Genomic DNA, 144179 nt, shown 5'->3' on the forward strand with positions numbered 1-144179 from the left:
AAATTAAAAGTCAAATTAGCTTTTATATTAAGGACTGAAGGTCGTATTGAAACTACTTGCTTGATATTAAAACTGGTTTAATTTTTAATTTAATACTAAATATAACACTCAATTAACTTTATCTTTCATATTAATTTATTTTTTTTAAAGTATTCTTTGTAATAGTTACATATATCAAATATTTCATCAAATGACGTTTAATTAGTAAGGATATTTTAAAAAAGACGAAATATATTTATTACGAATAACTAATTTAACTAATTTTTTAATCTAATCAAATTAGTCAACTAGCTCTATTATTAAGGATCGGAGGTGATATTAAGGATGATGCAGTATAAAATAATACTCCTCTCTACTAAACATAGTTTGTTAGGCACAAGTTAAGGATGAGTTTTGATTACAATATTAATTTATTTTCTTTTATTTTAATTTTTTAAAATTAATGTGTCTAACTTATAAATTACCTCTTCTTGTCTTTATAAGTTTCAAATAACTAATTTGTAAATAACAAATAATTAGTTAAAATTAGTTAAAAGTAATAAATATATTAAAAATATACTTGTATATTCAAATATACCTTTTTAGTAAATGAGAAAAAATATGAAAAAATATGTAGGAAAATATGATAAGAGAGATTATGACCAAAAAAAAAAGAGAATAAATAATTAAGAGTAAAATTAGAAAAAGTGCATTAAATGTTAAAACAAATACCAAATTGAAACTTATAAAATGGACCACATCCCTCCCTCAATTTTTTTTTTTGACCAGACATCCCTCCCTCAATTTGAAGCTTATAAATATTACTGGAGGGAGTAATATATAGTCTAATGTTATATAAGATTATTTTACCGGGATTAGGTGACATGCACTGTAATAAAGAAATTTATTTAATTTTTTTCAATTTATCCAAATTAAATAGATATTTATTCCATCAATACGGGTAGATTATATATGCAATTTTTTCGTAAATCAAAATTATGTGTTATCCCATGTAAAGTTACGTTTACATCTCAATGGATGAGTTTTTATAAAATTGCTGCGTCTTATCATGCCCGACCTTGGATATAAACATAATTTATTTTTTTATGTTATTTTTTATTCTTAATATATAAGGCCTAATGACGAGTCGGGCTCAAAAAATTTCGGACAGCACTATGTGAATAAAATTGGGCCAGGGACGGATCCAGGATCATCTTCGAAATGTCCCATCCTGGGACGTCCCTATTTATTTGCTGATGTATTTATGGCAACTGCAGAATTTTACCCACGAGTTTCACAATTGCTTAGGTTTCAGACCTCTCTTGCGGCTGCGCTCCGTCAGTCGGTCTCTCTCCTCTTGCTCGCTGCCGTCATCCCACTCAGGTGTGTTTCCCTCTCTCATCCCTTCTCCTTTCCTCTCCCTCCTCCGTGCCCAAGCTCCTCTCTCCTTTACTCTCGATCTCTTTTTTAGCTTTACAGACTGCAGCAACTTCCTGTTCCCGGTTCATGGCACGACAATTAGGGGTTACTTGGAATTAATTAATTAAGTAGCTTTTTAGTCGATTTTCAGAATAAGAATACTTCTTCTTTCAATTTAAGCATGCAAGCAGATCCAAACATGCACTTATAACAACAAACCAAACATTACATTGTACTACATTATAATACATATCGTCCTGTCTGGTCTTATTAAGCCTAGCAAGAATGCCTCATAGTTAATGCAAGTCTCTTTCCCAAGTGTCTCAATAAACACGTTTTCCCAGACATTTCGGAGGAGCCTCAGATCAAGAATCCTATTTAGCGCAGGCCGACGCCAAGGAAAAATCTAGACGAGAGCAGACCTTGAAACAGGGCGACGAGGAATGGACAGAGGCGAGACATCTTATTCCCAGAGCTTGTCTTGGTATTATTAGCATTGGCCTCGATGAATTTAAGCACGAGAAATTTGGGGGTAAGCATCAACCTGTTTGCTTCAGCCTCTTTTGTTGCACTTGAAATTGAAAGTGGAAAAGCAAAACCAACGCCGTTAATCATTGCTTTGTTCTAGCAGGATGAATTACTGTGTCGTGTTAATCAACTTTCTTTCAAGGGGATATAGAAAAACTCACCGGTAGAAATACGCATCTGCCAGGCTCTTCTCGTGTTCTAGGTGCATACGGTTCTCAATTTGTTGGTGGCGCCCAGCAGCTTCTTTTTCCGCTAACTTCTGCCCCCTAAGGATCTCGCTAACACTGGCATTTTTCTCAGCCTCACTAATAGCCATCTTCTTCGAAGTCTCTGCCTCCTTCTCGGCTACTTTCTGTTTTTCAATAGCAAGTAAGACCTATCCATCGCAACCAAAAACATGTGATCAACAGCAATTTTAGAAATTTGGCAAAAAAAAGGAAGAAGATGCTTTTAGAAGTAAAAAAAAAGAAAGAAATCGAGCCAAGACGCTACCTTAGAGCGTTCCTCTTCCATTTGCTCAAAGATGCGTCTGATGCTATCTGGAATGGTTGGTTTTGTGACGCGGACACTGATAACTTCAATGCCTGGAGCATAACGGGTGCAATCAGCGTGAAGAGCGGCTTTCATCTTGTTACGAATCTGAATGAACCAAAATAGTCGTGTTGCTAGCATAAATGTTAGCATGTAATGATCATAAGAAAGCCAAAAAATCTAGAAGACAGATTATACTTAATATAGGCACTAATCTAAAGTACCACAATGAGTCGTCATAAATTCTATAACAGCTGTACGACCCACGACTTTCGTCAACTTTTTGAGGAAATGACAGTGGAATTTAGAGCTCAATCCCTAAATGTTCATCAAATCAGCGTGTCATCTTGCTTGAACGTTGTAGTGTTCAGGTTACCCGTAAATGAAAGCGACTATAATAATTAACTATAGCAATAAAAGATACATTTTTGAAGCGTTAACTTTTTTCACATCGGATTAACCAAAAGAGAGAGACACTTTGACACTCTTACCTGATCAAAAACATCAATGTAGACCTGTTGAAAACTATGAGAACTGCAGAACTGATTAATCTCATGATGAATCTTGTCATATATCCATGTCTTGTCATAATGCATCCCATAATTGAGCAATGTCTCATAGACATATTCCTTATGAAGTCGGTTTACAACCTTGATTGAACAACAACGGTGACAGTAAAAATCATTGCATTTAAATTTTAAATTTAATGGAGCAAAAAATAAGATCAGCCGATGAATTATGTTGTTGATATTTACTTCTATCTTCTCAAAATTGATCATGACACCTCCTTTAGTACCACACCGTATATCCGTCACCTGGAATTGTTACAATAATGCTTCAACTTACTGTGCCATTTGCCAAGTGAAATCACAAATTTAGAAACTGCTTTAAACAAATTACCATATTTGTCTTAAGTGTCACTTGAACAGCCTCATACTGTGTTATGAAAGGCATTTTTAAGTGAAAACCTAGAAGATTTAGCACCAACAATATGAATCAAACTCTGGGCCAATGGATGCTGAAGGCAAAAAAAAAAAAAAAGGCAGCAGCAATAGCAACAAGAATCAAGAAGCAAACTATAACCTGGTTCTGCAATTGTTTTCAGAAGAGCACCTCCTCTCCAATATACCCCTACATGGCCTTCCGGGACTTGGTGCAGAATAGAAAGGCTATTTTTAAAGGATGGTGGGGATGAAAGGATCAATACCTGTAGACAATTCCTCATGTTTTAAGTTTTAGATTTTGACTTTCGAGTATAATCAATTAGAATGTGATTCCAAATGCAGATTTGCTGGTTAATAACATAACAGCAAAACTTTCAACTCAGACAACATGAAAAAATAAGCCATAAATAGTTAAAAATGTGAAAACTATTTGAACTGATCTCCTTCCTCGCAAGGTAAAAGAGAAAAAATAACAACAGCGGAGGGTTTTTTTTTTTTTTTTTCCACATCGAATTACTGTATATGATAGTTGTCATTCGTCAATCTAAATAGCGCAAACATGAGCACCAGAGACTTGTCTCCTTTCCCACCCAGATAAGGAACAAGATGAAATATTCATTTATTTTGCAGTTCAAACCTGTGGCACATAATAAATCTATCCCACTGAGAATTTACAAAGCAGCGGGTCAGTAAAGTTTTGGTTTCTAACAGACATTTTAGGTTACAGCGGAATCCGCGATCACCTTGAATTTCTTTTCCTCAAAACTTAGCGTAAAAAACAGAGACGTCATGTGATACACGGGCTAGTTTAAACTTTAAATCGCCTGATTATTGCTTCACCAAAAAATTTTACGAACATATATGAATCAGATCCAGTTATAAAATTTTTCGGAAAAAAATGGAACTTCGGATAATGTCCACCGCCGTAATCAAGTCTAGACTCATGTCAAACCAGAGTGTGCACAAAAGCCAATAAACAGTTGGAAAAATAAGACCGTAATATATGAAGGGGAAAAAGAGGAAAAAATGAATTTATATAGTCTGATTAAAAAAAAAAAGTATTTGAATGCTTTGATCCAAAAAAGGGGGAAAAAAATTTATATACGGTTCACAAATGCGATTTCGGGCAATATCGTAATTTAAGAATATACGGTTGACAGGCAACGAAAATACACAGGGCCGTTACCTCCAAGGCCAGAGGACCAGAGGACGCAAAGCATACAATCAAGTGGCTGGTTAACTCTCATGGTAAATACCTAGTATCGGATATATATGTATAATTGCTTAAAAGAATTTGATGGGGCCGGGGCAGATGTAGTTTGGAAAAGGATTGGGAGTGAAAGGACTGGAGAAATACTCTGTTCGACTGCCATTTCTACGGTTGCCATAATGGCGGTTTTCTTAACCTCGGCTAGATGGAACAAATTTTTTAATACTTCTCCAGCTTCTTTGATTTGTATGGAAAGAGAGGGGGATACTTTACATGTTGTCCGAGACTGTGTGGCGGCTAGACAAGTCTGGAAAAGGTTATTGAAAGGAAAACATTAGGAGTCATGTTGCCTCTGTATGAGTGGTTTCTGCAAAATCTTAGCAGAAAGAAGGATAGACGGAGGGATTGGGACACTGTTTTTGCTGTAATTGTATGGTTATTATGGCGGCAGACAAATCGCTGGTTGTTTCAAGAAGCCCATCGGTAATTTAAAATGTGAACACCAGAATCAACAACTTCCACATCCACATACAGTAACTAGTGATTTTGAGCTAGTAGATAGGTGCCTACACACATCTAAACATACAATAATATTGAGAGAGAAGATCACCATACGGTAACTTGATAAGATCAAACATTGAGACATGAAGAATCGAAGAACAAAACCGAGTATACAACATTGAGAGAGAAGGTTACCATGGCAGCGACGGCGATGAATGGGAGAATAACAGTGAGAATGGAGGAGGTTTGCGTCGGAGGACGTGACTGGTGAGCAAGAGTCCTCTGTTGATTTGGCTCCATGGCCATTATCTGTGCTACCCGCCCAGTCACAGAACACCGAACCCACGTCTTTCACTTTCCTTGTGAGCGCCGAGGAGGGATGAGTTATGGAGTCTCTGAGGAGGAGGAGGAGGAGAGGGAGAAGGAGAGATAGGAGGAGGAGGGAGAAAGAGTGGAGATATCAAAACAGTGCCATACAAGACAACTAATTATTTTTTATTTTTTTGGTAATAAACACGTAGATTCTTTTTGATATCAATAGAAAGTTACATTCTAATTCTTTTTATCGGTTCAGGCATAGAGCGAAGCAGGTTACGTAATCACTCTACTAGCTGACCGAAAAGCAACAGCGGAATAAAACGGTTGGGAAAAATCACAAAAAGAAAAACCCCTAGAAATTGAAAAATTACACACTCGAGCTCATTTACAAAAATTATCATTATTTACTTATTAGTTGTTGTCAAAATCAATACTAATATTGTAACAAGTTTTTATTTATAATTTTTTTTATTTTCAAGATCCTTTTTAATATTTTTTTTCAAATTTTTATGTAGATAATTTTGTCCTTATTTTATTTTTTTATGATAAAATATTTTTGTATGCATTTTGAAATAAAAAATGATATAACATTGTTATAATATAATATAATATAATTATAATGTATATTATATATATGAATAATATTATATATATTAATGTGTATGTGTATAATATAAATCTATATCTAGGTAGGAAAAGAAGACGAGTATAAGCTTTTAATCTTTTCACAATATTTAGAAATCTTTTACAGGCAAATATAAATTTGAATTTGATTTTTTTGGTGTTTCAAGTGGATTTAATTAGGATTCTTCCTTACTGTTTTTTGCAATGGAGCATTTGGGTGTTTTTTTTAATTGTTTATAGCATATCACTAAAAAATAGGGAAAATTTAAGTTAAGTCTCACAATGTGAACTTAATAAATTTTCCCTCCCAAAAGATTCTTAAAATTCAATTCATTCTCTCTAATCCAAAATAAAATTAAATAAATAAGTAAAAAGACTATTTAGCCTTAAATGACAATATATATAAATATAATGTTATTTAATTAAATTTCATATTTTTATTTTTTGTTGTAAATTTTGATATCTATAGTTGTTTTTTTTTATTGTTTGTTGTAAACGATCATATATATAAATGTTATTTTTCTATTATTTCTTATAAATTTTTATATGTATAGATATTACTTTTCTATTTATTGTTGTAAATGACATAATATGCATAGTTGTTATTTGTCTGTCTTATAAATTCTTACATGTGGAGTTGTACATTTTCCATTTTTTGTCGTAATTTTTTAATAAAGAATTGTTGTTTCTCTGTTTTTTGTTGTAAATTTTTATATGTGGAGTTGTGTATTATCTATTTTGAGGGCTAAATACTTTTTTTACTTGTTCATTTAATTTTATTTTGTGTCAAACTAAATTTTCGGAATCTTTTGGGACTGAAAATTTATTAAGTCCACATTGTGGCACTTAACTGAAGCTTTTTCTAAAATATCTAAACCCTAGTTTTTTATTTGACCTTTTGATCTAAAGCTTAGTTGATCCCTGAATTGATATGTCGGGCCTCGTTTCCTTTTCGTATTTTTCCAATAATATATTCATGGGAGATAATTTTCCTTGGCAAAATTCGCGCGGAGATTTCGCGAAGGCTCAACAGTAGGTGGGACCCAGGGACGATCCCGGCTTTTTAAATTATTTTTTAAAATTGTCACATTGATAGTTTGATGCCGACCACTGTATGAGCCAGGTGCTTCCTCAGTGCTTGTGCCTTCATTTCACGTAACGAACCACATTGCTAAGCTAATTACTATGTTTCACATAATTATTATTTAAATTTGATATTATAGCTATCTATTCAATTTTCGAAACGTATAAATATAATTAGCTTAAGAAATGGACTGTCTTTTGGCCTGTTGTTCTTTCTTTTTTATTTTGAGTAATTTGGCATGTTTAAATTCAATTTAAATGAATTAAAATGTTCTTTTATTACTTTCAGTAGAAAATTAATCTTGTTTTTATTTATTTTAGTTTGGAAAAAGGCTAAAACAAAATAAAAACTCCAATAGAAATTTTCTTAAAAAAAGACCGTTCCTTTTTTTTTAAATGAAAATCAGATGAAAAATATAAGCGATGAGCACCAAACAATCTAGTCCTTTGGGAAAAACCTCGTTTTTATAATATAAACATTTCAAGCGTTTCTTATTTGATTAATTTTTATTATTTATATATTTCATATAGTTCCCACATGCAAGTACTTTTCAAATCTCAAAGCTAATGCCAATATCACTCAGTAGCATTTCCAAGTTTCATCTCATATGTCCAGTTTGACTTTTCAATCTCAGCATCAACGTAGCCCTACGATATTGGTGCCATTTTTTTTTATTTCTTTTATAATATCTTCAATTTTTTATTATTTTAAATAAATATCTTAATGACATTTTATTTTTAGTTTCCTTGTGGAACGAATTTGTTTGTGTGTGTGTGTGAATCGTTCCGAATCAAAAAGCATTCCTCTCCATTAGGTGTAATTGACTTTCCCACCCAGATAAGGAACAAGATGAAATATTCATTTATTTTGCATTCAAACCTGTGGCACATAATAAATCTATCCCACTGAGAATTTACAAAGCCGCGGGTCAGTAAAGTTTTGGCTTCTAACAAACATTTTAGGTTACAGCGGAACCCGCGATCACCTTGAATTTCTTTTCCTCAAAACTTGGTGTAAAAAACATAGACACCGTGTGATGCACGGGCTAGTTTCAATCGCCTGATTATTACTTCACCAAAAAATTTTACGAACATATATGCACGGGCTAGTTCTTCTGGGGGTCCAATGATGATGTCAAGGATAAAATAACATTCTTGTTATTTCAGTTAGATCTGTTATGTATTTCTGTTAGACACTAACTATAGTCAATTACGCAGATAGTGTATAAATATTACTCTCATATGAATGAAATGCAAGTAATCATTTTCTCAAGATTATTTTCGTATGATGGTATCCGAGCCCTCTAGGTCCTCATTTTCCCCCCTCCCTTTTCCTTTTCTTTCCCTTCTATACCTTTTCTATCCTATCTTTTTCTCTCACCTTCGATTTTCTTTTCTTTCCTTTTGCCTTCTGTACCTTTGATTTTCTTTCCATGGCTGCCACCGTCAATTCCGTCAAGGATCTAGCTAGTCCATTTTACATTCACCCAAATGAAAACCCTGCCCTCGTCTTGGTTGCACCACCGCTTGATGGCTCTAACTATCATAGTTGGGTTAGTCCTATGAAGATGGCATTGCTTTTGAAAAACAAATTGCAATTTGTTGATGGCACAATTTCACCACCGGTGCCCATTGATCCTCTCTTCTCAGCATGGGTGCAATAACCTCATTCAGGGATGGATTATCAAATCTCTTTCCCCAACCATAGCTACAAGTATCCTCTGGCTTGATAAAGCCTCTAAGATCTAGAGTGATCTCAAATCAAGATATTCTCAGACCGATCTCTTCCGAGTAGCAATCTACAAGAAGAAATTTATACTCTCAAGCAAGGCAGCATGAGCATGAGTGAATACTATACTCAGCTCAAGATTTTGTGGGACAAATTGTCTAATATTCGTCCATTAAAAGCCTGTTCTTGCGGTTCCACAGGGAGCCATAGAGAAGAAGATCAAGTAATTCAATTCTTGAAAGGTTTAAATGAGTCATTCACTTCTGTCAAATCTCAAATCATGCTCATTATTCCTCTGCCATCACTTAATTGTGTTTTCTCCGTGGTTCTCCAACAAGAGCGAGGGCTCCATCTTGCTCCTGAATCCAAGGTTTTCTTAACCAAAGGACCACATCCTGCTTCCTCTGCCTCGAAGCAACATAGCACAAAACAATGCACGTATTATGGCAAACTGCGCCATACAGAAGATACCTGTTATCGGAAGCATGGTTTCCCACCTGGATTCAAATTTCGCTCCTCAGGCTCCTCTGCCACGGTGAATCAATTCTCGGCTCAAGATTCTAGTAATGTTCAAGAAATCAATACTGTCAAGTCTCTCTCCTCATCTCAACAATCGACAGCTTCTGTTCTTCCTCAATTATCTGTTGCTTAATATCAACGTCTCCTCACACTCCTTAGTCCGCCTTAGTCTTCCACCTCTTCAGTCAACCATATTTCAACATCTGTTTCTTCTCCTATAGTAGGTAAATGTAATTCCCTAATCTTCTAAAATTCTTACCACTTGGATCATTGATTATGGTGCCACGGACCATGTGTGCAGTTCATTAGACCTTTTTTCTTCTTATCATCCCATTTCTGTTAGTCTTCCCACAGGTTCACACGCCATTGCTACTTTCTCAGGGACAGTGCATATTTCTTCAACAATAGTCCTCACAAATGTCCTCTATCTTTTTTATTTCAGTTTCAATATCATCTTTGTCTCTCGTATCACTCGTTCATTAAATTGTCGTCTAACCTTTTTTTCTCATTCCTGCCAGATACACTTACTCAATCCTTTACTGATGATTGGTTCAGCTAAAGCTTTTGAAGGGCTATACATTTTGACTACAGAAATCACTCCTTTGATCACCCATTCTCAAATTCACATGGCTGCCACAAACTTTGATTTCACCCTTTGGCATCTTCGGTTGGGCCATCTCTCCAACTCCACTTTCTCAGTTTTGCATAAGACTGTCTCTGACATAGCTTGTATCCACCACCCTATTATATGTGACACTTGTCATTTTGCTAAGCAAAAATGACTTTTCTTTCTTGTAAGCTCAAGTATTAGCAATAAAATATTTGATTTGATTCATGTTGATATCCGGGAACTATTTTCAATTCCCTCTGTTCAAGGACATAGATACTTTCTCACTATTGTAGATGATTATTCTAGATATACATGGTTTTTTTTGATGCATAATAAGTCTGAAACTAGAACTAAACTTCAAAATTTTTTTGCCCTCATTGAAAATCAATTTTCTACCATTATTAAAACTATACAGTCAGACAATGGTGTTGAGTTTTCTATGCCTCAACTTTATGCTACTAAAGGTATTATTCATCAAACATCTTGTGTGGAAACTCCCCAACAAAATGGTATTGTGGAGTGCAAGCACCAACACATCTTGAATGTTCCCCTTGTTTACTGGTCTTTTATTGTTTTACATGCCACATACATAATCAATCAGCTTCCCTCTCCAATAATTAACAATATTACTCCTTTTGAAAAATTACACAATTCCAGTCCATCTTATTCTAATTTTAAGGTTTTTGGTTCTTTATGTTTTGCATCTACTTTACAAAATCATCGAACTATGTTTGACCCCAGATCTAGAAAATGTGTTTTCCTTGGAATGCCTCCTGATTCTAAAGCTTACACATTATTAGATATTGTTTCAAACCAAATTTTTCTGTCTAGATATGTTATTTTTCATGAACTTGAATTTCCCTTTAAAACTGGTACTGTCACATCTTCCTATACTCAGATTCCAGAACCAACCTTACAACCTTATCCTTCCTATCTTGATGACATTTTACCATTCCCATCATCACATTCTACCCCTGCTGACCACTCTCTTTCCTCAACTCCCATTTCTCCTCCCGCACACATACTCATAATTCTCCTTCACTTCAACCTTCCTGTCCTGCTTCTCAATCTCTTTCTACATCACTTCCTCATAATTCTCCTTCACTTCAACCTTCCTGTCCTGCTTCTCAACCTATTTCTACATCACTTCCTTCCAGCTCCCCTTCATTAGTGCCTCCTTGTCTTGTTTCTCAGCCACCTCGCAGATCAACTAGACAACATAAGCCACCCTCTTATCTACAGGATTATCATTGTGCTCTTATTTCAACTAATAACCAATCATCAGGTAAAGATTCTCCTAGATATCCTTTGTCTAATGTTTTATCTTACTCTTCTCTTCCTCCTACTTATAAAAACTTTGTTCTAACTATTTCTTCTGTCCCTGATCCAAAAACCTATTCACAAGCTGTTAAATTTTATAATTGGAGAGATGTTATGATGGCAGAAATCAAAGCTCTTGAGCAGAACCAAACTTGGGTTCTAACTACTTTACCACCTGGTAAAAAACCTATTGGATGCAAGTGGGTATATAAAACTAAGTTCAAAGCTAATGGTGAAACAGAAAGGTACAAAGCTAGGCTGGTTACAAAAGGATATACTCAAACTGAGAGGATTGACTATTTTGATACCTTTTCACGTGTAGCAAAAATGAGTACTCTTAGAATGTTACTTTCTATAGCTACTGCCAAAAATTGGTTCCTTCAACAACTTGATGTCAACAATGCTTTTTTGCATGGAGATTTGCATGAGGAGGTCTACATGGAACTATTGAAAGGTTTTACTCCTCCACAACCTAACATGGTTTGCAAGTTGCAGAAATCGCTTCATGGTCTTGAACAGGCCAGCAGACAATGGTACTCAAAGTTGTCCACAACTTTGCTCTCTTATGGATACACTCAATCAGTTTCTAATTATTCTCTTTTCTTTAAGGCTTCTTTCTCTTCATTTACTACTGTTTTGGTATATGTTGATGATGTAGTTCTTGTCGGAAATGATCTGTCTGAAATTAATTTTGTCAAACAGCAGCTAGACGACACTTTCACCATTAAAGATCTTGGTGATCTTAGATATTTTTTGGGTTTAGAGCTTGCTAGATCTAAAGATGGCATCTTCCTATCATAAAGGAAGTTTGCACTTGAATTACTTGAGGATACATGATACTTAGCCTGTAAACCAGCCTCATCACTGATGGATCCTCATCTCAAGCTCTCTAGAGACAAAGGCAAACCTCTGGAAAATTCTTAGGAGTATAGAAAATTAATTGGCAGACTTTAGTATCTCACTAACACCAGACCTAATCTTAGTTTTGCCACTCAACAATTGAGTCAGTTCATGTCAGCCCCTACTGACATTCATTTGGAGGCTGCTCATTGAGTTTTACGTTATATAAAATCTTCTCCTGGTGCTTGAATTTTTTTTTCTTCTAACTCAGATCTTAAGCTCTAGAGTTTTAGTGATTCTGACTTGGCAAGTTGTGTTGATTCACAAAGATCTGTGACTGGTTTCGCCATATTTCTTGGTTCTTCTTTGATCTCTTGGAAAGCCAAGAAACAGGCTACTGTTTCAAGGTCATTCTCAGAGGCAGAATATCATGCGATGGCTTCCACTACCTGTGAAGTTCAATGGCTTTTGTATCTTCTTAATGACTTCAATATATCTCATCTTGATCCAGCTCTCCTTTATTGTGACAATTAGTCTGCAATGCAAATTGCAGCAAACCGCACTTTCCATGAAAGAACCAAACATATAGAGTGGGATTGTCACTTGGTTCGAGAAAAGCTTCAAGCAAAGATCATACATTTGCTTCCTATCAGATCCTCTAATCAACTTGCAGATGTGTTCATTAAGCCATTACATCCTTCAAGATTTCATGAGCTCATATCCAAGCTAGGCATGAAAAATATTCATGCTCAAGCTTGCGGGGGGTGTTAAGAATAAAATAACATTCTTGTTATTCGAGTTAGATATATTATGTATTTCTGTTAGACATTAACTATAATCAGTTATGTACACAGTGTATAAATATTACTCTCATATGAATGAAATGTAGGTAATCATTTTCTCCAGATTATTTTCGTATCAGATGAAGCAGAAGAAGGCAGAAAAGGCTCAAGTTTCTCCCTCCTGGGTGACGAATGATAAAGGACAAGTAATGTGTTGACTAAAAGGAGAAATACAAATTGATTTTAGGGCGGGTGGGCTTTTTGTTTGGTTCGGGTCCCGGGAGCAGGGAAAGCGGGTGGCACAAAGGTGAAAAATTTTAGGAAAAATAGCAAAAATACCCCAAAAATTGAAAAATACATTTTGTAACTCATTTACAAAAATTATTATCATTTACTATTACTTATTGTCAAAATCAATACTCATATTATAAAAGGTTTTTATTTATAATTTTTCTATTTTTAAGTCTTTTTTTTACTATTTTTTTAAAATTTTTATATAGATAATTTTGTCCTTATTTTATTTTTATATGAGAAAACATTTTTATATGCATTCTGAAATGAAAAATGATATAACATTGTTATAATATAATACAATATAATTATAATATTATATATATTAATGTGTGTGTATATAATATAAATATATATATCTATACAGAAAGAGAAGACAAGAATGAGCTTTTATCCTTTTAATAATATTTAGAATTTTTTTGTTAGGCTTTTTGACCTAATTAGTAATTTGCTAATGGTATAAATTTGAATTTGAGTTTTGGTGCTTCAAGTGAATTTAATTAGGATTCTTCCTTACTAATTTCTTTTGCAATGGAGCATTTGGGTGTTTTTTTTAATTGTTTATAGCATATCACTAAAAAAAAAAGGAAAATTTCAATTAAGTCTCACAACGTGAACTTAATAAATTTTCCGTCCCAAAAGATTCTTAATATTCAGGTCAGTCTCTCTAATCCAAAATAAAATTAAATAAATAAGTTTTACAAAAACTATTTAGCCTTAAATGACAATATATATAATGTTATTTAATTAAATTTCATATTTTTATTTTTTCTTGTAAATTTTGATATCTATAGTTGTTTTTTTTTATTGTTTGTTGTAAACGATCATATATATAAATGTTATTTTTCTATTATTTCTTATAAATTTTTATATGTATAGATATTACTTTTCTATTTATTGTTGTAAATGACATAATATGCATAGTTGTTATTTGTCTGTCCTTATAAATTCTTACATGTGGAGTTGTACATTTTCTATTTTTTGTTGTAATTTTTTAATAAAGAATTGTTGTTTCTCTGTTTTTTGTTGTAAATTTTTATATGTGGAGTTGTGTATTATCTATTTTGAGGGCTAAATAGCTTTTTTACTTGTTCGTTTAATTTTATTTTGTGTCAAACGGAATTTTCAGAATCTTTTGGGACTGAAAATTTATTAAGTCCACATTGTGGCACTTAACTGAAGTTTTTCTAAAAAGTGTCTAAACCCTAGTTTTTGATTTTGGTCTAAAGCTTAGTTGACCCCAGATTCATATCACATGGCTTGAGTCCTTTTCGTATGTTTCCAATAATATATTCATGGGAGATAATTTCACTTACGACCGGCTTTTTTAATTATTTTTAAAAATTGTCACATTGATAAATGATACCGATCATCCTATGAGGCTTCCTCCGTGCTTGTGCCTTCCTAAATTAAGTACTATGTTTTATATAATTATTATTTAAATTTGATATTATAGCTATCTATTCAATTTTCAAAACGGATAAATATAATTAGCTTAAGAAGTGGACTGTCTTTTGGCCTGTTGTTCTTTCTTTTTTATTTTGAGTAATTTGGCATGTTTAAATTCAATTTAAATGAATTAAAATGTTCTTTTATTACTTTCTGTAGAAAATTAATCTTGTTTTTATTTATTTTATTTTGGAAAAAGGCTAAAAAAAATAAAAACTCCAATAGAAATTTTTTAAAAAAGACTGTTCCTATCTTTTTTTAAAAATAAAAATCAGATGAAAATATAAGTGATGAGCACCAAACAATCTAGTCCTTTGGGAAAAACCTCGCTTTTATAATATAAACATTTCAAACGTTTCTTATTTGATTAATTTTTATTATTTATATGTTTCATATAGTTGCCATATGCAAGTACTTTTCAAATCTCAAAGCTGATGCCAATATCAGTAGCGTTTCCAAATTCCATCTCATATGCCCAGTTTGACTTTTCAATCTCAGCATCAACGTAGCACTGCAATATTGGTGCTTTTTTTTTTTTTTCATTTCTTTTATAATATCTTCAATTTTTTATTATTTTAAATAAACATCTCAATAACATTTTATTTTTAGTTTCCTTGTGGAGCGAATTTGTATGTGTGTGTGGGTGTAAATCGTTCCAAGTCAAAAAGCATTCCCCTCCATTCGGCATATTTCTTTTTTTTTTGGCCTGACCATTAGGTATAATTGACTCTCAAACATTAATGCTTTTCCCAGGTCGTGATACAGCAAAAGTGCTACGCAATGTACCATCCATGGAACGATTTATAATGTAGCATTTCCGTGGATATTCTTTTACAAGGGAGCATTTGTGTGTTAAAAATCTAACTTATTCATTCATGGACTCCAATCTACTTTAATATGATTAAGGGGTTTTGGCCACAAGGAAAAAAAAAGGAAGGTTGTTTTTGGGGGGGGGGGGTGGTCACATTTTTTAGTAAGCTAATTGATGTGGCTACGGGGTTCAGAAACCAAAATATATTACTTGTACAATTCAAATGTATATTCATCAAATTGAGTATCAATTTTATGTTTTATATAATTATTATTGGGCTTCATTACATGAGGACCACACACCACACCGAAGACGCCCAGCCCATATTAAAAAGGTAAAGGAAAGGCTATCCCAAGGGATACTAAAAAAAGCTTCGAGCAGATGGAAACTCCCATGAATCTCGTGCTGCAATACCCAGGCTTGCATGCATAACAAACAAAGCAAAACACACGAGCTGAACAATACAACCACCAAAACTAGATAACTTGAGTAGCCCAAGTATGGAGAAGACAACCATGGTACTACCCATTCCAAGATTATCTCTGGCCCTGACCCACGTTTCTCAATACCAGCTTTTTGGGCCGAAAGCTCGTAAAACCCTAGAGGCAAAAAAAGGGTCAGTCGCTTCCCATATCTGTGCATTTGCAGAGTTGACTGAATTTCCTTTTCTTCGTTTCCTCCTGAACGTTTGACGCCTTAGATGAGCTGTGATTAAACTAGGATCATCATAATCTAAGAAGGTTCCCAGCAAATTGTCAAGCATTTTTGCCACAGGTTCTGTCTAGTAGTCTAGTGGCAGCCCATTAATATGTACTCAGACATAAACATATTCAAAAGAGATAGATGTATCCACATTTAATATTTGACAGTACCTCGAATATGATTACTTCTATCAGGAGGATACATGATCTTATTTTAAAAAAAAAAAAAAAACAGAGACTTTGGCTATTGGCACATATTTTGAGTAATTTGGCATGTTTTATTTAAATTCAATTTAAATGAATCAAAACTTTCTCTTATTACTTTCAATACAGAATTAATGATGTTTTTATTTATTTTAATATGGAAAAAGTTAAAACAAAATTAAAACTCCAATAGAAATTATATCTCCCTTTTTCTTTTTCTTCTTATTTTAAAAAGATGTTTGGATAGAAACCAAACCATGATTTTAGAAGTGATTTTACGGTATATGAAATAAATATATTTAGAAGTTTGTATCAATTTGCAAAAAATGCTTTTAAAAAGTATTTTTGGAGATATCCAAACATCCCCTAAATAGAAAACCAGATAAAAAAAATATAAGTAACGACTAATAAGCACCAAACAATCCAGTCCTGTGGAAAAAAAAAACCTAGCTTATATAATATAAACATTTTAAACGTTTCTTATTTGATTAATTTTTATTATTTATGTTTCATATTGTAAGTACTTTTCTAATAACATCTCAAGGCTAGAGACTATTATGTTGAATAGAACTGAAGAATAATTTTAATTCATTAATAATATCGAGAAGTTTAATCTTCAACACTGTTCAGTAGTACGATCGTTATGAAGGGAAATCAATCATAAATAACTCATGATTTAGTAATTTTGTATTTATAATTGTAATATTATTAAAGGGTATATATCTTTTCCCATATATTGACATTTGTTGCACGGAGATGAGCTTTATTTCGAATTATGTAAATAAATGTTTTTGGGTGTCCAATTAGATGTCTTATCACTAATGAGGACCAACCGATTAATTTATTACATGATGATGAGGATAAGTAGTATTATAAGCAGCAGCAATTTTCTATTACTGGCTCAGTAAAACTTTTAATATACTGCAACATTTACAAAATCTTCGCTGCGCGGGGTTTCTCTCTGGCAACATCATTGTTTTTGAAAAGAATTGTTATTGTTTCAGATAATTCATTATACACATTGACAATATCTTGAAGACAGGATAATGATTAAAAATCCTGAAAGAATATGAATGTAAAACAAAAACTTATTTACAAAATTTATAATTTTGATGTTTCTTAAAGGCTTAAGGTGCGTCTAGCATCCTAAAATATTTTATGAGATACACCCATTGTCCTAAAGTTATTTATGGTGTAATTTTGCTCTTGAGGTATTTAAAATGGTGCACCCATAACAATTATAATAGAATTGTTTGTTTTACTGTTAATATGCTGACTCAGCTTCATTTTGACCAAAACAATCCTAAGTGGCAAAGCATATAAGCGATGATGTGTCTTTCTATTATCGGAATTTTTTTTTTGTTTTGTCAATAGTTTCTCTAAATATCAGTATGGTTAACGATAGTTAGGGTTCATATTTTGGTTTTCTTCTACAGTCGACCACATCCTTTTGTTGTTGGCGAAATTTTTTTCCCCAACCGACCAAATCGACTTAGGTATGTCATTCTCTATGTTCATTTTTCTTCCTCAGCCGTGGCTAGATTGAAATCTAAGTGGCTTTGGTGGTGATAGAACTTCCCTTGGCTCTCTGCTTTGTTTGGAATTTTGTATTCCTCAGACTCGCTGGGTTATAATGTTAACTGTATTATGGCAAATTCTGCATTAGCTTAAAGATTCCTGTTCAATATAGAATGAAATGAGACACCGAAGAGTTCAATATAAAATAAAATAGCTTCTGGAATGAAATAGCTATCACAAATCTGATTCATTTTCCCCTTATTTTATGACCAGTTTCAATGATTCATATAAAAATCAGACCTGAAAGCCTCGATGCATGTTTATATTATAATCAAAGCCAAAGAAAGAAACTTGTGAAATGAGAAAGCTTGTGGAAATACATGCTTAAATCATATGCAATTTGATTCAGCAGCATTCCTGATCTTTTCGACAGCTAAATTTTTGACAGCATATGCCCAAGTCATATGCTCAAACTTTAACGGGGTCAGCTGAGGGATGCAAAGCTGGACGAAGGATGGAGCCTTCTCTTTTTCTGCTAACCGACAAGCTTGATCGATCAACTAATCTTCGCAGAGCGTGAGATCATAGAGAAGACGAATGAGCCCTAAGTCCCTTTTCTCCTGGGTGTGATTTTATCATAGAAGTTATTCACTTATTCAGACTCTAGTTGACTCCGCAAAATAATTTGACACGTCATCACTTATGTGTTCTACCACTTGGGATTGTTTTAGTCAAAATGGAGCTAAGTCATCATATTAATAGTCAAACAAGCAGTTCTATTATAATTGGATATAGATGCACCATTTTAAATACCTCAAGGGTAAAATTACACCATATATAACTTTAAAACAGTAAGTGCACCTGAAAAAATATTTCAGAATGCTGGACGCACCTTAATCCTTTCTTAAAAATCCTTATTTTACATTAATACTCTTTCAGGGTCATATTTCGTAATAACTAATGTTTTTTTGCCTGTGTCATAACCAGTATATTGAACTAATAGATGCTCGACAAACCTAACTTCCAATGCAACACACGAGAATGTAAACTGGTTATATACAATAACAAACCAAACATAATATCGTACTAAATTTAATCACATATTATCCCGTCAGGTTTTATCCAGCTTAGCAAAAATGCCTCATAAGGCAGCTTATGATTCAGGCATCTGCCTCCTCTACTGCAAGTGCCTCTCTAGACATGTTTTGCAAGAAATTTCCAAGTAGCCTCTGATCAAAAATCATATTTGGCACCTGGCGAGAAAAACTCTATAAGGTCAAGCATATGCACGAGAACAGACGTTGAAATAGTCCGAAGAGACAAGGAGAGAAGAGAAATACCTTATCCCCAAAGAATATCTTTGTATTATCAGCAATGGCTTCGATGAATTTAAGCTCAAGAAATTCAGGGGTAAGCTTCAACCTGTTTGCTTCGGCCTCTTTTGTTACCCTTCAAATTGGAATTGGAAAAGGAAGGCCAATGCCATTAATCATTTCTTTCTTCTAGGAGGATAAATTATTGTGTCGTATTAGTGAATAACAAAACTCACCGGTAGAAGTCCGCATCTGCCAGGCTCTTCTCACGTTCTAGGTACATTAGGTTCTCAATCTCTTGCTGGCGCCCAGCCTTCCTTTTCCGCCAATTTCTGCTCCATAAGGATCTTGCTAACATTGGCATTTTTCTCAGCCTCACTAATAGCCATCTTCTTCGAAGTCTCTGCCTCCTTCTCAGCTACTTTCTGTCTTTCAATCGCAATTAAGACCTATCCAACACAACCAAAAACATGTGTGCTCAACAGCAATTTTAGAAAATTTGGCCCCCCAAAAAAAAAAAAGATGTTTCTAGCTAGAAAGAAATCCAGCCAAAAAGCTACCTTAGTGCGTTCCTCCTCCATTTGCTCAAAGTTGCGTCTGATGCTCTCTGGAATAGTTGGTTTTGTGACACGGACACTGATAACTTCAATGCCTGGAGCATAACGGGTGCAATCAACTTGAAGAGCATCTTTCATCTTTTCATCAATCTGAATGAACCAAAATAGTCGCGTTGCCATAATAAATGTCAGTATGTCATCATCATTAGAGAGACAAGAAAAACTGGAAGACAAATGATATGTAATAGAGTCACTGATCTACAATACCACAACAGGTCATCATAAATTCTACAACAGCAATTAAACTTAAGACTGTCATCAACTCTTTCAGGGAATGACAGTAGAATCTAGAAATAAACGTTCATCAAGGCGTGTCATATTGCTTGAAAATTATAGTGTTCAGGTCATTCCCCATTTTATCACCCATACACGAAAGTGACTTGTATATTAACTATAGCAATAAAAGATACATCTTTATAAGTTGTTAACAGTTATACTGAAATTGTAAAATTTTTTAAAAAAATTGTTTTTGGCCGCCGGACCTCGGGCAACCAATTGTTGGCCAATCACTAGAGCTTTGGTGACGACCACTGCTGCTGGCACCGGAGCTCAGGCGACTAGCTAAAATAAATAAATAAAATAAAAGGCAACATGATTATTTCAGCAAATTTATAAATGTCAAATTAGTTACTTGTAACTAAATTGGGATTTTGCAAATTTAAGTGACTATTTTGGTATTTTCAAGTTCAAGTGTTATTTTTGTGTCATTTTTCCATTTTTTTTAACTAGCATTCAATTTATATTTGTTATGCTAGTTATCATAATAATCAGTAAAAATTATTTTTTTTTTAATATAAAAGGGCAAGATTACACTTGGAAAGAACAAAAAACAAAAAAACTACACTAGGTCGTTCCTAAGGCGAGAGAGATAATCAGCTGGTGGGTGCCACATCATGATCATTTCTTCTGTGAGCATATGTGCCTCCTTGGCAAGGTGGTCAGCGCATCTTATATTCATCCGAGATGTATAGTGAATCTTGACGTCCCAATCAGAGTATATAAGACTTCTTAGCTTCAGTATGTGTGGTCGTAGAGGATGTTGGAGACCTCCATCTACCATAAGCATATGGTAAACTTCCATAGAGTCCGTGAAAGCCATAACTTTGCTGAATCCATGTTGTTTGCAGATTTCCAGCCCTGTTAGTAACGCCATTAGTTCTGCTGCCGTGGAGGGTAGGAAACCCAATTTCTTTTTGAATCCAATGAGCCACTGTCCTGCTGAGTTCCTTACTAAACCTCCACATGCCGCGAGTCTCATTGCATTGACAGATCCATCTGTATCCAGCCGAACGTAACCTTCAGGCGGTGGGGTCCACTTGTCTTCCTTATCTGTGCATGAGCCATATATTTGATGCTTGAGATCTCCCTGTTCTGCAGTCTCCATGAGCAGGTGTATTCCCGCATGTACGAGTTCCGTCTCATGGCTTCGCTTTCCCTCCATGACTCCTCTGCATCTGTTCTTCCATAGTAGCCAGCAAATCAAGACGAAAACTTTTATCCAATGCCACTGTGCAAACTGATTATTGCTGAAATTCTCCGTTAGGTTTTGCCGAATCCAATCCTGAAAATTTGAGCAAAAGAAAGACAAAATACAGTTAGGGTGAATAATTTTGAGCCAGACCAATCTTGCTATCTCACAATCTCTCAATATGTGTAGGGTGTTTTCCTCTCTTTTGCACTCAAAAGGGCACTCAACATTGTTTGTAATTCCTCTCTGCACTCTTAGTGAGTTATGGGGTATTCTCTCTTGAAAAGCTTGCCAAAGAAACATCTTGATCTTTTCTGGTATTGGAAGTTTCCAAAGCTTTTTCCATTGTTTATCCTAGGGTGGCCCATCTTGCCCAGAAATCCATTGATAAGCAGCTTTAACATTGAATTTTCCATCATGTGCGTTTCTCCAATAATACTCATCATTTTCATTACTGGAGGGGGGTTTCATGTGTCTCAGAATGTCAATGACCCAACGTGGGAGGTATTTTTCCCATTCCTGTACATTCCATCTTCCATCTGTTGTTACATAGGAGTGGACCGTATCATTGGTGTTGAGTAGATGTAAGTTCCTGTCGGCCAGATAGATTAGAGGTTCATCAAGAGGAGACCACAAATCCCACCAAAAGAGAGTTTGGTTACCATTGTTCACATGTCTGCCAACCCCTTTGTAGAACTTGTCCCATATCATTGATATGCTCTGCCAGATTTGTAACATCCTAAGTTTTATCGGGTTTAATAGCCTCTTTTGGGTTGATTTTGAGGATAGATTAGCAATTTAATCTTGATCTTGGTGTTTGGGTTGGATTTGAGGTTGGTTGGAGGCATAGGTGAACGTACCCCTCTCAGGGTATGTTCGCCGCGGCGAACCGGGAGTTTCAGAGGGGAGTGTCTTCTCGGGAAGGTTTGGCCGCGGTGAAGTCTAGGGGACGCCGCGGCGAAGTTGTTCTGGTGAGCGAGGCTTCCCTTTCGGGAAGGTTTCGCCGTGGCGAAGGTAAGGGCACGCCGCGGCGAAGTTCTTCTGGGCGAGCGAGAGTTTCCTCTCGGGAAGCTTTCGCCGCGGCGAAGTTTGGAGTTCGCCGCGGCGAAGTCCGGTTTTCAAGCAAGTAATCCCTCTCGGGATTAGTTCGCCGCGGCGAAGATGGAGTTCGCCGCGGCGAAAGGTCGCGATTCTATATAATCGCTGGAGGGTTCAGTGTTGCGAAAATTAGAAAATCTGAAGGAGGAGAGAGAAGCTCTGCTAGGGTTTCGGTTTTGAGGCTTGGGAAAGACATTTCTAAGGATCCATTACCTCAAGTAAGTGATTTTAACCTCTAATCTTCTTTCTTTCTTGAAATTCCATGGAATTTATGAGGATTTTTGGTGGAACTCTAGGTTTTTCTAAGTTATGATGGACTTGAGGTTTTTGATCGATTGTTTTGAGTTTAATTGATTGCATTGGGTTAGTTTAAGTATTTAATCGGTGTAGTTTCCTTGGATTTAAAGAACCTTGAATTTTTGGAGTTAGGGTTTATGGAATTGGATGATTTGGGATTGAGGATGATAATGTAGAGATTGATTTTGAGTTTTGTTAATTGGGTTATGTTAAGGAGGGTTAAATTGGATGTTTAATCGGTTTAGAATTGTTGTTGGAACCTTAATTGCTCAAATGGGTTGTTGGAGGTTGATATCCTATAGTGGGTCCTTGAGGTTTGAACTCTAATTGATGCTTGGAAGGAGACTTGATGTTTTAATAGACTTTGAAGACTTTGGAGTGTTGTTTTGATAGATATACCCTTTGAGTTGGGTAGAGTTTTGATGGGAGATAGGAATTTTGTGTCCCCAAGTGTTGTTTTGGCCACATTATTAGTTTGAAAGCTAATATATGATGGTTGTGTGTTTGTGTGCTTGTGTAGACCGGTTGTGAGTCTTGGTGGTGCACGGGGCCACATCTTTGGTTTGTTGTTCCTTGCTCAGGCGAGAGGTAACCACTTTCCAATCCTTAGTACTTGCTTCTGTGGTATTGTGAGTAGATTTGTGTTTTGTGCTCCAAATAGTAACTGTGTTCAAACTATATGTTGTATATAAAAATGGAAAACCGTCTTGTGGGGTTTGGATTTATGATGAATGAATTTGTGGAATTGTGAAAGATATGCCACTGAATGAGGTTAATTGTGAAATGATTATTACTCTTGGATTATGATTTGAGCATGATGCATCGATTGGGAATTGGTGAGAGTTTGTCTGTTACTACCACGTGGTAAGGCCTCCATTAATGCATGATGGTTGGCTCTTTACGTCCCCCATAGTGAGGGATAGGCCTTCGGGCTCATTACGTCCCCCAGAGTGAGGGATAGGCCTTTATGGCTCCTTACGTCCCCCATAGTGAGGGATAGGCCGGGTTCGGCTCCTGAAAATCCCCCAAAGTGAGGGATTTGGTTGAGGGATTGCATCACTGCACTTGTATAAATTGTTGTGGCTATCATTATGTATTATTTGTGAACTGCCCCACTCGACACCTCACGAGCACCTATTTAGTAGTACCTAGTATTGGAAAGGCTGGTTACTGGGACTTTGTCTCACCCCGTGGTTTATAATATTTTCAGGTGAAGGTTCTAGGCGTGTGCCTTCGGGAAGAGACGCGGAGGCTTGAGCTTGGTTAGCTTTAGGCCTCTAGCTTTATTTATGTATGGATAGTTGTATATTGCCACAGCTAGGGTTTTCTTGAAATATTCTGATTCCCGGCCTTATTGTAAATTGGAGAATACATTATCTACTCGTTTTGTTGGCCGGAGGCCATTGCTATTGTTTTATGGAACTTTGTTATATGGTTGAAAACGATTTGGATGGGCTGATTTTGATGTGTGTGTTACCCGGGCCAGAGGCTCGGAGGCCCAGTAGATATGAATGGATTATTTTAGTTGCATGCAACGTTTATCGGGTTGACCCGAGTTTGAAAGTCAATCTCTAGAAATATGAAATTTTCCTTCTACTATGGTAGCTCGTATTAACAACTTTCCTTTTCTACCATAGTAGTGGTCTTATGAAGAGTATTGATGTTTAAGGAAAAAGGGTCTTACAAGATTCGTGAAGCATTGTTTTTCTTTATTACCAACGGATATCTCCCATCACCACATTTATATTTGCTCCTCAAACACCGGACCCAAAGTGCAAGCAGGCCCCAACATAATTTCATGATGAAAGCTTGGTTTTGACATCGCAGGTCTTTGATGCCCAGTCCTCCCTTGTTTTTGTCTTGTTTGATTCTTTCCCAAGCAATAAGATGCATTTTCCTGCCTTCTGGCTGTTGGTTCCATAGAAAATTTCTACTCTTCTTCTCAATCTCATTAAGGATGCCAATAGGTAGAAGTGTAGTCTGCATTTGATAACTTGGAAGTGCTGATATAACAGACTTAATAAGGGTAGTTCTGCCAGCCATGTTGAGGAATCTCCCCTTCCATGAGGCTAATCTTTGCTGGACCTTTTGGATGATGGGGTGGTATAGAGTTTTAGTTACTCTTTTGTGGAGAAGTGAGACACCTAGATACTTGCCTAAATTGGCAGTTATACCAACACCCAATTGCTGACTCAAATCCTTGGCCCTGTTAAAGCAGACATTGCGGGAGAAGTAGGCTTTTGATTTTTCCAAACTGATTCTATGTCCTGAGATTGTACAGAATAGAGCCATGGTGTTTCTCATAATCTCCATCTGACCCCTATTGGCTTCCCCAAAAAGCAATAGATCATCTGCGAAGAAGAGGTGTGAGATAACAGGGCCTCTTGTGTTAAATTTCAGCCCTTTCCATCTCCCCACATTGACTTCTTTGTGAATAAGTTGCCCTAATCTCTCCATACAGATCACAAATAGATAGGGGCTGAGAGGGTCACCTTAACGAACACCCCGAGTAGGTTTGAAAGGAGTAGACGGCTCACCATTCCATAGGACACGCATGGTAGCTGAGGAAGTGCATGTCATGATTAGGTTTATTATATTTTCACCTAAGTTAAGGCTTGTGAGAGTATCCTTGATGAAACCCCAATCCAACTTGTCATATGCCTTTTCCATGTCCACTTTAATAGCTACATAGCCTTTCTTTTTCTTCTTGTTTCTCATTGTGTGGATGGCTTCTTGTGCAATGATAATATTGTCTGCGCTTTGCCTCCCTGTGATGAAGCTGCACTGCTGCTGTTGGATTAGATAAGGCATGACAATTCTCAGCCTATTTGCAATAATTTTGGTGATGATCTTCAGAATTACATTGCAAAGTGAAATGGGTCGAAAATCTTTCAATCTTGTCGGTTGATCCACTTTAGGTATGAGGATAATGTTGGTGTGGTTTACTTCCTGTATCATCTTATGATCTCTCCATGCCTTCTTGATGAAGTCACAAACTTTGTCCCCAATATTGTTCCATTGGGTTTGAAAGAAATGTGCTTGGAGGCCGTCGGGTCCCGGAGCTTTGAAAGCCCCCATAGAGAACGCTGTATTTTTAATTTCTACTTCACTCACTTCCTGGTGAATAGCCTCCAGATGTGTCGTTTCAATAGCTGGAAAGGGGATTGGCCATTCAACTTCCTTCATCACATTAGTATCTTTCGAGTACAAGTTTGAAAAGAAAGTTCTAGCCATATCTTTCAACTGTACTTGGTTAGTAACCCAGTGATCTGAATCATCTTGCAGGGAGTTCACAATCTGTTTCCTTCTTTTCATCACAGCTGAGGCATGGAAAAATTTTGTGTTTCTATCTCCCCACTGTAGCCATTTGCATCTTGCCTTTTGGTGCCATATGAGTTCTTCTTGTGCTGTAAGTCTATTGTACTCCTTCCATAACTTTTGCTCCAGTTTGAAGAGACCATTGGAGATCTTGTTTCTTCTTGCTTTGTCAATACCCTCCAATCTTCTAATTACTTCACGTTTCTTTTTTGGAATATTACCTACCACAGTATCATTCCATTTAGTTGCTTCTTCTTCAAACCTCCTCCTGCCTGCACACCAATCTTTATTATTCCAGGAGTTGAGTACTACATCCATAAAGTTATTTTCAAGTGCCCACGCTGTCTGGTATTTGAAACTTCTCTCCCTTCTACTTGTAATTCGATTGCACCTATCATCTGTGACTAATATCAATCGGTGGTCTGATTTATACCTGAGGCCGTGGGTAGTAATACTGTTGGGCTGTTTTGTCTCCCAGAGGTAGTTCCCAAAGACCCAATCAAGTCGTTCCTTTACGTCCTTCCTTTCCCATGTAAAATTTTCGCCAATAACAGGGAGCTTGTGTAACCCTGCCTCTGTAATACAATTGTCAAAATTCTTCATATCAGAGTTATTTGGCAAGGCTCCTCCTAGTTTATCTTGTGGAGAAAGAAAGGCGTTAAAATCACCAAGCACCAGCCAAGCCTCGCGTGTAAGCGAAGCAATTTCCCCTATTGTTTGCCACAAAGAATTCCTCTTGGTAGGTGAAGTTTCCCCATAGACAAAGGTACAGTAAAAAAGGGAGGAATTATTTTTATTCTGAATTCTACAATGGATTAGCTGGGTGGTAGACCCGATATACTCTAGTTGGATCACATCTTCATTCCACAGGATCCAAATACCTCCTGCAAAACCTGAGGCTTCTAACCGAATCCAATTACTGAACCCTAGTTTGCGAACAACTAAATCAGCTCTAACACCACTGATTCTTGTTTCAATAAGACAGAACACATCAATCTTCTTAGTCTTGACTAAATCCTGAAAGGTTCTAGGAAAGTTTCTATTCCCAGCACCTCTACAATTCCATGAAGCTATTATCATGATTAAATCAAACAGGGATAAGGAGGGGCAAGACTTACTGGATAGTGGACTCATCGTCCATCCATGTTGGGTTCTCATTGATCCGGAGTAATCTATCTCCCTTTGTCTCACAAGCAATTGTCTCCACATCCCCTGATGTTACAGTGCCCCCTCCGTCTTCAGAGTGTATTTGCGACTTTTGCATTACAATCACCCCTCCTAAGAGATCCTCTTGACATGTGGCTTCTTTTACCGTCTCCCTTCCTTTCTCTAGATTGAGTGTCTGAGTTGCAGTAATATTGGGTTCCATGATTTTAGATGGGTTTGATTTGATGCCAGATGAGCCCATTTGTTTCAGATTCCCACTAATAACCACATGTTGACGTTGGCCTACGTGTAGTTCCCCATGATCCAGTTTTGGATTCCTGGGCCCAAGTGACTCACAAGTTCTCTCACCGGCCAACTCACTATATTGGGCCTTGGCTTTGAATTTGAGCCCGCTAGTAGAAGGTTTTAAATTTTCTTTGCCACCAGCCTTCTGCGTTTCTTTTTTGTTCCCTCCTTTTTTCATGTTGCCCCCTATTCCTCTTTGTACAGCATTAGGTATCCTTTCGCCTCTATAAGGTCGGCTTTGCAGGTTGCTTTTTGGGTAATCCGATCCCATATCTTCATTAGAAATCTTTTCTTCTGACACATCATCTTCCTCTTCTATGTCATTCAGGATGTCAAATTTCGTCTGAAACTCTCCCCCCTTTCTTTGTCTGACTGACTTTGGTCCTCTTTCATGACTGTTGCTACTGTCCTTTGTGTACTCCTTTCTCGTTGTTCGAGGTTTGCTATGTCCTCTCACTAGCATCCAAGCACCAAAGGTTTCACCGGCGTTCTCACTTTTCTTCTCCGGTGAAGGTGTCGGCGGTTGAGGGGGTGCCGCTGTCTGGTTCCCATCTTTATTTCCTTGTGTGTAAGTCTAAGGGCAGTTTTCGCGTCGGTGACCATATCTCCCGCACGCAAAGCATATTAAGTTCAGACCCTCATATTCAACATTATATACCCGGTGGGCCGCAACAACTCTGGGTACAAGCTTTTTCTGCAGGTTTAGTTCGACGCAAATTCTAGCGTAACGTCCCCTTTCGACTCTGGCTCCATCTGTCGCCCCTTCTATCAGGAAGTTGGTATTCATATCTACCTTCAGCGTGCGCCCAATCCCATTCCCTAGTCTTGAAATGAATTCTTTTGAGTAGCATTGCATAGGAATATTGGGTATGCGAACCCAGGTAACGATTCGTCCTAAGGGGTTGTAGTGCGGATCAAAATTTGGATTCCAGCGCTGAACCAGGATACTATGCTGTTGTACTGTCCATGGTCCTTCATATAGAACTTTCTTGTACAACTCTGTCCAACCCTCCTTCTTTGGGAACCTTACAATAAAGTAATTGTTTGGTATGTCTATGAGTTCGAAATCCTTAGTTCTCCAGATTCTAGTCAGATGGCTTTTGAGATTGTAGACATTATATCTTCTTCCAAGCACTGTAATCACCAAAGCGGTATTCCATGGTCTGCACCACTCGCTATATTCTTCAGGTTCTACCGGAATAACAGGGCATTGTTGCATGATTGCCTTCACTTCCTCTGTGAGTTCGGGCATTTCCCATTCTTTGCTTAAGACATCAGACAGGAGGTCATCTTCATCCATAAAGTTACCACTATTTGCCACTCCATTAAAACCCAGAAGCGAGTCTCGGTAGGAGCAAGGCGTTCGTTTTGGTTCTTCCGTTTCGCTGGTTCCCCCCCATCCTGGTTCATGGCTTCAGGAGTATCAGTTGCCTCGTGTTCCTTTGCTGCATCAATCATAGTGTCGTCAGTATTAGTCAATAGGAGTGGGGTATTTTTCTTTTTCTTCTTACTACCACTCGCTAGAGCATCCAAAGGTCGATCCGGTGGTATTTTCCGGTGAGCTGATTCATCCATAAGATCGCGGTGTTAGATGGCACGCAGTTCAAGAGAGAGAAAAGTCCCACGGTCTCAGATAGTAAAAATTATTTTTAATTTCAATTTTTTATTATTTTATATGAATATATTAATAATATTTTATTTTCACTTTCCCTGTGGAATGTGTGTGTGTGTGTGTGTAAATCGCTCTCAATCAAAAAGCATTCCTAATGTGTGTGCGTGTGTAAATCGCTCTCAATCAAAAAGCATTCCTATCCATTAGGTATAATTGACTTTCAAACATTAATGCTTTTTCACAGGTTGAGATGCAACAAAAATAATACGCAATGTAGTACCCATGGAACGATTTATATTTTATAATGTAGCATTTGGATTTTTAATTTAGAACTGTTCATACCATATCAATAAATAAAAAAAAAAAGCCTAATATATTCATTCGCGGACTGCAATCTACTTTAACATGATCGGGGGTTTCGGCCAGGGGAAAAAAATGAAGGTTGGGGGGGTGGGGGTGTCATTTTTTGGTGAGCTAATTGCCGTGGCTACTGGGGTTTCAGAAGCCAAAATAGTGGTATATTACTTGTACAATTCAATTCTATGCTCATCAAATTGAATATCAATTTTATTTGTTACCCATTTGATTTTTAATATAAGACCTAAGAGTATTAAGTTAATTTTGATACTAAATATAAGATTTATTTCTCATATTTATCAATTTTTCCTCAATTACCTCTATGGATATTTTCTCAACCATAATCAAGTGAGTAAGAAAGAAAGAATATTAAGAAAAATAATTATAATATTTTGAAAAAAACATGTCATATTTTTTATAATTAACTAATTTACCTATTTTTTTTTTTTTTTATATGAGGACCACACCCCAAACTAAAGAAGTCCAACCCAAATAAGAAACTAAGAAACCGGAAACAAACATAACCCAAACATATCCCAAAGCACAAAACAGAAGCTAGGAGTGACAAAGCGGCAACTTGGACGTTGCAATATGAGTACTTAATATATAACATATTTAATTTATTTGATTAGATTAAAAAAATTAAATAAACTAGTAAATTATAAGAAATATGATATTTTTTTAAAAATATCATAATCATCTTCTTTCATATCTTCCTTCCTTTCTTCTTGTACTTGATTATGATTAAGAGAGTATTAATAAGAATAATTTAGAAAAAATAGATAAATATGAGAAATAGGTTTTACATTTAAAATAAATTAACTTAATAATTAAATCATATATTAAAGATCAAAGGAGTACATCTGATGAGGAGGACAAGATGGCCCCTTGCATCCTTTGCACCAAGAAAAGTGCAGAGCACAAACCACGGAAAGGTACCCTGGATTCATTTGATACGGGGAAAATGAAAAGGATGAAAAATTTTAATTACCATGAATTCGTTGGTTATGAGAAAATTGAAAGGGATGAAAAATTTTAATTAACTCAATTTTAAAAAATTGAAGTAGAACTTTTAATTAAATTTTATTATTCTTTTTTCTTACTTATTCTCTTTATTAAAATTTTAAAATCCTATTTTTCTAATTTTTCAAATTGAGCTTATTAAAATTTTATCCCTCTTACCATTCTTTTCTTCATTTCTCTCACACCAAATACCAGGTAAAGGCAAAGGTACCTCAAGGGGAACTGAAAAAGCTTCCAGCAGATTGAAACCTGCCACTAAAGCCATCGGAAGAAACTCCCATGGATCTCATACTGCAATACCCAGGCCTGCACGCATAACAAACAAAATGAAACACAAGCTGAACACTACAACACACTAACCAGAAGGAAAAACAACCAAAACTAGATAACTTGAGTAGCCTAAGCATGGAAAAGACAACCGTGGCAGTACCCAATACCCATTCCCCCAAAACTGTTTAAAATATGATAATTTTAACGCTACAGCTTCATGGGAGTAGAATAAACATAATGGAAAGCAGGTAAGCAACACGAAGAGGGTTCATGATCTTACATGTCACAACCATACACATCAAGCTAATCTTTTTAGTGGTTTCTTTCATCTCTTTGACGGTGCGATCCTGGTGCTTTTTGACGATTCAAACTAGAAGAAAAATCAATGAAATCATAGCAAATAAAATTACCATTTTGTTTAATGAAATTATAGCAAAAATACACTGAAAAAAAAAAACAAACAAACAAACCGTGCATCCCCTGACTCTGCAAGAGTGGAGGCTTTTGGAGCAATGAACCCGCGAATTTCTATGGAGGGGATTATCGCGACACTCTCTTATACTGCTTTTTTACTTAATATTAAAACTAATTTGATTTTTAATTTAGTACTAAATATAATACTCAGTTTATTTTATTTTTTATATTTATTTATTTTTTTAAAATAGTTCTTATGGTAGTTATATGTATCAAATATTTTATCAAATGACGCTTAATTAGTTAGGGTATTTTTAAAAAAAAACACATATTTATTATAAATAACTAATTGAACCAATAATCTTAATCTACTCAAATTAATCATCTAACTCTATTATTAAAGACCAAAAGGTTATAAGGACTCATGCAGTATGAAATAATACTCCTCTCTACTAAACATAGTTAGTTAGGCACAAGTTAAGGACGAGTTTTGATTACAATATTAATTTGTTTTCTTTTATTTTACTTTTTAAAATTAACGTGTCTAACTTATAAATGACTCTCTCATTTTCTTATTATAAGCTTCAAATAACTAATTGGAAGATAAGAAACAATTAGTTAAAATTAGTTAAAAGTAATAAATAGCTTAGAAATATATTTTTGTTTTCAAATACGCTCTTGTAGTAAATGAGGAAAAAGATGAAACAAAATGTGTAGAGAAATGTGATAAGAGAGATTATGACAAAAGGAGTGAATAAATAATTACAGATAAAATTAGAAAAAAAAAGTGTCTTAAATGTTAAGAAAAATACTAAATTGAAAGTTATAAAATGGACCATACTTCTCCTCTAATTTAAAGCTTATAAATACAACTGGAGGGAGTAGCATATAGTCTAATGTATAAGGTTATTTTACGGAGATTAGGTGACATGTACTGTAATAAAGAAATTTATTTAATTTTTTCAATTTATCTAAATTAAATAAATAGTTATTCCATCAATAGGGGTAGATGATATATGAAATTTTTTCGTAAATCAAAATTATGTGTTATCCCATGTAAAGTTACGTTTGCATCGGATGAGTTTTTATAAAATTGTTGCGTCTGATGACTCTTATCATGCCTGACCTTGGATATAAACGTAATTTAATTTTTTATTCTCAGTATATAAGGCCTAATGACGAGTCGGGCTCAAAAATATTTCGCACAGGACTATATGAATAAAATTGGGCCAGGGACGGATTCAGGATCATCTTCGAAATGTCCCTTCCTGGGATGTCCCTATTTATTTGCTCATGTATTTATGGTAACTACTGAATTTTACCCACACTGGGGGTTTCACAATTACTTAGGTTTCGGACCTCTCTTGCGGCGTTGCGGATGCGCTCCGTCAGTCTGTCTCTCGCCTTTTCTCTTGCTCGCTGCCGTCATCCCACTCAGGTGTGTTCCCTCTGTCATCCCTTCTCCTTTCCTCTCCCTCCTCCGTGCCTAACCTCCTCTCTCCTTTGCTCTCGATCTTCTTTTTATCTTTACAGGCTGCAGCAACTTCCTGTTCGCGGTTCATTAACATTTTGCATCATTCACATGATCTTCATTGCACGACAATTAGGGGTTACTTGGAATTAATTAATTAAGTAGCTTTTTAATCGATTTACAGAATAACAGTACTTCTTCTTTCAAGTTAATCATGCAACCAGATCCAAACATGACTTTATAACAACAAACCAAACATTACATCGTACTACATTATAATACATATCGTCCTGTCTGGTCTTATTAAGCCTAGCGAGAGTGCCTCATAGATAATGCAACTGTCTTTCCCAAGCAGCCTCTGATCAAAATTCCTATTTAGCGCATGCCGAGGCCGAGGAAAAATCTAGACGAGAGCAGACCTTGAAACAGGGTGACGAGGAATGGACAGAGGCGAGACATCTTTTTCGCAGAGCTTGTCTTGGTATTATTGGCAGTGGCCTCGATGAATTTAAGCAGGAGAAATTTGGGGGTAAGCATCAACCTGTTTGCTTCAGCCTCTTTTGTTGCCCTTGAAATTGAAAGGGGAAAAGGAAAACCAATGCCATCAATCATTTCTTTGTTCTAACAGGATGAATTACTGTGTCGTGTTAATCAACTTTTGTTCAAGGGAGTATAGCAAAACTCACCGGTAGAAATGCGCATCTGCCAGGGTCTTCTCGTGTTCTAGGTACATACGGTTCTCAATTTGTTGCTGGCGCCCGAAAGCTTCTTTTTCCGCCAACTTCTGGCCCATAAGGATCTTGCTAACACTGGCATTTTTCTCAGCCTCACTAATAGCCATTTTCTTCGAAGTCTCTGCCTCCTTCTCAGCTACTTTCTGTTTTTCAATAGCAAGCAAGACCTATCCAACACAACCAAAAAACATGTGCTCAACATCAATTTTAGAAACTTGGCCCACAAACAAAAAGGAAGACGCTTTTAGAAAGAAAAAGAAAGAAAGAAATCGAGCCAAGACGCTACCTTAGAGCGTTCCTCTTCCATTTGCTCAAAGTTGCGTCTGATTCTATCTGGAATGCTTGGTTTTGTGACGCGGACACTGATAACTTCAATGCCTGGAGCATAACGGGTGCAATCAACTTGAAGGGCGTCTTTCATCTTCTTACCAATCTGAATGAACCAAAATAGTCGTGTTGCCATCATAAAGGTTAGTAATACAAAATAACTAGAAGACAGATTATGCTTGATATAGTCACTAATCTAAAATCCCACAACGAGTCATCATAACTTCTATGACAGCAATAAAACCTAAGACTTTCATCAACTCTTTGGGGAACTGACAGTCGAATCTAGAACTCAATCCCTAAATGTTCACCAAATCGGCGTGTCATATTGCTTGTAGTGTTCAGGTTATACATAAATGAAAGCGACTATAATAATTAACTATAGCAATAAAAGATACATTTTTGAAGCGTTAACTTTTTCCTCATCAGATTACCCAAAAGAGAGACACTTTGACACTCTTACCTGATAAAAATCATCAATATAGACCTGTTGAAAACTATGAGAACTGCAGAATGATTAATCTCGTCATGAACCTTGTCATATATCCATGTCTTGTCATAATGCATCCCATATTGAGCAATGTCTCATAGACATATTCCTTATGAAGTCGGTTTATAACCTTTATTTGAACAATAACGGTGACCGTAAAATCATTGCACTTAAATTTTAAATTTAGAAAGCAAGAACTAAGATCAGCCAATGAATGATGTTAGGATATTTACTTCTATCTTCTCAAAATAATCATGACACCTCCTTTAGTTCCACACAATATGGCTGTCACCTGCAATTGTTACAATAATAATTCAACTTACTGTGCCATTTGCCAAGTGAAACCACAATGTTAGAAACTGCTCTAAACAATTTACCATATTTGTCTTCATTGTCACTTGAACAGGTTCATACTGTGTCATGAAAGGCATCTTCAAGAGAAAACCTAGAAGAGTCAGCACCAAGAACATGAATCATACTCTGGGCCAATGGATGTCGAAGAAAAACAACAGCAACAACAAGAATCAAGAAGCAAACTATAACCTGGTTCTGTAATTGTTTTTAGAAGAGCACCTCCTCTCCAATACATGCCCACATGGCCTTCCGGGACTTGGTGCAGAATAGAAAGGCTATTTTTAAAGGATGATGGGGATAAAGGGATCAATACCTGTAGACAATTCCTCATGTTTTAAGTTTCAGATTTTGACTTTTGAGTATAATCAACTAGAATGTGATTCCAAATGCAGATTTGCTTGTTAATAACAGAACAGTGAAACTTTCAACTCAGACAACATGAATAAATAAGCCATAGATAGTTAAAAATGTGAAAACCGTCACATTATTATTTGAACTGATCTCCTTCCTCACAAGGTAAAAGAGAAAAAATAACAAAAGCAGAGGATTTTTTTTTTATCCCCAACAACGACTTACTGTACATGTAGTTGTCATTCCACAATCTAAATAGCGTAAACATAAGCACCAGAGACACGTGTCCTTTCCCCCCAGATAAGGAGCAAGATGAAATATTATTTATTTTGCAATTCAAACCTGAGGCACATAATAAATCTATCCCAGTGAGAATTTACAAAGGATTCTAACAAACATTTTGGGTCACACCGGAATCCGCAATCACCTTGAATTTCTTTTCCTCAATGCTCAGTGTAAAAAAAAAAAAAAGACAGACGTCGTGTGATGCACGGGCTAGTTTAAATCGCCTTATTATTACTTCACCAGTTATAAATTTCTTTGGGGTAAAAAAGGGAACTTTGGATGATGTCCGCCACCGTAATCAAGCCTAGACTCGATGTCAAACCCAGAGTATGCACAAAAGCGAATAAACAGTTGGAAAAATAAAACCATAATACTCCTCCTCCTTATTATAAGACCCCATTTGACTTTTTATTTGGTCTAATTATAAGACCCCAATCCATTTTGTCTCTTATATTATGCATTTTTTTTCCAAGATAATCCTTCTAATAATGATAGTTTTAGCCAATATACTTAATTAGCAAGGATATTTTAGGAATGACAACACTTATTTATTATAAATAACCACTTAACTTACTTCCTTAATCTCCTCAAATAAGGTCAATTGGGTCTTATAATTAGGACCGGGAGGAGTATGAAGTGGGGAAAAAGAGGGAAAATAGAATTTATATAGTTTGATTTTTTTTTTTAAAAAAAAAAAGGATTTGAATGCTTTGATCCAAAAAAGGGAAAAGAATTTATATACGTTCACAAATGCGATCTCGGGCAGTATCGTAATTTAAGAATTTATATACGGTTGACAGGTAACAAAAATACACATGGCCGTGACCTCCAAGGCCACGACCACAGAGGATACCATCTAGTGGCTGGTGAACTCTCATGGTAAATACCAAGTATCGGATATATATGTATAATTGCGTAAAAGAATTTGACAGAGCAGGGGCAGATATAGTTGGAAAAGGATTTGGGAGTGGAAAGAACTATTGCCATTTTTACGGGTGCCATTAATGGCGGTTTTCTGAGACTGTGTGGCGGCTAGACAAGTCTGGAAAAGGTTATTGAGAGGAAAACATTAGGCGTCATTTTGCTCTGTATGAGTGGTTTCTGCAAAATCTTAGCAGAAAGAAGGATAGACGGAGGGATTGGCCACTGCTTTTGCTGTAATTGTATGGTTAGTATGGCGGCCGAGAAATCGCTGCCCATCGGTAATTTAAAATGTGAACACCAGAATGCACAACTTCCACATCCACATACAGTAACTAGTGATTTTGAGCTAGTAGATGGGTGCCAACACACATTTAAACAGACAGTAATATTGAGAGAGAAGATCACCATACGGTAACTTGATAAGATCAAACATGGAGAGATGAATAATCGAAGAACAAAACCGAGCATACAACATTGAGAGAGAAGGTTACCATGGCAGCGACGGCGATGAATGGGAGAATAACAGTGAGAATGGAGGAGGTTTGTGTCGGAGGACGCGACTGATGAGCACGAGTCCTCTGTTGATTTGGCGCCATGGCAATTATCTGCGCTGCCCGCCCAGTCACAAAACACCGAACCCACGTCTTTCACTTCCGTTGTGGGCGGCGGGGAGGAATGGTAAGAGAGAAAATGAATGCTCTGTTTCTTATGCAGTCTAAGGTGGAGGAAGAAGAACAAGAAGGCAGAACAGGCTCCAGTGTGCCTCACTGTGTGTGCCGTAAAGAAGATGACAAATATATAAAGGGCGCGTGGAACTACCCCTGGAGACATGGATGTACTTCGTAAATAAAGTATGAGCAAGATTCATACTTTGTTTGATCAGTTTTAATGATTAAAACTGATCAAACAAAGTATGAATCATTAAAACTGATCAAACAAAGTATGAATCTTGCTCATACTTTATTGACGAAGTCACATCCATGTCTCCAGGGGTAGTTCCACGCATGAACGCACCCTTCTTATATATTCTTCTAGTTCTATTTATAAGGTACTTTTAATATGTTTTACATAGATCAAGAAAAACCTTAAATTGTATTAACTCTCCATTAAAATATAGCAACTTTTTAACTTTACCCCTATTTAATATATACTCCTTTCAAAAAAGATAACTACTTACACTATAATAAATGAAGGACAAAATAGTACATTCACATTGAAAATTTAATAAAGTGACTTATAAATAGGACAAAAAAAACCTTATCTCTCTGCTCTATAAATAGGACCCGAGGAGTATTTGTCATTTTAATTTTGTTTTTAGAAGACGTTGGAAAGCAAGTCTGGAGGGTATGAGCATGGAGAGGAAGGGAGAAATTTTGAGGAAATTTGCCCAAAAAATCCTTAAAAAAAATGCATACAAAACTCGTTCATAAAAATTATTAGTACTTACTTATTAATTATTGTCAAAACCTATATTGATATTGTAACGGGTTCTCAATTATAATTTTTTTATTTTTAAAGTATTTTTTTACTATTTTTCCAAATTTTTATATAAATAATTTTGTTTTTATTTTATTTTCATATGATAAAATATTTTTATATGCATTTTGAAATTAAAAATGATGTGACATTGTTATAATATAATATACTTATAATATATATTATATATGAATAATATTATATATATTAATGTGTGTGTATAATATAAATCTATATCTGTTTAGGGAGAGAAGACGAGCATAAGCTTTTTGTCTTTTGACAATATTTAGAAATTCTTTATTAGGTTTTTTGGCCTCATTAGTCATTAGTAATTTGCTAAAAGTATAACTTTGAATTTGAGTTTTGGTGTTTTAAGTGGATTTAATTAGAATTTTTTTGGCAATGGAGCATTTGGATGTTTTTGTTAATCGTTTATAGCATATCAATAAAGAGAATGGGAAAATTTTTAGCTAAGTCCCACAATATGGACTTAATAAATTTTCAGTCCTAAGAAATTCTTAAAATTCAATTCAGTTTCTCTAACCCAAAATAAAAAGACTATGTAGTCCTTAAATGACAATATATATATAAATCTTATTTAATTAAATTTTATATTTTTATTTTTTGTTATAAATTTTCATATCCATAGTTGTTATTTTTCTATTGTTTGTTGTAAACGATCATATAAATATATATGTTATTTTTCTATTGTTTCTTGCAAACTTTTATATGTATAGGTATTACTTTTCTATTTATTGTTGTGAATGACATAACATGCATAGTTTTATTTGTCTATTCTTATAAATCCTTATTTGTGGAGTTGTGCATTTTCTATACTTTGTTGCAATTTTTTATATAAAGAATTGTTTTTTCTCTATTTTATGGAGTTGTGCCTTATCTATTTTAAGGGCTAAATGGTCTTTTTACTTATTTATTTAATTTCATTTTGTGTCAGAGTAACTGAACTGAATTTTCAGAATCTCTTAAAACTAAAAATTTATTAAGGAAGTGTTTGGATGAAAACCAAATCATAATTTTAAAAGTGATTTTATGATATACAAATTAAATATATGGAAGAGTTTATCTCGATTTGTAAAAAAGTACTTTTGAAAAGTACTTTTAAAAAAACCCAAACACCCCCTGAGTTTATATTGTGAGCCTTAACTGAAATTTTTCCTAAAAAATATCCAAGAAGGGATTCACAGAGGATGATTTCTTTCCTGCATCTGGCAAAAGTTCGCAAGCGGAGACCTCTCGAGGTGGGACACAGGAACGTTTGAGTCTGGCAAAGATTACTTGTCCAATTTAATTGTATATTCATCAAATATAGAATTATTATTTAAATTTGATATTATAGCTATCTATTCAATTTTCAAAACGGATAAATATAATTAGCTTTTGGCCTGTTGTTCTTTCTTTTTTATTTTGAGCAATTTGGCATGTTTAAATTCAATTTAAATGAATTAAAATGTTCTTTTATTACTTTCAGTAGAAAATTAATCATGTTTTTATCTATTTTAGTTTCAAAAAAGGCTAAAACAAAATAAGAACTCCAATAGAAATTAAAGAAAAAGACTGTTCCTGTCCTTGTTTTAATAAAAATCAGATGAAAAATATAAGTGATGAGCACCAAACAATCTAGTCCTTTGGAAGAAACCTCGTTTATATCATATGAACATCTCAAACGTTTCTTATTTGATTAATTTTTATTATTTAGACGTTCATTTAGTTCCCACATGCAAGTACTCCTTAAATCTCAAAGCTAATGCCAATATTATTAAAATCGCAGTTGGCGAGTTTTCTTCCCTCATTATCCCAATACTCAGTAGCATTTCCAAATTCCATCGCGTATGTCCAGTTTGACTTTTCAATCTCAGCATCAACATAGCCCTACGATATTGGTGCCTTTTTTTTTTAATTTCTTTTATAATGTCTTCAATTTTTTATTTTAAATAAATATCTTAATAACATTTTATTTTTAGCTTGCTTGTGGAACGAATTTGTGCGAGCGCGCGCGCGCGCGTAAGTCGTTCCAAATCAAAAGGCATTCCTCTCCATTAGGTATAATTGACTTTCAACATTAATGCCTTTTTCCCAGGATGTGATCCAGCAAAAATAATACGCAATGTAGCATCCATGGAACGATTTATAATGTAGCATTTCCGTAGATATTCTTTGACAATGGAGCATTTGTGTGTTAAAAATCTAATTTCTTCTTCATTCATGCACTCCAATCTACTTTAATATGATTAAGGGGTTTTGGCCACGAGGGGGGGGGGGAGGAGGTTGGAGGGGTCACATTTTTTAGTAAGCTAATTGAGGTGGCTACGGGGTTCAGAAACCAAAATATATTGCTTGTACAATTCAACTGTATATTCATCAAATTGACTATCAATTTTATGTTTTATATAATTATTATTGGGTTTCATTACATAAGGACTACACAGCAAACCAAAGACGCCCAGCCCATATGAAAAAATATAACCCAAAGCACAAGACGGAAACCCGGAGTGACAAGGTAGCAACTTGGACATTGCAACATTGAAATGCAATCTGTGGAGGACGAGATGGTCACTTGTATCCTTTGCACCAAGAAAAGTGCGGAGCATAAACCATCTAACGGTGTTAGGATCTTTTTGGTAGGAGAGAAACGGAGGGAAGGAAAAATTTTACTCGGCTCGATTAAAAAAATTGAAAAAATCAAGTTAATAACTTTTAACTAGTTTTTCCCTTTTTTATTTTTTATTAAAATTTTACAACTTTACTTTTCTAATGTTTCGAATCAAAGCCATTAAGAGGAAAAAAGAGGGTCACTCGCTTCCCACATCGTGCATTTGCAGAGTTGACTGAATTTCCTTTTCTTCGTTTCCTCCTGAACTTTTTGACGCCTTAGATGAGCTGTGATTAAACTAGGATCATCATAATCTGAGAAGGTTTCCAGCAAATTGTCAAGCATTTTTGCCACGGGTTCTGTATAGTGATCTAGTGCGATCCAGGTGCTTTTTGACTACTCAAAATAAAAGAAAAATCAATGAAATCGTAGCAAATAAAATTACCATTTTGTTTAATAAAATTATGACAAAAATCACATTTATAGGGGGGAAAAAACACACACACACACCGTGCATTCCCTGACTCTGCAAGAGTGGAGGCTTTTGGAACAGTGAACCCGCGGCTTTTTATGAAGGGGATTCTCACGACGCTCTCTTATACTGCCTTCTTACTTAATATTAAAACTACTTACTGGATATTAAAACCAGTTTAATTTTTAATTTAGTACTAAATATAATACTCTGTTTGTTTTATTTTTCATATTTATTTATTTATTTTAAAGCAGTCTTTGTATTAATTACATGTATCAGATATTTCAGCAAATGACATTTAATTAGTAAAAGTATTTTAAAAAAGATGACATATATTTATTATAAATAACTAATTTAACTAATTATTCTAATCTACTCAAATTAATCATCTAGTTCTACTGTTAAGGACCAAAGGTAGTATTAAGGACTCATGTAGTATAAAATAATACTCCTCACTACTGAACACAGTTAGGCACAAGTTAAGGATGAGTTTTGATTACAATATTAATTAATTTGTTTTCTTTTATTTTAATGTTTAAAATTAATGTGTCTAACTTATAAACTCACCCATTTCTTTATTATAAGCTTCAAATAACTAATTGGCAAATAAGGAACAATTAGTTAAAATTAGATAAAAGTAATAAATAGATTAGAAATATACTTTTGTTTTCAAATACGTCCCTATAGCAAATGAGAAAAAAGATGAAAAAAAATGTATAGGGAAATATGATAAGAGAGATTATAACAAAAAGAGAAAATAAATAATTAAGGATAAAATTAGAAGAAAGTGCGTCAAATGTTAAGACAAATACTAAATTGAAGCTTATAAAATGAATCACACTTCTCCTCTTTAAGGCTTGTGAATATCACCGGAGGGAGTAACATATAGTCTAATGTTGTACTATCTCCGGTCCTAATTATAAGAGCCGGTTGACTAATTTGAGGAGATTAAGGAAGTAAGTTGAGTTAGTTATTTGTCCTAAATATGTATTGTCTTTCCTAAAATATCCTTACCAATCAAGTGTATTGATTAGAAGTATCATTGTTAGAAGAGCTACTTTGGAAAAAAATATATAAATATGAGAGACAAAGTAGATTGGGGTCTTATATTTAAGACCAAAATAAAAGTCAAATAGGGTCTTATATTAAGGATCAGAGGTAGTATAAGATTATTTTACAGAGATCAGGTGACGTGTATTGTAAAAAAAAAAACGAAATCTTTTTATGTTGTTTTTTATTCTTAATATAAGGCTTAATAACGACTCGGGCTCAAAAGACAGGACTATATGAATATAATTGGGCCAGGGACAAATTTAGGATCTTCTTCGATACATCCCTACCTTGGACATCCCTATTTATTTGCTCACGTATTTATGCTAACTACTCGATTTTACCCGCACTCGGAGTTTCACAGTTACTTAGGTTTCAGACCTCTCCTTCGGCTGCGCTCCGTCACTCTGTCTCTCGCCTTTTTTCTTGCTCGCTGCCGTCATCCCACTCAGGTGTGTTCCCTCTGTTATCCTTTCTCCTTTCCTCTCCCTCCTCCGTGCCAAACCTCCTCTCTCCTTTACTCTCGATCTTCTTCTTCTTCTTTTGCGGGCTTTGTTAAAGGCTGCAGCGACTTTCTGTTTCCAGTTCATTAATATTTTGTATCATTTACATGATCTTCATCGCACGACACTTAGGGGTTACTTGGAATTAATTAAGTAGCTTTTTAGTCGATTTACAGAGTTAGAGTACTTATTTCAAGTTAATCATGCAAGTGCAAGCAGATCCAAACATGCACTTATAACAACAAACCAAACATTACATCGTTCAAGGTGCATACGGTTCTCAATTTGCTGCTGGCGCCCAAAAGCTTCTTTTTCCGCCAACTTCTGCCCCATAAGGATCTCGCTAACACTGGCAATTTTCTCAGCCTCACTAATAGCAATCTTCTTCGAGTCTGCTACTTTCTGTTTTTCAATAACACATGTTGGAGACGTGGCGAGACATTTTGTTGAATTGCAGATTTGTCCTCGAACTAAACACTGTTAGAGATGAGCTCACTAAAGTCCAAATTGGCACCTTGAAAAAGTAGGATGGCGGCGGGCGCCTGACCATTAGTTCGAAACTTCAGAGTTGGATTCAGCTGCTGTATAAATAAAATCTCTTCTATGTACTGTGAGTAAGTAATTTATTTATTTATTTTTTTAAAAAAAATCGTTTCCTATTATATACATGGTATTCACATTAATCATGATCAACAGATTATGATTATAGGAACTAATATTTATAATTCAAGAAAACCAATAAGGATTATCAAATTAATTTCTTAAAGAATAATAAAATCAACGTTCTCAAAATAATGGGTTGGGAAAAAAATTATCTCAAGGTAATGGGAAAAAATTTGTTCTTTTTCTTTTTTATTTTTAGTTTTTTTTTTTTTTTGCCATCGGATTATAGATGGCGGGTTTAGATTGGTGGGGGGGGGGAAGAAAAATGCAGAGGATGGGCAGCGGAGCCGGAGGGAATAGGCAATAGGCATGGGAGAGAAGTTGAGCACCCAAGTGTTCTTGGGCCACGTTTTTGAAGAATCTGGAGCCAAAGAGGCAATTTGGGCTGTTGGTGCTCGGTTTTGACGTCTAAATCCATAGAAGTTTATTTGGGATGACCTTGGCCCGATCTTACTCTGCTTCGAACAGTGTCCTTGGAGCTGCCCAAACCCTCCACAATATTGGCACGCAAGCTCTGCGTGCTCATTGAAGAAGGACAAGACACAACATGGAAGGGCCACTTTAACCCGAAGTCCATCACGATAGAATGAACTAGGATCATCGTAAGCTAAGGATCCATTTGGAATGACAATTATAAGCACCTATAAGCACAGTTTTGTAAATTGAAACAAAATTTGTCTTACACATTCACATCTTGTTTTGTAAATCATAATTAAAAAATTATTTATAAGTTATTTTAAATAGGTCTTAAGAAGGTTTCCACAGGCAAGTTACCAAGCATTTTTGCCGCAGGTTCCGTTTAACAGCCTAACGGCAGTCCGCTAATATTGTACCCGAGACATGAACGTATTCGAAAGAGACCTTGGCTATTTGCATATATTTTGAGTAATTTTGCATGTTCAAATTCAATTTAAATCAATTAAAACGTTCTTTATTACTTTCAATACAAAATTAATTATATTTTTTTATTTTAATATGGAAAAAGTTGAAAACAAAATTAAAACTCCATTAGGAACACACGCCTTACCCACTCCCTTGGATTCCTTCCAAGTCCACATCAACTCGTTAGAATTGTGCCAGTGCCATCTTAGCGCTGTAATACATCTCGGATTTATAATTGGAACGCCAATAAAAAGGGTCGGCAAGAAGAAATTCTCATCACGCTACACTAACTTAGTACTTCTTTGGAATGATAGCATGATTATTTAAAAGAAGCCCTTTAATAGTGATTATAGAATACAAGATAACTATGTGAAAGAAATTTTATTAATCTATTCAAATTAGTTAACCAATTCTTGCATTAATAATAAAAAATAATATTAAGAACCGATGCAATACAAAATAGTACTCCTCTCTAAGAAACATAGTTAGTTAGGTTCAATCGAAGGGTGAGTTTTGATTATAATATTAATTTATTTTCTTTTAATTTACTTTTTAAAATTAATGTATCTAACTTATAAATTAATATATAGTCTAATGCTTTTGTTTTTTCCAAAGAAATATAGAGTCTCATCTTATATAAAATTATTTTAGGAAGATTAGGTGACGTGTTGTGATAAAGAAATTTATTTAATTTTTTCAGTTTATCCAAATTAAATAAATAGTTATTCCATCAATACGAGTAGATTATATATGAAATTTTTCCGTAAATCAAAAATATGTTTTATCCCATGTAAAGTTACATTTTGATAAGATCTCAATGGAAGAGTTTGTATAAAGTTTTTTTTGTTGACCAGCAAGTTTGTATAAAGTTGTTATGCCCTCCACCTAAGATGTAAATATATAATTTATTTTTTTATATACGATTTCGTTCATTAATTAATTTGAGACAGATCCAACCCAAAAACTTTGAGACCGGACGTTATGAATAAATTTGGGCCAGGGAGGGATTCCGGATCATCTCCAAAACGTCCCCTCCTTGGACATCCCTATTTGTTTGCTCATGTATTTACTGTAATTAAGTTTCAGGCCTCTCTTGCGCTTGCGCTCCGTCACTCTGTCTGTTCCCTTATCTCTTGCTTGCTGCCGTCATCCCACTCAGGTGTGTTTCTCTCTCTCATCCCTTTCCTTTCCTCTCCCTCCTCCGTGCCTAAGCTCCTCTCTCCTTTACTCTCGATCTTTTCTTTTTCTTTTTTTGGGGTTTTGTTACAGGCTGCAGCGACTTCTTGTTCCCGGTTCGTTAATATTCTGCATCATTTACATGATCTTCATTGCACGACAATCAGGCTTACTTGGAATTAATTAAGTAGCTTTTTAATCTATTTACGGAATAAGAGTACTTCGTCTTTGAAGTTAATCATGCAAGCAGATCCAACAATGCACTTATAACAACAAACCAAACATTACATCGTACAACTTTATTATACATATCATCTTGTTAGGTCTTATGAAGCCTCATAAGTAACGCCATTCTCTTTCCCAAATGTCTCAATAAACACGTTTTCCCGGACATTTTGGGGTAGCCTCTGATCAGAAATCCTATTTAGCGCCGGCCGAGGCCGAGGAAAAATCTAGCTGAGAGCAGGCCTTGAAACAGGGCGACGAGGAATGGACAGAGGCGAGACATCTTCTTCCCGGAGCTTGTCTTGGTATTATTAGCATTGGCCTCGATGAATTTAAGCACGAGAAATTTAGGGGTAAGCTTCAACCTGTTTGCTTCAGCCTCTTTTGTTGCCCTTGAAATTGAAAGTGGAAAAGGAAAACCAATGCCATTAATCATTTCTTTGTTCTAGCAGGATGAATTACTGTGTCGTGTCAATCAACTTTCTTTCAAGGGGATATAGAAAAACTCACCGGTAGAAATGCGCATCTGCCAGGGTCTTCTCGTGTTCTAGGTACATACGGTTCTCAATTTGTTGCTGGTGCCCGAAAGCTTCTGTTTCCGCCAACTTCTGGCCCATAAGGATCTTGCTAACACTGGCATTTTTCTCAGCCTCACTAATAGCCATCTTCTTCGAAGTCTCTGCCTCCTTCTCAGCTACTTTTTGTTTTTCAAGCAAGCAAGACCTATCCAACACAACCAAAAAACATGTGCTCAACATCAATTTTAGAAACTTGGCCCACAAAAGAAAGGAAGACGCTTTTAGAGAGAAAAAGAAAGAAAGAAATCGAGCCAAGACGCTACCTTAGAGCGTTCCTCTTCCATTTGCTCAAAGTTGCGTCTGATTCTATCTGGAATGCTTGGTTTTGTGACGCGGACACTGATAACTTCAATGCCTGGAACATAACGGGTGCAATCAGCTTGAAGCGTGTCTTTCATCTTGTTACCAATCTGAATGAACCAAAATAGTCGTGTTGCCATCATAAATGTCAGTGTGTAATCATCATAAGAAGGACAAAAAAACTAGAAGACAGATTATGCCTAATATAGTCACTAATCTAAAATACTACAACGAGTCATCATAAATTCTATGACAGCAACAGAACCTAAGACCTTCATCAACTCTGAGGAAAAGACAGTAGAATCTAGAACTCAATCCCTAAATGTCCATCAAATTAGCGTGTCATGTTGCTTGTAGTGTTTAGGTTATCCGTAAATGAGAGTGAATATAATAATTAACCATAGCAATGAAAGATATATTTTTGAAGCGTTAGCTTTTTCCTGATCAAATTACCCAAAAGAGAGAGACACTTTGACACTTTTACCTGATCAAAAATATCAATATAGACTTGTTGAAAACTGTGAGAACTGCAGAACTGATTAATCTCATGATGAATCTTGTCACATATCCATGTCTTCTCATAATGCATCCCATAATTGAGCAATGTCTCATAGACATATTCCTTATGAAGTCGGTTTACAACCTTCATTGAACAATAACGGTGACAGTAAAAATCATTGCACTTAAATTTTAAATTTAATAAAGCAAAAAAAAAAGATCAGCCAATGAATTATGTTACGGATATTTACTTCTATCTTCTCAAAAATAATCATGACGCCTCCTTTAGTTCCACATAGTATAGCTGTCACCTGCAATTGTCACAATAATAATTTAACTTACTGTGTCATTTGCCAAGTGAAACCACAATTTTAGAAACTGCTCTAAACAATGTACCATATTTGTCTTGAGTGTCACTTGAACAGGCTCATACTGTGTTATGAAAGGCATCTTCAGGTGAAAACCTAAAAGATTAAGCTCGAAGAACATGAATCAAACTCTGGGCCAATGGATGCTAAAGAAAAACAACAGCAACAACAACAAGAATCAAGAAGCAAACTATAACCTGGTTCCGTAATTGTTTTCAGAAGAGCACCTCCTCTCCAATATACCCCTACATGGCCTTCCGGGACTTGGTGCAGAATAGAAAGGCTATTTTTAAAGGATCGTGGGGATGAAATGATCAATACCTGTAGACAATTCCTCATGTTTTAAGTTTTAGATTTTGACTTTCGAGTATAATCAATTAGAATGTGATTCCAAATGCAGATTTGCTGGTTAATAACATAACAGTGAAACTTTCAACTCAGACAACATGAAAAAATAAGCCATAGATAGTTAAAAATGTGAAAACTATTTTGAACTGATCTCCTTCCTCGCAAGGTAAAAGACAAAAAATAACAACAGCGGAGGGTTTTTTTTTTTTTCACATTGAATTACTGTATATGATAGTTGTCCTTCGTCAATCTGAATAGCGCAAACATGAGTACCAGGGACTCGTCTCCTTTCCCATCCAGATAAGTAACAAGATGAAATATTCATTTACTACTTAAGTGTATTGACTAGAACTATCATTATTAGAAGAACTATCTTGGAAAAAAATAAATAAATATGAGAGACAAAATGGATTGGGGTCTTATAATTAAGACCAAACAAAAAGTCAAACAGGGTCTTATATTAAGGACCGGAGGTAGTATTTTGCACTTCAAACCTGTGGCACATAATAAATCTATCCCACTGAGAATTTACAAAGCCGCAGGTCAGTAAAGTTTTGGTTTCTAACAGACATTTTAGGTTACAGCGGAATCCGCGATCACCTTGAATTTCTTGTCCTCAAAACTTAGCGTAAAAAACAGAGCCGTCATGTGATACACGGGCTAGTTTAAACTTTAAATCGCCTGATTATTGCTTCACCAAAAAATTTTACGAACATACATGAATCAGATCCAGTTATAAAATTTTTCGGAAAAAAATGGAACTTCGGATAACGTCCACCGCCGTAATCAAGTCTAGACTCATGTCAAACCAGAGTGTGCACAAAAGCCAATAAACGGTTGGAAAAATAAGACCGTAATATATGAAGGGGAAAAAGCGGAAAAAAATGAATTTATATAGTCTGATTAAAAAAAAAAAGTATTTGAATGCTTTGATCCAAAAAAGGGGAAAAAAATTTATATACGGTTCACAAATGCGATTTCGGGCAATATCGTAATTTAAGAATATACGGTTGACAGGCGACGAAAATACACAGGGCCGTTACCTCCAAGGCCAGAGGACCAGGGGACGCGTGGCTGGTTAACTCTCATGGTAAATACCTAGTATCGGATATATATGTATAATTGCTTAAAAGAATTTGGTGGGGTGGGGCAGGGGCAGATGTAGTTTGGAAAAGGATTGGGAGTGAAAGGGACTGGAGAAATACTCTGTTCGACTGCCATTTCTACGGTTGCCATAAATGGCGGTTTTCTTAACCTCGGCTAGATGGAACAAATTTTTTAATACTTCTCCAGCTTCTTTGATTTGTATGGAAAGAGAGGGGGATACTTTACATGTTGTCCGAGACTGTGTGGCGGCTAGACAAGTCTGGAAAAGGTTATTGAAAGGAAAACATTAGGAGTCATTTTGCCTCTGTATGAGTGGTTTCTGCAAAATCTTAGCAGAAAGAAGGATAGACGGAGGGATTGGGACACTGTTTTTGCTGTAATTGTATGGTTATTATGGCGGCAGACAAATCGCTGGTTGTTTCAAGAAGCCCATCGGTAATTTAAAATGTGAACACCAGAATCAACAACTTCCACATCCACATACAGTAACTAGTGATTTTGAGCTAGTAGATAGGTGCCTACACACATCTAAACATACAATAATATTGAGAGAGAAGATCACCATACGGTAACTTGATAAGATCAAACATTGAGACATGAAGAATCGAAGAACAAAACCGAGTATACAACATTGAGAGAGAAGGTTACCATGGCAGCGACGGCGATGAATGGGAGAATAACAGTGAGAATGGAGGAGGTTTGCGTCGGAGGACGTGACTGGTGAGCAAGAGTCCTCTGTTGATTTGGCTCCATGGCCATTATCTGTGCTACCCGCCCAGTCACAGAACACCGAACCCACGTCTTTCACTTTCCTTGTGAGCGCCGAGGAGGGATGAGTTATGGAGTCTCTGAGGAGGAGGAGGAAGAAGAAGGAGGGACATAAAGACAGCGGCATACAAGAAAGTTACATTCTAATTCTTTTTATCGGTTCAGGCATAGAGCAAAGCAGGTTACGTAATCACTCTACTAGCTGACCGAAAAGCAACAGCGGAATAAAACGGTTGGGAAAAATCACAAAAAGAAAAACCCCTAGAAATTGAAAAATTACACACTCGAGCTCATTTACAAAAATTATCATTATTTACTTATTAGTTGTTGTCAAAATCAATACTAATATTGTAACAAGTTTTTATTTATAATTTTTTTAATTTTCAAGATCCTTTTTAATATTTTTTTTCAAATTTTTATGTAGATAATTTTGTCCTTATTTTATTTTTTTATGATAAAATATTTTTGTATGCATTTTGAAATAAAAAATGATATAACATTGTTATAATATAATATAATATAATTATAATGTATATTATATATATGAATAATATTATATATATTAATGTGTATGTGTATAATATAAATCTATATCTAGGTAGGAAAAGAAGACGAGTATAAGCTTTTAATCTTTTCACAATATTTAGAAATCTTTTACAGGCAAATATAAATTTGAATTTGATTTTTTTGGTGTTTCAAGTGGATTTAATTAGGATTCTTCCTTACTGTTTTTTGCAATGGAGCATTTGGGTGTTTTTTTTAATTGTTTATAGCATATCACTAAAAAATAGGGAAAATTTAAGTTAAGTCTCACAATGTGAACTTAATAAATTTTCCCTCCCAAAAGATTCTTAAAATTCAATTCATTCTCTCTAATCCAAAATAAAATTAAATAAATAAGTAAAAAGACTATTTAGCCTTAAATGACAATATATAAATATAATGTTATTTAATTAAATTTCATATTTTTATTTTTTGTTGTAAATTTTGATATCTATAGTTGTTTTTTTTTATTGTTTGTTGTAAACGATCATATATATAAATGTTATTTTTCTATTATTTCTTATAAATTTTTATATGTATAGATATTACTTTTCTATTTATTGTTGTAAATGACATAATATGCATAGTTGTTATTTGTCTGTCCTTATAAATTCTTACATGTGGAGTTGTACATTTTCCATTTTTTGTCGTAATTTTTTAATAAAGAATTGTTGTTTCTCTGTTTTTTGTTGTAAATTTTTATATGTGGAGTTGTGTATTATCTATTTTGAGGGCTAAATACTTTTTTTACTTGTTCATTTAATTTTATTTTGTGTCAAACTAAATTTTCGGAATCTTTTGGGACTGAAAATTTATTAAGTCCACATTGTGGCACTTAACTGAAGTTTTTTCTAAAATATCTAAACCCTAGTTTTTTATTTGACCTTTTGATCTAAAGCTTAGTTGATCCCTGAATTGATAGGTCGGGCCTTGCCTGCTTTTCGGATTTTTCCAATAATATATTCATGGGAGATAATTTTCCTTGGCAAAATTCGCGCGGAGATTTCGCGAAAGCTCAACATTAGGTGGGACCCAGGGACGATCCCGGCTTTTTTAATTATTTTTTAAATTGTCACATTGATACTTTGATGCCGACCACTGTATGAGCCAGGTGCTTCCTCAGTGCTTGTGCCTTCATTTCACGTAACGAACCACATTGCTAAGCTAATTACTATGTTTCACATAATTATTATTTAAATTTGACATTATAGCTATCTATTCAATTTTCGAAACGGATAAATATAATTAGCTTAAGAAATGGACTGTCTTTTGGCCTGTTGTTCTTTCTTTTTTATTTTGAGTAATTTGGCATGTTTAAATTCAATTTAAATGAATTAAAATGTTCTTTTATTACTTTCAGTAGAAAATTAACCTTGTTTTTATTTATTTTAGTTTGGAAAAAGGCTAAAACAAAATAAAAACTCCAATAGAAATTTTCTTAAAAAAAGACTGTTCCTTTTTTTTTAAATGAAAATCAGATGAAAAATATAAGTGATGAGCACCAAACAATCTAGTCCTTTGGGAAAAACCTCGTTTTTATAATATAAACATTTCAAGCGTTTCTTATTTGATTAATTTTTATTATTTATATGTTTCATATAGTTCCCACATGCAAGTACTTTTCAAATCTCAAAGCTAATGCCAATATCACTCAGTAGCATTTCCAAGTCTCATCTCATATGTCCAGTTTGACTTTTCAATCTCAGCATCAACGTAGCCCTACGATATTGGTGCCATTTTTTTTTATTTCTTTTATAATATCTTCAATTTTTTATTATTTTAAATAAATATCTTAATGACATTTTATTTTTAGTTTCCTTGTGGAACGAATTTGTTTGTGTGTGTGTGTGAATCGTTCCGAATCAAAAAGCATTCCTCTCCATTAGGTGTAATTGACTTTCCCACCCAGATAAGGAACAAGATGAAATATTCATTTATTTTGCAGTTCAAACCTGTGGCACATAATAAATCTATCCCACTGAGAATTTACAAAGCCGCGGGTCAGTAAAGTTTTGGCTTCTAACAAACATTTAGGTTACAGCGGAACCCGCGATCACCTTGAATTTCTTTTCCTCAAAACTTATTGTAAAAAACATAGACACTGTGTGATGCACGGGCTAGTTTCAATTGCCTGATTATTACTTCACCAAAAAATTTTACGAACATATATGCACGGGCTAGTTCTTCTGGGGTCCAATGATGATGTCAAGGATAAAATAACTCTTGTTATTTCAGTTAGATCTGTTATGTATTTCTGTTAGACACTAACTATAGTCAATTACCCAGACAGTGTATGAATATTATTCTCATATGAATGAAATGCAAGTAATCATTTTCTCAAGATTATTTTTGTATGATGGTATCCGAGCCCTCTAGATCCTCATTTTCCCCCCTCCCTTTTCCTTTTCTTTCCCTTCTATACCTTTTCTATCCTATCTTTTTCTCTCACCTTCGATTTTCTTTTCTTTCCTTTTGCCTTCTGTACCTTTGATTTTCTTTCCATGGTTGCCACCGCCGCTTCCGTCAACGATCTAGCTAGTCCATTTTACATTCACCCAAATGAAAACCCTGCCCTCGTCTTGGTTGCACCACCGCTTGACGGCTCTAACTATCATAGTTGGGTTAGTCCTATGAAGATGGCATTGCTTTCGAAAAACAAATTGCAATTTGTTGATGGCACAATTTCACCACCGGTGCCCATTGATCCTCTCTTCTCAGCATGGGAGCGCTGCAATAACCTCATTCAGGGATGGATTATCAAATCTCTTTCCCCAACCATAGCTACAAGTATCCTCTGGCTTGATAAAGCCTCTAAGATCTAGAGTGATCTCAAATCAAGATATTCTCAGACCGATCTTTCCGAGTAGCAGATCTACAAGAAGAAATTTATACTCTCAAGCAAGGCAGCATGAGCATGAGTGAATACTATACTCAGCTCAAGATTTTGTGGGACAAATTGTCTAATATTCGTCCATTGAAAGCCTGTTCTTGCGGTTCCACAGGGAGCGCTCTTCACCATAGAGAAGAAGATCAAGTAATTCAATTCTTGAAAGGTTTAAATGAGTCATTCACTTCTGTCAAATCTCAAATCATGCTCATTATTCCTCTGCCATCACTTAATTGTGTTTTCTCCGTGGTTCTCCAACAAGAGCGAGAGCTCCATCTTGCTCCTGAATCCAAGGTTTTTTTAACCAAAGGACCACATCCTGCTTCCTCTGCCTCGAAGCAACATAGCACTAAACAGTGCACGTATTATGGCAAACTGCGCCATACAGAAGATACCTGTTATCGGAAGCATGGTTTCCCACCTGGATTCAAATTTCGCTCCTCAGGCTCCTCTGCCACGGTGAATCAATTCTCGGCTCAAGATTCTAGTAATGTTCAAGAAATCAATACTGTCAAGTCTCTCTCCTCATCTCAACAATCGACAGCTTCTGTTCTTCCTCAATTATGCGTTGCTTAATATCAACGTCTCCTCACACTCCTTAGTCCGCCTTAGTCTTCCACCTCTTCAGTCAACCATATTTCAACCTCTGTTTCTTCTCCTATAGCAGGTAAATGTAATTCCCTAATCTTCTAAAATTCTTACCACTTGGATCATTGATTATGGTGCCACAGACCATGTGTGCAGTTCATTAGACCTTTTTTCTTCTTATCATCCCATTTCTGTTAGTCTTCCCATAGGTTCACACACCATTGCTACTTTCTCAGGGACAGTGCATATTTCTTCAACAATAGTCCTCACAAATGTCCTCTATCTTTTTTATTTCAGTTTCAATATCATCTCTGTCTCTCGTATCACTCGTTCATTAAATTGTCGTCTAACCTTTTTTTCTCATTCCTGCCAGATACACTTACTTAATCCTTTACTGATGATTGGTTCAGCTAAAGCTTTTGAAGGGCTATACATTTTGACTACAGAAATCACTCCTTCGATCACCCATTCTCAAATTCACATGGCTGCCACAAACTTTGATTTCACCCTTTGGCATCTTCGGTTGGGCCATCTCTCCAACTCCACTTTCTCAGTTTTGCATAAGACTGTCTCTGACATAGCTTGTATCCACCACCCCATTATATGTGACACTTGTCATTTTGCTAAGCAAAAATGACTTTTCTTTCTTGTAAGCTCAAGTATTAGCAATAAAATCTTTGATTTGATTCATGTTGATATCCGGGAACTATTTTCAATTCCCTCTGTTCAAGGACATAGATACTTTCTCACTATTGTAGATGATTATTCTAGATATACATGGTTATTTTTGATGCATAATAAGTCTGAAACTAGAACTAAACTTCAAAATTTTTTTTGCCCTCATTGAAAATCAATTTTCTACCATTATTAAAACTATACGGTCAGACAATGGTGTTGAGTTTTCTATGCCTCAACTTTATGCTACTAAAGGTATTATTCATCAAACATCTTGTGTGGAAACTCTCCAACAAAATGGTATTGTGGAGCGCAAGCACCAACACATCTTGAATGTTCCCCTTGTTTACTGGTCTTTTATTGTTTTACATGCCACATACATAATCAATCAGCTTCCCTCTCCAATAATTAACAATATTACTCCTTTTGAAAAATTACACAATTCCAGTCCATCTTATTCTAATTTTAAGGTTTTTGGTTCTTTATGTTTTGCATCTACTTTACAAAATCATCGAACTATGTTTGACCCCAGATCTAGAAAATGTGTTTTCCTTGGAACGCCTCCTGATTCTAAAGCTTACACATTATTAGATATTGTTTCAAACCAAATTTTTCTGTCTAGATATGTTATTTTTCATGAACTTGAATTTCCCTTTAAAACTGGTACTGTCACATCTTCCTATACTCAGATTCCAGAACCAACCTTACAACCTTATCCTTCCTATCTTGATGACATTTTACCATTCCCATCATCACATTCTACCCCTGCTGACCACTCTCTTTCCTCAACTCCCATTTCTCCTCCCGCACACGTACTCATAATTCTCCTTCACTTCAACCTTCCTGTCCTGCTTCTCAATCTCTTTCTACATCACTTCCTCATAATTCTCCTTCACTTCAACCTTCCTGTCCTGCTTCTCAACCTATTTCTACATCACTTCCTTCCAGCTCCCCTTCCTTAGTGCCTCCTTGTCTTGTTTCTAAGCCACCTCGCAGATCAACTAGACAACATAAGCCACCCTCTTATCTACAGGATTATCATTGTGCTCTTATTTCAACTAATAACCAATCATCAGGTAAAGGTTCTCCTAGATATCCTTTGTCTAATGTTTTATCTTACTCTTCTCTTCCTCCTCCTTATAAAAACTTTGTTCTAACTATTTTTTCTGTCCCTGATCCAAAAACCTATTCACAAGCTGTTAAATTTTATAATTGGAGAGATGTTATGATGGCAGAAATCAAAGCTCTTGAGCAGAACCAAACTTGGGTTCTAACTACTTTACCACCTGGTAAGAAACCTATTGGATGCAAGTGAGTATATAAAACTAAGTTCAAAGCTAATGGTGAAACAGAAAGGTACAAAGCTAGGCTGGTTACAAAAGGATATACTCAAACTGAGAGGATTGACTATTTTGATACCTTTTCACCTGTAGCAAAAATGAGTACTCTTAGAATGTTACTTTCTATAGCTACTGCCAAAAATTGGTTCCTTCAACAACTTGATGTCAACAATGCTTTTTTGCATGGAGATTTGCATGAGGAGGTCTACATGGAACTATTGAAAGGTTTTACTCCTCCACAACCTAACATGGTTTGCAAGTTGCAGAAATCGCTTCATGGTCTTAAACAGGCCAGCAGACAATGGTACTCAAAGTTGTCCACAACTTTGCTCTCTTATGGATACACTCAATCAGTTTCTAATCATTCTGTTTTCTTTAAGGCTTCTTCTCTTCATTTACTGCTGTTTTGGTATATGTTGATGATGTAGTTCTTGTCGGAAATGATCTGTCTGAAATTAATTTTGTCAAACATCAGCTAGACAACACTTTCACCATTAAAGATCTTGGTGATCTTAGATATTTTCTGGGTTTAGAGCTTGCTAGATCTAAAGATGGCATCTTCCTATCATAAAGGAAGTTTGCACTTGAATTACTTGAGGATACATGATACTTAGGCTGTAAACGAGCCTCATAACTGATGGATCCTCATCTCAAGCTCTCTAGAGACAAAGGCAAACCTCTGGAAAATTCTCAGGAGTATAGAAAATTAATTGGCAGACTTTAGTATCTCACTAACACCAGACCTAATCTCAGTTTTGCCACTCAACAATTGAGTCAGCTCATGTCAGCCCCTACTACTGAATATTTTGGAGGCTGCTCATTGAGTTTTACATTATATATCTTCTCCTGGTGTTGGAATATTTTTTTTCTTCTAACTCAGATCTTAAGCTCTAGAGTTTTAGTGATTCTGACTTGGCAAGTTGTGTTGATTCACAAAGATCTGTGACTGGTTTCGCCATATTTCTTGGTTCTTCTTTGATCTCTTGGAAAGCCAAGAAACAAGCTACTGTTTCAAGGTCATTCTCAGAGGCAGAATATCATGCGATGGCTTCCACTACCTGTGAAGTTCAATGGCTTTTGTATCTTCTTAATGACTTCAATATATCTCATCTTGATCCAGCTCTCCTTTATTATGACAATCAGTCTGCAATGCAAATTGCAGCAAACCGCACTTTCCATGAAAGAACCAAACATATAGAGTTGGATTGTCACTTGGTTCGAGAAAAGCTTCAAGCAAAGATCATACATTTGCTTCCTATCAGATCCTCTAATCAACTTGCAGATGTGTTCATTAAGCCATTACATCCTTCAAGATTTCATGAGCTCATATCCAAGCTAGGCATGAAAAATATTCATGCTCAAGCTTGCAGGGGGTGTTAAGGATAAAATAATATTCTTGTTATTTAAGTTAGATATATTATGTATTTCTGTTAGACATTAACTATAATCAGTTATGTACACAGTATATAAATATTACCCTCATATGAATAAAATGTAAGTAATTATTTTCTCCAGATTATTTTCGTATAAGATGAAGCAGAAGAAGGCAGAAAAGGCTGAAGTTTCTCCCTCCTGGGTGACGAATGATAAAGGACAAGGAATGTGTTGACTAAAAGGCGAAATACAAATTGATTTTAGGGCGGGTGGGCTTTTTGTTTGGTTCGGGTCCCGGGAGCAGGGAAAGCGGGTGGCACAAAGGTGAAAATTTTTAGGAAAAATCGCAAAAACACCCCAAAAATTGAAAAATACATTTTGTAACTCATTTACAAAAATTGTTATCATTTACTATTAATTATTGTCAAAATCAATAGTCATATTATAAAAGGTTTTTATTTATAATTTTTCTATTTTTAAAGTCTTTTTTTTAACTATTTTTTTAAAATTTTTATGTAGATAATTTTGTCCTTATTTTATTTTTATATGAGAAAACATTTTTATATGCATTCTGAAATGAAAAATGATATAACATTGTTATAATATAATACAATATAATTATAATATTATATATTAGTGTGTGTGTATAATATAAATATATATATATATATCTCTATACAGAAAGAGAAGACGAGAATGAGCTTTTAGCCTTTTAATAATATTTAGAAATTTTTTGTTAGGCTTTTTGACCTAATTAGTAATTTGCTAATGGTATAAATTTGAATTTGAGTTGTGGTGCTTCAAGTGAATTTAATTAGGATTCTTCCTTACTAATTTCTTTTGCAATGGAGCATTTGGGAGTTTTTTTTTAATTGTTTATAGCATATCACTAAAAAATAGGGAAAGTTTCAATTAAGTCTCACAACGTGAACTTAATAAATTTTCCGTCCCAAAAGATTCTTAATATTCAGGTCAGTCTCTCTAATCCAAAATAAAATTAAATAAATAAGTTTTACAAAAACTATTTAGCCTTAAATGACAATATATATAATGTTATTTAATTAACTTTCATATTTTTTATTTTTTGTTGTAAATTTTGATATCTATAGTTGTTTTTTTTTATTGTTTGTTGTAAACGATCATATATATATAAATGTTATTTTTCTATTATTTCTTATAAATTTTTATATGTATAGATATTACTTTTCTGTTTATTGTTGTAAATGACATAATATGCATAGTTGTTATTTGTCTGTCCTTATAAATTCTTACATGTGGAGTTGTACATTTTCTATTTTTTGTTGTAATTTTTTAATAAAGAATTGTTGTTTCTCTGTTTTTTGTTGTAAATTTTTATATGTGGAGTTGTGTATAATCTATTTTGAGGGCTAAATAGCTTTTTTACTTGTTCGTTTAATTTTATTTTGTGTCAAACGGAATTTTCAGAATCTTTTGGGACTGAACATTTATTAAGTCCACATTGTGGCACTTAACTGAAGTTTTTCTAAAAAGTATCTAGACCGTAGTTTTTGATTTCGGTCTAAAGCTTAGTTGACCCCAGATTCCCATCACATGGCTTGTCTCCTTTTCGTATGTTTCCACTTTCCAATAATATATTCATGGGAGATAATTTCACATCGCGAGGCTCGTAAGCGAAGGTGGGACCCAGGAACGATCCGGCCTTTTTAATTATTTTTAAAAATTGTCACATTGATAAATGATACCGATCATCCTATGAGGCTTCCTCCGTGCTTGTGCCTTCCTAAATTAAGTACTATGTTTTATATAATTATTATTTAAATTTGATATTATAGCTATCTATTCAATTTTCAAAACGGATAAATATAATTAGCTTAAGAAATGGACTGTCTTTTGGCCTGTTGTTCTTTCTTTTTTATTTTGAGTAATTTGGCATGTTTAAATTCAATTTAAATGAATTAAAATGTTCTTTTATTACTTTCTGTAGAAAATTAATCTTGTTTTTATTTATTTTATTTTGGAAAAAGGCTAAAACAAAATAAAAACTCCAATAGAAATTTTTTTAAAAAAAGACTGTTCCTATCTTTTTTTAAAAATAAAAATCAGGTGAAAAATATAAGTGATGAGCACCAAACAATCTAGTCCTTTGGGGAAAACCTCGCTTTTATAATATAAACATTTCAAACGTTTCTTATTTGATTAATTTTATTATTTATATGTTTCATATAGTTGCCAGATGCAAGTACTTTTCAAATCTCAAAGCTGATGCCAATATCAGTAGCGTTTCCAAATTCCATCTCATATGCCCAGTTTGACTTTTCAATCTCAGCATCAACGTAGCACTGCCATATTGGTGCTTTTTTTTTTTCATTTCTTTTATAATATCTTCAATTTTTTATTATTTTAAATAAACATCTCAATAACATTTTATTTTTAGTTTCCTTGTGGAGCGAATTTGTATGTGTGTGTGGGTGTAAATCGTTCCAAGTCAAAAAGCATTCCCCTCCATTGGGCATATTTCTTTTTTTTTTTTTTTTTTGCCTGACCATTAGGTATAATTGACTCTCAAACATTAATGCTTTTCCCAGGTCGTGATACAGCAAATGTGCTACGCAATCTAGCATCCATGGAACGATTTATAATGTAGCATTTCCGTGGATATTCTTTTACAATGGAGCATTTGTGTGTTAAAAATCTAACTTATTCATTCATGGACTCCAATCTACTTTAATATGATTAAGGGGTTTTGGCCACAAGAAAAAAAAAAGGAAGGTTGTTTTTGGGGGGGGGGGGGTAACATTTTTTAGTAAGCTAATTGATGTGGCTACGGGGTTCAGAAACCAAAATATATTACTTGTACAATTCAAATGTATATTCATCAAATTGAGTATCAATTTTATGTTTTATATAATTATTATTGGGCTTCATTACATGAGGACCACACACCACACCAAAGACGCCCAGCCCATGTTAAAGAAAAAACTGAAACAAACGTAACCCAAAGCACAAAACAGAAACCCGGAGTGACAAGGTAGCAACTTGGAGATTGCAAAAATGAAATGCAATCTGAAGTCGCATTATTAAAAGAGTGAGTTAGAGAGAGAAAAGGTAGAGAGAGAACGTGTGAACTTTCCATGACAACCCCGGTTGATAACGTCCCCAAGCTACCTCCTGACCGTCCGACGGGCGGTTTGGACTCAGCATACGCGGGGGGGGGGGAATGTATGTAACAAGCATGAATGAGGAAGGAGGGAGAGGGAATCCGCAGTGTCAACCTCCTGAAACAGAGGGTATAAGAGAAAGCCTGGAAAAAGAAGAAGCGAGAGGGAAGTTACAGAGGAAGGAAGGCGAGTTTACTGGTAATGTCTCTTTGGCACGGAGGGAGGAGGATTGGATGAATACTGAAGAGACTACTGAAGTCCCGGTGGAAGAAACAATACTCTCGTACCGAGAAGTATTGAAACCAAAAGGTGACAGCTATGGAGGAAAGGGGAGCTATGGGGAGAAAGAAGCGTGGGACGGAAATCTCTTGTTTGAAAATGACCAAGAACTCTTTAAGGGGGTTTCCATCAAGGACTCGGTTGCAGGACCTGTCATAGAATTCTCTGAGGATGAACGAAGAAGACTGGCCAAGAGATGGGAATACTCCCTAATCATAAAACTTCTGGGAGGGTCATTGGGTTTCATGAGAATGAGGAGACAGGTTCAGGCAATGTGGGGGAAAGGAGGTAACGTGGAGTTATCAGATATTGGAAATGGATTTATGATTGCTACTTTCCAGAATGTGGACGACTACTATTTCGCTCTAGAGGGCGGACCGTGGCTGATTCAAAACCATTACCTGACGGTACAAACATGGAAACCCAACTTCAATCCATGGAATGAAAAAATTCAAAGGATTACAGTATGGGTTCGGCTCCCAGGCCTCCCGGGGGATTATTATGATAAGAAGTTCTTCTTCCATTTGGGAAACAGAATCGGGAGAGCCATCAAAGTCGACGAAATGACATACCTAAGAACTCGGAGGATGTATGCCAGGATGTGCGTAGAAATAGATCTTAATGCCCCTTTGCTTCCCTCGTACACTGTAGATGGAAATATGCTGAAAATCGAATACGAGGGACTCCATATGATCTGTTTCGGTTGCGGCAAATTCGGGCATGATGCAGTTCATTGTCAGCAAAGGAGGAACCAGGAATCCCAAGAGAAACCAGGGAAAGATAAGCAGAAGGAGAGCTCGGCTGCCGACCCTGATAAAACTCCGGCAAACACTCCGACGAGTGTCTATGGGGAGTGGATGTTTGCACAAGCCCCGAAGCGAGGAAGGCGCTCTGGCCAAAAAGAAGGTAAGCAGGAAGGAGAACAGAGAAATGGTAATAGGGCGGCGAGTAGGATCAGTACGAACTCAAGGTTTACAGTCCTTGAGATTGAGGAGGGGAGAGATTCTGACATCGATACAGACAGAGAGACAAGGCAGCCTCTAAAAGATCTGTCGAACATCACGGAGAAGGAAGGAAGGAAAGGTTCTAACAAGAGGGATACCAGAAGGTTTGAAGGAGGATCTGAGCAGAGAAAAGAAGCATCGAGGAAGGGAGGGGAAAAGAGAGAGAAGAAGTCTAAGGAGATAAGCAAAAAAGAGGAAACCATAGGGAAGGAAAGGGAACAAAATGTCAGACTACCTAGACCAACAGGGGAGGATAAGAAGAGAGAGGACGGGGTAGTGACAGAATTGGGCCAGGAAGAGTCCACACCTGGGCCGGATAATAAAGAGGAGCGGTTAGGAGGGGAACTACAAGGGGATAGACAATTGGGCCAGTCCGTGATAGAAGATGTTGAAAGGGGGGCTGACCAAGATGTGGCGATGGTTGAAAACAGTGTTGAAAATAGTCTTGAAAACATACATGAGGGAGTGGACGAGAAGATGGAGTTGGATCAGCCTAAGCCGCCAGACCCAACAGAGGTAACGAAACCTATGGGCCGGTCCGAGGTGGAGCAACAGTTACATGTGAATGGAGAGAAGGAGATTAAAAAAGTCAAAGAGTGCCAGAGGAGTGTAGTTGCTTTGGGGTCCAGTGACAACTAGGAAGGGTCTAAGTTGATCGCTCTTCCTCTTGCTGATCGTCATAATGATTCTTGTGTGGAATGTCAGAGGAGCAACTGGAAAGGAATTCAGCCATGCTCTAAAAGAGATTAGAAGAAAATTCAAACCGGTGCTGGTTGTCCTAGTTGAGACTAGGTGTAGCGGGGATACTGCTCAAGCTGTATTAAAGAGACTGGATTTCAAATATAAGGAAGTAGTGCATGCTAGTGGAATGTCTGGAGGAATATGGGTCCTATGGAATTCTGATGACATCAAATTCAGAGCTCTGGAGAAGCACAAACAATATCTTCATGGGGAAGTGTCAGGTCTAAGTGACAGGAATTGGCTCTTTACAGCTGTTTATGCGAGCCCAAGAGAGACAGAGAGACGTGATCTATGGCAAGAACTACAAAGGCTATCTCAAGGTAATTCCTCACCTTGGCTGTTAGCAGGAGACTTTAATGATATCAAACAACCTGATGAACAAAGGGGTGGTGTCCCAATTAATGTGAATAAATGCACTAGATTCAGAGGCAATATTGAGGATTGCCATTTAATTGATATGGGGTCGGAGGGTCCCAGGTATACGTGGAGAGGACCTTTAACAGGGCATGCGAGCAGAATATATAAAAAGTTAGACAGGGCCTTGTGTAATACGGATTGGAGAAATATGTTTCATGAAGCTTTTGTCAGAGTTGGACCGAGATTGAACTCAGACCATCATCCTTTACTTATTCAATTGAGTGCGGATAGAGGGAATAGGGAAGCAAGACCTTTTCGTTTTGAAGCAGCTTGGCTACAGCACACCCAGTTCAAAGACATGTTGAGGGGGAGCTGGAAAGGGAGGAATGAACTCCACCAGGAACTTGAGGAGTTGACACCGAAGTTGAGGGAATGGAACCGAGACACCTTTGGTCATATCACAAAAAAGAAAAATGAGCTTCTTGGGAGAATAGCGGGAATTCAAAAGCACATTCACAAGAAGGTTAATCCCTTCCTTGAGGAGTTGGAGACTGAATTAAAAAAGGAACTCCAAGACATTTTAGAAAAGGAAGAAATCCTTTGGTTCCAAAAAGCTAGAACTAAGTGGTTACATGATGGAGATCGGAACACCAAATACTACCACACAAAAACTTCCATTAAAAGAAGGAGGAACAGGGTGACAATGCTAAGAGATAGCGAGAATGTTTGGGTGGAAGGTAAGGAAGAAGTCGGGAAACTAGTTCTGGAATTTTTCAAATCCCTTTTCCGGGAGGAAGAAGAAATCAGGGAATGGGTAACGACTCAACATAATTGGCCAGTAGTGGACGAGGGAACTTGGGAAGCTATATGTGGGGAAATTACAGAAGAAGAAATAAAAAAGGCAATGTTCTCTATTGGCGGCCTAAAAGCCCCCGGAGAAGACGGTTACCCGGCTGTATTTTACCAGAAAAATTGGGAGATTGTGGGAGGATCTGTGTCCAATTACGTGAAGAAGTTATGGGAGAATCCAGAGAAAGTTAGGGAATTGAATCAAACTCTTCTGACCTTAATCCCTAAAATCGACAATCCTGAAAGAGTTGGACATCTTAGGCCCATCTCATTGTGTAATGTGGGATACAAATGTTTCTCGAAGATCATTGTCCATCGTCTAAAGACCATTATGGACAAAATAGTCTCACCCTTTCAAGCTAGCTTTGTTCCAGGAAGGAGTATTCATGACAACATTATTGTAGTCAATGAAATGATCCACTCCATGAGAAGGAAAAAAGGAAAAAAAGGCTTCATGGCGATTAAGGTAGACCTGGAGAAAGCCTACGACAGAATGAATTGGAATTACTTAGATAATGTTCTATAGGAGATTCAGTGCCCGGTTAACATGAGGAAAAGGATTATGCACTGTGTTACCTCTACCACCACAAAGATCCTTTGGCACGGTGAGAGGCTTGAACAATTTCTACCTACGAGAGGGCTACGCCAAGGAGACCCAATATCTCCTTACTTATTTGTGCTTGGCATGGAAAAACTCACACACCTAATTTTAGACCGAGTGAGAGAGAAACACTGGAAAGGAGTGAAAACAGGGAGAGGTGGTCCGATTATATCCCATATGATGTTCGCGGATGACCTCGTGCTTTTCGCCGAGGCATCTACTAACCAAATTGATCTTATTTTAAACTGTCTGCAGGTGTTTAATAGGAGCTCGGGTCATAAAGTCAGCTGTGAAAAGACTCAAATATATTTCTCGCCTAATGTGAGTCGTTTAGAAAGGAAGCGCATTTGTGATATCTGCAAGTTTAAAGAGGTGGAAGACCTGGGGAGATACTTGGGAGCGGAGATTGTTCATCCAAGAAGAAGGAGAGACAAATACAAACTGGTTATTGATAAACTGAAGAAAAGGTTACAGGGATGGAAAGTGGAGAGTTTGTCATTGGCAGGCCGTATGACTCTGGTAAAATCTGTTGCAAGCTCAATGGCCCTGTATACAATGCAGCACGACCGGATTCCCCAGGGAGTTATCAATACTCTTGAGCAAGAACAGAGGAAATTCCTCTGGGGGGAGCAAGGAGGAAGTAGAAGGAGGCACCAAGTGTCATGGGAAACTGTATGTAGACCGAAGGAGTGGGGTGGAGTTGATGTGAAATCCCTACAGTGTATGAATGAAGCCTTCTTACTCAAACGTCTATGGGGTTTCAACACCTCCCCAAATGAGCTATGGGTCAGGGTCCTTAAGGCAAAGTATGGGGGTAATGGAAGGAAAAGCAATGAATTGGTGGCAAAAAACTATGACTCTAAGCTGTGGAAAGAGCTAGTTAAGATGCGGGAGAATTTCCAGGAATCCGTGATGGTAGAGGTTAGAAGTGGTCGTAACACCAACGTATGGACTGATAAATGGTTGAGTGGCGTGAATAGATTAATCTCATACATACCTATAGGTTCAGCCATCAACCCGAATTTGAAAGTCAGCGATCTGGTTGACGAGGAAGGAAACTGGAGGCTTAACGAGGTACAGCAGTGCCTTCCGCAAGAGATTCTAGAGAAGATCTCAAGCACGATTCCACCACGCAGAAGGGAGATGGAGAGAGATTGCCTGAAGTGGAAACTCACTGGAAATGGAATTTTTACAACAAGAAGTGCTTACAGGTGGCTAAAAGGGGGGCAGGAAGGGATGAGGAGCAATTTCTGGAAGAAGGTTTGGAAATTACAAGTTCCTGAAAGAGTGAAAACCTTCATGTGGATAGCAGGGCACAATAGGCTAACGACAGGTAGCATCTCTAAGAAATGGGATGGAAGCTCAGGTGCGTGCCAAATCTGTCAAGGTCATTTGGAGGATGGGATACATGCACTAAGGGATTGCGAGTGGGCAAGGGCAACATGGAATTTACTGGTGCCGAGGGAGAAGAAAATTGAATTTTTCTCAATTCATTGGCGAAGCTGGTTAGAAAACAATATTGGAAATCAAGCAAGACGAAAAGACTACATCTTCTGGCCAGAAATATTTGCTATAGGCTGCTGGACAATCTGGAAAGGAAGGAACCTACGCATACATGGTCAGGAAACAGAAATACATCGTAACACTGTTCACATCATCAAGCAGTTTCATAGGAATTACGTGAGAAGATGGAACGGCGAGAATATGCAGACCGCGGATCAAGGAGTCAGGCTAGTAAAATGGACGCCACCGAGGACACTATGGTGTAAGCTGAATACAAATGGGATGCTTAAAAGAGGAGGTATAGCAGGATGTGGAGGTGTAATTAGGGGGGATCAAGGTGAGTGGATACGTGGCTTCTCAGTGCAGATAATCACGGGTTCAGTAAGAGAGGCAGAAGCTTGGGGGGTTTTAGAAGGACTCAAACTCTGTTGGGAATTAGGCTTCAAAAAAGTGGAGGTTGAAAGTGATGACATGTTATTAGTATCAGATCTAAAATCGAGTAGAAGGATCTCGGGGTGCTACCTCGTCTCCCGCATGATCGAGGACCTCACCAAGAGGAATTGGGAACTCAGATTCATGCATATACAGAGAGAAGGAAACCAGGTTGCTGACAGGATGGCGAATCTGAGCAGCAAGCAGACGAGAAAGAAGATGTTTTGGCTCCAACCCCCGGACGAAGTAGCTGAAGCGTTGAATAGAGATGCTTTAGGAATTGGCGTGCTGAGACACGTGTAGTTCTTTGTGGTTCTGTTTGTCTTTTGTCTTTATCTGTTGAGGTCCTAGGCGTTTGCCTCTCTTGTCACCAAAAAAAAAAAAATGAAATGCAATCTGCGGAGGACGAGAGGGCCACTTGCTATCCTTTGCACCAAGAAAAGTGAGGAGCATAAACCATCTAAAGGTGTTAGGATCTGTTTGGTAGGAGAGAAACGAAGGGAAGGAAAGATTTTACTCGGTTCGATTTGAAAAATTGAAAAAAATGAAGTTAATAACTTTTAATTAGTTTTTCCCTTTTTTATTTTTTAGGGAAAACTAATTTGGAGACCCTTATAACTTTCATCAATTTTGAATTAGGTCCCTAAGTTTTTTTCCCTTTTTATTGGGTCCTCAAACTTCCCCCATTAAATCCTTTGGTCCTTGCCGTTAAATAGTTATTAACACCGTTACAAGTATCGGTTATCAATCAGCATGAGATTAAAGACATGCTTCAGTGAGACTAGAGTATAGAGATTCTTCTGATCAATAGAGACGGGAATGCCCAAACCGATAACCTGGCCAAACGAGCTCTAAGCTGTCCTTCTGGGTTTCAGATAGTAGGGAACTCTCGAAAATGCTCGTGCTAGAGGTTAACGAAGAATGGGTCTTCGTTTTGCCTTTGTTTCTTTTCGTTTTACCATCCATGTATAAAAAAAATTGAATTAGTTATACATGTTTGAAAAGTCTCCCTCACCGTTTAGCTTAACTTTGTTTCGAGCTTCTTAAGGCTTGAGGCGTTTCTTGTCCAAGTGACACACAGCAAGTCACCCACAAGAATTTGCTGAGAACACATCCATCCTCTTTCGGGACTACACCTCAACCCTTCCACTTATGGTGGGACAAAGAAAAAAAAACCAAACTCCAATGTCTGTGAAATAAAAAAGTGACATACCCCTAAACAGTTATTATCTATGCATGACATGTGAATTAGGAGAGCCTCCCCTGTTTAGTGATGGAAAAACAGAGTAAATTGAACTACTCACCATCAACACCAGGCTACTGCTAATGATCTGACTACTATTGCAACCCCCCACACCTTCAAGAATCAATTAATATTTCCCTGAATCTTCGCCTTTTATATATATATATATAAAAAATATTATATAACTGTACAATCTGTAATTTTCATTGAATCATTGATGTGCATATAGTGAGAAAGTACTTAACGGGGACCTGAGCTTGCTTTTGATTTTCCAATAGCAATTATATACACACACACATATATAAAGCTCATGCAGGCTTCTTACCTTTTTTTTTTTAATTGTACTTTCCCTATAAAATCAGCAAACACTCTTTTTCTCGTGTGCGTGCTCTAATTAAGTTCGGCTATGAGTCGAAGGGTCGAGTTACAAGTGCATGAATTGAAGAGGGTGGGGGTGTTGTTAGCAAAATCGTGGGGGTGATCGTTTGTGTTGCTTGGGCAAGGTACGGCTTCAGCATTAAGAAACTCCAAACAGGGTCACGCTGGATGGTGGGTTGCGGGCGCGTATCACTTATGCATAGCCGAAATTTTTAACGGTTTTAATATTTATTTAACGGCAAGGACCGAAGGATTTAACAGGAAAAAGTTTAAGGATCCAATAAAAAGAAAAAAATGCATAAGGACTTAATTCAAAATTGATGGAAACTACAAGGATTTCTACATTAGTTTTCCCTATTTTTTATTAAAATTTTATAACTTTACTTCTCTAATTTTTCAAACCCAACCCATTAAAATTTTCTCTCCCCTCTATTTTCAGTAAACCAAACATAAGGTAAAGGAAAGGGTATTCCAAGGGATACTAGAAAAAGCTTCCAGCAGATTGAAACTCCCATGAATCTCGTACTGCAATACCCAGGTTTGCATGCATAACAAACAAAGCAAAACACACGAGCTGAACAATACAACGACCAAAAGTAGATAACTTGAGTAGCCCAAGTATGGAGAAGACAACCATGGTACTTCCCATTCCAAGATTATCTCTGGCCCTGACCCTCGTTTCTCGATACCCGCTTTTTGGGCCGAAAGCTCGTAAAACCCTAGAGGAAAAAAGAGGGTCAGTCGCTTCCCATATCTGTGCATTTGCAGAGTTGACTGAATTTCCTTTTCTTCGCTTCCCCTGAACGTTTGACGCCTTACATGAGCTTTGATTAAACTAGGATCATCATAATCTAAGAAGGTTCCCAACAAATTGTCAAGCATTTTTGCCGCAGGTTCTGTATAGCAGTTTAGTGGCAGCCCATTAATATGTACTTAGACATGAACATATTCAAAAGAGATAGATGTATCCACATTTAATATCTGATACTCCCTCAAACAGAATAATTTCTTTCGTTAGGAGTATACATGTGCTTATGAAAAAAAGGAAAAAAACAGAGACCTTGGCTATTGGCACATATTTTGAGTAATTTGACATGTTTTATTTACATTCAATTTAAATGAATCAAAACTTTCTCTTATTAGTTTCATTACAGAATTAATGATGTTTTTATTTATTTTAATATGAAAAAAGTTAAAACAAAATAAAAACTCCAATAGAAATTATATCTCCCTTTTTTTTCTTATTTTAAGGAGATATTTGGATGGAAACCAAACCTTGATTTTAGAAGTGATTTTACGGTATACGAAATAAATATATGTAGAAGTTTATCTCAATTTACAAAAAAATACTTTTAAAAAGTACTTTTGGGGATATTCAAACATCTCCTAGATAGAAAATCAGATGAAAAATATAAGTGACGACTAATAAGCACCAAACAATCCAGTCTTTTGGGGAAAAAATCTAGCTTATATAATATAAACATTTTAAACATTTCTTATTTGATTAATTTTTATTATTTATATGTTTCATATTATAAGTACTTTTCTAATAACATCTCAAAGCTAGTGACTATTATGTTGAATAGAACTGAAGAATAATTTTTAATTCATTAATAATATCCGAGAAGTTTAATCTTCAACACTGTTCAGTAGTACGATCGTCATGAAGGAAAATCAATCATAAATAACTCATGGTGTTAGTAATTTTGTACTTGTATTTGTAATATTATTAAAGAGTATATATCTTTTCTTCCTCAGGATTGATCATTACCTATCAACTCACTTCTGAGCTTCCTCTCCTTTTAGTCTTGCTGACAGGAAGGAGGGGACAAATTTTTCTTACTCTTCTAAGCGGAGTTATGTCAAAAGGACAAACGAGGATGAAGGAGGAGTAGGAGTAGGAGTTAAAATTCGGACTGAACTACTCGAAGAGGGAGGATGGTCCGTGGCCAGATTGAAATCTAAGTGGCTTTGGTGGTGATAGAACTTCCCTTGGCTCTCTGCTTTGTTTGGAATTTTGTATTCCTCAGACTCGCTGGGTTATAATGTTAACTGTATTATGGCAAATTCTGCATTAGCTTAAAGATTCCTGTTCAATATAGAATGAAATGAGACACCGAAGAGTTCAATATAAAATAAAATAGCTTCTGGAATGAAATAGCTATCACAAATCTGATTCATTTCCCCCTTCTTTTATGACCAGTTTCAATGATTCATATAAAAATCAGACCTGAAAGCCTCGATGCATGTTTATATTATAATCAAAGCCAAAGAAAGAAACTTGTGAAATGAGAAAGCTTGTGGAAATACATGCTTGAATCATATGCAATTTGATTCAGCAACATTCCTGATCTTTTCGACAGCTAAATTTTTGACAGCATATGCCCAAGTCATATATGCTCAAACTTTAACGGGGTCAGCTGAGGGATGCAAAGCTGGACGAAGGATGGAGCCTTCTCTTTTTCTGCTAACCGACAAGCTTGATCGATCAACTAATCTTCGCAGAGCGTGAGATCATAGAGAAGACGAATGAGCCGTAAGTCCCTTTTCTCCTGGGTGTGATTTTATCATAAAAGTTATTCACTTATTCAGACTCTAGTTGACTCCGCAAAATAATTTGACACGTCATCACTTATGTGTTCTACCACTTGGGATTGTTTTAGTCAAAATGGAGCTAAGTCATCATATTAATAGTCAAACAAGTAGTTCTATTATAATTGGATATAGATGCACCATTTTAAATACCTCAAGGGTAAAATTACACCATATATAACTTTAGGACAGTAAGTACACTCGAAAAAATATTTCAGAATGCTGGACGCACCTTAATCCTTTCTTAAAAATCCTTATTTTACATTAATACTCTTTCAGGGTCATATTTCGTAATAACTAATGTTTTTTTGCCTGTGTCATAACCAGTATATTGAACTAATAGATGCTCGACAAACGTAACTTCCAATGCAACACACGAGAATGTAAACTGGTTATATACAATAACAAACCAAACATAATATCGTACTAAATTTAATCACATATTATCCCGTCAGGTCTTATCCAGCTTAGCAAAAATGCCTCATAAGGCAGCTTATGATTCAGGCATCTGCCTCCTCTACTGCAAGTGCCTCTCTAGACATGTTTTGCAAGAAATTTCCAAGTAGCCTCTGATCAAAAATCATATTTGGCACCTGGCGAGAAAAGCTCTACAAGGTCAAGCATATGCACGAGAACAGACGTTGAAATAGTCCGAAGAGACAAGGAGAGGAGAGAAATACCTTATCCCCAAAGAATATCTTTGTATTATCAGCAATGGCTTCGATGAATTTAAGCTCAAGAAATTCAGGGGTAAGCTTCAACCTGTTTGCTTCGGCCTCTTTTGTTACCCTTCAAATTGGAATTGGAAAAGGAAGGCCAATGCCATTAATCATTTCTTTCTTCTAGGAGGATAAATTATTGTGTCGTATTAGTGAATAACAAAACTCACCGGTAGAAGTCCGCATCTGCCAGGCTCTTCTCACGTTCTAGGTACATTAGGTTCTCAATTTCTTGCTGGCGCCTAGAGCCTTCCTTTTCCGCCAATTTCTGCTCCATAAGGATCTTGCTAACATTGGCATTTTTCTCAGCCTCACTAATAGCCATCTTCTTCAAAGTCTCTGCCTCCTTCTCAGACACTTTCTGTCTTTCAACAGCAATTAAGACCTATCCAACACAACCAAAAACATGTGTGCTCAACAGCAATTTTAGAAAATTTGTCCCCCCCAAAAAAAAAAAAAAAAAAGATGTTTCTAGAAAGAAATCCAGCCAAAAAGCTACCTTAGTGCGTTCCTCCTCCATTTGCTCAAAGTTGCGTCTGATGCTCTCTGGAATAGTTGGTTTTGTGACACGGACACTGATAACTTCAATGCCTGGAGCATAACGGGTGCAATCAACTTGAAGAGCATCTTTCATCTTTTCATCAATCTGAATGAACCAAAATAGTCGCGTTGCCATAATAAATGTCAGTATGTCATCATCATTAGAGAGACAAGAAAAACTGGAAGACAAATGATATGTAATAGAGTCACTGATCTACAATACCACAACAGGTCATCATAAATTCTACAACAGCAATTAAACTTAAGACTATCATCAACTCTTTGAGGGAATGACAGTAGAATCTAGAAATAAACGTTCATCAAGGCATGTCATATTGCTTGAAAATTATAGTGTTCAGGTCATTCCCCACTTTATCACCCACACACGAAAGTGACTTGCATATTAACTATAGCAATAAAAGATACATTTTTATAACGTAAACTTTTCCTGATCAGATTACCCCTCCACCCCCCCCAAACCAAAAAAAAAAAGACCACATTTACCTGATCAAAAACATCAATATAGACCTGTTGAAGACTATGAGAACTGCAGAACTGATTAATCTCATGATGAATCTTGTCATATATCCATGTCTTGTCATAATGCACCCCATAATTGAGCAATGTCTCATAGACATATTCCTTATGAAGTCGATTTACAACCTTAAATGAACAATAATGGTGACAGGAAAAATCATTTAATCTAGCAAAAAATTAGATTGGCTAAGAATTATGTTATTAAAGAAACTTATGTTTGATATTTTACTTCTATCTTCTCAAAATTGATCATGACGCCTCCTTTTGTACCACATGGTATATCTGTCACCTGCAATTGTTGCAATAATTCAACTTACTGTGCCATTTGCCAAGTGAAACCACAAATTTAGAAACCGACCTAAACAAATTACCATATCTGTCTGAAGTGTCACTTGAACAGCCTCATACTGGGTTATGAAAGGCATCTTTAAATGAAAACCTAGAAAATTTAACACCAACAACATGAAGCAAACATTGGGCCAGCGGATGCTGAAGAAAAACAACAACGGCAACAACAGTAACAGCAACAACAAAAATCAAGACGCAACCTATAACCTGGTTCTGTAATTGTTTTCAGAAGAGCACCTCCTCTCCAATATACGCCCACATGGCCTTCCGGGACTTGGTGCAGGATAGAAAGGCTATTTTTAAAGGATGATGGTGATGAAGGGATCAATATCTGTAAACAATTCCTCATGTCTTAAGTTTCAGATTTTGATTTTGGAGTATAATCAACTTGAATGTAATTCCAAATGCAGATTTGCTGTTAATAACAGAACAGCGAAACTTTCGCCCCGGACAACATTAATAAAGAAGCCATAGACAAAAATGTGAAAACCATCATATTATTATTTGAACTGATCTCTTCCCTGACAACAAAGTAAGGAGGAAAAATAACAGCAGCAGCATGCTTTTTTTCTTTTTTACCGGTTACAACGGACTACTACATATGATAATTGTCATTACTCAATCTAAATAGTGCAAACATGATCCCCTTCCCCACCTACAGAAGGAACAAGACGAAATATTTAATTACCGTGCAATTCAAACCTGAGACATACATGAAATACATCCCACTGAAAAGTTACAAAACAGCGGGTCAGTTAAACTTTTAGGGGCTAACAACCATTTCAGGTTACAACGGAATCAGCAATCGCCTTGAATTTCTTTTCCACAAAACGTAGTGTAAAACATAGAATATCGTTTTCCTTTATAGCCACCGGTTCAAAAGTCAAATCCATAGATACAAATTGGGGGAAAAAAGGAACTGCAATACTGCATAATCAATTTAAAATATTATATCAAGGGGAAAAAAAAGAGAGCAGACCATAAAACCACGTTACTAAAACAAATACAGCTAAGTCAATAAAGGAATTTAGATACGGTTACACAAATGCGATTTCGAGCAGTGCCATTTTTTCGACCGACTTAGAGCAATCAATGCAGTTGAAACTCAAGTAATGAAAATGCGCATTCCAGCAGAGACTACGAGCACGATCGAAGAACAAAACCGAGTACACATATATTGCAGTACAGGAAATGCAACATTGAGCGAGAGGGTTACCATGGCAGCGATGGCGATGAATGGGAGAAAAACAGTGAGAATGGAGGACGAATCGGAGGTTTGCGTCGGAGGACGCGGCTGATTAGCACCAGCCCTCTGTTGATTTGGATCCATGGCGACTCTCTGCGCTACCTTGACCAGTCACAGAACAACGAATCTGCGGCTTTTACTTTCTTTGTGGCGAGAATAATTTGCAATTTAGGGAGAGATGAGTAAAGAACGGTAACAGACAGATTCGCTCTCTGTCCGAGAAAATGAATCCAAAAAGAAAAAGTTGAAGGGAAAAAACAGAGAGAAGGAGAGGAAGATCGGTGGAACCTCCGGAAGAAGCATCCGGTGAGGTGCTATGTCTAGAGATCGAAAAAGGCCAGTCCAGTATCCCAATTTGTTAGGTACCGTCCTCACGGGTTCAGAATCGGCTCACGTGCTTTTGGCCCTCTTAAAAAAAAAAATTCCAATATTTCTCACATATTTTATCAAAAAATAAAAATAAACTAATAAATTATTAGTAAAAGACAAAAATATAAATAAAATTAAATCACAAATATAAAAAATTATCATATTTAAATGTCCATCAATATACAAAAAATCTAAAATATCCATTAGACATAATAAGTCAATAACATTAACATTCAAAAGCTCTATTAAAAGTAGACAAACATTTTCACTAAAAAAAAAAAAAACTATGGAACACTATCATCAATTGTAAGAATATTTGATTATACTTCACTAGTAATAAGCTCTTCTTAACTTCAAAAAATATCAATGATTTCTTTTCAATACTATTTAGTTATTCTGAGGTCTAATATGCTTTCTTCTATCTTTTGAATTGAATTTTTGTCCACTAATAAATTTATTTAAAAGTATCAATGCTAAGTTTGTTTTAGAGGTTTCAACTTAGCAACCACTAAAAATGATTCTGTGTTGTTTACTTACTAACTTCGGTTCTAATTATAAGACCTTGTTTGTAGTCTACAAACGAGGTCTTATAATAAGGATCGGAGGTAGTATTTTTTTCCTTAGGATTAATTGTAAAAATCACTTTGTTGCATAATTTTATGGGAAGTTTGAAATATTTTAGCACTTTGAATTGATCCATTGCATGCTTTAATGAGCTAACTATGTCATCCTCTTGTTGTTTTGTTTAGGATGGTCTTCTTTGGTTTTATCTAACTCGCTTGTCTAACTCTATTTAAATATAGAGTAAAAATTTGATATAGTCACTATAGAAAAATGTTAACTTATTTATTAAAATTTTATAACATATATACAAATTAATACATATATGTTGGTTCAATCATTAAAATTTTTGTTTAATACGGGGAATATATTTTGTTTATTTTAATGTATAATTGTTGATTCAAATAAATACAAATTTAAAATCTGATTTAGGATATGGAGAATATATTTTTATTTATTTTATATCATTAAAAACTAAGGTGTGAGCTAAGAGTGAGTGAAAGACTGAAAGTGAAACTTAGAGAGGGAGAGTATATAAAAAGTTAGGGACTTAAGTTAGGGTAAAAAAAATATAAATTAAGAAAAAAAAACTGTTGGCAAGCTTAAACAGACCAGCCCACGACCCTAAAAGGCCTACCCTTTTATTTTTTAGCCACAGGACCGGTCCTTTTAAGTTCAAGTTCTCTTTAAAGACTCTAAATTACAAGCCTGGCCCTCACTTAAATGGGCCAGACTGACAGGTTTGGCTAGTTTTCACAACTCTAGCTATGTCCTGAGAGCACGGATTTTTTTAAATGAAAAGGATTAGAATTGCTATGGTCTATAGAATGATTAAATAATTTATAATTTATTTTGGTTTTGGTTTTAATCTATGTAATTTCAAATCATTGGTTCATTTACATCTTTAACCCCTATAGTGCCCTTTAGCCCCAAATTAATATTTAAAATATGCTGACATGTCACTAACATAGCTTATTTTACTGACATGGCATGCTGATTGGGAGGTTGACTGGATATCAAACTTTCTTGAAAAATAGAGGTCATCTTCTTCCCCAAAACCAAGGCATTCTCTCTTGCATCATCTTCACTAGATCAGAGACTCCATGCACTAATGCTATCTTCTTTAAAACCTATGGTTTTAAAATTATAAAACTAAAATCAAAATAAGAATAAACTACAAGAATCAAATATTATATTAATCCTAATACTTTTTATAAAAATTTGGATGAGTTGGATGTTGAAGAACATTTACAAAGATAGTGACAACTGCATCCACTAATAATATCTTTTTATTTCTAGCTAGATTTGAACCCACCATCTTACGTATTAAAATCATGAGAAATAAAATGAATTGAGATTTTATATTTAGAACTAAATTAAATTTTTATCCAATACTTATATTTAGGATCAGAGGTAGTATTATATAGGTTGTAAAAACATAATTATTCTATCAAATTGTCAAAACACCCTCCAAGAAAAATCTAAACTCTCCCAATTCTCACTCACATCACAAGCATACATAGATAAAGAAAACATGTTATGATTTCCTGTACGAGAATATAAGAAAACTAGTTAATTGTAACCAAGGAGAAAAAAACCGAATCGAACCAGCTGGTTCAACTGGAAAATCAGTGAACTGGTCTGAGGTTTCGTCTGGTTTGGTTTAAAAACTGGTCCCTAATCAACCCGGAATGAACAGGAAAAAACTGGTAAAAACTAGTTTGACAAGGCTGGTCGGTTGTTTTTCCCCCCTTCTTTCTTGCTCTCACCGTTTGCTGGACACCTCACCATTTATGGAGACGATGAACACTGTAGATACAAGTGCTAGAAATAGAGCAGATCACGAAGGTGGAGGAAGATAGGACTTTATTTGTGCCGCTTTGAAGCATACCCATAGAAAATTGGAAGACAAGCAAAAATACAATAGAGAGAGTAGGATGGATGGATGAAGTGTACAGAGAAAAAATGGTGCTAGAGTTTGTTGTTTCTCTATCTAAGAAAGAAAGAGAAGTGAAGAAGGCAGGAAGCAATTTGAGAGAGAAGGGAAAATGATGATGCGTGCTCAATGAGGCAAGACCTCCAGTTGATAGCCTATTCTACCTTGCTTGTTCATTGTCCAGGGCAAAAAGAAGAAAGAAAAACTGCTTCATGATGCGTGATATAGGGAGGAAAATGAAAAAGAGGAGTACACGTGGGAGAGAGAAGAAAGGAGAAGAGAAAAGAAATGGTAAAAAAATTAAAAAAGAAAGAAAAAGAAAGATCCTATTGGGTCACAGGAAAGAGCAATGAAAAAATAAAAAAAATTTATATATATAAATATTTTGTAACATGATTACCCATTTAAAAATTAAATATTATTTTTTATAATTAGAATATGAATATTTTTATCAATTTTAACTAAATTATATTATTTTAATTATTACCGGTTTGACCCCGACCTAACCCCAATCTGACTGATTAACTTGTAAACCAGTGTCTCAATTGGTTTAGTATCTGATATGATTTTTTGTTCCTTGACTGTAACTCATTATCAAGTTAGGAAAGGGTTATTTCTACTTGACCAACGTTTTAAGGCTCATAAATACCTAACAGAAGATGACATAAGAATAGCACGCAACCACACAGTAAGCACAGAGTGAACTATTCTTTCACCTTTTACTAAAGAACACTATGTGTAGAAGTCTCTCTTAGGACCCGTGCCTAAGATTACGTGTTGCTTCTACGGCGAAGACTATCCTAGACTAACCCTTATTGCCTAGTGTAGCGGCAGAGAATCAAGTGTCTCCACCGGTCACCCTTAGTGGTAGGTGGTGAGAAAGGCCATTCCCTAACTCTATACCTACTCTGTAGATATGGAGCAAACAATTAACATTTCTCTCACTGAAAAAACTGAGAGAACACCAAGCAGTGCTAGCAATACTAGAAACTCAAAAAAGGTTAAGCTACACGAGGCAAAAGAATCTATTTCTGCCATGAAATTGGAAAAGGGAGCCACGAAACCTCATGGAGAAGGGAGTGAGTGGAGATCCATGTTGAGATAATTGTTCCCCAACAACAAGGCTGGGATTATTGAGGAACTCACCCACTCTAAGGAGAAGGTGATTCAGGAAAATACCACACCAATTGCCATGAAAGTTGACCAAGTTGCGAAGGACCAAGAGGGACCTTAAGAGCCAAAAAAGCTTTCCTTCAAGTATAAGCTTCTAAACATAGAAGGACATAACTGTGACACCATGTAGAGCGAGCTCACTATCGAAAAAGTCAATGTCACTGTTTCATTGGATGGACTCATACCCATCATCTCTTTCTCTTAGTGTATTAAGGACCTCATGGAGAAGTCTATGAAATATGTAGTAGTGGTGAAGTTGCTGGGTAGCTATATCAGACAAGAAAACCTAAAATAAAAAATAATCAATCTCCAAAAGCCAACAAGTAAATTTAAACTGATTGAGTTGGACGGTGGTTCTTACATGGTTAAATTTAAAAACGAGCAGGATTATCAAGTCGTAATGTTGGGGGGTCCTTGGGTGGTCTTAGGACATTATCTCACACTACATCCCTAGGAACCAACATTCGCCCCGACAAGCCTGAAGATCAAACAAGTATATGGCAGGGTGAGGCTCCCTAGACTACCATACCATTATTACCACAAGAGTGTTGTTCGGGCTATAGGTGAAGTTATCAGCCAAGTACTGAGGATTGATTACAATACGGTGGAAGTAGGGAAAGCACGCTTTGCTCACTTGGCAGTGAAAATGGATTTAACTAAGCCGCTAGTATCAATGATAAGACTAGATGGAACTACTCAACCAGTTTAGCATGAAGGTCTTCCTACAATATGCTATCATTGCGGTTGATATGGCCACTTAGATGCTACTTGCCCAATGAAGATGCAATAGTAACAATAATCTGAGGCCTCAACCAGCTCACCAATGAACAATCCACCTGACGCAACCACTACTCTACCTAAGAAGGAAACCAAAACGCGTGACCACAACATGAGTGATGGGCAAATCTTTGGCGAGTGGATGAAAGTTCAATCTTGAAGAGGGAGGTATAATTGAGATAGCAAAATGCAACCTGACACTAGTACTAAAAACAACCGCTTTGACATTCTTTCTACCATGAATGGGACTTCTAAGCATCAAGATAGAAATTTGAACATTGTGCCCAATGCAAAGAAACACACCTTTAGTTCCCTTTGATGATAAAAAGAGGACGGCAAAAAGGCAGACACTCTGAAGTCAACAACACCCATAGGAAAAGGCTTTAGGAAACATGCTAGCCCAAAGAAAACCCAACAGCCGAAGTGTCACACCTTCATTTTAAATCCCATTATACGTCATTTGGAACCATTCGGAATCATTACATGATGCTCAAAGTAGGTAAAAACCAAGATTTAAAATTTTGATTTCAGTTACTATTCATGTAACCCCTAAAAATCGGGTCAACTTTGAAAAATCATAACTAAATGTAAAAAAATCAAAACAGAGTGGTTCCAAGTCTTATGCGAAGCTTATGAAATGATCTACATAGGAAAAATGTTCATAGGTATCAATTTCTCACAGAACAATACCAGTTTCCATGCAATTATGTACTGTTCATTTGGTAAATTCTGAAATTTTCAGTATTTTTACCCAACTTTGGAAGGGTATAACTCTTTCCACAAATTTCCAAATTTAATGATCTACCACTTAATTTAAATATAAAACTGTGATCTATAAGTCTATCAAATTTCAAGTTCAGATTCAAACATTTGCTATTTCTTTTGTATGTACCAAGTTTGGTCCTTTCTAGGGAAAGTTCATCCCCTAACTACACTTGTTTTGGTTCTTTCTTAACCTTTTACCCATCCTTAATCATTTGGGACTTAACACATGCTTGAACGTACATTCTACTATACTTTCATATGTTTAAACATAGGCATACATGCTTGGCTCCCATTAGGAGCTATTATCCAACAAATATTTCCAAAGTCATAATATTACATAACAAGTTCTAAAATTTACACTAGGGTACATTAATTGTTCATTAGGCCTCCAGGACAATTTCTTTGCCTTTTCCCTTACTTGAACTTCCTCCTTGATGGTGTTAAACATAAGAATGAGATTTCAAAGAAATCCTAGTAGCACAGAATCACAATTATCATGCATTCATGCAAACACTACATGCAATGCTTTTGTGCATTTATCTTGTTTATGTGTTCATGCTTTTATGCCATGGAAAGTAAGCTATCATACACATATGCAGTAGACATAATGCCAAGGCAACATAATTCAAACATCGCAATCAACATTTGCAATAAAGCTTAGTCACATCATGGCACACATTGCACACATACACATTAACACATCAATATAAGCAAGAAAGCAATCAAAGTGTAATTCAATGCCACCTTGTGACACTTGGTTCTTGATTTCCTTTAGGTTCAAGATGTTCTCTTGAGGATTTGGCAAGGTACCTATCAAACCAACACCAATGCCAATCATTCAATTATTCAAACACATTACACATTTTTCCTTTGATTCAAGAAACCTCCTTGGCCATTCCTACATGATTTTTCATGTAGAATTTAAATATCAAATCAAATTTTACAAAATCAAATCCCTTCCTTAAGTTCTGGTCAAAACAAAAACGAATTTTCACAAGGGAAGATGTCAAAATTTCCAACCTTGATTTCTAATGCTTCCAAATTCAATTCCTCCACATAACCCTACACAAAAACACCCAAGGAATTTAACGGAAGTATCAAAACCATCAAAATCTAATCATAAGTCCATGAATTCAAGATGGCCGAACACCTCCCCTTAGGTTCATAAATTTTCACATTTGATTCCAATGAATTTAGACATAATTTCATAGCATAATCCTACACAAAATCACATTTTAAATGTATTGGAACCATTAAAACTCATTGAAACAATTCCTACCCTTGAGTTCTTGAGTTGGTCGAACTAAATAGTCATAGGTCCTAGGGTAATTTCTTCCATAACCCATTCGAAACAGCACCAACATCAACCACAAGCTTATAACTCAATTTGCTATCCTCGCCTAGAACTTCCAGCAAAACAGAAATGGAACAGCACTTCCCCTTCAATTTAAGCCACGATTTGGCTATTGAAAATGCATTAAATTAAAGCCTAAACATACCTTAAGGAGTCTTGGATTAAAGCTTGATGATTAGTCTTGGATTGAAAGTGGTTTGAAGGGTGTTTGGAAGTCAAGAAAAATTTGTGCAGAACCTCCCCTATTTTTCCAGATTTTTGCATGAATTTTGGGTGAATTATAGGGGTATTTATAGACCTCATTTGCTGCCACAAAACCTGCCCTTGGGCAACTATTTCTGCCTCAAAATTAAGTGCATAAGTTGGCCAAAATGAGGGAGAAATCAGCCACTTGAATTCTAAAAGAGTTGATCCAATGGTTGAAAATTTACCCAGCACACAAGCCAACTGTTCTGGTCACATAATACCCAATTTCGTGCCCCCTATTAGAAAAAAAAACTAAGGGCTTCAAAAATTCCATTTATTTTCATGATAAATCCCTATTTATTCCAAAAGTGTGATCTGAAAGTTTTGGGAATTTTTCAAGACCTCTAGGTATTTATTTCACATTTTCTCCAAAATCGGGTCTTTACCGATAGGAATTCGGAAGTAAATTCCCCATAAACTATTTCCTACATTTCTAATGCATGGAAAAAATTTTATAAATTCATATATATTACTAGGGAGTGTATCCCCATTTTTCCTTGAATTTTTGGAGTCCTTAGGTAATTAAAATAATTATATCACTTTGATTCCCCTTTATTTTTTCCTATTTTCCCAAAAATAATTAATTTTTTGGGAATTTTCACCAAAATATATTTTGGGCCATTCTCACTCCCAAAATATCATATGACTTAAAAACCCCTAATTCCACCTTTTTTTATTTTTAGGGAATTTTTGAGAACTTTTATCAAAATTATCGTTTTGCCCCTAGGGACCTGATAAAGTCGGTTTCGTCCTATTTTGGGTTTCCATGCTTTACTCATACCTTATACTTATCAATCATGTCTCATTCTCACATTCCCATTACTAGGGTTTCAAATTTTGGAATGTTACACAAAGCAACCTATTAAGACAATCTTTGACTCCCCTGCTTATACCATATCTCGTATTCCAACAACACTAGACCCTACCAAGCACAATGCAGTATCCATCTAGAACCCTTGCCCATCCCTTACACCTGTATTAGATAAGCCCAAAAGCACCAAAAGGCCAGCCCTACCCAAGCCCAAATCTATAATGCAAACCGACAAGGAAAATCTCCTTCTAAAACCCCCTACAAAAGTCTATCCAAAAATTGGTTCAAATTACAACACAATGTCAAAATAAAAAAAATCTTAAAATCAAATCAAAAGAGGATATTAGAACATCATTTGAGGAGCTAATGAAAGCCTTAGCTGATGCACTTGGGGCTTCAACGACCTCATATAATGACATAGCCTTTATCGAGGCTGTGAAATCTGAATTTAATGATGACTCGGCATCAATACGTTCTGAGATGGATCACTGAATCTCCATGAATTGCTCATATCTAGTCTAGAACTACTAAGGAGCAGCTTCTACAAAGTTTCATAGAGTGCTTCAATCACTACTTCAAGGTTATCGACCAAATATGGTAATTCTAGTGGAACCAAGAATTTCAAGCATCTTGGCAGACTAGGTAATAAAAAAAAAAGGGTATCCAAAATCCTATCATGTGGAAGCTTTTGGTTTCTCAGGTGGTATTTGGGTCCTTTAGAAGGATCACCTCAACGTTGAGATACTTGCTAGTCACATGCAGTTTATCCACACATCCATCACTGAAGAAACAGGTAATCAGTCCTCTTTGTTCATAGTGATCTATGGTAGTCCGAACACCACATTAAGAGAGTAGCTTTGGAAAGACCTAGTTGGCCTTAATGTTAACAATGATAAAGATTGGCTTCTCGCAAGTGATGTTAATACAACCATCTCAAATAAGGATCGTAAAGGAGGTGCGAACAAGAGGCACACAGGGAATAAGGCCTTTAAAAACTTCATTCAAAATAGAGGATTATTAGATTTGGGTTTTGTTGGGCCCAAGTTTACTTGCAAAAGGGGAGGACTAATGGTAAGACTGGACAGGGCTATAAGTAATGAGAAGTGGCTTGAAAAACAGCCCAACACTGTGATGATGCATTTGCCATGCATATAAAGTGATCATTGACCCATTTTAATTAAATCTCAAAACACTATCTAGGAAAGTAAAGCCCCTTTTCGCTTCATAGCCTCCTGGATCCTTTATCCGGGATCCAATGACTTTGTCATTGCAACTTAGTCTAATTGAAAGAGCCTAGCGGATAATATTTCTCACTTTGGGCTTGAAGCCCAAAAATGAAATACAAATGTCTTTGTGAAGATTCATTAGTTGAAGAAAATGATTAGAGCACGTATTGCAAGTGTGCAGTGCTCACTGGAGCGACACCCTTATTCCTCCTATCTTCTTGAGCTAGAACAAGACTTATTAGAGGAATATGAGAACATCTTAATGTGAGAAGAACTCCTATGGCATCAAAAGTCCTAAAGCTAATGGCTTAATGATGGGGATCAGAACACACACTATTATCATACCAAAGCTCTAATTCAAAGGAAGCGAAAGAAGATCCTCATGCTTAAAACTGGATCTGGAGAATGGAAGGCAGATCAGGAGATGGTGACAGGCTTTTTTGAGCAGCTCCAAGCTAATGAAGAGGATAATCTCACCCCCTATGCTTATTCAGGTCTGTTTCCCCTTTTATTAGACTCGATGATTTTACTGCTTAACTCCCCTGTCACTATGATTGAAACAAAGGAGGCTCTTTTTGAGATGTCGCCACTCAAATTTCCTAGAGTGGATGGGCTCCACGCCCTTTTCTTCCAAACGCAATGGGAAATGGTAGGAAGTTCCATATTCTAAGAGGCGAAAGCAATTTTTGAAGGAGGCACTATGGACCCCTGATTCAATCAAACACTTACAACACTCATCCCTAGATTGGACAACCCCCAAACTTTGAAGGAATTCAGGCACATCAGTCTTTGCACCACAATCTATAAGATCATCACCAAAATCGTTGCTAATCAGCTTAAGAATGTGATGCCTGTCCTTTCTCTTCCTCACTAGTCAAGCTTCATCAAAGGGAGGAGTATCAATGATAATACTATAATTGTGCAAGAAGTAATTCATTCAATGAGAAAGAAGACGGGTAAGACAGGTTAGATGGCTATCAAAGTTGATCTAGAAAAAGCTTTTGACAGGCTTCACTGGGAATTCATAGCAGGCACGCTGGGAGATGCAAAAATTCTAGAAAATCTGACTCAAGTAATTTTGGAATGCACAAGTTCTTCTTCAATGCAAGTCCTTTAGAACGGCCAACCATCAGAGTCATTCCGCCCACAAAGAGGAATCAGGCAAGGAGATCTCCTTTCACCTTACATTTTTGTGCTATGCATGGAACTATTGTCTCAGGCTATTATGAAAGAGGTTGATTAAGGGAATTGAACGCCAACACGTCTAGGGAAACAAGGACCACCTCTTTCGCACCTCTTCTTTGTAGATGATTTAATCCTCTTTAGCACCATGGCCAAAAACCAAATCTAGCTCATTAGAAGAATCCTCAACTATTTCAGCAAGTCTTCGGGTCGAAGGGTGAGTGAAGCAAAAACCCGAATTTATTTCTCAAAGAATGACACGCCATAAACAGCCACCTCCATTTGCATCACTCTAGGGTTTCAAAGAACAGACCAAGTAGGAAGATATCTTAGTGTTCCACTACTCCATAATCGGGTGACCAGTGACACGTACCACTACATAGAGGAAAGAGTTTGCAAGAAGCTATCAGGATGGATGGCGAATTCGCTATTCTTAGTGGGACGCATTACATGGGTCCAATTGATTCTTTCTATGATTCCCTTCTATACAATGTAAACAACATGCATTCCAACAGCCACCTATGCAGGGATTCAAGCTTACATTAGAAATTTTGTGTGGGAAACCACTAACACGCAAAGAAAAGTGCCTCTAATAAAATGAGAATCAATGTGCCAGCCCAAATCTAATAGAGGCAGCGAACTCAAGGACCTTTCAGGTCCAAATACAACGTTTCGCATGAAGTTGGCATATACAATCAAAACCCAGCCTCATTTTTGTTGGTACAGATAATTCGTGCCAAATATGGATGGACTAATGGAGGAGCCCGTAAGCAAGCCAATGCGTCTTACTTATGGTGAAACCTCATGGTCTTATGGCAAGAGATGGAACTCGGAATCAAGTGGAAAATAGGAGATGGCAAAACAACAAGATTTTGGATTGATTTTTGGATTGGTGATTATGGCCCTTTATGTCAGCTACCCTACATGCAGATAGATGAGACAAGTAAACAAAAGACAATCCACCACTACATTGATGATGATGGTTCATGGAGGTGGCAAGACTTCGGCCATTTGCTACCACCAGATATTCTTAAGAAGATAGAAGAGTTCAAGCTACCCACAGATACTTTTGTTCCTAATGGCCATAGTTGGTGGCTGGGGCCTAATAATTCCCTCACAGTCAAATATGCCAATCGTTTAACAAAGCAAGATGACCGGGATGAGGAAAACTTATGTTGGAATCTAGTGTGGAAATGGCCTAGACCTCAACACATCAGAACTTTTATATGGCTTGCTTTAAAAGGCAACTCACTCACGAAGAGAACGAGGCTCCAACGTCATGTGATCCAGCATGACACATGTGAAATTTGGGGGAAAGCCTCCAAAGACACAAATCATGTCCTTTGGGAATGTATACTCGCTTCCGCCTGTTAGAAACTTATAATCCCCACTCCATACTGGTCGTAATTCTTCAACTGCCCCTCCAACTAGCGGATGGAAGAGAACCTCAAGTTTGGAAGCTCGAACCAAGATTGGCGCGGTGCTTTTGGAACACTCGTTTGGAAACTTTGAGATGCTCACAAAAAACAACTTTTAGCAATGAGACCCTGGGCATATAGTCTTGTGAATGAAGTTTTATCCTTTAGTGAACATATTAAGCGGCAAGAGACTTCCATGCTAATGTCTCCCTAGGATAGCTCCTGCGTTCTTGATTTTTTTTGTTGTACTCTGCTTTCTTGTAAATATAAAAAATTCCTCTTTTCACTCGGGGGGAAAAAAAAAGATGACATAAGAATATAAGATACAACACCTGGCGCTTTGAAGAGTCAGGGAAATTTCTAAGGAGAAAGTCGAAAAGCAAGGAGAAAATTATCCCCTTACCTTTTCTCCAAACGTAGGCCTATATGAAAAGGCTTTATCTCATCTCATGTAAAACGTAATTATAAGTAATTCTAAACATGATTTGCTATAATAACTTGTTTCCCTTTGGTCTAAAGAAATTAGTTTTATTTGAAAAAAGCGACATGTCATTGGCAGGTGCTGGTCGACAAAGGCCCATTAAAAAATGATCCGACCAGCTAATTAAATATTTTATGACCATGCTTCTATCGAACACCGTCCTTAGTTGGAGCTTCGTCTCGCCCGATCGCGTCTCTTCGTCTTTCCCAGTTTCGCCATAGATGTTTTTGACTTTTTAGTGGTATTTTATCTTCAAGAATTGCACATGTTTATACGGTTATTTTTTGGGATATATAAATACATAAGACAATAAAGATACAATGTAAGTATTTTATGACCGTATTGTCCTCGGGCATTAGGGAGTACATGGTTAACACATTACTTCCTCTATTCATAACAAGGCATGCATGTTCCGTCTAAAACATTAACTTTTTCCATCTAGTATCCTAACTAATCATAAAATTTACACTGGCAAAAAAAACACTAATCATAATTTACTAACTAATTAACTAAACTCATTTAACTAATACTAACTTTTATTGAGGGTGTTTTGATATTGAATTTTACAAGAAATAACTAATTTTAACTAAATTTATTAATTTATAGTATAAAATTATTGTTTGGTGCTCATAGTGTTATTTTTTATATTTAATTTTCATTTTTAGCGTGATTTATATTTGAATAAAATTTTGCAAAAAAAAAATCAGTTTCATAGAATTTTATTTAGATAATATATTTAAAAAAATCAGATTCAAAAGGCTCAAATTTTATGAAAAGATAAAAGTAAAAAAAAAAAGTGCTTCAATTTAAAGTGATAAAGGTTAGCTATCTAAAAATTGTTTCAGACATCTTTTTTTTTTATTCAACTATTTTTTTTTTATCAGGGTTCATTTTTGAGACTTCCCCATACTATTCTAACTATTTTTTCATGCGGACATCAAATTTGAGTTTGGGACATTATTCAAGCGTGGTGGCAGGCATTGTCACTTGAGCACCTTATATACCATTCTAATCTAATTAACCATAGATAAATCATTTGTCTTATTTTCAAGTTAGGCAAATCTCAAACGCATTTATAATGATATTATTAGAATGTTTAGGTGAAAACCAAACAATAATTTTAAAAATAATTTTACGGTATACAAAATAAACATGTAATGAATTTGTGTGAAAATATTTTTTAAAAATATTTTTAGATACCCAAACATCTCTATTATATCTGTAATGCAGTGTTTAAAAACTTGAGAAATATCATCTCTAATTTTAAATATAAAATCTACTTTATAATATAATTATATTACAAAATATATTTATATTTAGAATCGGTATGAATACTATAAATATAGAAGACTAGTTGGCCCAAAAAACTACAAAAAGCTTTTAAATAGCGCGTTAGCATTCCTATTAGAATGTATGTGTGTGTGAATAGCTTGACCTCTCGGTACTTAGTATTTGCTCAAGTAGAGCGATAAAATAAATGCTATATACTGCATTTACTACTTTTTAGTAAAATCTTTTTTAAATTTATTCTTCAGAGTCAAGCTGATTTTGCAGAATTCACATGATCATCGCGATGGGACTTGCGATTCCTCACTTGAAACAGGAACCCGTTCTCTTTCCTTGTGTCTTAGGGTGTTTGTACTTATTTAGCAAATCCTTGACTTGAAAAAGTGTTTTCTGCGTTGACATAAAAACTCATTTCATACATTTATCTGTCCATACAATATTTAAAGTGAAGTATGCTATTTTCATGTTTTGGTTTTGCCTCTTCTTATGCTATTTTCATGTTAGGCAAAGCTAAAACGCAAGCTATAGCCTAGATGCATGAAATTTTAGGTACTAGCGACTGGCCTCTTCCCCGCTTCATTACTGCATCTTGGCTCCTGGTGCGTTGCTGACTGGCTCAGCAGGTTGAGATTTTGCATCGACGACTGTAACACTAGAGCACACAACACATATGCTGCCATTTTCATTAGAGATAGTTTCAGTATATATGGTTGATAAAGATATTTTAGACAAGATCACATCTATTTATTATGAATAGTTAACGTAACTAATTTTTTTAATATTCGCAAATAATTTATCTAGCTTTTATATTAAGAGAAAGAAATAGTATATTAATGTTACATATTCTTGATATAAAATCTAATTTGTAGACTGTAATTGAAAATTGAGAAATAGTAAATAATAGATCGGCTGGCCAAAAAAATATATATTATTATAGGCTTTCAAATAGCATGCTAGAATTCTTATTACATTTTGTGTGTATATAGCTTTCTAGTCATAAGCCACACATTTATTATACCTTTTCAATCTCAATCTTGCACTTGAAAAAAAGATAAGAAAGACGTCTAATATCAGTAGGAGCGCACGTGTGTGTAAAATGTAAATAGCTTGACTTGATGGTATTTACTCAAATTGAATGATAACATAAATGCCATATACATTTATTTTTTTGGGGAAAAAATACATTTAAGTATTAATTGCAATAAAAATTAAAAAATAAATATTAATTAGTTTTCAAATGACTTATACTGTGAGTTAAGAAATTTTTGTACAGGTGACTTATATCACTTGTACCTGTAGGAGAAATTTTAATCATAAATATAAGTCACTTATAAACTAATTAATGATTATTTTTTAATTTTATTTGTATTAAATACTACTTTCGTTTTTTAATATAAGAGCTAGTTAACTAATTTGAGTAGATTAAAAAAAAATTTTAAATTTATTACTTGTAATAAATATGTATTATTTTTCTTAGAATATCCTTACTAATAAAGTATATTAGTTAGAACTACCATTACCACAAAGATTATCTTAAAAAAAATAGATAAATATGAGAGACAAAGTAGATTGAGGTCTTATATTTAGGACCAAAATAAAAATTAAACAAACTCTTATATTAAAAATTGGAGGTAGTAGGATAAAGGAAATAGTCCAGACAAAATGCATAATATATTTTTTCAATACTCTTTCTTTAATAAAAGGGAATACAAAGAAAAAAATTACAAGAAGCCCTGTTAAAATTTTCTTTTTATAAGAGTCACACTTTCAGTCCACCAAAAAAAAAAAGAATTACAATAAAATCTAAAAAAATAAATTACAAAATAAATTCTAAAAATTGTTATTTATTAGCAGACTATTCAAATTATTATTAAGATTTTTTAATGATTATTTTTTATTTTTGAGATTTGATTGTGATTCTTACCAAAAAAAGTAAATCATCGCAGGCACCATTCGGTAAATCAATTGCAGAAAGAGGGAAGGAAATGTACGTAAAACAGTAACCAAAAGAAGAAAAGGTGCAGAGGGGCAAAGCTGGACGTGAAAACTGACGCCCTCGCCAGTAGGCTTCCGTCACATTTCCAGTCATGCGCATTGCTTCGTGATTCCCATACTTAGCTCGCTGCCTCACTTCACTAGTTCACTTTCCATTTGCAGTTCGCAGCCATGCTTGCTCTTGCTCTTCTTGCCCTCCCTTCTGCTGCGCTGCCGACTGCGCCGACGAGACGCCCGCCTCTTCCGACGCGCTTCGCCGTTGTCGCTCATGGATTTCCTTCTTTTCTCCCCAAGCAAGTTCAACAAATCAAAGATCCCTTCGCTAGGAACTTCGCTCTGAGGATTCAGCGACTTCCCGTTCCTGTAACTTCTATTCGCTCCTTTACTCTTCTCCTGATCGACTGTAATGCCGATTCATTGACATTCTAGCAATCAAATAGGGGTTATTTCATGATAGTTACTGTACTGCTGTTATAACTGCATTCTGTGAGTTCAATGGTTCTTCTTTATCCCTCGAGTGCTTGTATTTTGTTTTATTTGGGGCCGTGATAGACCATCGTAATAATTGCTTTCGAAAACCAACCTTTCTTATGCATTAATGTTTGTGGATTTCCAAAAGTAGTAGAAATGTTTAAACTTACTTTTTGGTTTAGTGTGAGATGTACCTTTATGACGAGAGCATGTCCTTCTCCGTTTTTATTGGACGTCCTCTCTCTAACAAGTATCAATTTGGACTGTGATGAAGATTTAGAGGATCACCAAAAAAAAAAAAAGTGGTTTGAGAAGTTTTTTTTTTTTTAATTAAAGACTGAAAATCTTACAAAACAACACTAGTACAAGGTGAGCCCTAGTTTCCTCTCTCAACCTCCCTTCCACAATGTGGGGCGGTTGATTTAGGATACAAAAACTGCTCTCCATAGAATGGGAGAACTTTGCTAGATAATCAGCTATAGGAATAGGCTCCCTATGAGAAGTTTTGTTTCTCACTTGCGTAAAAGTGATTTTTTTTTTTTTTGAGTTACCGTGGAGATTTTTAATTAGTGTTTTTCCAATTAAATAATTTTTTAAGATGGAACAGAACATAAAATAAAAATATTTTTAATTACAAACTGAAAGAAAATAATATTAGTCAATATAAAATTAAAATTTAGGCCATTATATATTTTATATTCATAAGATGAACAACAGAGTATTTGTGTAATTTTTCGTTTTGTTCAATTTTTTTAATAAAATTCATGGAGATAAAAATGAAGAGAGGGAAAATGATTGAAACTTGCAAAAATGAACTCTATATATATTTTTGTTCATCTTTCTCATTTCAAAATAGATACTGTGTATAGCATGAATATGAAACCTGTATGGTAAAATGTTATACTATTCACGACTGATTTATGAATAGTTTAGAAGTTTTTGAAGAGATGCGAGAAACATTGGTTTTTTCCCATATCAAAAGAAGAAATAATGGTTTTTTTCCCCTTGTTGCAGAATCCTGTTTTTTCGGAGGACATAGCTGAGAATGTAGTTTTGTGATTCCACCAATTTTACATTAAAAAAACATTATACGTTGCATTCGAAAAGGAGATATGTATGTCAGTTGTTGCATGTTACGGTCGTTAGTTGCCTCTATTGAAACTTGTCGTATGCTTATGGACTTAAAGATCCCAAATCGCCTGGGATTGTTCCACTGTGAATAGGATTATTCATTATTCCCTGCCTGGTCGGTCCACAGTTTTAAGCACCTTAAACCCATCTCACGATCTTTTTTCAGCTGCTTGTAAACTATTAACCTTGTTATTTTCATATGTGCTGATCAGGTTAACTTCTCAGAAAATCCCATCATGAGTAGTTGCGTGAAGCCAAAGATGCGGAACAAGGCAAATCCAATAGTTCTTCTGCACGGTTTTGACAGGTTCTTAACATCTGTAAAAATTACTTTATAAATATTTATGCTCAAATCGCCTCTGAATTTCTCAATACTATTAATGCAGCTCATGTTTAGAATGGAGATATGCCTATCCATTGATTGAAGAAGCTGGTTTTGAGACCTGGGCCATTGACATTCTTGGTTGGGGTTTCTCTGATTTAGGTTTGCTCTGTACTTTCACTTACTAATTGCTTTAATCACTTATTTCCCTCTCTGTGAGAGATTTTTAGGGATGCTTTATGTTTATTGTTCTTGTTATCCATCAGAAAATCTTCCCTTTTGCGACGTGGCATCCAAGCGCCACCATTTCTATCAGGTACTTCTTTAAGGTGATTTGGAGCAAAATAACATTTTTTGCATCGTTCAGTCCCCAGTGATTAGCGTCATTTGACTCCAAATACTTTCAAAAACCCATCATTACGGCCTATGTATTGGAATAAATTCGGGGCAAGGGTCATATTGATGGGTTGGCAAAACTTTTTAGCTTCCTAATTATCTATAAGGACTAAATCATGAAACATGAATCTTCAATCACCCAAATAGTAGTTTATCTATGTAAAGAAATGGCTGTCTTTACTGTTATACTGTGTCAAAGCTGAAACTGATTTATTTATGACAGTTTTGGAAATCCTACATCAGCAGGCCAATGATATTGGTAGGCCCAAGCCTTGGCTCTGCTGTTGCCATTGACTTTGCCGCCAATCATCCAGAAGCTGTATGTGTTCATGAAAAATTGTTAGATTAAATCAATCAGTTATTTGAGAATTTAGCTTCTGAAGCAGTTTCATCCAATGACTGCGGTGTGCTCAGGTCAATTACTTGGAATTCATGTTTTCAGGTGGAAAAGCTTGTTTTGATTGATTCCAGTGTATATGCAGAGGGAACAGGACAGCTAGCAACCTTACCTAGGGCGGCAGCTTATGCTGGGGTGAGTATTTCTCTGCAGCTTATTAAAGCCTTAAACACACATCACTAGTCCATAGTTTTGTATAAAACAATAACAAAAAAATTATCGTATATCCAACATGCTCTACGTGGATCAAGATGCTGAGATCTTACGCACTAGATCAGTTCGACTAGAAAATTGAACTCTTAATTTCATATGAGATAGGAGCAGTAAATATTAAACTTTCCACCATTTAGCTATAAAGACCATGTCAAGAACCATTTGAACCCAAACATTTCATCTATTGAGGAATATTTTAACGTATATATTATTAGACAAATTATTAACTTCCTTTTCACTCAGGTATACCTATTGAGGAGCATCCCTCTGCGCTTATATGCGACCTATTTGACCTTCTCTGACGTATCATTTCGTACCAGTCTCGACTTGGCTAGTGTGAGTTGCTTGGTACCATGCTCTTTAGACAATGCAATGTTATAGATTTCTTTATGAATTTTGAATTTCATCATTATTGAGCCATTTAACTAATGCACTCTCGTGCTCTAGCTTCACATGCTCGAGTGCCTCAAACTTTCAATGTAGGAAATATGATTTGAATCTTTTGAAAGTGTGAAACTTGTAAAGTGGCTTTTGAAGAAGAGAGAGTGACACTCAAGTGAGTGAGAGTATGTATGGAATTCGCATCTTTTATTTTACCCTCTTCTTTTATCTCTCTGTCTCTCAATTCAGAGACACTTCATAAGCTTCCCATTTCAGAAGATCCAAACCCATAGGAAATAGGATAGACAGCAGTTCTTAGCTGGAAACTTCCCATTTATGGTGTAACAACTTTTGGGAGTGCAAAAACTTCTTGTACACTTGGTCATTTTAGATAGATGTTGCTAATATAGGTGGGTCGCTTGCATTGTTTATTGCCTTGGTGGGAGGATGCTACGGTAGATTTCATGGCCAGTGGTGGTTATAATGTTGCTTCTCTGATAAAAGAGGTATGTCTGCTGCTTCATAAGTTGAACAAGTTCACTTTACGTAGTGGCAGGCATGTGCGGATGAGAGCTCGCCTTTCACTTCATATCTTCAGTTACTTTCTGCTTCTCGGTATGATGCTAGTAATTTTCCTGTAACAGGTAAAGCACAAAACTCTCATCATTTGGGGCGAGAATGATCGCATCATCAGCAATAAGCTTGCAGTGGTAAACTTCCGTCCAGTACTAACAGACACACACAAAATTATCTAGCATCTGGTACCATCATGTTAGGTTTGAGTATTGCTGGATTCAGTTAAGTACAGGGAGAATGTCATTGAGGACCACTACAATGAAAATAATGGCATGTTGGGCAATTCTAAAAATCTCTTGGAGGCCCATAGGATTTAAGTGAAAGTATGTTTCAATGTAAAAAGTCTAAAATACTCGTGATACAAATGCAAAATGTCGTTTTGTAACTGGCAACTAGGTAATCAGATACTGACTAAAAGGTGTTCCCATTTTGTTAAGTAACTTTCTTCCAAGTCATCATTTACTCAAAATCTGCATATTGACTTGTGAAAAGCCGCATGCATTGTTGTCAATTGGAAAATCCTGACTTTTTTTTTTTAAGGGTAACTCAATTTTATTTTAAAAGACGCAACCTATGGTAACCAAAGATTCTTGCATTTACAGTATTTCTGATTTTTTTTTTTAATATAGAAGGATGTTTTCACTTTATTCCTATGAGCTTGCCAAAAAATTTCATAATCATATGGGCCCAAAGTGTCGTTATCTTCGTTATGGAGTTCCTCAATACCATTCTTCCTTAAGTATAACATCTTATGAGCCCAAAAATCGTGATCTTGGGCCTCTAATATACTTGGTACTATCATAAATCTAAAGATGACTCACCAACTATGTGATCTTGCAGCGACTGCATTCTGAGTTACCTAATGCAATTTTACGCCAAATACCGAATTGTGGCCATCTCCCTCATCTTGAAAGGCCTGGTTCAGCGGTCAAATTGATTCTTGAGTTTGTTCAGAGAGAAACCAACATGGTAAATCACTGTGTTTCGCACATATGAAGGTAATTGGAGGCTTCTCTTTGGCTATTTATTTATTTAGTTGGGGTATGAAAGATAGGAACAATAGATGCGATCACAAAAGTTTAAAATGGCCTGGAAATAGCTATATGGATTAGTATACAGCTGGGTGTGGAAACCCTATATATGTTGCATGAACCGATCCTTTGTGAATGTTAATATAATATAGAATTCTACCCCCGGCCCAAAAGAGAAAAATAATTGCTGAATCTGAATGTGATTGATTTCCTACTAGTTTCATCATGAACTTGTCGAGAGTGACACTTGAAAGCAATCCCTCATAGATTATGTTGGATGTAGTGTCAACGACTCAACAATATTATTGCCATTATTGTTAGGGTGGGATAGCAATTTTTACAGATTGGGCTTGTCTGATTTTGATTTATTGGTTTATTCATATTAAAAATTAACATGAATAAACTTACAGGGGTTAGGTCTAACGAAAGGGACTAGTTGCTCACAAAGTGATGAACCAATGTTCGAATCTCCGTTGGAAGAAGTGCTCATATTTAATGTCCAACATTGTTTCGAATAGGAGGATGCTTATGCGTAGCAAAAAAAAAACATTTTTTTCGTCGTTAAAAGAAATTTTAGATAACTTTGATGTTTCTAATATAGAAAAATTAATTTAGCCAATTAATATATTAAAATTCTAATTAAAATGCGTTGCTGTATAAATATACTTCTTTATAATTAACTGTTCGATAAATCAACTATTCCAGATAAAGATCACGGCACCCCTTATAATGGAGGAATCACGCAAAGCTTCTACAGAAAGGATGGTGCAATTATTTGGGCGACAATACTTTTTATATCCAAAAAATGTTATGGTTGATTCACCTTGTTTCAATAAACACGTAATAGTTGGCAAACATAAATAGTAGTAGTAATAATAATAATAATAATAAGTATGTAAAGGAATATGTGCTTTCTTTTTATGTAAAAAATTATGATTGAAGATTCTAAAGTAAATTTTTTCACGTTGATAATACATACTTTACATTTTAAAATTATTTCGAAGAATCCAAAATCCTAAAATGAAACATCAAATCCATTAACTTTTAAAATTTGAAGATACTTTGTTTTTAAAAAAAAAAATTGAAGATACAAGTACATGAGATATACATATGTAATTATACCTATACTTAACAAATTATATCCCTACGTTTAACAAATTAATGAAATGAAGAATATAAAAATATTTGATTTTTAAATAAGCTTTCAAAAAGTAGTAAAAGTTGTTAATAATAAAATTTTCAAGTTCCTTTGTTCTTTTAGGAATATTACAAAGAAAAAGCTAATAATAAAATGTCAAGATAATTATCTATACCATAATGACATACTATTTTTTTTTTCAAGCATCCATGCTAGCCAGGTTCAAATCAATGTTATTTTTCTTTTACATTTTCTCATCCACAACACTTAGAGTTGATGATCTAGAGAGAGAGAGAGAGGGAGAGAGAAGCAAGACTTGTAGAGTAATATATAAACATTTATAACGCTCACATTAGTAGCAATACTTGCATGTTTTTGTAAAGGGTTAATACAATGATTAGTCCTTACATTTTTCATTCATTTTGGTTTTGGTCCTTGAAGTTTGGAATCCCTAATTTTGGTCCTTTAAGTTTGCTCCGTTTAAAATGTTAGTCCTTATATTTTTAAAAGGACTTGGTGTCACTTTTAACACTGTTAAATATGTTGATATGAAAGCAAGTGGACTAGCTGAGGTGGCTTATAAAAGATTAAAAAAAATTTTGACTTAAACCCAATAAAATAATTCCCGATTAGAGGAAAGAGGTCCATTAACGATTAAAAAAATTGTAGAGAAAGGAATAGGCGGTAAAAAGAAACACCCAAGAGTCGAAAGCCAAAACCATTCGTTCGAATAGAAAAAAGAAAAGGAGAGGGTTAGGTCAAAAGGTCCCACTTGGTAGTTGCCGGAGTTGAGCTGGCCGTCACCGGAGGTGGGGAACTGACCGGTCAACGTTCAACGACAGTGAAGGAGGAATCACATTTTTGTGAGCATTTGATAGCAAACAAAAAAGTAAGCAATGTTTTATGCATTTTTGCAATTCACATGGCATTGTTTTTGAAAAGTTATCTATTTGCTAAATAATGCATTGCTATTATTGTTGTGAGGCCCAGAGGACCATGAAAGATGATGATACAATTGGTGGTGTTTAAACACCTATTTATACACACGTCTTGGGCCAAGGCCCAATAGCAGAAGGAAAGACTCCTAATTAATTAGACTATGAAACACTAATAATACAAGGAAAAAATGACTTCTCTTAACACTCCCCCTCAAGTTTGGGGGCATACAAGTTCATGGTCCCTAACTTGCTCATAATCCTTCGATGATCCTCTCTTCCCAGTCCTTTTGTAAATATATCTGCCTGCTGGTTTACACTTCTGACATGTTGAAGACTTATGACTCCCTGCTGCAATTTTTCTCTCACAAAATGACAGTCAATTTCAATGTGCTTAGTCCTTTCATGGAAAATTGGATTGCTTGCAATGTGAATAGCTGACTTGCTCACAAAATACTTGTACAGGCTCTAAATTATTTACATTCAGATCTTTCAGCAGCCTAGTGATCCAAACCACTTCAGAAACAGCACTTCCTAGGGCCCTATACTCTGCTTCAGCTAAGGATTTAGAAACAGTATTTTGTTTCTTTGATTTCCAAGACACTGGTGATCCTCCAAACTTTACAACATACCCTGTGATAGACCTTCTTGTGTCTGGACAAGTTCCCCAATCAGAATCCACATAACATTCTAATTGACATTTCTTTAATGCAGTGAGCATAATTCCAAGCCCTGGAGTTCCTTTTAGATATTTCATCACCCTCATGGCTGCATTCATATGAGATCTTCTCGGCCCATTCATAAATTGGCTTAATCCCTGCACAGCAAAACTTATGTCAGGCCTAGTGACTGTAAGATATGACAACTTACCTATCAATCGCCGGTAAGAAGTTGGTTCAGGTAGCAAGGGATCATCCTTCTCATTCTTTGGATTACCACTTAATCTTGTGTTTCTCTCCATTGGGACAATAAGAGGCTTTGCCGCAGTCAAACCCATGTTAGACAATATATCTAATGTATACTTTCGCTGGTTAAGTATTAGGCCCTGTTTTGATCTAGCTACCTTAATTCCTAAGAAATACCTAAGTTGTCCCAAGTCTTTAATTTTAAATCTGTTATGCAAGAACCTTTTGACTTCATTAATTTTCTCAGGTGTATTCCCTGTTATCACCAAGTCATCAACATAAACCAATATCAAGGTAGTTTCAGATTTAGTTTGCCTAATGAAAAGAGAATAATCATACATGCACTGTCTAAAACCCCCTTCTAAAAGAGCCTCAGTGAGCTTAGCATTCCATTGCCTTGATGCCTGTTTGAGACCATACAAGGATTTGGTCAACTTGCACACTTTATTCAATTCAACGTTGCCAAATCCCTGTGGGATGCTCATGTACACTTCCTCCTTCAAGTCCCCTTGAAGGAAGGCATTGTGAACATCCATTTGAAATAGGTCCCATTCATTCATCACTGCAAGTCTAGCTTCAAAATAGTCAATTCCTTCTTGTTGACTATACCCTTTTGCTACTAGTCTAGCTTTAAATCTATCTATATTACCATTAGCATTATATTTCACCTTATAGACCCATTTACATCCTATGGGTCTCTTACTCTTTGGTAAATCCACAAGTTCCCAAGTGCCATTGTCCTGTAGGGCTTTTATTTCTGCTTTCATAGCTTCAATCCATCGTTGGTCCTTAATTGCTTCTTCATAACTATAAGGCTCAACAATGCTGTCAATACTAGAAAGAACATGTTTATAATCAAGTGATACATGTGAGTAAGACAAAGAAGACTGCATAGGGTATTTTACCTTTGTTTTACCTTTTATATCTGAATCAGGTTGCTCAATAACACAGGCATAACCTACTAAAGATTTGAAAGAAGTGTCAGTAGTACAGGCATAATCTTTCATCCATGTTAGAGGCTTCCTTGCACGAGTAGGTCTACCCATATTTTCCATATTTTCAAATGGAAATCCATTCCCATTTGTTCCTGGTGAAACTTGCTCTATATTTGTATTATACTGCCCAATTGTTATTGGGGGTAAGTGGTTAGGTTCATATATGTGTTGTTTGTGTCTAAAAGGATCAATCATGAAATGGTTATCTCCCCCTTGATTGATACTTACAGCATCCTTAAAAGGGAATTTAGTTTCTTCAAAGGTCACATGCCTACTGATAATGATATTATGAGTCTGAATATTGTATAGCAAATACCCCTTCTGAGACCCTGGATACCCAAGAAAGACACAAGGGTCTTATCTGTTTTGAAATTTATCTTGGGGTTGCAAGTTAGTGGCAAAAGCTAGGCAGCCAAAAATCTTTAATGAAAGAAGATCTGGTTGGTGGCCAAAAAGCATCTCAAAGGGTGTCTTATATCCTAATATAGTAGAGGGTGTTCTATTGATAAGATAAGTGGCAGTTTTAATGGCTTCCCCCCAAAATTTTAAAGGTACACCAAATTGAAAAAGCAAACTCCTAGCCACATTCAAAAGATGCCTATGCTTACGCTCTACCACCCCATTTTGTTGAGGTGTATAAGGGCAAGTGGTTTCATGAATGATCCCTTTAGCAGTTAGGTGTAATTTCAACTCAGAATTAATAAATTGCAAACCATTATTACAGCAGAAAATTGAGTATCAACATAAGCAAGAAAATTTTTCAAATGATGAACAGATTCACTTTTATTAATCATAAGGAATGTCCAAGTACATCTAGAAAAATCATCAACAATCGTAAGAAAATACCTATGACCTTTATAGGTGGGCTCTTTATAAGGCCCCCAGATATCCACATGAATCAGATCAAAACAGCAAGAAGTTTTAGAGAAGCTAGAAGAAAATGGCAATCAAGGTTGCTTAGCCTGAGCACAAATTACACATTTGTCATTGGTGATTACAGGGACTTCCTTTCTTATCAAGTCTAAATGTCTAGGCTTATCTAAAGGGGCATGCCCCAATCTAAGATGCCAAAGGTTCTGAGTTGTAAAATTCATTACTGTATCAGTTTGTGTTATCCTTTCAATGATATAGAGTCCACTAAGGAGCCTACCAATCTTCCTTGTTTTGCCAAGAGAGATGTCCTGCAAGGTACAGTAGTGAGAATAAAAGGAAACTACAAATTCCTGACTGGCAGTTAACTTGGATACTGAAACTAAATTATAACAGCAGCCAGGTGCATAATAAACATCCTTTAAAATGATATTGTCAAGTATCTTAACTGTACCTATGTGAGTGATAAGCATTTTATTGCCATTAGGGACTTTAATTAGCCTAATTGGTCCTTTATATTCTTCTACAGTGTCAAACATTTCAGTGCTATTTACTACATGACACGTAGCACCTGAGTCTAATATCCAATGTGAATTACAAAAGGACCGAGGAAGGGCAAGAACAGCACCTGAAATAGTTTCCTCGATGCATTCAGTTGTGGTTACTGCTATGTCATCCTTTTCCTTTTGAAGAAGCTTGAGAATTTGATCATACTGCTGTTGAGTAATAGGTGTTTGAGCAGGTGATGAGGAGGTATTTATTGTGTGATCAGCAGTGGAGACTTGGGCTTGTCGTCCATGAAAACTTGGAGGGAAACCAACCAGATGATAGCAATTTTCCCTTTTGTGTCCTTTACGATGACAGTGAGAACACTCCTCCTGCGACCTACCTCATCCTCTTCCCCTTCCTTGGCGTCCTCCTCGTGCAACCATGGTAGCACCCTCGGTTGGATGAGCAGAAGTGGAATAGGAGATTAGTTGGTGGGATTCATCTTGGCAAATTAAGGAATACGCTTGATTTACAGTGGGAGTGGAGATTGTAACAGTATTTGAGTCTTGGTGTGATGGTAATTATCATTCAATCCAGAAAGAAATTGCAGAAGCCTCTGTTGCTGCACTAATTTGGCATACTCTTGTGTAGTGGGACACTGACAGGTTGGAAGAGGTGCCAGGGAATCATACTCATCCCATAAGTCCCGTAGCTTTGTAAAATACTCAGGAACAGTTAATGCACCTTGTTTTAACGAAGTAATAGCCTTATGAATGGAGAATATTCTTACCCCATCGGCTTTGTGAAATCGTTCCTTCAGGTCTAACCATACCGAACATGCACTCGAAGAAAAAACAATCCCAGTGGCAAGTTGTCTATCAACCGAATTGACGAGCCAAGAAAGAATGATCGCATTACAATGATCCCACAACCCACGAAGTTTCTCATCCTGGTTCTCATGCAAACAGGTTCCATCGATGAGCCCTAGTTTGTTTCTGGCAAAGAGTGCGAGACGCATAGATCAGCTCCACACCTCATAATTCTCTGAACCGCGTAACACTTGCGACACCAATGTAACGGCTTGCGTATCAGATGGATGGAGATACAAGGGATGGGAGAAATCGATGGAAGAAGGAGTAATTGGGTTATCTGCGTCTTTTCCCATGGCTTCAGTTGATCTTGGAAAATTGAAGACAAATTGAGAGGGATTTTAACTAATTCAGAATAAAATTCCTGTCAAGATTGTTGATTGGAGTAATCTTGAGTAGGGGTGTTCAAGGCCGGCCCGTCCCGGTCGGCCCGTTCCGGTCCCGGTCTTATTGGGACGGGACGGATTCATCCCGAAATTTTTCGGGACGGGACAAAAAAGGGACCGGGACGGGACGGGGTCGTCCCGTCCCGGTCCCGTCCCAGTTCCTTTTTTTTAATTTTTTTAATTTTTTTATATAATATTATTTTTTTCATATTTTTTTAAGATTTGAGACTATTGTATGGAACTATGGATATATTTATTTAGAGTTTTTATATTTGTTAATGATTTGAGATTATTGATTATTAGAATTTTTAGCAAGTTTTTATTGTGTTAAAAGCTTTTGTTTAGAGTTTTTAATGACTATTATATGTAATATTTTGAGCTTTTGTTTAAGAGTGCCCAAACAAATAAAAAAGATGTTTTTATAAGATTTAAGCTTAAAAAAATATAATTAAAAAAATCAGATTTTTAAAAAAAAATTTTAAAAATTTTTTTAAAAAATTAAAAAAAAAATTAAAAAAATTAATTTCGGGACGTCCCGGTCCCGTCTCGGATCCGTCCCGTCCCGACCAGGACCGGGACAACCCCGGGACGGACCGGGACACGGGACAGAAAATCTGTCCCGTTACTGTTCATCGGGACGGAACCGGGATGGGCCTGTCCCGGTCCCGATCCGTCCCGTGAACACCCCTAATCTTGAGCAATCTTGCAACGGTGGTCAGACGAACAACAATGGGTAATGAAGGAACACCGACAGACAGCACTTTTCTAATCGGTCATACACGATTCTGCTAGGGCGTGTCCTTCTAGCAGTTCAGAATCATTTCTGCGTTCTGCTAGCAGTGCAGAATCGTTTCTGCGTACTTTCTCTATGAATAGCAAGGGCTAAACGAAGAGGAATGGGCTTGTGGTTGGTGACCCATACGACCTGGCTTCTAGATACCATGAAAAGTTATCTATTTGCTAAATAATGCATTGCTATTATTGCTGTGAGGCCCAGAGGACCATGAAAGATGATGATACAATTGGTGGTGTTTAAACACCTATTTATACACACGTCTTGGGCCAAGGCCCAATAGCAAAAGGAAAGACTCCTAATTAATCAGACTATGAAAAACTAATAATACAAGGAAAAAATGACTTCTCTTAACAGTTTTGATTTCTTGGAGAAGTAGACTAAAGCATAGGGCATTTTTTCAGTCGTCTTCTTTGAGTGCTATGTTTTAGTTCGTTGCTGTAATTTTTTCATGTTTCTATTTAGTATTTTCATTGTTTGGTTTGGTTCATTTAGTTTGTTGAGTTGATTGGAATTTTCATTGGTTCCCATTATGCTCTGTTTTCTTAAAAATGTGCAATCTTGTTGATTCTTTGGCTATTATTATGAATACGCATGTTTTAGTTGATCTTGTATATTGCTAGGTGAAATATGGATTGGGAGGAAGAGACAAGAGATAATAGTGATAGCAGTGGTGTGGAAGAGACCAAGAATGATTCGGAGGGCACTCTATCAGAATTTGAGAATAGTGAAGAGGAACCGACGGAAATCATTCTTGTCTTTTTTAAACGTCCAGGTCATTTCCGCCTAGTGGGTTTAAGTTAAATTTCTTTTTTAATCTTTTATAAACCACCTCAATTAGTCCACTTGCTTCCACATCAACATATTTAACAGAGTTAGTGACATGTCAGCATATTTAACAGTGTTAAAGGTGACACCAAGTCCTTTTAAAAATACAAGGACTAATGTTTTAAACGGAACAAACTTAAAGGACCAAAACTGGAGGTTCCAAACTTTAGGAACCAAAACCAAAATGAATGAAAAGTGTAAGGACTAATCATTATATTAACCCTTTTGTAAATGAATCGATTTTATGTGATACTACTACTAGTGGTATCATTTCAAATGCATTATGCACAATATGCAATAAAAGAATTTCTTATAGACAAATATGACACCTGTTTAGGGTGGGGAATAACCGAATAAGAGATCTCATTGAGTACTACATCCAGTCCTAATTATAAGACCCAGTTGATTAATTTGAAGAGATTAAAGGAAAAAAAGTTAAGTTAGTTATCTGTAATAAATAGGTGTTGTCTTTTCTAAAATATCCTTACTAATAAACTATATTGGCTAGAACTACAATTATTAGAAAGACTATCTTGAAAAAAAATACACAAATATGATAGAAAAAGTGGATTGAAGTTTTATATTTAGGATCAAAATAAAAGTTAAACAGAGTCTTATATTAAGGACCAGAGGTAGTATTTATCATTGTCTCTATGTATGGTTTGTTTATATCTGAGTTTCACTCCCAGATGAATTGGAGAAAGGAGCAGTATCTAAATTTTAAGCTTCCCTGAAAATTTCATGTTTAATCTTATGCTCCCAATGAAAAAAAAAACATTTCAAACATCTTATCTCATTACATTAATGTTGAATACTGTGTCACTCATTTATTTCTTTTTAATATATCTAATTTCAAAAAATTATCGTTTTTTATTTTTTTAACCTTAAAATTATCAAATAATTTAGACTAGAATGTATTTAATTTGATTTTAAACATAATATATTCTTAAATAGAAGATTTTTCAGTTATTCAGATATTTTCTTCTTCTTTTTTTTTCCCATTCATCTCAATAAGGAGGTGATAACATTTTCTTTCTGCTTTTCTCTTCTCTTCATTTTCTCTATTCTATTTGTTTTTCTCCTCTCCATCCAAACAAAACGTAAGGAATTTCAAATATTCAATTACTATTCACGCCCTCCCCCTTTTAAATAACATTTAAAGACCAATTTTTTTCCCCAAAATGTAAATGGTTTATTTGCATAGCACTGAACTATAACATCTACTTCATTCATTTACGATCCTTGGAAGGAACCCAAGACTCCCAAAGTCAAAAGAATTTGCTCTAGCCAACAGTCCATGAGTTCGAGGGGCTACAACCTTCACTTTCTAAATCTTTCAGCGTCAAAAACATTTGCGCATACTCAAAACATCAGGAAAAAATAGTAAATGTAAACAAAAAAACAAAATTTATAGATAACGGTCGAGGCTATTTTAAAGAATTAAAAATTAAAAATCTTGGCGTCAAGAGAAGAGACTTGTGCAGTAATAAACATCATGATCTAAGCCAAGTATCATATCTCCACTGAAACACGAATCTAATTCTCTCACCTCTTTCCCTCGCATGAGGACGGAGGGAACCAACAACAAACCAAACCAAGTGGGGCATTCTTCTCGATGATTCCTTATATAATTTTACAATATTACCTCTCATATCGTGGCTAGATATCATCCCTCTCTCATCCTCTCTACCAGATGTTCCAAGTTTACATACTCATACATACTTATATACCACTCTGAGATTAGACCCTAATAATGTACATTAACCAGAAGATAAGGAGGGATAATGGCAGTGTCAACACAGTGGATTGCATAAGAGCCACTGCTTTGCTAGAGTCGTTGAAGCCAGTTCCAGTGCCAGTTGTTGTGGTGGCCGTAGGACTTATACCAAACGTGGGACTTGATGTTCCTGTGCCCGTCCCTGTGGTTGTCCCTGTAGTTGTGGATGGGGGTGTGATTGAGGTTGTAGTGGAAGGTGTTGTGCCTGTTATCCCTGTTGTCGGCGATGTCGATGGAGTTGTCGACGTTACTGTTCCTGTTCCTGTTCCTGGGCTGCTACTGTTACGACCGGACCAACAAGAGACACATCAAATCATTTCAACATGTAAAACCAAATCAGGCTAGAAATTATGAAGAAAATACACACTTCAAGGTGGGAAAAGAAGTTATTTCATCACAAGGCTGTCTGAAGTTATAGACGGGATTTAACCCATGATCTCTCAGTTACATGAGTTTTTACATCACTAGGTTTCAAGGTTATTGGTAATATGATCATTTTGCAAACCCCACATGAGCACTTCATTTTTTTGCAGTTCACATATGTGATTAAGTGCAGATTTGGGATCAAGAGGACAAGATTCTTGTGAGATAAACCCAGGCTTGGAAAGAAACTTTTTCTGCAGCAACAGAGTTATGATTCAGGGGAAAGGTAGAGACTTCAAACAAGAACATCGATCTTGGTTAATTGTGAAAGTTAATCAGTAAGTCTAGCTCAGAAATCATTTGTAGCTGAATAGCAATAGCTGTGAGTGGAAAGATTTATAGGAAGCTGCACCAAAATGACCAAAGAGAAAAGGAAATAGGTCGGCTGCTTGAAAAGGAGACTTCCACAGAAAAATCTGGTCGATGACAAAAGGACTAGCACATCTTTAAAACACCCAACAGCTTGCTATTCAATGAGCAATCAAGCCTTCTACAAGACCTCACACACACAAACACACAAAGCGACATTCTTTCAAATTCAGAGAATTCACGCATAGATAAAGATTCAAAGTCAAGAAGCGTACCTAGCACTTGAAGGGAAGACACATCCAGATGATGCAGCTAAGCATCAACAACAAAAAATACACAAGAAAAAGAGAGACAGATCCATATCAGTAACAGTGGAAGTTCAAAAACTGATGGTGGGGTTAGTAGAAGAAGAAGATGATGATGATGCAGAGAGCTAACCAGGAGCAGTTTGAGTGGTAGTAGCAGCGCCAGCAAAGTCACAGCTTCCCTGTGCTTGACCTTTCTTCTGAAAGTAGCTATTAACAGCGTAACTACAGTGATCCTTCACAGTGTTGGGTTGATAACAAGCACCGTTCTGAAGAAGAGGGGTACAGTCAGCTCCAGCTCCACAAGCATAATCCAGAGCTTTCTGGAGAGCTTGATCGCCCACACCATCCTTACACACACAGTACAGAGCACCTATTGTTCAAAAATTTGATGAACACCCAGAAAACCAGTTAGTTAGTTCGTACCAGATACTGTATAAACCATCATCAGAGTTTCCTGAATTGAAGTTGAAGTCTTTCATCAGTGAAACCCAGTTCACCATCTCAAACTCAATGGGCAAAATTCTAAAGAACCCATCTCAGAGAAAACGTATAAAGGACGAGTTTAGTTAACCAAATGTGGAAAATCTGAAACACAAAAGTGGGAATCAAGGTGCTTACTTGAGTGGCCAGTGAAAGCCAAGAGAAGCCCAATATACACCAAAAGAACCATGACTTGGTGATTCTAACCACTGAATATTGCAGAGCGTAGTGGGTATTCCTAGAGGCGATGGAGAGAGAAAGGAAGAGAAGGTATGGAAAATGGAGGATTCTGGAGAAGATGGGAAGGAAAGGCAGGGCGAGTTTGGTGGCGGGGGTGTCGGTATCTGATGCGCTTCGTAATCTCTGCTCAAGTATTTTACGACAGGACCTTTAACTTCAAAAAAGATACATTTTTTGCAAATGATTATAATCCTTGCAGCGTTTAAAAGAAATTAAAAAGGTTAGAACTTACAAGAAAGATCTTTTTCAACTTTTCACATACTCTCAGGCGTGACATTAGCATTATTAAATATGGACCACAATCCACCAATACTCGTAAACAAATTATCCGCCACAAATAGCATGAGTATATTAGCACCGCGGTGTTGCTACACATGGGAGAGGATTCGCTCATTCGCTGTTCTGCCTGCTCGGGCGAGGCCGACGGGTCGCAGTCGACACTCATACACTGTTTTTTTTTTATAAAAAAATAATAATAAATTTTTCACCCAACGAGAGAGCGCCCACGTACGTGCTATTATTAATGCCGAGATTATATAAGATTAAACAAGCAATCTCGTGTTTAAAAGATATGAGACGCTTACCTCGTGGTTGGACTGGAGAAAAAGACTTTGTTTTATGCCAAAACATGGGGAAAAAAATACTACAGGGAGAAAAAAGAAGGGGAAAGCTACCACATCTTCCTCCAACCTCTCTTCACGGATATTGAGAAATTTTGGGAAGAAAATTTTCTCATTACACCCAACCTTACTGTGTCGCTTTCGCAGACATAAAAATATATTTTTAAACATGTATTTGGTGATAGTGTATATATATGTATACTTTTTTTTAATATAGGTATTTTCCTATTAACACTAAATGTGATACTACTTCTAATCCTAAATATAAGAGTTAGTTGACTAATTTAAGTAGACTAAAAAAAGTTAAATTAGTTATTTGTAATAAATATATGTTTTTTCTCTAAAATATAAAATAAATTAAATTAGTTATTTGTAATAAATAAGTGTTATCTTTTCTAAAATATCCTTGCTAATCAAACTTATTAATTAAAGCTACTATTATTAGAATAAATATTTTTAAAAATAAATATAAAAAATAAAATAAATTATAGTCTTATATTTAATACCATCTCCGGTCCTCAATATAAGACCTTATTTAACTTTTATTTTTGTCCTAAAGATAAGATCACAATCCACTTTATCTCTCATATTCATATATACTTACTTCTTTAATCTTTTAAAATTAATTAACTAACTCTTATAATTAGGATAAGAGGTAATATTAAAATAAAAATCAACAGAGGTAGTATTGAATTATGTGGTGATGTCATTTTCAAAACACGACAAACTTTTTGAGTGCTCGACGTTGAACCTGCTTTGGGTTAGCAAATGACGATTGAGGGGAATGGAAGGATCAGCGGCTTTTGTGGGTCCTTGGGCCCTAAAATTAGAAGGTCCTGTACGTCTCCTCATTCTCTTTATACGGTTTTGTGAATGCGGATCTTTTAAAGGCTCACAAAAAAGTAAAAAGGGACCTGTTTAAAATAATTTATGAGTAATTTGTTAAATATGTATCTAAGAAAAATTTTATCTCAATTTGTATAAGACATATTTAGAAGTGTTTTTAAATGCTATTTTAAATAAGTTCAAAGTATAGTAACATCACTAATACTAACATAGGAGTAATTTTTGTTTAAAAAAAAAAGAAGTTTACTTTTTTATGATTCATTTGTTAACACTTCCTCTCTCATCCCAGATCTAATGACATAGATGTCTAATTTATAAACATTAAAAAATTAATTAATTTAATTATTTATATAAATATGTGTTGATTTAAATAAATATTTAATTGTTTCTATTGGAAATTAATTCCATGATTGAAAGCCCTGCTAAGACATTCTAATGATAAGTGATCAACATGAACCTGTTATCATTTTTAATTCTAAAACTTGCCATTGCTTAATCTTCACTTGCCAATGAACTTTAAGGATAGTTAATTATGGTGTTTTGCGGTCATGAAGTAGTATACTTTTTTTTAATGATTTTTTAAAAAATAAATATGCACCTGGAAAAAATTGAAATTGCACATATAGAAAGTTAAAACCGTGAAATTTTAAGCTGACTCTGCCCACTGTGAGATGGTCTCCCTCCCATCTTCTGCGATGGGCAGGAATCCAATTCCTTGACTATTATTAATTTTCTTCATATTTTAAAAAATAGTTGTTGAACAACTATAAATTGGAAAGATCTCAAGATCATGATAATTTTCAACATGCAAATTTTAAGCGCCAAGCCACTAATTTTAATGAGTGCATGGAAGCACGATAACAAAGACGCGAAAAATCCAACTGAGATATAATTTATGGGAATAAATTACCTGTTTATTCTATGATTAATGAAACAAGCATAAGGTCTTTTAATTTTCTAAAATATTTTATCACAAATTGAAACTCTAGTTGAATTATTTCCCATTCAAGTATTTCTTTTCCGGGACAACTTTGTATGAGGTAACAGGGGAGTCCAAATCCACACACAAGCTTGTGAGAACATAATTTGAAGTTGGAAAAAAAAAAGACTCAAAAATACCACTTAAATTTTAAATTTCTAAAAAGGATATGTTAAATATTTTTGTAAAAGTTTTGACATCTTAACATCACCTTTTTGATATTTTATAATTCAAGTACCAATGCCAAGTAACCTCCGATCATTAGAGCTCTGACGACTAGCCGATAAGAATGTCTCCTCCTCAGAATTGCAATAAATAGTTGTTAGAGCTCCGATGACTAGAGACCACTTGACCTCCAATGCCGGAGTTTCGGCAGCCAATCAGCTGGTGGGGTGACTTGGAGTTTTTTTTTATAAAAAAATGGAAATATTATAAATTGACCAACATTTCAAAATTTCAATTTGATCATATTAATTCATTTGAAATTTTGCAAGTTTAAGTGATCATTTGAGAAGTTACAAATTCAACTATCATGTTATTGGGATTTTCCCTAAAGAAAAACCAACCAAAGGACAAATAAAAACGCAAAGTTTTCAGTTACTAATTTCCTTTTTTAAAAAAAGAAAGAAAGAAAAATTGGTTCTGCCTGGTTTTCTATCAGTTTTGAGCAGTTTACTTTTCCCCAAACATGGTAGATGTTTGGATCAAACTTAGGTTGATTCCTAATAAGGTGACCCAGTTTGGTTCTAACAACCCTGATTATTTATGTTTGGATGAGTTGTTTTCGACAATACTTTTACCACAGAAAATTAGATGATTAGTTTTTATACAAATTTTTGACTAAAAATACTTCAAGTTAAAGAAACTCATAGGATTCACGCAAGTCTCATAATTTAAATGTTTAGAGAAGTATTTATCAACCACCTATTAACAATATCCTCACATTAACGATACATTCATACCAATACTTTAAATTAAGTAATAAACACCAATTATATATTCTTACTAATTATTCCGCCATTATTAGTTAGTGATAACACTAGAGCTACTTGACCCCAAAAAAGAAAATAATGGAACATCTTAATACTCCTAATATTTATTATAAACATTTATTAACTACTTTGCATACATTAAGACCCAAAAGGATATAAGGTGCAAAGCTAACTAGAAGGAGTATTAGATAAACAAATAGTAAGAGGGAAAAAAAAGAGAATTACAAGGTATTTAATTACCAAAAAGTTCTAATAATAAATAAGCAATATAATTATATTGTTATTTTTCACACTAGAATTCGTCATTATATACTACTCAATTAATGATTAAATTCCTTCTTTGTTTTGGCAAAAAAATACTCTCTTCTTTAAGATACGGTAGTATTCTAGAAAGAAAATTTCTCAAATATATTTAGAAAAGCATCCTATCAAATATGGGTCTCATATTTAAAAATCCAACATGTACAGGAGACACAAATTATGTTGCCGCCGCACCAATTAAAAGTAAGATAAGGATCAAACCTAATACCCCACAAAAAAGGACACGTGGCACAAGCAACCAAATCGATTTTGGTAACCTTTTTTGTTTTTGTAGTTTAAATTATCATAGTGAGTGCTGATCATAAGAATGTCTTAGACTGATCAATATTACTTTTTGTTAATCTTTTATAACGTGAATCGATGGTTATGAGCAATGATGAGAAACAAGACTCAGAAAAAAAGAACACATTTGTGTTAACTTTTAAGAACTTTTGAAGGAATAACGAATTTTTGGCCTTTTGACAAGAGGGGTCACATAGACAAAACAAGGCAAATCTGGCTGTGCATCACATTCTGTGGTAGCTTTATTATCACTTTTTTATCTGTGTTTCCAAAGTGTTTTGATACCCCCACCAAGAAAAGAGAATAATTGGACCACCCCATATTATATATTTCCTTCCATCTTAAACTTTAATCTATATGAAAAAACATATATGTATAAAAAATATATGAAAAAAATATTTTGCAGATGCTTGTATTTTCTCTTAATTTTTAATTTGTTATATATATGTTTTTTTATTGAATCCTTTTAATTTTGGCTTGTTAGCGTCATTAGCTTCTGTATTGTCTTGGGGCCAATAGTGTTAATAGAGCAAAGTTAAAAACTAGTAGTACTAACATAACAAAATTAAATGATTTAATTAAGTGAAAAAAGACACAGGTATCAATTTAAAAATTGAGAAAAGATATATGCACTTGGAAAATAATTTTCCTTTTTTTTCCATCTCCCACATATGATGCTCTTGTTCTCTTTGTGGAGTTTTTTAAGAAAAAAATTACATATATTTTAATTATACAATAATAACAAATAATTAACTTAATTAATTTTTTTAATCGTAGTGAATTCTTAACAAAGTTTTGTTTTTTTTTCCCAAGAACTAAGTTTTGCATTTAAAATCAAAGAGAGTATATGGTTTATCTCTCTACCATTATACTATAAGATAATTAAAATCTTTTTTGCAATTTTTTCATAATTCATGTAGGAATCAAAAAGTAGCTCCTTTTTTTTTTGAAAGGCATCTTTCAAATTTTTCACATTGCCATTTTTGTATGAAGAAGGGGAAAAGGAGAAAATTCAGATAAGCTATGAAACGTAATTGTCACTGGCTCCATCTTACATGTGGGATCAAAAGCTAATTTATAAACTCATTAACATTTAATGTATTTATAAAAATCATTAGCTTAAACAAGAGGTCATTTTTCCTTGTGAAAAATCTTTTTACAGGATAATTTTTAGGCTCCATCAGAATAATAAGCCCCCCTTTTTCTTTTTCTTTTTCTTTTTTAATGAATGGGGCAAGGCAGATCAACTCGCTGCTGCAAAAAATTGTCTCCCTCTAGAGTTGTTTGGGAACTAAATGGGCTGCCCTATTGGATCTGACCTTTTTTTGCAAAGTGTTCCAATCGTACATTTAGCACGAAGCTGGACCTTTACCGTATACTCCGGCCCAATAGGACATATTAATTAATTAATCAATTACCTCAAAAATTTCCCATATTTAACGTGAGTTAGTGAAACTACCATATCGCCCCTGTTCTTCGCATTCCAAAAATAATGAACTGTGGGGGTTCCGAGCTGGACTGAAGCAGAAAACCCTAAGCACCATCGAAGCTCAATCAATGGCGTCGCAAATGGCGATCATTGCTCGGACGCGCTCTCTGATCAAAACACTTCACTCTAACTGCGCTAATACATCTGTGAAGACGATTACCACTTTCCCTTTCGTCTCTCAGGAGCCTCAACTCGCCGAATCTCCGGCACCGGCCGCCCCAACTCCGCTTCCTCCCAACCCTGCCTCCGGTAGTCCTCTCTACAATGAGAATTGGCGCAACCCAAATCCACCATCTTCAACACAGTCAGTGATCCCACTTGGGTTTCTTAATCTAGTACCCGGTCATCGCATTCAAACAATGGCTCAGACATTTGATGTTAAGAGCTTGATGGATCAGTTTTCTGCTTGGGTGGCCTCTCAGGAATGGGCTGCTATCAAAGAGTTGTTCGAGTCTTGGGTCAAGTCATTGGGCAAGAGTGGGAAGCCGAATAAGCCCGATGTGAATTTGTATAATCATTATCTGAGAGCGAACTTGATGATTGGTTCTTCTGCTGGGGAGCTACTTGATTTGTTAGCTGGAATGGAGGATTTTGGTATCACACCTAATACCGCTTCGTTCAATTTGGTGCTTAAAGCAATGTACCACGCCAGGGAGACTGAAGCTGCTCAGAAGTTACTGGAACGGTTAGCTGATAAATCTTCTTGTTGCATTTCGCAGATGACGACGGGTGCATGTAAATTTGTCATGTATTTATCTAACGCTAGGATGCTTGTATAGATAAGAAGTAATCGAAGACGTGGTTTTCTATGACTTTGCGTCTGGTCTTACTCCAACTTAATTTTCTACTATTAGAAGTAGTAGTTTCAGATTGTAGTTTTAAAACAAACAGTTGTCTGTAAATTTAAAAACAGAACCTTTACGACCCGTGGGCAGCAGTACATTAGATGAGAAACGATTGCTCTATCCAGTGACCGGTAAGAGCGTAGATATTCTCCAGCATTACTGAACATTCACTTCTTATTGCTGTGGGGCAAGCGAAAGAAAAAGTAGTGCATACATTTTGACAGCGGAAATTTTTCTTACACTTAAGCAAGACCTATTTAAGCAGTGATTTGATTCTAGCATATGTTGACATCCCTACGAACATGCTCGAAATGAATGTGACTCAGTGGGGGAGAGGGCTGACATATCATTAATAATTAGATTTGGCTTAGGTATTGTTATTTCTCCGCAACATTTCCATTCCTTATACACTATGTTTGATGATCGTGCAAATATAAAACTTGCTCCATGTTTTTTATGTTTCCTCCTCATCACGAATGCAATTATTACTTTAATGTGCATATGCTGAACAAACATGTTGGATTTTTTTTTTTTAATTTTTTATTTTGGTAATGCATAAAAATTTTCTGTCATTGTCAGGATGCTGCTGACTGGAAATGAATCTCGCCCTGATAATGAATCATATGACTTGGTCATTGGAATGCTGTTTCTGACTGGCCAAATTGATGCTGCATTGAAATATATAGATTTGGCTTTGAAATCAAGTTATATGCTGTCAATGAATGTGTTTACAAGTTGTGTAAATAGTTGTATCAGTAAGGGTAGGCTAGATACTTTGGCAGCAATAATTGAAAAGTGCAAGGTAAGTAATCATTTTTTAAGCCATCTTTATATATATTTGTTTTCTTCGATCTATTAAAAAGTTTGTAATTTTTATGTAATGGTGTTCTTGCTGTTTCCAGACAATGGATCAGAACAAAGCTCTTTGCCCCCCGTGGAACGTGTGCTACTTAATAGCTGAAACTGCAATGCAGCAGGATAATAGCAAGCTAGCTTATTATGCCCTGGAGTTTATGGCTATGTGGATTGCAAGGGGTGAGCTCGCAAGACCGGCTGCATTGCTTTCTGTAGATGAAGGTTTAATTGTGTCAGCCCTAGCCACCGCAGGTAGGACCTATAGTTCTAGTCTGCTAGATGCAGCATGGACAATTTTACGTCGCACATTGCGTCAAAGAAAGGCTCCTAACCCTGAATCTTATCTCGGAAAGATAAATGCCCTTGCATCAATGGGGAACTTACAAAGGGCTTTTAGTACGCTACATGACTTTGAGGTTGCTTATGGAGATTCCAGTCAAGAAGTTGAAGAAATGTTCTCTCCCTTTACTTCTTTACATCCATTGGTTGTGGCATGCTCCAAGAAGGGATTTGAGAGTTTGGATTCTGTATGTTTTTCTCTTGGTTCAGTAATACGTAAACTTCATGATTTATTTTCATTTCATTCTTATCGTGATTTACTGGTTATTGCTTTTTCTTTTTGTTGGTAACGTATTGTGCTGTAGCTTTCTTTCTTTGATAATACGAAGTATATGATATTCAAAGAAAATTTCATTTTAATTTATTGCAATCACACTTATACTCATCTTTTTGAAACATAGTCTGCACCCTTCTTAGATTAAGTTGGCTGCCACATGTAATCTACTTATTATATTAGAATGACATATTCACCTGCAGTGTCATCTAAGGTTATTACATCCATGTAATTCAGGTTTATTTTCAACTGGAAAGTTTGAGCCGAGCAGAGACTCCTTATACATCTGTTGCTGCTCTAAACTGCATCATTTTAGGGTGTGCAAACATATGGGACCTTGATCGTGCATACCAAACTTTTGAAGCAATTGGATCCAGTTTTGGATTGACACCGGATATTCATTCATATAATGCGCTAATGCTTGCATTTGGGAAGCTCAAAAAGGTACCCCATCCCTTCTTACATCCCAGAATAAAAATGGCTTAGGATATTTTTACCTGTGTTTTGCACGCAGTGCTTTCAATATGTACTTGTTAGTTACCCCAAAAATTGGCCCCTCTTATCATTTTGACTTAGTGGAAGGGTGAGGGGTAGGGAAGGAATAAAGAAAATGATAGAACTTTATTAGCAATTGTACCCATTCACTGCATTGTAATTTGAACTGACGTATGAAAGGAAAACATATTTTGCTTTTTGGTGTCCTCTTCTCTTTGGTGAGGGGTAGAGAAGGGAGAAAGAAAATGATAAAACTTCATTAGATATTATACTGATTCATTGCATTGTAATTTGAATTGATACGTGAAGGGAAAGACGTATTTTGCTTTTTGTGGTCCTCTTTTTCTTTGTTTCCAAACTTAATGTGCCTCGTGGTTCAAGACCACAGGCTGTGAACACTTCTGTCTTGTGAAGACTCATTAATTTTTTTTCTCGTAGCAGACACATGAAGCAACTAAGGTGTTTGAGCACTTAGTGAGCTTGGGTGTAAAGCCTAATGTAATGTCATATTCTCTGCTTGTGGATGCCCACCTCATGAACCGAAATGTCAAAGATGCTCTGACTGTAATTGATGATATGGTAAGTGTAATCTATTTATTTATCTAATTATGTGGTAATGTTTTAGGCTTCTAATAACCCATATTCAACTTGCTTGCAGATCGCTGCTGGGTTGGAACCTTCAAAAGAGATGCTAAAAAAGGTTCGAAGGCGATGCATGCGAGAGATGGACTATGACAGTGATGATAGAGTTCAGTCCATTGCCAAATCTCTGAACATTCGAATGGGTTCAGAAGCCCGTCGGGACATAATATTTAATCTGATTACAGCATGGACTATGCTTAAATTGTAAGTTTGGGAACATTATACTGGTGCGCTCAAATTTTGAAATGTTACCCTTGCTTACTTTCATGGCATAACGGGTGGTAATGCATTCATGTTGGTTCGAACTTCAAACTCCCCAGTTGTGTGCTGTTCACACAAACACACATATATGCATTCATTGATGTTCTATAGGGTTTCAAATTTCTTGTTAAGATAAATGGTTTCATCTTACCTCATACGTTCCGTGTGCTTTGTGATCCGTAACCAACCTCTATATCAATCTACAGGTGTTTTCATGGTGCAGGTCTTCTTGCTATTAAGTTATCTAGGCAAATCGGCAAATCCTCTGCAGCATCCTTCCCGAGAGAATCCCTGTATGTACATTACTGGATGGTGTTAGGTTGCCGGGGCAGCATGAGGAAAGAATAGCTTATTTATTGCAATTTTTCTTTTTTGTATTATTGAATTGGAAGAGGATGTTAACTATAGTTTTGGTTCTCGGAGAAAGTTAAGAAGTGCATTTTGTAGGCAGTTATTTGAATGTGCTAATAATTGTAGGCCACATCCAAATACAGAAGATAATGTCAAGACAAACATGGCCACTATTCTTTTCTCAGTGGCTTCTGATTTTTTTTTTGGGTGCAGTCTAATTTTTTTTTTTTTACAGTTCTTCATCGTGCTCAATATCTTCAGAGGAATTACTAATCAACTAGCTTCGTTTTCCAGACTATTATGGAGCTCAATATAAGCCAAGTATTATTTACAAGTCAAATGACTTGATGCAATTTTTATAAATTTTTAGAATTCCTGTAAGTTTAATAATCACATAAAATATAGATATGGATATAGATAAATGTAGATAGAGGGATACAATATACTCTCTTTGGTCCTGATTATAAGATGTCTTTTAGAAGAGTTTCTTATTTCAAATTATAGTGAGGTAGTCCTTCGGTCTTTAATATAGAATCTAACTTTTAAGTTGATTTTAGTTTTAAATATAAAATTTATTTATCATATTTATTAATTTTTTTAAATTATTTTTATGGATATTTGATTAATCATAATTAAGGAAAAGAGAAGGAGGATGTTAAGAAAGATGACTATGTTTTTTAAGGAAAACATGACATATTTTTTATAATAAATAACTTATCTAATTTCTTTAATCTAATCAAATTAGTTAAATATGTTTTATATTAAGGATCGGAAGAGTATAATTTAAAATTTTTTTATTGGCTTTTGGTTTTTGCCCTTCAAAATTTTAATTATTGATTTGAGAGTCATGAGCAGATGTTTTACATTCAATTCAATACCAACTACCAAGTGTAGAATATTTTATATATTTTTGTTTTATTTTTACAGGAAACATCTTATATAAGAAGTACCAGACTGAGTATTTAATGTGAAATCTAGCGCAAGTTGTGAACGTTGTTATTATTATTATTATTTTTATTTTTTGGACTCGATGATACTTGAGTAAATAATATCCAGCACTAATTTAGAAACACAAATAAGAAGCTGTCATAACCAGTACTAACTTCGAAACACAAACATAAGAAGTTGGCATCTTTAATTTTACATCTGAAAATGTTCCAAAATTTTATGTGGGTTAGATTGAGCTAAACATCTAGACAAAATATGATCACAAAAGCTGAACTACTGAAGTATTAAGGTCATGCCTCTTCTTGCTGAGACACATAAAACATAGATAGGTACTTTTTGACTGAGATGACAGTGTGGTGATGTGGCGTTTTAATCTCACTTAAGTTGGCTTTATGTCAACAGTACATGACTCACTAGTGACATGATGGACAAGTCAAGGATTGAGTTGATAGCTTCACGAAGCTATAACGAAATGTTAAAAGAATCATTGACTCACCACCTTCCTCTCTTACTGCTTGTATTTTGAAGGCAAAATATGTTAATTTATCTCAAGCCCCCTCGTCAACAGCTTTATAATGTATCATTGGATTTAGAAAGACATAATTAAGTATGTGGGCTTAATCATCAACCATCTCAAATAGAATGTTGGAGAAATTTAGATAGTTGCAGATTTGTTAAAGCATGATCTCTTCAGATGGAATCCTCTTTAGTGGAATAATTCACTAATTAGATCTTTGTATGCCCCTTGTATTGCTAAATGTATTTTAAAGATTCTATTCTTCTTAATAAACTTGCTTGATCAAATTCAATGGTTAGGCAGGGTTGGACGATGTTTGTTTGGATGTCAAAAAGAGAAATCTCTTCTTCACTTGTTCTATAATTGTCCTTTCACAATGATATTGCAGTTTGAACGTTAGAATTTAATATCATAACTTCTTAACATTATACGGCTCAAATGTGATTTGGTACTACATGAGAAAAAAAACTACTAATCCTTTTCTTTTTGTAATATAGTTTACTCATCTTTTCAAAAGGCCAATCATACTCTTCCTTCTTACCCATCAATAAATTCTTGCTTTCATCTTAATTTCTCTAGACGGACTATCATTCTACGTTATGTCAACATAAAAGAAATGGTTTTTTGTCATGTATGGGTATATTTCCATAGTCAACTTGTACATCATTTTATATGGAAAAGGTTTAACTTATGGTGATTCCTCTTTGCTTTCAATTGTATGAGAGTTAGCTCTCGATGGATTATTCAATTTCTTTTGTTTGATAATGAATCAACAATTGATCTATGGGCCTAAAAAGGCAAATTTCTTGCAAACAATCCTTAAAAGGATCAAGCAGCATTGTCGAGTAAGATCTTTTGCACCTATTGGACTACTTCGTTAATTTTCATATAGGGTTCATTACATTAAAGGGTAAAGTGCGCCCAGTATCCCGAATTATTTATCCAGTACGTTCATAGTCTAAAGTAATTTTGGGGTGCATCCATGTGTCCTAACAATTAAAATGGTGCGTCCATATCTCAGGCTAACAAATGTTATGTTAACCTTACTTTCCTGACTCCCTTAAAGTTGACCCCCAGATATTCTACATGGTAGACATATGGGCACCCATGTGAATTATTCTTACTCAAAAGTCATATTTAGAAGAAGAGGAAGGAAATAAATTCAATTTTGAGTAGAATAATCATATCAACTGTCCATATGTTTACCATTAGAAATCTGGGGTCAACTTTAAGCTGAGTCAGGAAAGTAACAGTTAAACAACATTTCTGTTAGCCTGGGATATGGACGCACCATTTTAATTAGTTTAGGACACTGGATACGCCCAAAATTACTTTAAGTCACTGGACGCACTGGGTAAATAGTTCAGGTGTGTTGGGTGCACCTTACCCTTCATTAAATATACGTCACCTTCACTTATTTCTTTATTAAGTTCCGTGTACTTCTTTAAAATCTACATTGCAATGACTTTTTGTTATTAATGGCACTTTGCTCTTTTTAATTAAAAAAATCGTTCTTTATTTAAGGCAACAAACATTTATCTCCTTCAAAGTGTATCATTAAAAGTATGTCATGAAAGCAAAGCGAGAAAAATAAAAATGGAAGAAACAAAATAACAACAACCAACCCCTATTGATACCACAAAAACACACAGTACGGCAACTTTGGTATTCGCTTTTCACATCAAAAAAGTTTCAGTTTTTCATTTTTCAAAAATCATGTCTATATTCATTATTTGAGGAGGCACAGGGTATGATATTAAAGTATATATACTCATTATATCAGGCCACAAGAGATTCCTACAATCTAATGAGAGGAGGTCTATCTTTGTAAAATCAAATTATGTTAATTATGAGTTGATAAGTTAGCACATGAATTGGTTTAATCTAAAAACATGCTAGTGAGTGGCAGTCATATTTTGCAGCTAGACTCCCCTTGCTTGGCGGATCACATTGAATAAAGAGCGAAGAAGTAAAATGCAAACCCATATTTCTTAATGGATATGCTCCATAATCCAATGTTCTTCTTAAGGGGTTTTATTTTCATGGCACTATTCAACATCAAAAGCTTGGCTAGTCTGAAGCATTAGTTCTATGCATAATATTGATACGCCTCCGTATATAATACAATTCACATGACTTGCGTCTGCCATTGCATTGACGTAACATGGTCGAGCCTTATGATGAAACAGCTGCAGCAGCCTTCTGAAATTATTTGAAAGCACAGTAATTCAGTAAAGTGAGCCCCATAAAATTTCGCAGACCAGATCAAGCCCAAGAATCTCTTTCAGGGATTGTAGAAGTCTACATTTACCAAGCTAGGGAGAACATGCAATGTTCAGCGGAAGATGATTTGGGATTCAAGTAACAAATTCCACTGTGTTAGTAGTTTTCAACAAGAAGCTTAAACTGGCTTGTTTTCTGAAGACAGATCCATAGATTAACTACTAGTTGCCATGGATTCAGCTCGTTTAATGGGATAAACAAAGCTGCAAGATAGTAAACTAAAAACTAACCCGTTTTTGCTCTTCCATGTTGCCTTGATCAGAGAATAGATGGCAACGCCTGCTATTGCTATCACAGTGCCGATGCCAGTTTGGGTGGATATCTTGTTGCCTGCACAAGTTTGCAACTATCAGGAGAGTGAAATGTAGAGAATCCACTCCCTGATTTCCAATTATGAGCAAACCAGAGTAATTACCAAAAACCACTATAGAGAACCCGATGACAAAAACTCGCTTCAACACATTTCCAACAGCATGTGTCAATGGTGCAACACGTTCCAAAGTATTAGTAGCCAGCTGTAGGTGTAATATTCAGAGTTAGCGGAAGTTCAGCAATCAGACTGTGTAATATTATAAAGTTTATATTCAGAGTTAGTGGAAGTTCATCAATCAGACTGTGTAATATTGAAGTTTTAAATTCCAGCATAAGGGATACCTGATTGTATAGATGGTAAAACATTCCAATCCAAAACAGGTCAGACAAAAACTTGAAGAGGCCTACTTTTGCAATAGCATTTCTAAAACATATTCCATAAGTTGAGGACCCTCAATCTGGAAGCAGCCAACATCCAATTAATAATAAACTTCAGAGAAACAACAGGGGGAAAAAAGAATCATCCTTCAGTTCTTGCATCAGATAAACTTACGAAGATTGCTGGGGGAATGCAAAAGAAGAGGGCAATGATAGAGATATAGGCATATACGTTGTGCTGTCCATTCCTGTCTGTTTGAAAAAATAAATAAATAAAATAAACACACTAGTTAAAAGACTAGTTATCAAATTATATCAGCTTGGTTCTGTTCTTGAACCTCACTTTAGAAGTCCTGACATTTAGATTGACTACAAGAGTTGCGTCAAAGTCAAAATAGATCGCCTATATAGCAGATCTTGTCACATGATTGATCTTTTTAGATATAACATGATCAATAGTGTATATATCTGATAAAGTTACATGGATTAAGTCCATTAAAGTGTTTGCATAAGTCTTAATGACACAATCTTCTTTGTTACATCCTTGTCTGATGAAATAACTGGTTGAGATTGAGTTAATGCAATCCAGTCACCTCACATAGACGGACCCGAGGGACTTTTATTCTTCCACATAGGCTAAAAGGTTGAGATTGAGTTAACGCAATCCAGTTACCTCACATAAACGGACCCGAAGGACTTTTATTCTTCCACATAGGCTAAAAGGACTTGATTGCAGTTTTAAGGCTTAATTGTTTAGTATATGTACAATGATAAATCTTCAATGTATTGGAATCACTTCGGAAATAAGAAACTGACTTACTTCTCTGATTCATCATTGCCCTTACAGGTGCTATTGAAAACTTCTGTGAAAGTACTTAATGTTGCAGATTAAGTAACAAGCATTAAGTATGAGCTAATTTACTATTATTATCTGTTGTTCCCTATATAATCCTCATAAGATCAATTCATGAATAATTGAACAAATAAAATTAAGTAAATTGAAATTGTACACACGCACATGCCCAGGCAACGTAAAAATGAACCGCAATATTAACCCAAAAAAAAAAAAACTGCAATACACAGATCAGGTGAAGAGTCAGGTGCTATAAGACCTTACCATAGCTTTCTTTGAATATATACTTCTGTAAGTGAACGCTATATTTGAAACCATCGCACTTATGAACCCAGTCCAGTTGAAGGACAGTTCAGTAAGTGATGCCATTGACACACCTGAAGGGAAAGCTCTCATCAGCTGACAGATCGTGTTTATAAAGTTTAAAGAAACGGCCATTATTTGAGCAAAACAGATATGTTTAAGCATACAGGACAAAAAGAAAAAATGCACATAGTACATTATTATCTTTGAGAATTACCAATAACAACCGGGGCCAAGGATAGCCACAGAGACAATGGAATCTGATGGCCCAAGACAAACTGGGAAGCTGCAGCGTTGAAGAAGGGCTCCAGAGCTGAATGAATAAAAATATAGAGAATTAAGAAACTGGGAATGAATGCTTAACCGGAGTGCTTATTTAATCTTCATAAATATAAGTAAATGTGCATAATGCCCTTGGAAGCTGATATTAAATCCAACTAATCAAATTTCTGAGATATAGTGAGTAAAGATATTTTAATGAAACTCGTTGAACGAAACTTCCTTTGGCAAGTAACTCAATCCATGCCATTGTCATCAGCCAATGTGAGTGTGGACAAAACGTGGGTAGTTATAATAAAAATAATTCCAATATAATCATCATATTGTAGCACAGGCATGATGGGGAAAAGACTACACACACCCAGGAAAAGAAAATGTTAATGGAATGGAATTGTTTAACAACAAAAGCAAGAAATTTCTGATTTTCTTTTTCTTCCCAACTTCCATACCTTTTATGGTGTGGGTAAAAGACACAGCAACGGCAGCAAATGATACATTGGACATGACATGACCAAGGGCATGACAAAATGCAACTGGAGTCAATAATGCCAAGAGCTCCTTGTCAATAGGCTGGTTAAAAGGGAAAAACAAAACAGCTGTTATGATGAATGTTATACCTATATATGTATATATGTATATATGTATATGATAAACAAGAACTACTTACTGCACGTTTTGGTAGGCCTACAGACCAGGAAACAAGGCAATATCCCACACCAACAAGGAGATGCACAACAGAAACAAAGCTGCAAATAGTATTGAAAGGAAGTTAGTAAATAACCCAATGGTGGAGTTTCAGAAAGCTAAAACACTACTTTATTAGGAAACCAGATAAGTACAATATACGAGACACAGACGCACAGACTCAGAGGAAATGAAGCCGCTTCTGGTGGAAAACATACTAGGGATACGGGAAGTAATTGTAAACTTTCTTGTTGAGTATGTTGAAAATCACGTTTAGAAAGTACCTGCATGAAAGACAGGACACTGTCAGCATATAATTCCTACCACTTTATGTTTAAAGGAAAAGGTATGTTGGCTAGTTCTCTCCATATTTTTATTCATTTTAAGTGAAAATCTGACTCAACGATAGGTGAGATCTAGTAAGTTGGTGATACTTACATGAAATTCAAAATTGTAATCATCCATATCAAAAGCCCTTTTTAGTTCAAGTTTTCTTGCCCCGGCCAAGAAAAATTAGAGACAAAGGAGATCCTTACCACATAAAGAAAAAGAAACCAGTAACCAACGCAGGAAATCTCTCACCAAAACTCTTCGTAGCCTTAACAGTCCTGTAAATGGGTAACAAGGAAAAACGATGATTATTAATAGAAAGTCAGGAACAGAACATGAGAACGCAAACCATTATTAGGTCCCCAAAAGAAATTTTTACAATATATCTTATCACGCAACAACACTATTTCCTTCTTTTTGTTCAACTGAACACTCTCGTTCTCGAGTGCAAGAATTTTTCTTCTTTTTTTTTTAAAAAAAAGACCAATATCTGGTCAAAGTTGAATTCAAGTCCTAAGAAAAAGAAAAAGGTTTGAACTGCGTAGAAGTCTCTCACCCATCAGAGATGTTGATTTCATCACCATCAGCATCTGCAGCTGCCGCAGCAACAGCAGGAAATTCATCCAAACGTCGTCGTTTCAGATGGTGATTCCAACCAAACACGTCCAACCCCAACGGCCTCACAGAATGCACAATTCCCAGATGCTTCCCATTCTCCGACAATGGCGAAAACGCCAAACTTGAGTCCTTAGGCTCAAGCGAACGAGCTTTAAACAAACCATGGCTGATCGAAATTCTTCTAGTTAGCAAATAAAGCGATGAAACTTGAGGTCTTTGAACTGAAAAGTGGACTGGGTTACTTGCAGAGGCCATTCTTATCTCAGGAAACGAAACAATTCAAAGAAAACACTATTTGATTCCGGACGGCGGGGAATATAGATATCAAAGGATCTGAAATTAATTATTTGCCGGCAAAAGGAATATCTTTTGAGGAGACACGCCAACCCAAAAGCATCAGAAAGTGACATCGTATTCCTTAAAACTATTAATGTCATAATATTGGGTATATTTGATTTAATTGTATTTAAAATAGAAAAGGGAAACAAAAATAGACGAGGTAAACGCATGATGAATGAAGCTTTCAATAATCGAAATATTGCTGTCGGAAAAAAATTATATTTTTTACACATTAATTGTTCTTAACTAATTTTAAACTGTTTTTTTTTTAACGTAATTTGATTATTCGTCTCTTATAATAAAACGGGAAGTATTATTTTTGGCTCTCTCTAAAAAGTTAAAAAGCACTGTAAGTCTGTAACCAGCCCCACCTTTCTTTAAAGATGCGTCTTTCAGTCTGGCGTCGGATCATGCTTTACAATAAATTACTCCACCGAACTTCGTCAGCTACTGGTATTTCTTTTTGTTTTTCATTATTAATTTTAGTATCATAATATATGAATCAGCTTTAAAAACTATTGACCCCAAAAGTCAGACTTAATAAGAATAAAATTATTCAGCAACACTATTTTAATATCTAAATCGGCATTGTTTTTTACACTTTGTTGATGAAGTTCACGCATAACATATGATTTTGTGAATTGTGACATTTATCTAAATCAGATGAAGTATTTTTGTTAGTCATTTATAACTTTGCTTCAAAATTTTCATTATTATCACACATCATTGTCGTATTAGCAAGTGTTATTGTCTAGTTAGCAAAACATCATCTCAAGGATCTTCACCATAATTAATCATAAATTTATGAATTGATTTCTTATTTAAAAAAATGTGGAGACCTCAACTATAGTTAACTACAACTTCAGGGACCAAAAGCTAAGTTATCTTATCAATAAATGCTATGAAAAAGGACATTTATTATATTAATGCTATATAGATGTCCACAATATTGCCTAAGCGCAAACATATACTCGAGTTAATCAGAAATTAACTATATGAGATACCAAAATAGGAAGTACCTAGAACTGAATTGATGAGAATTCTCTAACAGACCAAGTGAAAAATAATTTATTTCTTAGCGACCAAAACAAAGTTTATCAACGTTTTCATCATATTTTCTAAAATATATTTTACATAAAGGAACTCTTCTGCAGAGAAATATATATTTGAAATACCGTATACTATTGAAAAAACATGACTTCAATCCTCATCCTTATTTTTTTACCCAGACATATATTCTGTGGGCCGAACCAGGCCAACCCGGAATTCAGAAATCAAAAGTCCAAATTCAATAGGGCCTTAACAAAGTTTATTTCTGCACTACCAACTGAAATTTAAAAGGACTTCCTACTTGCAAAGCCAATCAATGTTAACCTGGATCACCTTAAAACTAACGAACACAAAATAGACGCTTTAAAGCAAACCGAGTACATGTGAAGAATCCGTTGCTAAAACCGGCCAGTGCACTAGAAAAGAATGATAAAGCGGTAGAAACAAAAAATTTCAAAATCACAAGACAGCCCAAAACCCAATTCTTTCTGACTTTGGATGGATATAAGGAGGGCACAATAACGAAGTGGTCACGGTCCGCATTGCAAGAAAACTGACATCCGACTGCCTTGTACAGGTTTATCAGTTCCTTATTCCTTCTTCTGCAAAATACAGTATATCAGTACTTTGACCCATAGAAAAATCAATTTCTGAAACAGGAAACCATTATACCTCAGGTTCAGCAGGTTTGGGCTCTTCAACTTTGTTGCCGCTATCTTCACCTGCATGAGAGCATTTCATCATTAGGGCTTCATTATTAGGAGAAATTACAAGTGAATTTATACAGCTACATAGGAGTGAGAAAGCTTCAGACACATAATGAAGGGAAAAGAGCAGAGAGTTGCCATGAGACTATACATCAAAGCATCCCCTTGTTTTCGCCTTGAAACATCATTGTTCAGCAAGATTTAGTACGGAACATTCCAGGCTTTTTCAGGAAGCTACTCAAGTGTATCTATCTAATATCAAGTTTCAATCGGTATCATACCTCCATCCTCAGGCAGATCCGAGGTCCAGAGAGTCAGGTTGTCTCTCAACAACTGCATGATCAAAGTGCTGTCCTTGTATGACTCTTCACTCAGGCTGTCTAAATCCGCAATTGCCTCATCAAAGGCTTGTTTAGCCAAATGACAGGCCCTGCAAGTTTCAGTAAAGGCGTCAATGCAAAAGCAAATAAAGGAACTTTGGCGCCTGTGTAGATTGAGAGAATCAGCGGAATACCTTTCAGGAGAATTCATGATCTCGTAATGGAACACAGAGAAGTTGAGTGCAAGTCCAAGACGGATTGGGTGTGTCGATGGAAGATCTTTGTTTGCAGTGGCTGAAGCAGCCTAGAGACAGAAATGATTGTGTGCTCATCAACCGACAGTACAATGAGTTATTAATACAAGACAATTCAGCAACAAGGGATGAAAAATGCTTGCCTCATATGCTTTCATTGACTGATCAGCTGCGTCTTTCTTTGCTTCGTCAGTCTTGAACTCAGCAAGATACCGATAATAGTCACCCTTCCTGGAAAAACGCTGAAAGAGATCAGGGATAGATGGCCCAAGTGTGGGGCAATAGTTGACGTGCCACAGAATGAAAGGAACAGAAAAAAACTGTTTGGCCTATGACTCTAGACTACCTTGGGACTCCCTAGAGAACCTGTGATTGCTCAGCGCATCATGTGATGAATAGACAGTACGAGAGAGATTGGCGATAAAAGATCACAATCACATTCAATAAACAAGCATTCAAAAAACTAATAAATCAATGAAGTTGCACTGAAATTTGACACAGAGTAACAACATCACTCACATCTTGTAGTAGAAAACAGTGGCTTCTCCTGATGAGGCAGAGGGAATCAGATGCTCATCAATGATTGTCAGAATGTCACTGCAAATCTTGGATAGTTCCTCCTCAACCTTTTGGCGATAACTCTTGATCAGTTTAACATTTTGCTCATTTCCTTTAGACTCTTCCTTCTGTTCAATTGAAGACATTATGCGCCATGAGGCTCGCCGTGAACCAATGACATTTTTATATCCTACTGAGAGGAGGTTCCTTTCTTCCACAGTTAGATCGAGATCAAGCTTTGCTACTTTCTTCATGAAGTCAACCATTTCTGCATGATAAATATTAAGTTGCATAATATCTAGAAATTTTAAATAGGCTCCAAGATGGACTACATATACATGCAAGAACTCGTCAACAACCTCACTGAATATTACGGTACGCAATAACAATCATAAGATACTAGGGCGCGCAAGAACTTCATAAGGCCAGTAAAACAAAAAGAAAAGGGGCGGGTAATAGAGAGGAGAATCTTTTTTTCAGAGCACAACCCTTGCACGATCCAGTAAATCATATGTCAAAGGGAAGGCATCGTATTCCGCCATACTGAATCCGTAAAAGTAAATATTGGAAAGAAACTGGCGTTAAGTTGTTTCACTGCGTCAGCTTTCGAAATAACCGCCCAAATGGGTTAGGCCGTTTTGGCCCCGTAAAACCAATTTCGTGAAAAGGAAACGGAAGAATCAAGAAAGTAAAAGAAAATGCCATTAATCCACTTCAGCTTCCAAAATCACCACATTAGAATTGTTTCCCATCTATCTCAAGGCATGCGCGATTGACAAATAAAGGAGTTAGAAACTAAAATTAATCCAAACAAATTGCCTAGCAATTCATCAGCCACACACTGGTCAAGAAAACGGGTTACAAAGAAATATGCCAAATCTACAGCATGATCTCTAAAGAGCAACAAGAAAACCCAAATCCATGCAGAAAATGCGGTACATCCAAAGCCACAATTCCAATCAACCAATAAAAGAAACAAGAAAGCCAAACCACGTTATCTATTCCGACATAAGCATAACGCCGAACAGAAGACAGATCCAGGAAAATGCAGACATCGAAAAAACTAAAGGTAAAAAAGAAAGAAAGAAGGGAACGCACCCTCATATCTCTCAGCCTGCTCGGCGAGCTTGGCCATGTAAACGTGGCCCTCTCTCTCCTTCTCGGCGGACATTGTTTCAGAGAGATGAGAGTACAGAACGAGAACCAAGAAACAAGACGGTGTGGGTAAAGAGGGGAAAACGGATAACTGCAAGAAATGGCCTAAGAGCGAAGACGAAGGAAAAATAGAAGGGAAGAAAGGGGCAGAGTGCTTTATATAGAAGTTGAAGACGGAGCAAGCAGGGGGGGAGAGAGACGAAGACCGGATCTGAACCGTCGGATGAGAGGTTTTGAAAGAGAAACCGCGCAAATCGTGATGCAGCGTTGCTCATTTCGTGAGGGAACTTGTCTTCTTCTTGTAGTAACTTTTGTTTTTTAAAAAAGGAAAAAGCAAAAATTTCTGTAAAATTTTTACATAGTGCTTAAATTTTTAAAAAATAAATTAAGCATGCAAAAAAATAAAAGATTCCCTCACTAACTTGCTTAACCGTTTTCTCCCGTTTAATATTTGTTAATTTAGTATTCATGTATTTGGGAGGTCTAGGCAAATATGTGAAGGAAGTATTCTTAATTTGATTTATATTGAAAGTACTGAACAATCTATTTCACAGGGGAAGGAAATCCCGGATGACACTAGTAAGTAACTTTGATAAATTAAGTATTCTTCCAAACATCAGCACTGGGGATGTAGCTCAAATGGTAGAGCGCTCGCTTTGCATGCGAGAGGTACAGGGTTCGATCCCCTGCATCTCCAAAATCCAGCCTTTTGTTGTCTCGTTTTTTCCTTGTTCTTTTAGCAGAATAGTTTATTGAAGTTCAGGCTCGTTGTCAAGTCTTTGGGATAACCCTTTGGGCTTCTTCCCCTGGAATATGAATCCTAGTTGAGGATTTGGAGATGCGGTGTTTGATTCGGCACAAGCGTCATTATTCAAGCAGCTATTGATTTGTTGTCCTTTTATTGGGCCGGCCTCAATCGGATATTCTTCGATTGGCCTCCAACGACAAAACCAATCCTCAAATCATTTTCTTTTTCTGAAACAACTATGTTATTTTCTTCAATCTTCCTAGGTGGTTTTGCTTTGAAATGACGATCTAATTCACAATTTTGTCTCGCTAAGAGACCTGATTAACCGAGGAGCAATATGGCATGATGAGTTTTGCTTTTTTTTTTTTTTTGTGATATTAGTAGAGCTTCTTACTTAATTTTAATAATTAAAAAAGGGCATCAATAACTTTCCATCTTTATATTCACTTTTTCTTCTTTTCTTTAAAATTACTTTCATTATAATCCATAAGTTCTTAGATCTTAGGATTAAGATAAAAATATGCTCTGTAAGTTTTCACTCAAGAATACTACGCATCTAAAAGTTTTGTTGTTAAAAAACTCATATTGACCACTAAAATAACGATGTCGACCATTAACATTTTTTACTATAGCAGGTAACATTACAATAATTTTAAATTTTTGAGGCAAATTTGTATTCAGAAAATGAGCATGTAAAAACTTTCAGAATAAACTTACACCTTTACACTAAATTTTACAAAGCAAACCTTAGCCGCCAAAAGGAGCACAAAGACTGAGGGAAAAAGAGTTAAATTCTTGATTCTTTGATTCTGTAGCCATTCACATTTGTTTTTTTTTTTTTTCCACAGCTAGAGATTGTTCAAATAAAGGCTTCAAGTCCAATGGTGATCAATAAAGAAATCATTAAATAAAAAAAAACTAACAAATATATTGGATGAATGAATTACTACAAACGCCTTTGACCCCAACAAAAGAAGAAAGAAAGAACTGTTACTAACTTCATCGAGAACCTTCACGATCTACAGCTTCATCGTTCTGAATATGGTCGTGGAAAAGATGGCAAAACATCAAGTCTCTGAGCACTATATACATGCTGTGCCAACTAAACAATCCATTCTCTGAAATTGATTAAAATATACCCTTAGTGAGTGGTGAGATAACTCAGCAGTTCATGTGATGTAAGTTGGAACTGCTTTGAACAAATTAATTATTCAAAGATCTCAACATAACAACATTCCAAACAGAGGCCAAATTGCCATGCATAGGAATGCTTCTTGAAGGATTGAGGTGTTTACTAAAGGGCCTATTTTCTCACATCGGACTAATATATTGAACGATCCAAAATTTTGATTCCAAAATACTATCCCTTAATGCATCTCTGTCCTCTAATTTTAAATTACTATATGACATCCAATATGCAGGGTTAGAGTAATTACCAGAGCAAAAAATGTGTCATTCACCCTTTGGTGGAACATACTGTTAACTATTTTTTCACAAATGGTTTCTGGCAAACAAGTAGCCGCTGGTCACTGCCATTTTGTAGGTCAATCACCCTTGCTTCCCAACGTACTTGTGTTGTGAATCTCCGGGCCATCTCTATAGCTCCCATTTTATCGGAAAGAATCACCCATCCCTACCAATCGATAATACCAACATGACAACATATTAGGCTTAACTAAGACATTCTGATATGCTAGATACTGACCACTGCTACCATTCAAACAAAAGAATATCCAACGAACTATCTTTGACATTGCATTGTGGCATTACAAGAACAAGTGAGCACAACTCATCAAAATCAAGGGGGTTGAGAAGAAACTTTCTGTGGATGATGGATTCTGGAGGATTTGAGAAGAGAAGGAAATGTAAGAGAGAGAGAGGAAGTGGCCAATTAGTTTTCTGCTTATTAAATTGAAGATATTCTTTGGCATAACACAAGAGTCCAAATATTAAGGAAACAATTTTTCAGAAAAGCAATCATGACCATGAGAGCAGGGACATAGTTACCTCTGGACGAAGTATTCTATCCATCTCCAAGAATAAGTCAACCATGCTGCACCTCTCTGAAGCGAGATGCGAAAGAAGTCCATTAGCATGAAGCAAATCGTATGTTCGGGGATACGTGGGAAAGGGTTCACACCTGAAAATCAACAGCAAGGTCAAGCATTTAGTTATCCAGAAGCCTGGAAGTATTGACTTCATTTTTTTAAGGAGATTCACGGGTCTGAATGCCAAAGAGAAGAGAATTCAGAGATGAAGTGGATTTTTCACAAAAAAGATTTTGCAATGAACCAAGACAAGCAAGTAGTTTCAGGAAAATATATATCAAGTGCATACATGAATGCCACATTCTATCTTCAGATTTGTCTCTAAAGGAAACCAAATTAAGAAAGCTAAGTAAGACATCATGAACTGCGTGCGTGTGTGTGTGTGTGTTCCAATAACTAATAAAAAGAAATTGTTTCCTCTTGGCTAGAAAGACGACCACTGTTGTTGGACATAAGGGAATGCTTAGATACGTAATATGAATTTGAAAGTTGTGAATGTATAATTAAAATATTTAACCAATCATCGTTTGTATGCAAACATTTTATCTAGAACCTAGATCACATTCAACAACTCACCTAGACCAATAACGAAGAACAAGAAGTCACTTACCAATCATGAATAACGCCAGCAAAACCTCCATCAAGTATAAGAGGAAGTACATTTGAAGCACTAGCGGGAACCACATTCATTCATAACCCATGCTGATTTTTTTTCCTCCAGAAGGGCTGCGTTTAAACCGCCATATTTAGCATTCATGTCCATCACATTGCGTATCATGTTAAATGGAGGCAACGGGTCTTCATCTCCAGGTCTCTTTGGATGGTCTGAAAAAATTAATGGGGTAAGCAAAGACCAGTAATTCTTAAGAGCGGATCTCCAGTATTGTAAATCTTCGTAGAAGTCTTCAGGCTGAACTCCTGTTTAATAATAAAGAGAGAAATATGAGAAAGAAAACCAAAATGAATGGAACAGGCTATTAGCAGTAGTGAGGAGGCAAGGACAACGCTGTTAAGTATTATTTACCATGAATTTTGAGCTCAGCCGGACTTAGTTCAGATCCAGTGGATCTGTTCTGTATGGGAATCCAGCGCTTGCTAGATGTCCCACTTATACATGGCACAAGAGGTTGATAATATGATTGACTATCACCATGCTCTTTACATAGAGGTATACCATGCTGCCTGCTACAATGAAAAATAACAGATGTCATTCTCAGTCCATGATAAAATTCACTGAGTGTTCAATGAAGCAGGAAACCAATTGCAGTAGGACAAGTAACAGCTGTTGATATAAATCATCTTAAATATACAGTTGAATCATTAATGAAGCAAGGCGTTTTACAAAAATCCTTACCGAGATGAGTAACAATCAATATCTGCAGTCTTCTGCCAAATGAAAGTCTCATCTTGCTGAGCTAGAAGGGTCCAACAGAGTTTTTGGGTCAGCTCTTCCACTGGGGTCAAGATGGTATTCTTCTTCACCCGTGATGAACCTCCCTGTGGCCTGCTTGAGGGCAAGGTTAAGACAAAATATCCCCCAGGTTTAAGAACACGATCAACTTCGAACAAGAACATTCCATCTGCAGATGACGTGATTTTTAGATTAGCAAAAATGAGAGTATAGTTAAATTACCATATTCACATGATATAAAAGAAGTCACGGCAGGACAAAAAATTTCTAAAAATGGAAAAAAAGGAAGGAAGAACATAAGAAATAAAAGACAACACTTCTTGATACAAACATTTCAAGATTCTATAACAAACTGCTAGTCAATTTGATTGATATTGCCAAAATCAAGATAAATTTGGCAATAGAACATAAATAAACATAAAATACAGAGGCTGCATGACAAAAGCAGTCAAAAGCTAATATGAATGCCACACATGGATAGTTAATTAGGGATATGTTCACGTCATGGAACATAAATAATCAGAATCATGCATGATGACTAATGGAGAAGTCATCAACTATCAAGAAACCAGCCAAAAAAACAATTAATATTTGGAATCACAGAATCCACTATCTGTTTGCACTTTTTTACCCATTTCCCCTTTTTCATAAAGAAGTCAAATTGAATGCCCTCTTTAACAAGTACTTTTACCCTGTATAGCATGCTTAGATATTCAAATTCCTTAATCGTCAGATATTAGAACCACATTTTCAATGCATTAACGGTGGAATCAGTTGGCAATTGTCAATAATGGTACTAGCACTTTCTCTATCTCACAGTAAAGCCAGATGAAATCTTAAGACCTTATCTCTTCTTTGCTTATTACTCTCTTGATTCCAACTAAGGTTACTCATATAGACAAGTTCCTCAATATTGTTGCATGTTGGGAGGTTAGGCCTCACATTTACAATCAGGAACACGAAGTTATTGCTCCATTTTTAATTATTCGTCTACAACATACATTTTAAATGTTCCTCCTTCATAAGCTTTCTGTACAACCCAACCATATTATTTTGGAAGCTAGGGACACTAAAAATAATATGACCTCCAATAGACAACTTTATCACATATAGTCTTGACCTTGGAGTGGGCAACGTCAGGGGGAAAAAAAAAGTGGTGCATGTATTATCTCTTATGCTACGTTTGGCAACCATAAAGTCAATCTAAAAAAGATGATAGATAATAAACCTTGAATCCAATAGTCAGTATAAAAAAGACAATGAGCAGTCAAACTGACTAATTGATGCACAGAAAATCAGAGCAATCTGAAAAAACGAGATGATTTAAGGCCAGTGAATTCAATAATTACCCTTTTCCTCCCAAACGATGCCACACTGAGCACAGTGAACCATGTCATATGACAAAGACGGATATGGAAGCTGTCTTGAAATAAAATTGCCAATCATGGCAGGAAGGCCTCTCTCGAGGGCCAATTGAACCTGGCTGCCAGTTGCTTCATATGCCGCAATACAAACCGCCATTAATTTTAGTGATGCCAGATGAGCTCCAAAACTACCAAATCCACAATTGATGTCTAGTATAATACGTATCTGTCATAACATCATCATTATAAATAAGTCACGTTATGTGGTGATGCAAACAAAATGAATATGGATCTTGATGAGACTTCAAAGAGAATTAGAGAAAGATCATTTGAGGAAAACTTACGCCAGCCTGGGCAAATTCAGCGTCACTTCCTAACCCTATCATCTCCGCAAGCTGACGAGAGTAATCTTTCACACCATCAAAGATCAATCCATCCTCTGAGTGAAATGCAATTTGATTCTCTTCTAGTAGCATCAACCTGCATAATCAATTGAAGAAGTTTTAGAAATTCAAAGTTTTCATTTTAAATTGAAAGCAGAAAAGCCTTGTAGAAGGTAAAAGCTATCGTTTGTCATTGAACAAACCATTGTAATGGCTGAAACCAAAGAAGGCAATACCTCACTCTTAGAATTAAAATTAACAAAACAGTACCTTTTAGTCATACTTCCAGACGAAAGAAATTGGTCTTTGGTTAGCTTCACATTTCCACTCCATATTACGTCCCTGCCAGTTGGCCATCTCAGGGGAATCTTATAGTCTTTAGGAGGGCGAATCAAACACCTCTCGGCTTCTCTTGACACTTCACAGTGCCGATCAAACTCCTCACCTTCCTTAAACCCTGCTAACAAATTGGCTGAAACATTGTAGCAGGGCACAAAATTCTCTCTTTCTTTGCAACAGAGGTCAAGTTCTTTTTGCCCGGTGATACCCAATGATACAGATCTTAACTCCAAATAATCAACTGCTGCCTGCTCTTTTATCCTTCTGTAGTTTGAATAAATGAGTGATGCCCGAGTGGGCGGTGTTGAATCAATGTTATTTGAAGAAGATGAACCTAAGACTGCAATTAGTGCAAGCAGACTGATCAGGCACAACATCAACCAGCTCAACGGTGGTCTAGGGCCAACAGTGATGGACAATTTATTAAACCAGGAGCTTCTCATGTCCAAATCGTGAAACTGCTATTGCAAATAAATTCAAGACCACTAAGCTGTAAATTGGGTCAACCTAGATTTCCAATAGCAGCAAAAACGGTCGTCTATCATAACATAAAGGCTTCTGTATTTGTTGTCATTTATCAGCAATATTCCCGCAAGCATTGAACCAACAGCTTACACTTCTTCGCCAGTAACGTGCTTGTCTTTTGCCACGTGGCCGCACCTTCTCACTCGTATAATGAAAAGAACATGAAGCGCAAATTCATCAAACACCCATCATGAAAGCAAAGAAACACGCATCTCCAGAAAGATGCCGAATTTTCGATCTTAGATTCTGAATCAACAATTTAGAAGCGCTACAAGCCCATAAACTAACGGCAAATCCCAAAATTTTCGAAGATGTATGCAAACGTCCGCTGCGAAATGATTGAGTAAGTGCCAATTCTGGCAGGACCGATCGCCGACGAGTAGTTAGTCAGATCCCCTGCAACACAAATTCAAAGAGATCCACTTCATTAATCCACCACAATTGACAGTCCCCATATGATTGCGGAAAATATTTAGTTGAAATGATGATTCCTCTCAAAACTGCAACCATTGATAATTTCTAGGTTCCCTACGATTCCCCACAACCAAACAGGGAACTTTCCATAAAAAAATCAAATCTCAGAAAGCAAAAGAACCAACCAAGATCCAATGAAAACCACACCTCACCGATTGCACGAAAACAAATGTGATTTTCAACCGAACAAAAAAAACAAAAAGAAAAAAAAGGGGCGAATTGACTTAAATTTAGTGAGAAAAACTGAATCAAATATAGTTGAATTAGGGTTTTTGTTCCTACCAGTAGAGGTCGTTAAACAGTGAGATTCAGAAACCAATTTGGGAAGAGCGCTAATTCCGGTTGCGTCCAAATTTATTTTGGATCCTACCAGCTGGGTTTCATTTGCCATTTATATACGGATGATTAATCAGATCCAAAAAAAATTAAATAGAAAAATACAAAAACAAAGAAATAAAGAAAAGCTTAGCTCAGCGCTAAAACAAATAAAATCAAAAAGAAAGGGGAAAAAAACAAAAGAAAACAACAAAATCGATGAATTGCCGCAACCGAACCAAAGAATAATTCCGATAAATTATCTCCTTTTTCACTTTAACTAACTTTCGGAATCAAAATTGCAAGCAAAGTTGAGAATGCTAGAAAAACAGTGCAAGTCTCGATTTTGCCGCAACGGGATCTTGCTGTCAGTGGCATTAACGGCTGTGATTTACCTGTCTTGCGGCTAATAAATGAACAGTTAGCATTTTGGTCCGAAACAAAACCCGCTCTTATGCATAAGAAATTAGTTAATTCATTAATCATTAATTAATTAATCAATCGCCTAATTGATTAAGCTGTTGCCAAACGTAATGTTCCTCTACTACGAAACTACATAGGATTAAAATAGATAAATGATAAATCAATAGTTTTCTTAATTTAATTTAAGGTAATGGCATGAAGATGTTATAGTTTTTTGTATTGATTAAATTTTAAAAAATTATTATAAAAAGGTTTGCGTGCGGCAGACCTTATAATATTTTTATAAATAATAATAATTATAAGAACTAGTTAACTAATTTAAAAAAATTAATAAAATACATTAAGTTAATTATTTGTAATAAATAAGTGATATTTTTTTAAAATATCCTTATTAATCAGTTGTATTAGTTAGAATTATTGTTATTAGAATGACTATTTTAAAATATATATATAAATATAATAAAAATATATAGGGAAAATCTCAGAAAAAGTCCTTGGAATATACCAAATCCCAGATTTGGTCCTTAAATTTCGAAAATGACAGAATGGGTCATTGACCCAATCTGTCATTTGTGAAATTCAGGTGAATTGACAATTTTGCCCCTGAGCAAAAGTGAGTAGTTATTATCTAAACAAATCTAGGTAACGCTTACACTGTTCTAGTGATTACAAGATTCGTTGTAGTTAATAATAAGGTACCTCACAATAATAAGATACCTGACTATGAAAAAATGAGTAGTTATTCTCTATACAAACCTAGGTAATACTTACATTGTTCTAGTGATTACAGAATTAGTTGTAGTTAATAACAAGACACTTGACTATGAAAAAATGAGTAATTATTCGCTACACGAATCTAAGTAACACCTAAACTCCTATAGTGATTCCCTGAATCATTGTAGTGAATGAATAAATGAGGGTAAAATTGTCAATTCGCCTGAATTTCACAAATGACAGATTGGATCAATGACTCATTTTGTCATTTTCGAAATTTAAGGACCCAATCTGGCATTTCCATATTCCAAGGACCTTTTTTGGGATTTTTCCAATATATATTGATATCTTATATTTAAATATAAAATAAAAATTAAATAAAATTTTATCATAAAAATCGAAGGTTGTACTCTAAATTACGAGGGAGACACGGAGGTGGTACTATAAATCACAAGGCAGACACCTCATAAATAACGAGGCAGACACCTCATTTCCAGAATAAATGTATTGGTACCAGGGGCGCTCAAATAACAAATCAAAAGCCTTCTATTACGGCACATGTTCGACTCAAAAAGGAGTACTGTACTTCTCCTGATATTCTCTGATTTTACGCCCACCCATTGGATTCATTTTGTTTAGCTATGGTCACGCACTCTCAAACTGTTGTGTTGACCTGTTTGATTTTCACTACTTGCATGAGAGGGGGATGTGGTAATTCTAACGAGTATTTTATTTTTCATAGAAAATTTGACGACACAAAGAATGGCAATTTAACAAACTCCAACGTTGTAAGTCACTAGTTAGTGATGTTATTTATTTAAATTCTGTGACGTTTTAATTGTGCATGAAGATAATTTTTGTGTAAATTCAAAGTATCTCTAAAACCCTTTTAGACTTGATATTAATGTCTGTCGGACCCGGAGCATTAAAGTTAAAACCTTATCAATAAGTATGCTTTTTGGTATTTGAGTTTGTATTTTTGTCCTCACAAAAATAAGACCACTCGCTATATCAACCAATCAAATAGTCAATTTTATAATTGAATGATCAATACTGTTCAAATCTAAATAAGAATTGTTTATATTCATATTAACTATCACTGAGATTTATCATAAAATTAGCTTATTAGGATATGTTTAATTAAAAGCACTTTCAAATCCAATAAGATGAAAGATAAGTTTAAATTAATTAATTAAAGAGGTTGCTTATTTCTCACTTCATAAGAGGGGCAAACATTTGCTATTAAAGAGTACAAAGTGAAAAGAGAGAAAATTTATGAATTGGCAAATACCAAAAGCTAATAAGTGGTTAAGTAGGGCTGGTGTGGTGGTGTCGGTGGCAAGCTCATCAACACTTGTGCTTCTAAATTTTGAAAACAAGTTAGGTCATTTCATTTCATAATTATCTTTTGGTGCAACTAACATGTACTCTTATCCTCCACTTTTTTTCCTTTTGATTGCAATTTTAATAAAATAATGTATCTTACATTCTAAGTAAGAATTAGACATAATTCCTATATTTATATATATATATAATTTCTCTTGTTGTTGTTATAAACAACTAATAAAAATTTTACATAAGTTAATGGAACTAGTTAGAATTAGTTCTTTCCTGTAAAATATCAAAAATTAACGTCAATAAAAATAATTATAAGAGTTTGGTTAGTTAGGAAGTTTTATAATTAGCCAGAAATTCTAGGCGAATAAAATGATCCTTTAGATAAAATATGTTATATTATGAATATGATGAAGGTCTTTATAACAAGGGTCGGATGGAGTATATTACAAATCAATTATGGGTTTATTTGGAATAGCTTATAAATAGCTTATAAGTAATTTTTTAATAAGGATTTATAAAATATAAGAAAAGTATGTGAAAAGAATTTTATCTCAATTTTTATAAATATGTTTATTAATCATGGATATTGTCCATAACATGCAAGTAAACGCATCTTTTTGGGATCCTCGCAAGCGATTAGCATGGGGAGTTATGGTTGATATGTACCATCCAATTTGAAACCGGAGAATATAGATTTAATATTGTTTTATTTTTATATTTTTTTATTTTTTAACTCACTTTTAATTATACTCCTCCGGTCCTCAATATAAGATCCATTTAACTAATTTGATTAAATTAAAAAAGTTAGGTAAGTTAGTTAATTATAATAAAAGTGACACATTTTTCTAAAATACCATAATCATATTTCTTAATACTCATTCTTCCTTTTCTACTTGATTATGGTTGAGGGAGTATTCATAAGGGTAATTTAGAGAAAATTGATAAATATGAGAAATGGATCTTATATTTATGACCAAAACTAACTCAACAATTAGGTCCTATATTAAGGACCAAAGGAGTGTAAGTTTTTTATAATTGTAAACATCAACTGTGATATTGGGAATGCTTTTCAATTGTAAAAATGAAAAAGGCAAATATGAGTTTTCCAACCATCCCACCAACTTCATTGGAAAATAAGGAAGGCAAGACATGGAAGGAGGAAATGTAGATCCTCTCATAATTTCTGTGTCTTTTTCCTCCTCATCTCATTCCCACTCTTAAATAATAACTGATTAAAATTTAATTTTCTATAAAATTATTATATAATATCATATAATAAATAAATAAATTTAAACTCTCAAATTTGACTTGCACAATTTATAACTTAAATTATTATTTAAATGTTTTATAAAATTATTTTCCATATTTTTTGTTGTAGCTGTAGATGTCAATTTTTAATAATTTAAATTTATTTATTTTCATGTAATATTATAATAATTTTATGAAGGGTTAAATCCATTGATCTAAGAGTAAGGGTAGAATAAAAAGAAGAAGAAAAAAAAACAAGAAGACGGGATTATAAGAGAATCCGGAGGAGGATAAGGGGAAAGGTGATTGTGTGGGATTTTCTTTTTGAGAATTTTTTTAAAAAAATTATTCATATGTCTCAAAAAAAAATTATAAAAAGATCTAAATGATTTCATGTTTACAGTTGCATATTCACTATAAGTTAAATTTGAGAATTTATGTCCAATTATTAAAAAAATTTAAAATTTTAAAATTTCAAATCCTTCTCGTTTACTATGTTTTAATAGTAATTAGTTGCACTAAAAAAATTAGTAAGAATACATATTTGTATTAATTTTTTATTCTGAATTTTTAAATTTTAAAAGTATTTTTATGGGAATTTTTTCTTAATAATTTAGTGTTTTATTTATGAGCAGTTCTGTAGTTCTACTAATTTTGTTGTTGTTATATGCACGCACATGCATGTATATATGAGGTGGCAGTAGGAGCGGCAGAGATCAGCTTTTTCAGGCATTTCCAGCGCGGCGCTGCCTTGTTATGAGTTGTGCCCAATCATTTTTATCTCATCCGTTCCCATAACCCTTTTCTTTTTTTCTCCCCCGTTTTTTTTAATACTTAAATATTCCCTTTTTATTACTATCTCCATCCGTTCATTTTCGCAGTCTGTTTTAATTTAAGGAACATTAAGTAATTACTATTCACAATTCACACTATGAGTTAATCGCTTAATTTGCCTCTTTGACCAATGAATAGCTTGCTTAGAATAATTTTTAATTGGAAAACAAGTCAGTTTATGATCAATTTTGGTCAATTAAATTTTAAAAAAATGTTATTTAAAAAAGATGGCATAAATGTTTGAATTAACATTTATAAAAATAACTATCATCTCAACTACATTTTGTAGATCAAAATTAAGGTAAGAGTTAATTGATATGATATGATTTATGTTGGATAAACCTTCATAAAAAAACCAGTTTGAATATTCATTTGGCTTTTGTAATCCCAAAAGCTTCAAAATGATCTAGCTTGACTTTAGGAAATTCAATTAACTACAATATCAATCCAAACAGTTTTTTGAACTCAAAGTGATTTTAAGCTTTTATATTATTCGCTTCAGACAACTTAGGGAGAATCATAATTAGATTTTAAAAAATAATTATTAATAAATTTTAATAACAAGTGAGTTGTTGTCTACGCTGTTATTATGAGGGCTTTTTAGTCACTATATTTCTTACTTAGAATTTCATAACAATCCTTCTCAAGAGCAGCAAACACAATTATAAAAAAGTTTACCCTTCACTCTTAATAATTCGAGATAGATTATCAGCGCAATTAGAAGAAAAAGGGAGAAGGCTTATGATATAATTTTTAGGGTTTGAAACTTGACCCCATTTTAGTTTTTACCCTGTAAAATTTAAAATTAATATTTCTGCCCATGAAATTTGAAATCATATTTAACTTATGAGGACTAAATTTTACAAACACAATAAATTTTAAGGATAAAAAAGACTGTAGGTTTCAAATTTCATAAACTAAAACTAAAATAAGATCAAGTTTCAAAAACTAAATACTCTTCCGATCCTTAATATAAGACTCATTTAACTAATTTGATTAGATTAAGGAAGTTAGGTAAGTTAGTTAATTATAAGAAAAATGACACATTTTTTTAAAACACTATAATCATCTTTCTTAATACCCTCTCTCCCTTTTCTCCTTGACTATGATTGAGGGAGAATCCATGGGGGTAATTTAAAAAAATTGATAAATATGAGAAATTGGTCTTATATTTAGGACCAAAACCAATTCAAGAATTGGGTCCTATATTAAGGACCGGAGGAGTATTATATTAATTCAAGGGAGAATTATCACAATATCTCAAGAGAGAAATATACTCCCTCCGTTCCTTATTATAAGAGACATTTAATGCTTATGGCATATTCCTATATATAAAAGACACTTAAAAGTTATCTCTACTTTTTTGTGTTGATTTCCTATTTTACCTATATTTATTGTCTCCAACTCACACACTCTCTCCCTCCCACTTCTCTTTCTTTTAATAATTTAATTGTTCTCCCTCATGCTTTCTCTCCTTATTAATGAAGGCATTTTTGGAAAAAAATTATATTTTTTACACATTGATTGTTTTTAACTAATTTTAACTGTTTTTTTTATCAACGTAATTCGGTTATTCGTCTGTTATAATAAGAAACGGAGGGAGTAATTATTAAAAACTGCCAAAACAACTGAGTAACAATAAGTTTATACTACTTATTTTTTTATTAAAGTTTTATCTGCTTTTGATTGTTGCATTTTTCCACCATGACCTCGTGATATAATTCTTCCAAGATATAACATCGCAGTAAAGAAAAGGGAGGCCGGGTTTCAATGAGTAACGTCTTTTTGACTGGGAATGATTGAGAGGGCAGAGCCAATTTCAAAGGTGAGCCCACATGGACACAGCACTTTGTTGAATTTGGTGTCATTTCGCCTTTTCGGTTGCCTGATTGTCCCCACCTGGCTACCACTGTATACGTGTGTGTGTGTGTTTATACGTGCGTGCTACTTCTGTTACTTACTGTGTTACTTATTAATCATATATATAAATATATATATATTACAACTTCTTTTTTCATTAAACTTCGTTAACATATACTACAGTCACTTTAGAAATTATTTGGAAACAAAATAAATAAATACTCTAAAAAATAAGGTAAATATACTACTAGTTCTCATATTAAAGACGAGGTAGCATATAAATATATATATTTTGGTGAAAAAAATTTAGGTGAGTTGATTCTTAGAAACTCACTAAGGTCAGGATATACTTTTAAATTTAGAGAGTACTTACAAAATTACTTACAAAATATCCATCAATAAAGATCTCATATCAATATTAAGGTTCAAAATTACAGTAGCATGTATGTGTATATATATTCATTTGTTCTTATAATAATTTTGTGATTCTCTGTATGAAATCATATCCCAAAGGAAAGAAAAAGAAAGAGGGGGTGAAAAAAAGAAAGAATAATCATATACAGGCTGTGTACAGCCTAATGTATCAGAATTTATTTATCAATTATCATCCGTAAATTGACCTTCACTTCCAAGGGTCTGCCAAAACGGATCCATCAAACTATGCTCAATTTGTAAACACCATTTTGAAATTGACATTAAATTTATAAATGGCTTCAATTATTGCAAAGGAGCTAGAGTTTCTACTTGCCTGCCTGTCAATTTGCAGGAGCAATTTATATAAATAAAATAGCAGTTCTTTGTTTCCCATATAAAATTAAAAATTTTAAAGTCTAAGGCACAAGTTTTTTTCTTAAAACAATGACAATATCAAAATAAAATTGATTTTTAATAAATAATGTTTTTTTAATTTAACACTCTAGAAACTTGGCTGTACGCACTTTATGCTCAAAATAAGGTAGTTGGTATGGACGCATGTGTCTGAATATTATATAATATAAAATATACAATTAAGCTTATATATAACTTTAAAATAAAAAATAAAAAAATAAAAATTTCTGCATTAAACCATGTCATTGTATACTCCTCAATTATTACCAAATTTTTGAGTGATTAAATTCTTTTTTTCAGATCTTATAATAATTCTCCCTATTTTTATTCTGGAAGCATCTTTACATTTTATTTTGATATTTTAAAAAAAATTAAAGAGATGGGTCATAGGTGCACACAAACAAATTACTCCTCCGAATAAAATCTAATTTACACAGTATTACTTATGCAAAATTACATAAAAGCCATTGGTTTTTACTTTGATAGATATTCTGGATCCGGAGATCTCGATTATGTAGGCATTGTGAAAGGGATGTGACCGTGACCGTGACCGTGACCGTTAATTAATTATTGTCTTAAAAAATCCCCTAATGTCACATCACAGTAACGGGAATTTCTTTCCTCATCAGAAACCTAACACAACAACAGCAATAATATATACTAAAAATAAATAAAAAGACAAAGCTACATTTTTTTTTGTGAAAATTACACTCAGGTCCCACAGAACACAATTAATATTAAAAAAATCCTTGGAAATCGCGAAATGATTCTGAAGTCCCCAGGGACCTGTGTGTAATTATTCTAATTGTGAAATTACCTACTTACCCCTGTTAATTTTATTGCAGCAATTCGTTTACAATCTCAACATTGGCTGTTAACAATCCGAGAAGACGTGATTGACAACCTCGACAGTGCTCATGACAACTCACTCTGTGGAATGCCAGGGGCATTGTTGAGGTTGTTAACCACCTCTTCTCGGGTTGTTAACAGCCACTGTTGAGGTTATAAATAGGTTTTAATTTTATTGCAGCAATTCATTTACAATCTCAACAGTGGCTGTTAACAACCCGAGAAGACGTGATTGACAACCTCGGCAGTGCTCATAACAATTCACTCTGTGGAATGCCAGGGGCGTTGTTGAGGTTGTTAACCATCTCTTCTCGGGTTGTTAACAGCCACTATTGAGGTTGTAAATAGGTTCAAATTAATAGGGGTAAGTAGGTAATTTCACAATTAGAATTAATTACACACAGGTCCCTAGAGACTTCAGAGTCATTTCGCGATTTCGAGGGACTTTTTTGATATTAATTGTGTTCTGTAGGACTTGAGTGTAATTTTTCCTTTTTTTTGGGCCAAAAGACAAACATGGATTAGGGCAACGGGCTTATAGAGTTCTAATGCCCCATTCTCTACCTTGAAGTGTTCTAATCTTTAGAGTATTTTTTTTTTACTATTAAGTTCTAAATAAAATGATTGATATTTAGTATTTTATGGATAAAAAATGTGTAGTTTTAAATTTTTTTATGATTTTTAAAAAAACACAATTTTAAGGTTTTTTTTGTAAAAAATCATTAAAAAAATTAAAACTGTGCATTTTTGCTCATAAGATATCAAAATATTACTTATTTGATATAGAATCTAATGATTAAAAAAGATTAAAAAAAAACAATTGGGCGGTTGAGGCATTTCAAGGGGCATTGGAGGCCCCTTGCCAGTATGGATTAATACGTCAACAAATACTAACTCTGTTTATTAATGTAAGAGCTAGTTATAAATTTAATTTGATAATAAATATAAAATCTCAATCTGCTTTATCTTCTATTTTTTTTTCCAAATATCCCTGTTGATTATAAGATATTCTCATCATGGGATAATTTCAATTCACATGATTAAAAAGAATAATTTAGGAAAACTAATACATATTTGTGACAAATAGCTAATTTAATTAATTTTGTTAATATCTATAAATTAGTTATTTAGCTTTTATATTAAGTACTGGGATGGTAATAAACTAATAATTAATTATACTAACTAGGGTATCCCCTCTGATGCAAACAAGGAAACATGTTAATCAATTTGGAGCATCACAATTGTTGGTTTGTGCTTTCACAGAATATTAGGGAGGCAAAACAATGTCTATAAATAGAGAAAAAAGTTTTGAGAGAGAGAGAGAGAGAACAAAAATGGGGTTGAGAGGAGTGATTGGTCTGATAATATTACAAGTCATACTGTTTTTTGGGATTCAGATATGTGCGTCGTCACATATTACCAGAACAAGCTTTCCCAAAGGTTTTGTTTTCGGCACTGCCTCTTCTGCCTTCCAGGTGAGGAAAAAAATAGCTTTTTTTAATGATATATTTTATCAAAAAAGTTACAAATATTAAGGTCTAATTAAGTGAAGTGAGTCCAATGAATTAGTAAATCACTTCTCTATTCTCAATTTTGTTAAGAGTTTTAATGGATTGATTGGGCTATATTTCATATTTTCTCTCTCAATATCGTTTTGAATTAAAAAGAAAGAATTACAATGAGATTTTAAAAAAAAATTGCAGTAAGTCCTACTAACAAATGAATATT

General features: G+C 35.4%; 8 protein-coding genes, 1 non-coding gene and 3 pseudogenes across 11 annotated transcripts in view; 4 read left to right on the forward strand and 8 right to left on the reverse strand.

The window, feature by feature from the left end:
• Positions 1-1273: 1273 nt before the first annotated feature.
• Positions 1274-5418, reverse strand: LOC114741484 (erlin-2-B-like). The gene is made up of 9 exons (XM_028929762.1): positions 5308-5418; positions 3541-3664; positions 3358-3425; positions 3213-3272; positions 2949-3107; positions 2419-2565; positions 2088-2302; positions 1829-1969; positions 1274-1472 (listed from the first exon to the last, which is right to left on the reverse strand). Exons 1-9 carry the CDS (start codon positions 5416-5418, stop codon positions 1274-1276), a joined length of 1224 nt encoding a protein of 407 aa, XP_028785595.1.
• Positions 5419-19023: 13605 nt separating this feature from the next.
• LOC114741485 (erlin-2-B-like) lies at positions 19024-36682 on the reverse strand (annotated as a pseudogene).
• Positions 36683-45343: 8661 nt separating this feature from the next.
• On the reverse strand, positions 45344-49102 carry LOC114741486 (erlin-2-like). Its single transcript, XM_028929763.1, has 8 exons — positions 48992-49102; positions 47086-47209; positions 46917-46984; positions 46772-46831; positions 46507-46665; positions 45981-46132; positions 45655-45867; positions 45344-45536 (listed from the first exon to the last, which is right to left on the reverse strand). The coding sequence occupies exons 1-8, from the start codon at positions 49100-49102 to the stop codon at positions 45344-45346; spliced, it is 1080 nt and encodes a 359-aa protein (XP_028785596.1).
• Positions 49103-69940: 20838 nt separating this feature from the next.
• LOC114741491 (erlin-2-B) lies at positions 69941-73173 on the reverse strand. Its single transcript, XM_028929770.1, has 9 exons — positions 72998-73173; positions 71989-72112; positions 71805-71872; positions 71663-71722; positions 71401-71559; positions 70856-71002; positions 70527-70741; positions 70318-70426; positions 69941-70230 (listed from the first exon to the last, which is right to left on the reverse strand). Exons 1-9 carry the CDS (start codon positions 73109-73111, stop codon positions 70138-70140), a joined length of 1089 nt encoding a protein of 362 aa, XP_028785603.1. The 5' UTR covers positions 73112-73173; the 3' UTR covers positions 69941-70137.
• A 15486-nt stretch (positions 73174-88659) lies between these two features.
• LOC114741492 (uncharacterized hydrolase YugF-like) lies at positions 88660-93683 on the forward strand. The gene is made up of 11 exons (XM_028929771.1): positions 88660-88675; positions 88771-88971; positions 90423-90517; positions 90597-90694; positions 90799-90848; positions 91152-91247; positions 91371-91460; positions 91782-91874; positions 92330-92425; positions 92564-92629; positions 93336-93683. The coding sequence occupies exons 2-11, from the start codon at positions 88780-88782 to the stop codon at positions 93489-93491; spliced, it is 1032 nt and encodes a 343-aa protein (XP_028785604.1). The 5' UTR covers positions 88660-88675; positions 88771-88779; the 3' UTR covers positions 93492-93683.
• Positions 93684-103141: 9458 nt separating this feature from the next.
• LOC114741483 (PLASMODESMATA CALLOSE-BINDING PROTEIN 3) lies at positions 103142-105443 on the reverse strand. 2 transcript variants are annotated; one of them, XM_028929760.1, is made up of 4 exons: positions 105170-105443; positions 104682-104921; positions 104519-104555; positions 103142-103793 (listed from the first exon to the last, which is right to left on the reverse strand). In XM_028929760.1, exons 1-4 carry the CDS (start codon positions 105219-105221, stop codon positions 103475-103477), a joined length of 648 nt encoding a protein of 215 aa, XP_028785593.1. In that variant the 5' UTR covers positions 105222-105443; the 3' UTR covers positions 103142-103474. The 2 variants fall into 2 exon arrangements, with proteins under 2 accessions (XP_028785593.1, XP_028785594.1); XM_028929761.1 differs by having other exon boundaries at positions 103142-103790; positions 105170-105434.
• A 5340-nt stretch (positions 105444-110783) lies between these two features.
• LOC114741481 (pentatricopeptide repeat-containing protein At1g26460, mitochondrial-like) lies at positions 110784-115100 on the forward strand. The gene is made up of 7 exons (XM_028929759.1): positions 110784-111485; positions 112225-112447; positions 112548-113027; positions 113351-113557; positions 114050-114187; positions 114267-114454; positions 114735-115100. Exons 1-7 carry the CDS (start codon positions 110869-110871, stop codon positions 114748-114750), a joined length of 1869 nt encoding a protein of 622 aa, XP_028785592.1. The 5' UTR covers positions 110784-110868; the 3' UTR covers positions 114751-115100.
• A 3190-nt stretch (positions 115101-118290) lies between these two features.
• LOC114741482 (triose phosphate/phosphate translocator, chloroplastic-like) lies at positions 118291-122700 on the reverse strand (annotated as a pseudogene).
• A 1293-nt stretch (positions 122701-123993) lies between these two features.
• LOC114741479 (14-3-3-like protein GF14 iota) lies at positions 123994-126850 on the reverse strand. 2 transcript variants are annotated; one of them, XM_028929757.1, is made up of 7 exons: positions 126694-126850; positions 125557-125863; positions 125181-125268; positions 124978-125087; positions 124745-124893; positions 124429-124478; positions 123994-124358 (listed from the first exon to the last, which is right to left on the reverse strand). In XM_028929757.1, the coding sequence occupies exons 1-7, from the start codon at positions 126764-126766 to the stop codon at positions 124347-124349; spliced, it is 789 nt and encodes a 262-aa protein (XP_028785590.1). In that variant the 5' UTR covers positions 126767-126850; the 3' UTR covers positions 123994-124346. The 2 variants fall into 2 exon arrangements, with proteins under 2 accessions (XP_028785590.1, XP_028785589.1); XM_028929756.1 differs by having other exon boundaries at positions 124006-124355.
• A 524-nt stretch (positions 126851-127374) lies between these two features.
• TRNAA-UGC (transfer RNA alanine (anticodon UGC)) lies at positions 127375-127447 on the forward strand. Its single transcript has one exon. It is a non-coding gene; the product is annotated as a tRNA-Ala (tRNA).
• An 824-nt stretch (positions 127448-128271) lies between these two features.
• LOC114741478 (probable methyltransferase PMT5) lies at positions 128272-134459 on the reverse strand (annotated as a pseudogene).
• Positions 134460-143785: 9326 nt separating this feature from the next.
• Positions 143786-144179, forward strand: part of LOC114741490 (beta-glucosidase 40-like) — a 4808-nt gene continuing 4414 nt past the window's right edge. The window contains exon 1 of the mRNA XM_028929769.1: positions 143786-143926. Coding sequence (XP_028785602.1) covers positions 143786-143926 — 141 coding nt within the window. The remainder of the gene's footprint in view (positions 143927-144179) is intronic.

This window comes from Neltuma alba, unplaced genomic scaffold (genome assembly GCF_004799145.2).
Source record: "Neltuma alba isolate B1F8T4 unplaced genomic scaffold, ASM479914v2 tig00003407_pilon, whole genome shotgun sequence".
NCBI classification, from domain to species: Eukaryota; Viridiplantae; Streptophyta; class Magnoliopsida; order Fabales; family Fabaceae; genus Neltuma; species Neltuma alba.

Excerpts from the sequence above, each read along its gene's own strand:
- LOC114741484 (XM_028929762.1), bottom strand. The coding sequence starts at position 5,418 with ATGGCCATGGAGCCAAATCAACAGAGGACTCTTGCTCACCAGTCACGT. Across the intron at positions 3,426-3,540 it reads GAAAACAATTGCAGAACCAG|GTTTTCACTTAAAAATGCCT; the intron begins GTTATAGTTTGC and ends TAAATCTTCTAG. Across the intron at positions 3,108-3,212 it reads TCAATTTTGAGAAGATAGAA|GTTGTAAACCGACTTCATAA; the intron begins GTAAATATCAAC and ends TGTTCAATCAAG.
- LOC114741486 (XM_028929763.1), bottom strand. The coding sequence starts at position 49,102 with ATGGCCATGGAGCCAAATCAACAGAGGACTCTTGCTCACCAGTCACGT. Across the intron at positions 46,985-47,085 it reads GAAAACAATTACGGAACCAG|GTTTTCACCTGAAGATGCCT; the intron begins GTTATAGTTTGC and ends TTAATCTTTTAG. Across the intron at positions 46,666-46,771 it reads TTATTTTTGAGAAGATAGAA|GTTGTAAACCGACTTCATAA; the intron begins GTAAATATCCGT and ends TGTTCAATGAAG.
- LOC114741491 (XM_028929770.1), bottom strand. The coding sequence starts at position 73,111 with ATGGATCCAAATCAACAGAGGGCTGGTGCTAATCAGCCGCGTCCTCCG. Across the intron at positions 71,723-71,804 it reads TGACACTTCAGACAGATATG|GTGACAGATATACCATGTGG; the intron begins GTAATTTGTTTA and ends CAACAATTGCAG. Across the intron at positions 70,231-70,317 it reads AGATATTCTTTGGGGATAAG|GTGCCAAATATGATTTTTGA; the intron begins GTATTTCTCTCC and ends TTTTCTCGCCAG.
- LOC114741492 (XM_028929771.1), top strand. The coding sequence starts at position 88,780 with ATGCTTGCTCTTGCTCTTCTTGCCCTCCCTTCTGCTGCGCTGCCGACT. Across the intron at positions 90,849-91,151 it reads AGCGCCACCATTTCTATCAG|TTTTGGAAATCCTACATCAG; the intron begins GTACTTCTTTAA and ends TATTTATGACAG. Across the intron at positions 91,875-92,329 it reads CCAGTCTCGACTTGGCTAGT|GTGGGTCGCTTGCATTGTTT; the intron begins GTGAGTTGCTTG and ends TTGCTAATATAG.
- LOC114741483 (XM_028929760.1), bottom strand. The coding sequence starts at position 105,221 with ATGGTTCTTTTGGTGTATATTGGGCTTCTCTTGGCTTTCACTGGCCAC. Across the intron at positions 104,556-104,681 it reads TACCACTCAAACTGCTCCTG|CTGCATCATCTGGATGTGTC; the intron begins GTTAGCTCTCTG and ends GTTGATGCTTAG. Across the intron at positions 103,794-104,518 it reads GTCTTCCCTTCAAGTGCTAG|CAGTAGCAGCCCAGGAACAG; the intron begins GTACGCTTCTTG and ends GTCCGGTCGTAA.
- LOC114741481 (XM_028929759.1), top strand. The coding sequence starts at position 110,869 with ATGGCGTCGCAAATGGCGATCATTGCTCGGACGCGCTCTCTGATCAAA. Across the intron at positions 111,486-112,224 it reads GCTCAGAAGTTACTGGAACG|GATGCTGCTGACTGGAAATG; the intron begins GTTAGCTGATAA and ends TGTCATTGTCAG. Across the intron at positions 113,028-113,350 it reads GATTTGAGAGTTTGGATTCT|GTTTATTTTCAACTGGAAAG; the intron begins GTATGTTTTTCT and ends CATGTAATTCAG.
- LOC114741479 (XM_028929757.1), bottom strand. The coding sequence starts at position 126,766 with ATGTCCGCCGAGAAGGAGAGAGAGGGCCACGTTTACATGGCCAAGCTC. Across the intron at positions 125,864-126,693 it reads GCAGGCTGAGAGATATGAGG|AAATGGTTGACTTCATGAAG; the intron begins GTGCGTTCCCTT and ends TTTATCATGCAG. Across the intron at positions 124,894-124,977 it reads ATCATGAATTCTCCTGAAAG|GGCCTGTCATTTGGCTAAAC; the intron begins GTATTCCGCTGA and ends TGAAACTTGCAG.